Below are 144,179 nucleotides of genomic sequence, written 5' to 3' on the forward strand. Positions count from 1 at the left end.
TGAATAAGAAGATTATATGACAAAGTGCTCTAAAGACAAAGTGCTCTAAATGAGAATAGAACAAAAGTCTGCTGAAGACAGAGCTTAAAAATAGACTGGAATCAAATAGTCGATCACCTTTTTTGTTTTACACAAATCCTTGAAAAGTGAGAACCGTAAAAGTCCACTGATAATTTGAACACTTGAAAAATACTCACGATAGCGTACTACTTGTCAAACTATTTGAAGCTCTGGAACAACAAACAATAATGTTACGATTATAAAGGATGTTGACGAAATTTATAATAACGCCTATATATAAATAAGAATTGGAAAATCACTCTCCAGTGGTTTAAATGCAAACAAGGAATCAAAATATGAATGTTGTTTATCTCACACGTTTAATAATATCTTACGAAAACCTCTTATATTGGAAACGTGAATGAGAAATGGAAGTCAAGAAAAATATACCAGTCAAACCGTAGAATGTCATGGAAAATGCTAATATACATTTGGGTATGAAGATTACAAGTGACGGAATCTTGGACTAAACTATTGAGCACAGAAATATCTACAAAAGAATAGCAATATCAATACTACACAGCGTTTTATGGCACTGCCACAATAGGCATCGGATTTGTAGTAGTATAGAAAGCATTGAAGTGAAATAGAGAAGTTAAAAGAGAAACATATACTAACTACTTAATTGATGAGCCGTAGGCAGATTATGATTAGAAAGGACAACTGATAACCGCATTCGAGAAATTATGGGTGTGATGCATATAATAGTGGATGATATAAGAATAAAGCAACTAAAATGATATGGTAATAAATGGTTACGTCTACCGAATAAGGAACAAGAAACTGTAAAAATAAATTATTCATTGGAATCTAGCGAAAAGACTACGCAAAAGTTGGCTAGAAGCATAAATAAGAAGATAAGAGCTGATAATAGAAGAGGATTTCGGGCTGAACAGAAATTCGTGGCGACTGGGTTTTGAAAGACGACTGTTATATACGAGGATTAAAATTTTCCTCATTACATTTAGCTCCTGCATTTTATTATTATATGTAGACTTTATACGGGTACGAGCGAAGGATAGGGAAGTAAAAATCGTAAAAAAATAATGAAGTGGATTCCGCAGGAGAACAGAAAGAGAGGAAAACCAAGATTATCATGGATCCATAGAATAAGGAAATTGATGATTGTAATAAATCTGAACGATAAGAACTGAAGCTAGGGAAGAGAGTGGCAATTAGGCATCAGACAATTTTATATATTTATTTTATATATTTGTAAAGTTAAAAGAGAAAATGAAACATATAATTCAATCAGTTTATTTTGTTTTACGTCCTATAATTGTTTTTCAAGCTTGATTGAATATGCGATGGGTCTTAGAAGTAAGGTTTCTATGAAATACTTTTCTAGTAAATTTAATTAATATCTTCTATCACTGCCCTAATTATATAGATGTTAGTTATTTTATAACTGGTGAGATTTTATCAACACAACTCTAGCTTCAAAATGTAGGTAACTACCTCCACAATAACATGACACACCAGTCTATAAATGCAATATAAATACTATACTTTCACCATCTAGTGTACGATGTTTTCACTAAAAACTGGTTGGATTTTACGTAGAAATTATTGTTGATGTGTTCGACAATGCGATACGATGAGTCAAATATGCAAGGTTACCTCGAAATCAAATTATGTTAATTGTTTATACGTGTTACACTACACTGTTTTCCTTTTACGATTACATAATCAATTGCCATCTTAAAGAGGAATCATTTATTATGTCTCAATAGTTATGAAAGTGTTGTAATATATAGTTTTTGATATAATACCCTAACTAACGAGTTCATAGGAAATATTCAAAATAAAAATTTATTTCTATAAATATCCTTAGCCAACCCTCTTCGTAATGATTAAAACCAAGTGTAAATTTTTTCAATGTCTTTGGTTACTGGTATCATGATATTCTTCTCAGCTATTCGACATGGACTAATTCATTCATAAACTTTTTTAGAGCGAAAAAAAATTACCTTCACTTGGTTTCAAGTTCATAGATATTAACGGGACTCCTGCATTTCCCCGAGGCTCAGCTCTTGGGCTGTTATTTGTAATATTAATAAATAACAATGTTTTGATTCTAATTGTTGTTTATACAGATTATTTCAAATTACATCATTCTATAGTAAATATCAATGATTGCCACTTCAATCTGATATAGATACGATGTTACAACAAAAGAGTCCTTCCGCTTAACTCTATCTTTCACTAGAAAATTCAACGCCATTCAATTTAATTATCGCATCAAAGTGCTTGAAAAGTCTGTAGCATTCAATGATCTTGGTGTTATCTTCACTTTTCAATGCATTAATTTTTCTAAAACGAGAGTCTCTTATATGGGATCCGCGCAAGCAAAATAAATAATTTATATAGATGTATATTAAATATCTCTGGTACAAATCTAACAACATTTTCCACATTGAGGATCTCAAAAAACACTGTTATTTATTTCAACTTCCACCAGCGACTTTTTGACACTCCTTCTATAAGAATACTTACTCCCGAAAGCTGACATAAACGAAGAAAATTTTATCAGAGAAAAGACTAATAAATATGTTATTTTAATATTAACGTATACATTTATAACCACTCTGTATATTTTTTATGACTGGTATCATTTTTTAAATTTTTAATTGTAAAAGCAAATGGTGGTAAAACCTTACGTATGAGTGCAGTGACCGGCATCAAACGTATGCACGTGTCATTATTTTAAATACAAACATTAAGGAACTTTATTAAGATATATTGATAACGAAAGGAGAAAGATGACTGATTACTACAAATTGATTGTTTTTTTGTTACGAATAGTTTCCAATTTATTATACATATATTATTGCTACTAAATACCACCCATTTTTGATTATCATATTTTATTGTGTTTAATACACTTATATTTATTAGGTTTTATCACTGAGTTATTAGAACTAACTTCAAAATTATGTAACTATAAATACGAGTGATATCCCTGAGAAACTATGGAGACTCATAATGCAAACAAAACCATGTTCTGTTCCCTATTTTAATCATATCGGATCACCATTCGTATAATATTATTTACTTTGTTCGAAATATGTCCACAGAAATCTAGATTATATCCAAATAATCATGTTAATTTCTCAAATGGATTAGGTTTTGAGTGGGTGTGAGCAATTGCAAAATGACTAAATTTCATTTAGTATTCAAAGTATATTATACATTGTGACTTTGATGGAATCCGGTTTTTGAACGTTTCTGTTAGATTTTTAATAAACGATATACGGCACCATCTAGACTGCTGGTAAACCAGATTTTTGCGAAAGGTTTCTTTTCAACGATATTTGAAATTTCTCGAAATTTATTTATATCAAAAGATAATAGAAATACAAATTTACCACTAACTTGTTTATTTGTTTGTAAGTGAATCCGCAATTCCTCGACAAAATTTCGATTTCAATATTAAGGTAATGAACACCCCAAATACTTTTTAAATGTAAATAAACATAATACGAGGATGGTCCTAGAAATACACGACCTGACTCAGAGATTGTGGTAGTTGCTTGAAAAATACCACTTTTCAAACGTATACAATCTATACAGCATATGTTTCAAGTTTGAAGACGCCACGTTATTTAATATTTGTTTGGCAGTCATCAATATTGAATGCTTTCAGAGAATTTGTACACATGGAAAAAATTCCACAAGGCGGTACATCGCATATTAACTGAAAATTCGGACATGAGAAAGCTGTGCACAAGATGGGTATCGCTTTTACTCACAATGAAACAAAAACAGCGCCGTGAAGATGTTTCCCACGAGTGTTTGGATATGTTTAACAGAAATAAAGCGGAATTTTTGCGCCGTTTAACATCAATGGATAAACGTGTGTCCAGCACTGCACACCCAAAACAAAAGAAAAATCAAAATAATTGACTGAAAAGCGAGAACTGGCTCCAAAGAAGGCCGCTCCATATGCAGGCAAGGTAATGACATTGGTTTCTTGGGATGTGCGTGGAGTAATATTTCTTGACTATCTTGAAAAGAGAAAAAATATCAAGGGCAAGTATTATGCCAACTTAAGGCAACGTTCAAGCGATTAAATCACGCAAAAATGACCGCATTTGGCTAAGAAGAAAATGTTGTTTCATCATTGCACCAGCTGACATGTCCGTTATTGAAATGCCCAAAATAAGAAAGTTTGAATTGCTACCTCATGCACCATATTCGCCAGATTTAGCTCCCTCGATTTTATTCTGTTGCTAGACTTGTAAAAATGGCTCGGTGTTAAAAAATTTCCCAGCCATGGAGAGGTGATGTCGGCAGTTAATGGCTATTTTGACAAGCTTGACGATTCTTATTATAAAAAGGGTATCGAACTTCTTGAACTGGGTGGAGCGAAAAGGAGATGTTGAAAACTAAATATATTTTTTTTTTCCAAAATTTTTGTTGAATTAAATTGTCCTTACAACGGAAACCTATTTAACAATAAACAATAATAGAAATCATGTAAGCTATCAAACTGTTAAAAATGCTGCAAGTTTTTTTCAATCCAAATATTCTTGTGTTGTTATCATCTAATTTGATTGCAGTTTCTAGTAAAATACAATCCAAATTAAAGGTGTCGATCCGTTCCAGGTACTTTAGCTAGAAATTTCGACAGGCGTCAATAAGAAACTGATAATTTTTATATACGATATGAAATTAAGTGGGAATCGTTTATTTTTACCTAATATTTTAGTTAGGATAGAACATCAATTGCTTGAGAAATTTTCTTACAATGTAAAACGCAAGGTTGATTTATTAAATTGATGTATTGAAAAAAGGTTCAAAAACTCATTTTTACACGGTGTTCTCTTGGTGTTAAATTTTTTCTGTTCAACCCCGCATCTTATATGTAATACTTTTACGTTGTTTTAAAGTATGTACAAAAAGTCCCCCCTATACTCGTATAGTTAGCAAGTCTTCGTATCCGTTGCTATGGAAATGGTTCGTTCAAACAAAAGCAATTTCCTGTTTGTTGCTGACTTTTACGTGTAATCTTTGAAGTGAGATCGTAGAAAATGTCAGATTTTGCGAAAAAGTATTTTATAAAGATTGTTGGTAAGATTTTTTTCAAATATAATGCTACTTAGCTACTGTGTATTATGCTTCAATTGATAACTATAAACTTAGAAGTAATTTATTGTAGACTTAACAAAACAGTAGACACTGAATTATGTTTGGACTAGCAGCATTCTAATAAACGAGTTTCTAAAAAATTTTCTAATTTAAAGAAATAGTTCCAATAGTCTTTTGTCTTAATAAATTATTTCAACTGAATAATTGTGTTTCAAATACATTCTACGTTGGATAATTTTTAGTAGAAACTTAAAATTTTCCTTCTCAAATCTACAATTCAATTTTATGTACTACCAAACTCATGGAGGTCAAAATATAAGAAAAATAATTGATTAGTTTATATGAAATTTATTTATACATGATATATTTGGTAAATTATGGAATGCTTTCAAAATAAAATATATTTTGAGGTCTACAGCTGGGAACCACGTTTTTAGAGGATAGTTGGGACAAAGATATAATCGGTATGCAAGAGCTTCAGAATTTTTTAGAGATGGAAAATGTTCTTACTTTATACGCAATTATTGAGGAAGTAGACTTGAATAAAAGAATTAAGTTCTTTAGAACAGTGAGTACCTGATTTCTTTCCATTTTTTCCTTGAATATGAAATTTTATATATCAATTATTGAGAAGAACATTGAAGTTGACAAATTATATATTTATAATTATTACAACAAAAATTTAATACTTTTAATAATTCAATTAATTGGAATTTTTTGTATATTTAAAATGAAGAATGTCGTATTTTTTAGATTTTGAATAAAAATTATGAAATGGTTATGATTTTTAACAAATACAAACCACATATACCCGCAGATGAACATTTGTTGCAACACGTTCAAACTACAACTTTATCTGGTACTCCAGCTCTAGCTTTATATCAGAGCTTGAATATCTATTCTCCATTGCTTCAACAGGTAATAAAAAGAAATATCCATTTGTAGTGAAACTCACTCTAAGATTAAGCGAATTCATATAAATATTTCTTTAATTTTTTAATCATAGATAAAAATTTGACGTTTCGATCTGTTGCGGTCTTCATCAAAATATAAAACATAATATAACTATAAAATCAAAGTAGGAATCTGCTTTAACATAAAAAGTCTTTCCTTAGTTTTAACATCTCAAAAATATGTTGTAGCTATCAGTCAAATTATTCGTGTATATACAAAATAAAGCTTCTAAATTATCTAGGTGTTTTTCATTATTGATAGCTTTCTGGTTCTTATTATTGTGAACTATTTCTAAAAATTCTCTTTTTCTTGTGTTTGATTCCGTTCCAAAAAGTTTCAGATTTTCATAATTGAATTTATGCTTTTTTGATATTTCGGCGTTCGTTAATGTAGTTTTATTTTTTTATTGTTTTGATGACCTTTTAGTCTATTTTCTAAATACTGGATTGTCTGCCCTATGTAGATAGCGTCAAAATCTTGACAAGGCACTTGATATATAATATTACTTCTTTTGTTTTCAGGTGTTAGGTCAATTATTTGGATAATGTATTATATCCTTTAATACTTATACTAATATTTATTGAAATGATTTGATAGTTTTTGTACTCAATTGATCATAGTTTATCCTTTTCTAGAATATGTTATTCATCATTTTTTCCAGATAATTATTTTCTTTCAATGTAGTTTTTGCTCTTTAAATAGCTAAGCATCTAAATTCCGGATCTATCAGCCAAAATTATTATCACTGATATTTTACGAGACATAGGATGACCTGAAGTGAAGTTCAAATATCTTCATGATCAAGTTGGTTTCGTTTCCTCAAGATCTACCATTACTAATTTTGCTATCTATAACACTTGATATGGAAGCTCCCATAGTCCATCCGTTGTTTATATATTTAATTTTCATATTTGAAGTATGTTGTTGTAAGTTCTATAGCTTTTACAAATTCGTTTTGAGATATTTCTCTATATTCTCTCATATACAAATAGGAATATTTGTAAGTATATAAAGAAACTACTTCTAACGAAAGAAATACATATTCGTTAGGAACTTTTATATTTTTTCTTGGAAATCTCATGTGTTTTTGATATAGTATTTGTTTTGGTATAAAACTTTTTTCAAATAATTAGATAGTGGAGTAAAAGAAGTTTGAATACTACAATATTTTACAATATAGAAATACCTAACCGTTTTATTTTCATTTATTGACACCAAATCAAATTGATAAAACAAAATCATGGATTGATTATTTGTTAATCATCAAAAAAAAATTAATGAATAATGAATTAAATCAACCAGGCCTCAGAAACGTTTTTATTCATTCATTAACTGAAAGAATTGACGCAAAATATTTTCATATCACACATCAACATAAGCAAATTGTTTCACATTTTCTTTTATAAAGTTTACCAATTTTCATAGAGTCACTTCTATAAATAAACCTCATCTCCCAGTTTCGTTCTCGGAATAGAATTATATAAAATAATCTTCCAAGCATCACTGAGATTTCCCATGATATCTTCATGATAAATTGTTTATTACCAATTTGGAATACGACCATATATTTATTTGGAAAAGTATGCATACAATCAGAGTGAGCAGATAATCCCTAAGATCTACATTCCATGTTTTGCAGAAAGATCAATCATCGTTACAAAAGCAAATCACAATTCTTCAAAATGATCTTCGATCTGCTATTTTCACGGATCGTCCAACTAAACTGATCGACCAGCAGATATCTGACTATTCTTCGTTGACAGGTATGCTGATATTTCTCATTACAGTTTTGTTATAACGTAGTTGGTCTATCGGGAAGGCAATAGTGGAACATAAATGCTGGTAAGACTAATTTAGTTTTGACGAAGTATTAATAACTGAAAGGTAGACCATTACTTGAACCACACACTCTTAGAACAAAAATAAATTGATTAAATCTTAAATTAGTATAAATGTGCTTACTTGGAATACCTTCGAAGTCACGAGGTACACCGTTTCACAATGGAAAACATCTGATGGAATTAATTATCGTATTTAGTGGCCGTTGGGTCACGATTTACACAGCATAGACTTCTTTTTATGTAAGATTGCAACCATAAAATTTAATAGTAAGATCTGCACCTCTGGGTGATCAAGTAACACGATGCTTCTCTTCGAATATGGCATGTAAAAAAATGAGGTATTCCTTCGTAGGAGGAGCTATAATATGAATAGCATATACCAGAGGAGGGGAACCTGCGGTCTACGTGAGTTTTTTGGTTATAATATACTATAATAGTTGCACAAAGTCACTTTCGTAGGCAAATCAGCTTATGAGGCTTCTCTTATTACTGCCAAATTAAAATGTGGCCTCTAATGGTAAAGAGGATCCCCAACTATGGCATATATTATAGTGGATTCTGAGATTACTTTTAATTACGAATATTTCGAATGTGTCGAAAGAAAACTTGCTCCGTAAGGCTTTCATTAACATACTAACTTTTAAAAGATATTATATGATGAATGGAAATAATATTGAAAGTCCACTTTCCATTCCACTACTATTTTTAGAGCAGTTCTAATTTACTGAACAATAAATCAAATCACTGGAGGTTCATATACTGCAACAGTATCCACCAGGTTCTCTTCATAAATAAATTATAGCTCCACTGATCACATTTAATAAGACATTATTTATTTCATTGATAACACTTGTAATCATAACCTGGTATACTGTTTCTCATTCTTTTTTTATAGTAGTTACTTCTCTGGAACATGAAATTACGTATTGGAGTACTATGAAACCATCTAAAAGGGATAGATTGACCCAAAGTGCTTGTACCTTCTTTAAGGACTCAATGAGTACAATAGCCGGAGAGTTTAGGTGCGTTTTAATATTTATTTTTCATCTAACTTCACGAGTGATCCATCAGTACTAATTGATGTAAATTAATGTTATATACTACTTAAGAGGAAGTCTTGCAGCGATGATGATTTTTCTCTTTCCTGTAAGAACTTATTATATTTTTCAACATAATCTACCTTAATTATGCAGAAGATTCTCAATTTTTCCAAATCATCCAAAAAATAATCTTTTAGAAGCTCCGGAAAATACAAGTTTGTGTACATTTTTCTCGGAGGGACAAGTATAGTGAATGAAGCAATAAATCGTTATGCAATTATTCCTTTTTTTGAATAATTAATGAAGATTGACATTAAGGCCATGAGCTTATTGTTCGAAAAAAATTGTGTTTCCTTCATTGGGAGCACGTTCCTCGGATGGAGTCCATGCTTTAACTGTATGTTTGTTTCTGTAGTATAATGGTGTTTCATCTACTGTGACATATCGATCTAAAAATTCATTATTATTATGATAGGAGACATCGAGCATTCGTTTCAATTTCAAATGTGAGCGAGATTTTGATGCAGATAGCTGTTTCATAAGTGACCTATCATGCAAAACAGTTTTATCCAACAATCACTGTACATTGTACAAGCGCACGTATGAAGATCACGGAAATTTCGCATCGTCCATATTCATTTGACCATTCTCTTACTCATTTTTAATTTAGTCTACTGTTTCGTTAATCCTTTTAGAATCTCGATAATGAGGAAAATGTGTAAATCGTGAGAGGTTACTCACTTATTCTCTTAAGAGATATTTAAATAAAAATAATTCTTAATTTGTCTTTATACAATTCTTTTATTTCTAGTATTATCGATGCTCTTTCAACAGCAGACGTAGAAAGTCTGTTAGAGAAGTCACATAGCGTATTAGATGATTTATGGAGAAATGATCCGCCGTACCCAAAAGATAGAATGAAACATATCATGGATATTATAGGTATGGTTTCTACAAACTTAATTGAAGATGATAATGGCACGATTATTTGTGTGTAGCAAGGGTAACATTGCCATTAAATAACTTTTGTTGCGCAGGACCAAAAATTCAACTTCCATCCCTTGTAGTGTAATATATATAATAGATCAAGATGTTAGGTCAGAAGACAGTAGAAGTGAAAGAACAAATTTCATATTACAGCTTTACAAGAAAGAATGATTGAGGCAGTCAAAGCTCAATATGATAGTTAAACTCGTTCTTATTTGTACAATGAAATATTCTTAAAAGAGGAGTTAATCATAAAATATTATGATTATGATATTCATTCTTGTATTGCTGATTCTTTTTTGGGTATAATTATACAAGGGGGCTTACGTTGGTGTTCAATTTTTAAGCGTCTTGAAGTTCACAAGTGAGCTTTCTTTCAATTTATTTATGACAATCACTACTTTCACAGTTATTTATTTTATAAAGTCTAATTCTGTAGCTGTTCAACTGCTACTCAAGAGATAATCTAAATACAAGAATTTTCTGAAATTAGGAGCGTACAACGACCATTTAATACAATTTCTGCAGTACTATACCAAGTACATATTCCAGAAAATTATAGCGATATTTTTCCAATGGAGAAATTTGAATGGATTTCTCTATGGAAAATTCAAATGCTTGAATTGATATTTGATATTAATGTTTCATTATATTACAGCATCTGAGTTACAAAAATACCATTGTCACAAGTTGAAACAGTACAATTTATGGGATTCGGAGTATTCAGAAATATCCGAAGCTTTGTTTCAAGAAATAGCACTAGGAGACAAGTGGCTAACAAGTTGTAAGCAATTAACCGAAATTTTCTGGCCAAATTATGGTTTGAACCCTTGGAAAGACAAAGTTTATCAACCGTTTGAATTAACGAATACAGTTGCTGTTTTACGGAAGGTATGCCGTGAGAAAACAAAATTAATTGTTGTAATTACCCATACTTTCAAATATTTGCTCTATCTTTTTGAACTTTCCAATCTCATGCCATTTCATAAATTTTTTCTGCACCTATTGTAAATAATTTTGTACGTTTAGTTATGCTGTTCCATACTTTTCAGTTCACAATATACAGTATGTCAGTTTTTAACCGTTTTGTTTCTACTGTTATTAATGTTTTCCGTTAATCAATATGCTAAATTTTGATGAATCGAAACAGTGTTTATAAATCAAACTCTTTATTAATTTAAACGTAATCATCCATCACAGGTTCTTCTTCAAAAATTTTTATTTTCGTGTACCTATTTCCACTACTTCGCTTAAAAATGATATAGAATTTCTACCATACTCATTCACAATATTAGCATTGATATTTCATTGAAAAATTTATTTTCAGAGTACACGATACACTCAAATATATTGATTATGATTGTTTCTAGATCCTTGAAATTCGAACACTCCACAAGCAACTAATTAAACTCCTAACATCTCAAGAGAAGCTGGAGCTTAAGACTCAAGATATGCTTCAATGTTTCAAAGGTAGGTAATAATATAATTTCGAATGAATTTCTGATGTTTAATGTGAATTTGAAGATATTGATGTCTCGGTTCTGAGTGGAGATACTAATTGTTCATTGGCTAAAGCAGAGAAACAATTCGAATATATGATACAACCTGCCGAAAAGCGAATTGCTATCAAACTGAAGAAACAACTGGCCACTCTGAACCACAATACAAGACAAGTTAGTATACTTTCAGATAGTAGTTGTGAACAGCTGTTTTTTTGCTAGTGTCGTATTTCCTTTCTTTTTGTTTAATCTGGGTATATTTTTGAAATAATTTTGTATTTGTCGTATAATATCTTTTATCTCGGAAATCTTCAGAAACAGTTGAAATTTTGATAATCTTTATTTACTTTCATAATATTAACAGAGAAAAAATGTTTTTCTATCATATCACTAAGAATGGAGAAAAAAGGGATGATTTGTTTTTATGTTACTATTGAAAAGTTGTGATGTCATGAATTATGCAAACAATTGTTATACATTGAAATAAATTGAATTCATGGAGAACTACATCAAATGTTGTAAAATTTGAAAATAAATTATGTCCAAAAATAGATTTTTAATTTTTAGTTGAACCATACATTTTAGAGTTCACATTTTCAACCAAAGAAGTTGTCCTATTGTGATAAGAATATTACCCGACTACCTTTTTCAACACGTTGATGTGGATTATACAGGACGTTTTCTTACAAAAACAACTGTACTTTCTGTGGATAGATAATAAAAATATCCTATCGTAGAAATAGGTTGTTTCATATCCTTATTGCATTTCTTATTAATATTAGGAAACATATGACCCCCGTTTCTGAGTTGTAGGCATTTAAAATTAAGAAATCAGAAGTATATTTTCTAAATTATACATTCGCACATTATGAATTTTCAATGGATGATTACGTATGTCCGTGTTGGGTGTTTGACGGAATAAATAATTCTACACTTCTATTTGGAGGTCAGGGACGGCTCATGCCCAATGGTTAACAATCCGTAACTTTTACAGGGACAACCTAAAGATAGCAGAAATGAATTCAACTATCGATTTTTCAACAAAAAGATACTCTTCGTTTAACCTGATAAAATTTATGTTTTGAGAGATATGTAAATTTTTATATAGTTACATACCAAGGAAACCGCTGGCCATAAAAAGACATTCTGAAGAAAATTATCATAAATTGTAATTATTTATTGAAAATGCTTACGGAAGGTTTTAAAACACAATCAAAAATTTCTAATTATACTACAATTTACGAAATAAAAACAAAAAAAAATATAAGGAATGTTTAAAGTGGGCACCTTTCACTTCTACACACTTTCACAGACTTCTATGGAAGATATTTCTTTGAACTTGCAACAGCATTCCAAGATTCTGCCTTATAGCGTTACAATGGAAGTTTATTCTATCGATCATGTGGTTCCTTGCGTTTTCTGGTCTTGCATATACCATCCTTCTGTAAGTTTTTCCAATAAAAAAATACTATTGATGATAATTTTAATAATGTACCTTTCCTTGACATGTACAACGATCTATAAATCTACATATTTCTTAAGCAATAAATTTCATCGAGTACCTTTTTGTTAAAAAATCGATTGAAAAATTCATTTTTACCATCTTTAGGTTGTATTCATAATGTTCGAATAATAGAATTAGAAAATAGAATTTAGAAAATATACGTAAAGGCCTATGATTCAGAAATGAGGGGTCGTATGAAAAAGTCACAGCATTTTTTTCAAGTCATCTTTTCACTTCGGAATTTTTTTCCTCAAGTTTCGGAACATCCTGTTGTTTGACAATCTCCCCCATTTAACAGCAAAGAATTATCAAGTTATTTGAGCAATTTTTAATAAAGAGCATGTTAAAGTCATATTTCTCCTGCTACAAACTGCAAAAGGACTCATGGGTGTTTACATTTTGAAACAGATAATTTTTGATAACAGCGTCAACAAATTCCGTATAAATTACCAAAGTAATCCACATCTACTGAATCTCCAGTTCAATTCTGTTTTAGTAGACAGTTTTTGGTAATACTATCTGAGTATACCAAAATTAACTAGAAAAAGTTGGTCAGAAAACAAAAGCACACAGAAAATTATGCTGTTACTAAATACATATCACATACCTTAGTTTTGCAGAAGGCGAAATAATTACTAAAATTCTCCATGCTTAAAAAAGTTCACGAGATACATAAGAATACGAGATAATGAAGATTATTGATGATTCAACTCTAATAAACTCTGGTTCTAGAAAGTGAATTCCCTTTTTGAGTCTCTCAAAGAAGATATTGATGACTTTAATTCAGTAATTCCAATTGAAAATTCAATGATCTCAGCATCTTCCAGACTCCATATTAGAAATTTCACAAACTTATCAATTAACCTGAAGAATGTTTTACGTAAATTGTTTCCACATTAATTTATGATCCACAATTATTTTCAATAATAATATGAAAACAAATCATAAATAGTTTTTCTCCTCCGATATTATGATCAAAATAAAATAAAATATTTCATATATATATCATCATACATAAAATGAGAAAATTACGTTTACAAAAATTATAAGCCTCTTGATTGCGTTAAGTTCTGAAGGTTTTCTGTGTTATGTTTTCATAGACTGCCATTCACCAATGAGTTTTATTAGATTCTATATTTCAGCTGATTTATGAATATTCAAGATATGCAGAATTAATGAATCGACCAGTACTACGACAAGAATTAATTCTAGAAAGACAGTTTCTTCTAGTGGCCCTTTATGACTATCTAAAACAAATTCAGTCTCAAACAACGTCAGAAAATTATACGATCGCTACACGTTATGATACTCCAGAAGTCGTTAAAGATATTATAATGATAAGACAACTTGAAGCAAAAGCTAATGAGGCTCAAAAAGTCGCTCAGAAACTTTTACAGGTATTTTCATAACTAATGTGATGGAATAGAATACTGAAAATAAATAACTTTTAGGACCTTCAAGGATACGATGATCTTAACGAAGTAATATCCGGATTAATTAAAGATCTGAAACAACAACATAACGAACTTTTCGAGTCATGGAGCTCTGAAATAACGGGTTATATCAAAAGTAATGCGTTGAGCTTGAAAGAAACAGATCCTGTCGTCGAATTTTCGAAAGAAAAATTAATGCATGTCAACTACTCTCCTAGATTAGTTATTCTAATTTCTGAAGTGCGACAGCTGAAAGCCATGGGATATCACGTTCCTAGTGTTATAGTGGAAACAAGTGAACACGCTAAGAGATTTATGAGATTCGCTAGGGTTTTAGAACAGGTGAATATTGGATTGAATTACAATTATACAGTGATATTATACTTTAGTGAAATATGAATTTTCTCATCTTATCTCACTAATCAATTAAGCGAAACCCTAATAAAAATTATATTATAGCAAATTACTGATGGTTTTAATCGAGCTAGTATTGGGTTTTTAGTATTTCAATTTCATAGCTAAATGAAATTTCGAAATTTTGGTTGTAATCAGTTTTATACTTTGACAGGAATAACTGTCTTAAAAAAAGTTTTGTTCCCTTCAGGTCAGTTCTCGGTTTATAACAAAATACTCAATCACACACATACATACAAAAAAACTAGATCTAAAAATCAGATCCTTGTCATCGGTCAACCCACTGAGAGAAGAGATAGGATCACTTGGATTAGAGCCATCTCTTGCCGAAGAAGGCTAAAAAGGTTCCAATCGAATATGCGAAACACACATAAACTTTATGGTGATCAAACAACCGTAGCGAAAAGCGACTAAAGCTAAACCTTAACGAAGCGAGGAGGATTCCAGAGTAATAGAGGATGATAAAGGAATGGAAACTCAACGCATTTTAATTTCTTGATAAATTTTATAGGAAAAAATTGACTTGCGACATCGACTAGAAGGTTTCTAGTGAATTATACTATTCCATAATGAGGTTTTTTGGAAAAATACGGTTAATTATTTTATTAAAATCGAGTTGGAAAGATAACCTTTTTATTAATCTTCTCCAAAGTACTAGTCTTGGCTAGCAATCAATATTGAAACCATTAGGCTTAATTTGAAATGGTCATTGATTGGTAATGTAGGATATTTTTTAATATTAAACGCATATGTCTGAATCTGTTGAGAATGGTAGATTTGGGCAAATGAAAAGAATTTTGACAACCGATAGGTCACGAAACAAAAGCTACGACTACTCACACAAACAAGAGACCCTTTTACCTATATTTCAGTTCACTCTTTTCGCACATGTTTTTGCTGAGTCTGCAAACACCTAATAGCCTGTTCGAATACCCCTTTCCTGCATACTTCTTTGTCTTTTAGATTGACTAACCTCCAATCGTTCCTCATCCGTAACCTATTCATTTCCACTTTACCACTGTTCAGAATTACTATTATGACGATGGACAAATTTTGAAGAGTGACAAGCTTTTTTCTTACTGCAGTTTCAGAACCATATTTCACGAATAGATACATTGAGCAAAGTGAGTTTACCTGTAGTCTTTGAAGACGATAACTTGGTTATCGAAACGTGCGTCAGGCAGTGTAATTATGAGTGTTAGTGTAGTGGTAATGTGAACAGTGTGATTAGTATGAATAACACCAACGGTTCCTAAAATTCTAACTTAATGCATGTCTCAATACATACAGATTATGATACATATTAGATAGATGCAGTGTGAGTAATTGTTGCTCTGAAAATTATGTATGAAACTTCGTAAATAAATTTAAAATTGCATTTCATCACCGAATAAATTCAAAAACGATTATATCGATCCACAGCAATTGAAGTTGATCTCAATTTCTGTAACGCTACTTATCCAGCTATTGGTAAAATGAAATGATTTAACATCTACGGTGTCTTGACTTTTTTGTTTTGAAACTAGGCGTACAAGTTATGTAACTCTTTCAGGCATTTATAAGATACTGTGTGGAATATTATTTTTCTGGCATTTTTAGATAAAATCCTCATTGTTTCAATTTCATATTCATTGCTACAAAACAAAATATTTCTCTTCATTTGTGATCGTTTTATGTTTTATCATATACTCTACTCTCTTTGTTGGAATTCGATGTTATAATTATGAGAAGGTTCCTCTTGATCTATTTCAAATCTATTCAATTTATTCATTTTCAAAATCGTACTCAAAATCTTAATATATGCGATACTTGGTTACTGGTGTCCGTTTCCAAAATAAAACTATTTGGTTTCTATAAGAAGTCTTATTTTGAGCAATAAACGGTTTATGGATTATTTTTACAGCTCATTATATAACATTCAACCACATTCAACAAAAGTGGAACTATTATTTAACTCGTATTCAATAAGTTAAAAAAATAAATTCATCTGTTACTTTGATACCTCCTTTTTTGTAATGTGATGAAGAGATAGTACGAGTATCATTATTTTCAAATTTTATGAGTTAACAGATTGGAGCTCCATGTCCATTTACTCAAATGAATTGATAATAATTGATTCTTCAGAAGGGATATAGTAATTTGAAATTATACTTTATATAAAAAATCCCTTCAAAATTGAAAATATAGGAACTTGTTTTACGCTCAAATACTCCAAAGCTACGCCTATAACCTTCATATTCTGACATATTCCAAAAATTATATTTTAGTTAGCTTTATTGATATTTTCTATAGATTGCTAATTTCCATAATACAATTGGAGATCGCATGATACCGTCTCAAAAACCGATGATGCTTGCTAGTGCACTTGAGCTATCTAAACTTGTACAAGAACAGGAAGTAGTATCCTGGGGACAAGAGAAGGCTGTAGAAAAGTATGTCGAGTTACTAAAAACTGCCGTTGAAAAACTTTCCAAAGAAAATAATTTTCTGACCACGTATCATTATCAAATATCAGAAAAAGTGAGTAGATGAAAATAACTTCTTGTATTATTTAATTTCTGACCTTAGCTATCATCTTCCAGTAGATATAATTATTATCGCTAAATTGATGTCTGTATTTTTTTACATATGAATCGAAGCATAAGATACAGAGTGATCCGGAACTTGATGCAGAAAAATTCGGTAGTGAGAAAATAGTGAGAAAAAATAGTAAGAAAATAATGCTGTGACAAAAAATTCTCATATGACCTCTCGTTTCTGAATTATAGGTAACTAAAGCTGCGAAATCGGAATTTATATTTAAGTATATTTTCTAGATTATATATTTATTTCTAAATTATACATTATGAAAATCATATGAAATTAATTTTATTAATCATTCATAATTTTCAATAAATCTTTATAAATTTAAATTTTTCCTAATGTAACACGTTCGACAGTGTGCATTCCAATTAGAAATTATTGATTGTGTTTTGACATCTCTTGTAAATATTTTCAATAAATTACAATTTATGATAATTTTTTTCAGAATGTTTCTTTATGGCGAACGGTTTCCTTAACATGTAGAAAGATCTAGAAATGTCTCCTAAACCATGAAATTAATCAAGCTAAATAAAAGTTACCTTTTCCTTGAAAAAATAGATGTAAAAATTTATTTTTGTTATCTTTAGATTGGATTGTACCCTAGTCAACCATTGGGAATTAGCCGCCTTGGCCTTCTGATAAAAGTATAGAATTATTTATTTCTTAAAAATCACTACATAGACATACGTAATTATCCATTAAGAATTTTGATAAATTTTGATTTCGCAATTTAAAATGCCTATAACTCAGAAACGATAGGTAAAGAATCTAGTTCAACAATAAAAAAATTAAAAATAGAGTAGTTATGGTCATCGAGAATGGCAGAAAACGTGGAGAATGTGTTTACTGGTACCCAAACCTCCTAATATGGAAGCAAACAAGTGTTTTGCATGGATTATGCTTACAATGCATTTTCCATTAAGAATTAAGACAACACCTGCAATTAATTCAGTTGTATTGTAATAGTAGATTAATAAGCGAAATACGCAAAAATGTCACTATTATGATGCAGTGTAATTAACGAAAAGCCTCTTCATTTACCAGTGACTAGGATGAAGAGGAAGTGAGATTGCAATAAATTCATTATGTGGAACAATTTTGTATGGAATGTGAAATGTGGAACTTTTCTAGTTATAACCAAGTAATAAGGATGCATCAGAACGGGGCAACCTCAATACATCTTTAGCAAACTGCCAAATTGATCTGCAGAAGAGATGACATTATTACTTTACGTTCTTTAGATAGATATAGAGTTCATATAGTAAATTGGTATCTAAGTAATTTTTTAATTTAAAACCAAATATCATGTAGTAAAATGATTGTTGTATTCATTCATTGAATCATTTCGCAGATTAACGGACTGTTAGAAATCGATCTCATAAGAGACTATAACAAATGGAAAGAAACAACGAAATACATCAGAAACGTGATGGCACAAGTTGAAGATAAAGGTTTCCGTAATATGCACAGCTGGAAAAAAGATTTAGATAAACAGTTAAGTCAAGTTCTGGAGAAACAGTATTTAGAAAGTTTGGATACGCTACATATATATCTCCCTGAGATTAATGCTGATTTGGTATATAGAAATTCGGTTCTAGAATATCTTCCTACTGAAGATAATTTGAGGAGAATATATGATCAACAGTTGAAACGATTCTTAGATATTCCTAAAAATTTTCGTACCATATCTGAAGATTCGAACAACGCTCTTTTTGAAGAGATAATACTAAGGTTGATTCATCTTGTTATTATCAGGAAGAAATGTTGATTAAATTCCGTTTCAGAAATGAATCTGCTCTTGATAATGTTTCGAAACGAACTGATGAATTATTTCAACAATTGAAAGCTGTATTGACACATTGGCAATCTTGGTTACAACTGGAGACCCTAGACTTAAGTAAATTGGTAACGTGGCAACATTGGGATCTACATTTTAGAGCGTCGAAGACTTTTGGACAAGAAATTGCTAAGTTGCCTAGGTAATATACTCTATTCGATAAATTGTACAAGATACTGGGTATTATTATTTTTGAAAATACACATCAGTTTATAAAATTGTGCCTTGAAGTTGAGTAAGTTCAAATAAGTTCAAGTCTCATTTATCATATTTTTCTGTTTTAGTACCGAAGAGCGCGTTGGATGTTTTGTTATAGGTTTGTCAAGACTAAGATCTGATTTAGAATCACACAATAGAAGCTATTGGGATCAATTAGTTCATTCTCTAAAAGATTCTATAGCACAAGATGTTGTTAAACTACAGAATTACGTTGATCACTCCACAACAAATCTCACTAAACAGCCTGTAACTATTGACGAAGTTGGGGAATCTGGAGTTATTCATTCCAATATTATGAAGGAGAAACCAGAGGTAACTGGAACTTGTCCAAATTATGATTTTTTGTTTATAAAAAACACAAATAAAGAAAACAAAATATTAAACCGAACAATGGAATGTAACAACATGCCAATTATTGAAAAATGAGTCTTGTTCCTAACTAAATAAACAGTATATATCATAAAATAACTGCTAGCTTTAATTGTTATTATTTTTTTAAACACTCTACGTTTTCCAGGCTCGTAAATTCCATTAATTCTTTGGAATACACCTCTCAATAGTATAGACAACTATAAGAATCGCTTTTGAATCACAGTTATTCGATACTATAGATTAGAGCGTAAAACAATCAACTACTTTTTATATTTATTGGAATTATTTAGACACATTAACGTCATATAATTCCATTTCCTTCAATAATATCCTACAATTGTCTAGCGGTATTAAAACGTCGAATGTGATGGAGAAGCTTTCAATGAAAAAAAGTGACGGGGGAAAATTACTTAAATTATCTTCTAATATATGATTTTTGGTTCTAGAAGTTTTTCTATATATCTTATAGCATAAAACCTCAAAAGATTGTTCTGATATTAGATACAATATATAATTGAAATGAAAATTAGCAGTGGGTTCATCAAATTTTCATTCATAGGAGTATTTTAGTGCATAGTATGATTTTAGATGGAAGAATTATTCAACGAAATGTCGAAGAAATCTCAGATTTTATCAAGCTGGTCTCGAGAGCAGGTGGGAGCTGTTAATAGACTCAAAGGTGCATGGGATCGTTTACAAAATTTATTGACCAATTATCAGCATATTATGGAAAAACAGGTGATTCTTTTCATTCCTCATTCAAAAACAATGGAAATAGAATGTGTAATTAAAAATAAATTCAAATATAATTTATTTTCAAATGTTAGGACGCTTCGATTACTATTTCTAATCGCGATTTTTATCACACCTTATTTCACTTGCTCTGTTAGTTTGTCTATTTAGATCTACATATTGGCTTGAAATTTCGGCATATTTTCTTGCTCTGATCCAATAAAAAAATTGGGGAAATATAAAATAATATCGCGTGATTTGATTAACGTAATTAAACAGTTACGAACAAGTCCACGTCATGGGCCGTGAAGCCGGTCCTGTCCTATAATACGAATTCTTGAAATCCATACATAAATTCAGGTTTTTTGGGCGTTGGTTATGTTCTTCTTTCATTGAACGTTGATATACATCATCATTTAACCACATAATATCACTAACGATCGATATTTTTAAACGTATTGGAAATCACAAAAAAGCAATTTTTGACCAATATTTCCCAAATACTTTTTAAAAATCTGATGGAGTTCTCAACTAATCATAATTCGAAATATTTCTGATTATAATGTTATAAATTTTTCTGCATTTATTGTTGTGTGATGATAATTTGTTAATTATGATAATGTTTGTTTTCGTGTTTTGCATTATTCTAAAGAAAGCTTGCGTGCTTCCAGATGGAGACTATAAAAACCACATTAAAGATCGAGACCGAGAATTTAAATAAAGAAATAGAACGATTTACTGCGAAGTGGGAAGAAATAAGTCCACGACCACATTCTGGGCATTTAGTAAATAGTTCATTCAAAGATCTGAATAAACATTTCAATACTATCAAAGATAAACGCAAAGAGTGGTTGGAAATTCGAAAAAGGAGTGAAAAATTAGTGTAAGTTCCATTAGAAATTTGTACTATTCATCTAGATTATCATTTGACGCCTTATCTGAGCCTTGTCTGACAAGTTTCTCTTAGATAAGTGTTTTAAAAATTTTTTAATTGTACTTTTATTTGATTTTCTAATAATTTCCTAGAAATGTACTTGGTTCTCTTAATTCAGGCTCAGACTCAGTTTACTATGAAATGTTGTTAAAGCAACTATACAAGTTGATTTAGCCTCTTAAATACCACCACTAGGTGTCAACAACAAATCAATAATGTCTAAAGCATTTTGTTTTAATCAAGTTATCATCTTCAGAGACCTTAGGTAAAGTTTTTGCAGTAAATAGTGTGTTTAGTATTAATATCACCAACGGTTCTAGAAATTCAAACTTAATTTATTGTTTGGTAACAATTTCTTGCTCCATTATTTTCGGTTTTTTGATTATTTCGTGATCTTCCAGTGTTTTTAGTAGTTACTAGAATTCCTTTTCTCCTCCTTGATCCTTTCCAGTTCATTCGTATTCTATTCTATTAGAAGTATTGTTATTATAGAGAGGATTATCAAAAATTCAATTTACCCCCTCAAGAGGTTTCTAGCTTAAAAGATATTGGAGAAACACTCGGTACAGAAGAAAAAACTTGGGCTGTATTCGAAGAATTTAATTCAGGTAATCTTCTTGGATTGTCTTATAATATAAATGCTAAGGCATAAGTATTTTGTTTGTAGAGTTTGAAGGGATAATTAATGAGCCGTGGATAGTATTTAGGAAGAAAATTTACAAACTGGAAGATTTTCTGAAAAATTGGAGAGAAAAATTGACTCAACGAGAAGCAAGTGTTGTTACAACGAGGATTTTGCAGGAAATTCATAAATACGAGGTAGATCAAGCGATTATTTGATCTATAAATATTTCCTTTAAAATCATCTTCCAAATATGTTCGCATACGTAACTAATATGAATTTTATCAACTTCCGTATGTAATTTTGGAAAAAATTGTTGGATATTTCCATATTATTGAAATACCAATTTTTTCATTAACGCACTAACTTGCTATGTATATATACGTTATTACACATACACATAACACGTATTTTTGAAATTGAGTCAAGAGACGTATATGAATATTTGGCTATGATGAAGCTCATCAATTACCCGTAGAACCTGTTTCTTGTATCATATATAGGGATCAACGAAAAAATAAATAAATAAAATGTATGTATCTTGGCAAAACCACTGAGAAAACTCTACAAGAATTTATACTAAATACCTATTTTCAGATTGACCTCACTTTATCCGTATCAAAAATCTATTTTCTCAACTATACAACTTTAAAATTTTATTCAACGAACATATTTAGAATGAATAGTACTCATAGACAACAATCCACTCATTTTGCCAAGCTGAGTATCGTTAAATCATTATACAGTAGCTATAAAGCTGACCTTAATCATGTTTTTTCGATTTTAGAAATAATACTCAGAAAAGAGACAGATTGCTATTATTATTTGTCAATGAAAACTACTTCTTATCTTCAAATCTTACTCACCTCTTAAGCACATATATCCGTCATACTTTAGATCTACTATTGAATGATATTAAAGATCTAAACATTAATATGTAGATTCATTCACATTCTTGTGACTAATAAACTCGCTTTCCAACAATCTTCTTACATATTATTATACACCTACACAAGCTCCAATTCTTTATAATGTTACTTTCCGGGCTGAATTTTTCTATGTGACATATGGTCTAGTATCATTTTTCTCCAGGGTTTTGGTAGGAAAATAAACTTCAACAACTCCTATCATGATATCGTTTATTGTTTATTCTTTAATGTCAAATCATTAACAAATTTTTCTAAAAATATACATTTCAATGTAATTTGAAGAAAATAATCATATGATTATGATTACTGAATAATGAACTAACTTTCTCACTTCTCGATTATACCCTCGAAAGGGTTAAAGTGTTAGACATTTATAAATAAATTTAGATATTGAACTTATTTTTTGTGAGCATGCCATAATAATAAAATAATAATTGAATAGTGAAATTTTAGCATATGTAGTAAATCCAACAACAAAACCGTTTGAATTACCATAGTAATTGTTTAATTTAAAGACAAGTCACCAAGCAATCTCCATTTTAATTTTATCGAGAACCCAAAAGATAACCACGTCATTGATCTATTTTCATCAAATGTCTGAAATTAATACAAATCGTTTTCATAATGGGCAATTATTTCCAGTTTTTTCAAATTTACTTGATCAAATTTGATTCAGTCATTAACAATTGAGTGATTTGATGATATAAATATTATTTAGCAATCGAACGTAAGGAAGTCCGAAATGTAGCGAGGCGTATTTCATGTGAATTATCATTCTGTTGTTCATTCTATTACAGATTGCAGCACCTTTCTTGAAGTATATAAAAGGAGAAGATTTTACAGAAAAACATTGGCTAGATGTTTTCAATTTGCTAGGAATGGAGCATAAGTTTTTAGAACAATTACTTCTCAAGGATTTCTTAGACGTTTGGGGGAAAATCCAAGAGCATTTGAGTGAAATACAGGTTAGTTATTAGCTACAACTCAGTGCCTCACAACAAAATGATTAATATCCAGGTGGTAATCTCAGAATTGTCTGGGTATTAAACATTTCAATGCTTATTGTTATCATATCTACTTCTTCTTGAAATCAATATTTTTTATTATTTCTGGTTGAATTCTCATATCAAGAAATTTTTAGACCATTTCGAAGAAAGCAGCAAGCGAAGTAATTATCAGACAAGCACTTGCTGAATTGGATCAATGGGATGTATATAGTAGGTTCGTCTTAATGGTACACAAAGATTCTCGAAATAGGGATGTACCTTTGATAAAGGATTTCAAAGATATTCTAAATAAGGTATTTTCATGAATTCAAATTATAATGCTAGTACAACGAACTTAATTATTCACTGTATTATGAATTGCGTATTTCATGATAGTATACGAAATTGCATGCTTTATTATAACAAAATGGTTATGCTACAAATTTGAACTACTGAATAGAAGTTTTATTAGCAGTATTGAAATATCTAGAAATGTCCAATGCGTATTCATAATAATGTACGTACTGAGATAAATAACTATTGTCAGTTTATCCAAAATCGTAAGAAAACTTATGATGCTAATTATATAAGTAAATAAAGTTCATATCTGAATAATAAAAAATTGTTTATGGGGTAAAGTGGAGCGCAATCCAACTTAGTAGACTGTTCTCTCGTAATTGGTTCTACTTTTCAAAGTATTCGATACATCCAGTATTTTTCCATCTCTAACGATTAACAGTGATAAATTAAATTACAAATATGATCCAGGAATAGCAAAGGTTGAACTAAATTTTTCATATTTTTGTTATATTGATTAGGGTATAACACTGATTCCTCAATATGCTCGGATGACAATCTTATCTAGGAATAGAACCTATTTGATAGACAATTATCCTTATACCTCATTCTCTCGACCAATTAAACCGATGATTATTACTTCTTTCTTAGTTAATAAAGCTTCGATCTCCCAGTACCTTACCCTATTCCTTGTGTATACTTGTTTCATATATTTTCAAATATAAACACTTAACTGTTGTATTTTTAAAAATTGATAAACAAATCATATTTTTAGTATATAGAATAGTGAATTCGTATTGAAGTATAACAATTTTCAAGTGAGCCAGTTTTCCAAAAAACAAAAACCAACTGTCGGACTTATCTTTGAATTGCATTTTTCATAAATTTCCACATTTATAAGCATTTAGCATCACGAAACATAACAAAAACATTTGTTATCGACTTTGCAATGTTTTGTCATCAATCTGAAGCACCGTTTCAACTAAAAACAAGTTCTAAATTGTTTTTGAGGCAACGGTAGTATTAACACCCTGAGAGACTTATTAAATTACAACCAACTTTTGTATGCGTATTGAGGATGTTCAGATCATAACAGAATCGTTCTAATCTGCTCTGGTCAAAAAGTTGTCCTGAATTTATAAACTTTGGTTGGTGTCCTCATTGAAAATAAAGAATTTTCATTTATTGTCATTTTAGTCAGCTGCAAATATAAGTAGCTTATGTAAATTAAATATGACACTAGCAAATGCTCCATTTTTTTTAAATGATTCTTAGGCCATTTGTGATTATTCAGAAAGGCAAGTACATTTGTGATTTGCAGATTGGGGATAATCAAAGCTTATTGCAATCATTGAAAAACTCAGCAGACTACGATTCCTCGGCTGAGAAAGTTACCATGTGGGAAAATAAATTCGGAGATCTGGATCATTATCTAACATCACTAGCTCAAATTCAAAGAAAGTATGTATGTCTAATCTGAAATAATATTATTATGTATAGAGAAAAGTGACTTTTGAATGGAAGAAAAGTGGAAACCAAAACCTAAGCATAAAATTATACGTTAGTATAGTTAGTAAGGTAATTTACAATTTCACATTTTAGATGGTTGTACCTTGAACCTATCTTTAGCAGTGGAACATTAGTACAGGAGAAAATACGATTTGAGAGGATTGATCGAGATTTCCGTCACGTTTTAACGTTTATAGAGAAAGATCTTCGCGTAGCAGCTCTCTGTAGATATCCTAATTTGAGATCACTTTTGGAAACGACTTCAGACCAACTTCTACGATGCCAAAATAGTTTAGACAAATTCCTAAAGGTAATATATCACAAATTTTTTGTCTTCTTATGTTAGTATTCCAATGCAACTCACGATGAAATTCGTAATTACTACTTTTCATATATAACAATTATATTTTTCTCACTATCCATATAATTAGCATACCATTCCTTTTTTTATCACCAAAGATGATTTCAGGAATGAATTTCAGGGACGGCATCAGTGACGTACCTAGACCTGCAGAGGTCTGGATGCAATGGAATCAAATGAAAAATAAGCTCTAAGTAACAAACTTTATAGAAACAATGGGTAATGAGATTTCCAAAACAAATTTAAGTCGTTTTTCCATTTTATTTCTATTCAATTTTAACTGCTAGGTTCCTGTAGAAAAGAAGTATACGAATACCTGTCAATTGTGTTCCTTCCATCTTCGTTATCATAATTTACTTATAATTACCACCCAGAATTTTTTAAGAAGACTATTGATATTTGAGTCAGAAGATTTTAAAATCTTGAAAACTTTATTTCCTTTCTCATGAAACCATTAGTTTTTGTGCCTCAACACCAATGGTGTGAATCTCACACTATTGCTCATTCCAATGTTGCTACATATCTTTGACTATCAACTAAATCCCCTTATTGTATGAACATAATTAGCATTTTTTGTATCACTCATTAATGAATCAAATAAGTATAAAGATGTGGTTCAATTTAAAATTATTGTATACAGCCTCGTAATTTTATCAATAGAAACGGGACTTTAAATCGTTCGTGTAATTTCTTGGAAAGAGGACATGTCCACCTCTCTAGAACTACCCTTGGTTATCATGCTCTTCCCTTTTGTACTGATCTTTGTTAGCTCCTGATAGAAAACAAATATTGATCAAATAAATACTGTTGCCTTCCGAAGCTCTAGGTAAATGTCCCGATGTTTCTATAAACATCATCCTAGAAAGTAAATGATTCCAACATGAAGACATGATTGTGTTTATCACTCCCATAGATATTCAGTTGCAACATCACCTAATATAAATACAAAGGAAGTACATATAATGTAAATATTGAATGCTAGTCCCCTACTCTTTAATACACTTGAGTCATGAGGACATAAGAATTTACCATGAAATATATGTCTATCGACTATTGTCAATTATTTTCATTTTATAATTTATTTCAGGAAAAACGTGATGCATTTCCAAGATTCCTGTTTCTTAATGACGACGACTTATTGGAGGTAGTTGGACAGTCATCTAAGGAACAAGTTCTTCAAACTCATTTGAAAAAAATTTTTGTTGGTATTAATAATGTCAAATTATCCTCAGATGGGCAAGATATAATCGCAATGTGTTCACTTGAAGGTGAAAAAGTTCTTTTGTCTAATCCTGTTAACATTAATAAACCCGTAGAGGTGATCTCTTTCATTCTGCGTAACATTAGGATAGTCTTTCTAGCATCCAACTTTTCAGATATGGTTGAATGAGTTGGTGAAAGAAATGCAGGTAACTCTCAAGGAATCTTTGGTGAACTGTCAAAAAGAAAAAGGTGCACCAGATCCGTTTATGTATCCATCACAAATTTTATGTTTATCCGATAGCATTACTTTTACGGCTAAATGTGAGCAAGCTATTTCCAGTATGACGATTCCTACACTGTTAACAAAATATAAAGTAAGTATCAATATGTTGACGTATAGCTTTTCAATATAGTTAGCTTTTGCAAGAAATTGATAATAAAAACTACATATTTTGGTTGATTATCCCATTGTGGTTCATACTAATCGAGTAACAAGGTGCAAAATCTAATCTTGATAATAGCTTGATATCTTTTCATTAAATGATTCAAAGAAATATTATTGTTCCTTCAGTGAGTAATTATCGAAACCATATATGTATATCCAGTTGACTAAAACGTCCACCATTCTAATTTACAAATTCCAACGTGTTTTTATTTCCCTAGTTGGTGATATCTAAATAAAGTTGTACTGCTGCTAGTGTAGAGAAATTGTTTTTTCGTCGTTGTTGTTATTAACCATGTTATAAAAAGGTTTTAAAGCAAAATATTGAATTGGAATGTTTCACACCCGGTCATGTATTTTATTTCGAATTTTTAGAATCAGTTAGAACACTATAGTTCTCTGGAGCTGCATCATTCACAAGAAAAAGGTACAGAAGGTGACAATGTTTTGGAATTGAAGTTGAAAGCGTTACTACTTGATACAATTCACCACATTACAGTCTTAGGGGAACTGATGGAAAACAATGTTACTAAAGTTTCTGAATGGACATGGCAGAAGCAATTGAGGTACTTGAAAACGTGTCAAAGTATTTCTAAGATCTTACTTTTAATGCTTTTTAAGGTACTACAATAATTCTGTGGGTGAAGTTACTGTCAAAATGGCCAATTCAAGAATGGAGTATTCATATGAGTACCTTGGCAATGCTTCTAAGCTAGTTCAAACACAATTGACAGATAAATGTTTCTTGACTTTAACACAGGTAATGATATCTTCCGGAGCATTTGCTTGATTTAATTTCAAATTCTCTAGGGTATCCATTTGGGCATGGGAGGAAATCCGTATGGTCCCGCTGGAACTGGGAAAACGGAATCTGTAAAAGCACTTGGAGGTTTATTAGGAAGACAAGTCTTAGTTTTCAACTGCGATGAGGTATTAAAACTATCAATTACATAAATTCGCAATCATGAAGGTGATTCTTCCATATTTGCAGATAGATCCTAACTGTCAATAGAAAACTATATAATGATTTAGTAGTAATAAAAATGATATTCTCATCCAACTATTCACCTTTCAGGGTATAGATGTAATAGCAATGGGTAGAATCTTAATCGGTTTGGTCAAAACTGGGGCATGGGGTTGTTTTGATGAATTTAATAGGCTTGATGAAGCTACTCTGTCAGCTATCTCCATGCTGATTCACTCTATACAAGTTTCTATTAGATCCAGTAAGAGCACCGTCCAACTACTAGATCAAGAGGTAAGTAAGGGAATCAACAAATTTAGCATAAAGAAACATTTATAATTTTCTGATCGAATCCTCTTTAGCAATTTCATGATACAGTCATCTCCATCCTTTTTCATGAATTTGTTGTTCATATACCGAATCTTAAATGTGGTTTATATAAGTGCAAGATTATCCATTTACCTATGTGAGAAAATCTTAAACTTAAACACGAAACTTAATTCACATATTATGTTAAATGGTATTGGAAGCTTCTAGTGTTCTTAAGTCAAATGTATTCACATATTTGCTTTAAATTTTTAGCGCTTATGGGTACAGCTTTGTGCTTTGTATTTTTGTATCTCGTTCGTATAGATAGATGTGATTTAAATTATTCACAAAAAACTAGTTCCAAAGAGACTAGTCCCCATAGTTCATCAATTTCCTCTCCCTAGCAGACTTAGATTCCCACAGAACAGAAATAAATGGGTAATTCTATTATTCTAGCCTTTTGTTGTGTCTTGTTTTTTTCTATGAAAGCATAATATTCAAAAGGGATTCTCAGTGTTAAGATACATAATTTAATGGAAAATGCTTATTATGCATTTATATTAGATTTGGTTTAATTTAAATAGTTCAATGATCCTTTAGGTGAAAGTTAATAAGCACTGTGGTATATTCGTAACTTTAAATCCAGCTGGAGGAGGCTATGGTGGTAGAAATAAGTTACCAGATAATTTGAAACAATTATTCAGACCGGTAGTGATGACTCATCCGGATAATGAAGAAATCTCTAGAGCTCTACTTCATTGTGAAGGCTTTAGAAGTGCCAATCAATTGGCAAAAAAGATCGTGGAAGTATTTGACATTTCCAGGTACAACTTTTTCTATAAAATTACTTTTGCGTCATAAAATATCTTTACCACATTTCATTTCAGACATTGGCTCATAAAAAGATTGTCCGATAGGTTCTTCAAGATAATATGTATTTTTTTTAAATATGTATTTGCTTTTATATGTAAGAAAAGCTTATACAATTGTAATTATATTTCAGTAAACTTTTAAGTACTCAGCAACATTATGATTGGGGCCTAAGATCAATAAGAACCATTTTATCCGGATGCGGAAGAGCTCTAAGAGCGACTAAATCAAATAGTAAACAACATATAGATATGAACTCAGAGATGGCACTAACTGTCCAAGTACTTAGAATGGATACATTATCAAAATTATCATTTAGTGATAGCAAGAAATTTGAGTCTATTTTGGAAGACGTATTTAGGGGCATAGATCTAAAATTTTCTAAGGATGATTTGATGAAAACTATTTTAAAAGAATGTTTCGAAGAAATGGGATTAAGTGAAAATGAAAGACAGGTATAGTATGGAAGAATAAATAACGAGATTAGTTAAAAATCAAATTATGAATCGTTTTGTGTAAGAAGTTTGTGAGTTAATGATTTTGATTCAAAATAGTGAAAATATTTAATTTAGTTCTGCTCAGTACTGTTTTATATATTTATTTTGTAGATGATTCACACTTATGACTTAATGTCAAGTAAATATTATTTTTTTTTAAATTTAGGTTTGATGTCATGATTGAGCCTGTATAGAAGCGAATCAGCAAAAATTACGCAAAAATAAATAATTTTATGTTGATAGTGCATTGGTGATTGTGGTTTTTATCTCTATGAAGGTTATATATAAGTCTGATTGTAAATTCTTAATCATCGTCTTGTTTTATTTGTGCCTCATCTAAAGCGCCACCCTTTGGTAATTTGTTTTGCAAATACTTCCACCTTCAGATGTGATTCACAAAGGGAGTCTATTGAAGTGATGCATTTATTATGATATCCCCTCATTGGAATGTTTTAAAACCAATACTGAATCTTTTTTTATGTGAACATTTTTGTAAGCAATATTTTTTGGAAAAATACTTTTTCGCACTTTAAATTTCATTTTTGTTCATGTTTACCTCAACAGAATATTTTTTTTGCATTCGACAATAAGCCTGATAATAAGTAATTCATAGCTATCTCAACCAAAAAGAATATGACTTGAGTTCGATTAGTGTTATGCATTAACGTGAAATAATTAATTTAAATTTAATTAACTTGCTAATATTTTATGATTGATGTCAAATTGGTTGACAACTTTGAATGGCGCTAATTCAGTCAGAGCAAATAATGTAACTATGTATAAACGATGTGGAACAGCCAACTGGAATAAATTCGTTAAATAAAAGAGAGCATCTCAAAAAAGTATACAGGTTGTGTCAGGTGTCAGTATATTATTTAGTATTTGAGAAAATTCTTGGAATAATGCATGTACAATGTCCATGACCTATCTTCAACTGTTTCGAAAATATTGGGTTCATAGCTCATTTTACGAAAAATTTCTAAATTTGCCTCCTATATCTCAAAGAACACTTAGCAAAACAGAGAAGCAATTTCGCCAGCTTCGTCATGTAAGACAGATAGCAAAAGTAGCTGCCAATACAAGAAGTTATGATACGAAACTGGATTTTATTCTTCTCTTTCCAGAAAACACACATAATTCTGTTTAAAAAGCTGTTCAACTGCTAGCCACACATCAATTTTTCCGGTATTAAATAAAATGCATGCAGGAACTCATGTGAGATGAAGAAGAACTCATTTTTTGAACAAATGATGGCAACGTTAGATAACAGTATGATCCAATTAGAAGACGTTTTATTTTCTCATATGTATCCTTATTGAATGAAAGAATAACATACGCAATGATCTGAATATGTCGAAACTAAATCCCTCTACTTAGATGAATTGAAAAGACGAATCACACTTGCGGCTAGATAATTAGATCAGTCACGCCAGAGATATTGAGTGACGTTAGATGATTAGAATGTTGCCAAGTTTGTGGGGAGCACTTTGATCATGAGCTACAATGACAGCAATATTTTTTGTCTATTTTTGCATTAGTAAAAAAATAATCATTATCGCTTTTTAGGGTTTTATTGTAATATAACAAATTTGTGAAATAAAATTATTTTCTCCTTTCAACGAAACAGTTAGTAAGCTTAAAGTTTCCTAAATGTTATTAACTATCTCTTCAATATTTTGTCCCCTTAGGAGACGGCAGTCCCTTACTCTTACCAATATTGTTCTCTCCAGTTAACTCGGATAAAAGAGATCTAGAGCCTTATATATATGGATATAATTAATTGATAATAGTTTTATATCTAAAGATTTTTCGATACATATTTGATTGCAGACCAACAAATGCATGGAATTATATGAACAGTTGCAACAGAGGATGGGTGTAGCTATTGTAGGTCCTCCTAAATCTGGAAAGACGACCATTCGAAAATTAGTTCTGAAGGTATACAATTCAAATGAGTATATTAAGTGAAATATTCTGAGCTAGATACAATTCAACATTGTAGGCCTTAACAAAAATGGGAAAAACAATCAAGTATTATTCTGTGAACCCGAAAAGCTTAACAAGGGCTCAACTTCTAGGTAAAATGGATACTGACACAGGACAATGGAATGATGGTGTTATCACCAGTTTTAGTTTACAAGTGGTTTCTGAAAATGCAAGTAAGAATACGTTTTTCGTTTTGTAACTTCATGAAAATTTCCTTTTCCGCCTAATTCAAACCTTTGCTAAGTGGAAAGTGATTGAATAAGTTACAAGAATAGTTAATAATCACATAATTGCATAGATATAACAAATATTTACGAAGTCAGTTTTTGGAGGGCTACTCAGCAAGTGAGGAAGGTTTTGAAGAAGAAAAAGAGCGAAAGACAAAACAAAACATTTATTATTTACACATTAACACCACAAAGTTCAATTTAAATTCTAATTTTCTTCATACGCATTGGCAAACAAATTGAGGAACTTGGCAGTGGACAAGCTTGGAAGTTCTTTATTTTTCGAATCAAATTAGAATTAGTAGGAGTAAGATCTGGATATTAGGGAGGATGAAAGAAAATATTCTCTTTCAAATGTATTAAGGAGTTTTTAAATGCGGTATGTCATGTGTAGTTAAATAACCAAAAATTTTTAGGCTTTCTTCAATGTATGCACTTAGTTGGTGCAATTTATTGTACCATTTTCAAGTAAATCAATCAGAAGCACACCTATCTCAAAATTTTTTTAGTGTCAAGTTCTAAGAACTATATTTTAGTTTTTTGGAGAGCTTCCATATTCCTGTTTCACGGAGTGTAAGTTAGTAATCTTATTAACGTGGTTCACCCACCTCTCATCACCAGTTACGATTCGTTTTCGTTATATATATTTTGACAGTCTAAAAATGTCGAAACACACAATTATGGTGGTCCTTTAGCAGTTTTGGCACTCATATTGCACAAAATTTGAGGTAGCCCTGTTTTTCTTTGACAACTTCAAACAATAAAGTTCATGAACACGGACATCAACACATAAGCTGCAAATGTAGATACCATGATGTACGTAATTACCTAACAGCATCAGGCGAAAGCTCCTCCATGGTTTGAAGAGCCCTGGTGAATGATGAATCTTAATATGTATGTTACGTTAGGAAATTTTGTTGGTTATTTCTCCGAAAGAATTGCGAAGCTACATATGTAGTTGGTACCAGTCAAGTATGAATAATTGAAACAGTGAGAATATGGTCTACTATCTAGATAAAATTCTAGATCTATTTATAATCCAATTTAATAAATCAAATCTAACCCTACATAAAATTTAAAAGTAATCTGTTTTTGTTTTTGTGCTCGTCAATTACACTGTTAATTCAGTGATAATTGATACTAGTATCCCATCATTCTACTATTGGTAATATTATCTGAACTAGTTCAGAGTTTTTATTGATATCTAGACGTTTTTTTATAAGCGTCGCAGTTGTTCTTCTTCATATTTTTATCTTAAATAGTGGGCTGTGATAATTGGTTATCTGTTCGTGAAATGAGGAACCAATTTTCGTCTTATTTCATACACTTCATTAATCAGATAAATTTCAAAAATATAATACAATGGAGGGCAATACTTCCCATGTTATATATAGAAATATTTTGTATTCTAGATAACTGGTCATGGATAATATGTGACGGAGATGTAGATCCGGAATGGGTAGAATCTTTGAATTCCGTGTTAGATGATAACAGACTTTTATCACTACCCTCAGGATGGAGAATCCAATTTGGACCTAACGTTAATTTTATTTTTGAAACTCACGATTTGAGTAATGCTTCTCCAGCAACGATATCTAGAATGGGAATTGTATTGCTTAGTGAACAAGATCTTGATTTACAAAATATAGTTACTAGTTTTGTACGAAATTTGAACGAAGAACAGAAGCCATTGTTGGAGCCTTTCGTAACCGATTACTTCATCAAAGGTTTGTGAAGTCTGATTAAATTTCAAGTTCAATTCAAGTAGGGTTCATATATTATCTTCAGAGGAGACTGTCTAGAAATATGATAGCTACACTTTTGCATATACCAAGAATGACCTTTGGGCCCACCAGTGATTTGACTCAGAGACCGGGTACTAAATCGAGCACTAACTTCCAGTCTTCACTTATCAATTCATTAAGACTTTTCTGGTAATCTAACACAACTCGAATGCATCCCAGTTCATTTACAATGGGTTTTATTGCAAATATGCTGTGTGAACAATAAATTACTGTGTTCCCATGATATCGAATAGGTATACGCCTGTTCACATTCCATCAGAGAGAATACTTCAGCGTCAGAGACGCTAGCATATTTTCCGAACCAGAAAAACTTATTTTGGTATCTCCTACTCTAAAGCGTGCTCAGGCTACTCAGAACCATTTATACTGGAGCCGTCTGTATACCAAAAGATTTCATTATTCACTACTATCCCTTATTGTTAACAGTCAGAGATGCCATTTGGTCACTGTCTACTAGTAGTAGTATCTGTCAATTAATATGCAATTGATAGAGTGATATCTTGCAGCTGTCAACTGGATTCTTAAAAATGCTGAAGTATCCTTACCTTGCTCGAAAGCAGCTATAGCCGAAACAGGTCTTAGTCACTTGAAAGATGTGACTAGTAAGGCTCATTTCACAGTTGCTTTAATTAATGGTTTAGGTGATCAACTTCAAGATGATTTCAAAGAAGTTTTTATTCAACAGGTTAGTAAAATTGCTCTTTCGACTTCGATTTATGTAGTTTGTAAAAAGATAACTATTTGTTGATATTATTATGTTCATCTGTGAATTCTGCTAACAATGTATAAATTTATTAATTTATACTTTTGTTGAACTATTTTGTGACCACAGTGTAATTATTTGTTTCGTTGACGATGAATACTTTTTTTCACTCTTGAGTTTGCAATGTAGATATTCGACTGGATTGGGGAAACACCTCCTCCTGTAATTTTGAGATGTCGTTATAACAGCGAACGGGATTTGATAGAATCCTACTACACTAATCCTAATATAATAACAGCAACTAATGAGGATAATGTAAGTTTGGTGGTAACTGGACAAATCGAACAATACCTAGACTCTTTACGGCTTTGGTTAATAGAAAATCGTGAAAAAGACTTTCTTCTAGTAGGTCCTCATGGATCTGCAAAAACGTGAGTAAATCTGAGCTTCGCTGTAGATATTTTATGTTAATAATTCGATTTGTTGATAGTAGTATTAATCTGTGGAAGTTTATATTTTCAGTTTAATATTGGAGGCTCTTTGTCATGAACGTTCTAATGCTGAAATTGTAACAATTCATTGCAGTGGAAGTTTAATGCCCAATTTTGTTGTGACGAAGATCTATCAGGTAAGAAATTATCGATCTAAAATACGTATAAATAAAATATTTCGGCATATTGTTAATATATTCTCCCTTATCATATGATTCAGGTCTAGATAATCTTAACTTTTGAATAACCTTATCGTCTATCCATTACATATTTTGTCGAACTACAAATGTTGTACATAGTATGGAAGAACTTAAGCATTAAACATTGTTCAGATTTTCCAATACTAAATGCTAAACCAGCTCCATTTGAGATTGGGAATTTAAGACCGTATCAGGAAAATTCTGTTGAAAAAAAAATATTTGTATTAGTGATATAAAATTTACCAATGTATGCAGTCGACCGAATTAGTCCACAGTACATAATAAGCATTGCGTTGGAATGACAATTGAATCAATGTTATCAGCATTATGTGGAAGCAAGATATATGTCTGTTCGAGATAAATGTAGAGAGCAAATATATAAATTTTGATCCCTACAATCGCTCATATCATATTGTGAAACTAATTGAACACGTCAAACGTTTGTTTCAGTATTGCCTCCAAGTGAACACACATAAAGGTAAACAACTTCGACCAAAAAAGGGTCATTTGATACTCCATTTCAAGAACTTGCATCTTCTAAAATCTGATAAATGGGGTACAAATATTCTTATAGAGTTTCTGAACCAGGTAAGTCGATTAAAATCCATATTGTCCAACTTTTATTATTATCTGCATACATTTCACGAATATTACGATGCAAAAGGTGAGATTTTATTGCAAAAAAACATTAGCAACGAGTATTTTATAATCTAAAGTAAAAGAAAGATGGAAAACAGACGACAATAATTTTTTACAATGCTTTTATTATAAAAACAGCTCCAGAAACTATTATGGATATTCTTTTTTCACATATCTGCCATTTTATTTCTGAGTGGAGCTAATAAAGGTTTTGCATCTTCATGTCTTATTCGCTTCTCTAACTCGTTAATTTTGGCCTGTCTTTGAATGATCTTGGATTTTAATTTTGCCATTTCCTCCATATTTTCTTTTTTTTGTTGATCCATTTGTATATTAGCTTCTTCTATTGTACTTTCGGAGTGTCGCTAAAATAATTGAAAGACAGAGGTCGGTATAAGTCAGGTAACGCTCTCGAAAAATCGGCAAAGTCCGGCAACGCTCATAGGTCGAAAAATATTAAAGCAAAGCATGTTTGTGCTCCAGTACGCGATTTCAGAATAAATAACTGATACAAGTTCACGCTTCCAGCATTCCATTATGTGGTTGGATGAAACAACCTTCATGCTGAACGGTCCAGTTAGTCACGTCTTCATTGAAAAAGAATTGAATCTGCCCGGGGGGTGGGAAGTTGTATGTGTGCGTGAGTGTGTATGTAGTGGATCCGTACTTTTTTGAGGGTCACGTAACAGGTCAAAGTTATCAAGAAATACTCGAAGATTTACGTGGGCAAATGGACAACTATTCAACATTCTCGAACATCCCGTCATTTCATGCGAGATGGAGCTTCGCCGAAACGTTATATGTACGGTAGTACCTCAATGTTCATTTTAGAGAGTAGATAGATACACGAGGATTCGGTGAGTGGCCCGCATGGTCATGTGACCTATGACACTGCGATTTCTTCCTGTGGGACCTTCTCGAGAACTTCGTTTTTGCAAGAGGAGTACTTACCCTTCCCGACCTCCAAGCTGCAATTGAACAAGACTTTAAAACTCTTCGCAGACACATTGTCTTGCCGTAAATGCATTGATCAAGATGAGCATCAATTTGAACCCTTCTTCGAACTCCTTCCGCAATCTATTTTGATAAATTCATTCTGATACTTTTCCCTTAATGCTATATTGTTGCCTGAGTAATGCCGACCTCTGTATATTTTCAATAAATATGCTTAAAGAAATTATTACCGCTTATTATGGTATTGGATAATACTATATTAATGAGAATAAGTTGTGGTTTGGACATTAAACGACTTAATATACGAGGATGTATTGATATCTAGTTAGCCCAGACCAGTTCCATTCATAAACAAAATATTGCGTTACCACAGCAACGAACAATAACTTATTAGAAGTGTCAGTTTAAAATGGTTAAGAGGTAAGCAGATTTATGAAGATATGCTTAATACCCTTGGTGATCAATGTCCTTCGTATGCGACTGTGAAAAATTGGACTGCAAGCTTTAAAAGAGGTGAATTTTCCATTGAAGATGATGACCGATCGGGAAGGCCAGTTTCTGTGTCAGTACCCGAAAATATCGATGCAGTTCATGACATGATTTTATCAGACCATCGAATTGGGCTAAAACGGATATCTGAAGCAATGACTATTTCATACGAACGTGTTCATCATATAATTCACGTCAATTTGGACATGAGAAAAATTGCTGCAAAATGTATCACCAAATGTTTGAATGTTGGCCAAAAGCGGGGAAGGGTAGAAGCATCGTGTTCGATCTGTGGCAGCTTTGGAAACGATGTAGACTTATCAAACCCAATTGTTACTATGGATGATTTTTTGATACATTTCTACAATCCAGAAAAAAAGCAACAATCAATGGAATGGCCACACTCTGGTTCTACAAGATCTAAGAAGTTTCGTGTCCAAAAATGTGCTGGAAAAGTTCTTGCTTCATTTTTTTGGGATTGCCATGGAGTAATAAGGGTAGAACAATAACTGGAGATTACTATTCGATATTACTGACCACTCTACAGGGAAAAATTAAAGAGAATAGACGCGGAAAGCTACCCAAAGGTATTTTGTTTCTGCAGGACAACGCCGATGCACACAAATCTCTTGTTGCCATGCACAAAATACGTCATTTAGGGTTTGAATTACTAGAACACCCCCCTTATTCACCAGATTTGACTCCGTCCGACTATCATATCTTTTCTCAACTGAAAAAAAATTAAAAGGTCGTAAATTTTCTTCCAACGAGGAGGTAACAAAAGCTGTGGAGGTATGGTTTGCCGAGCAAGAAGAAACATTTTTTTGAAAGGTCTAGAGACGTTGCAAGTTCGCTGTAATAAATGTATCCAATTAAGAGGCGAATATGTTTAGTAATAAAACATTTTGACATTGACATTTTGTTTGGTTCTATAATAGGCTAAGAATTTTTCAATATATCCTCGAACTTCCTAAACTTCTAAAGCTATTCGCGAGTCGGAATAGTTTCATTTATTTTAGCCGGCAAATTTACTAAGTTTGATAATTTCAAATTTGTTTCTGTGAAGTCAATAATGAAATTTATGTATAATGAATCTAACGAGAAGGAAAACAACTGATGATAACAGAAAACTACAAATGCAGTAGCTAGCACATAATTTTGGGTTAATAGATTATTATTCAAAAAAATTGATAATATGAAGTCCATAATTTCCCTTCTCATTTGAAAATCAGTTTCAAAATAAATATTTCATTCTATATTGTATGGATGTCTCAATTTAATATAGATACAGAATTTTGCTTGATGTCAAATGTCATTTCACATACTGGGAAAATTTCATATAAGAAATGAAAAGATAGATGATTATCTTGGATTTCTGGCGTGTGTGAATAAAAAGTATAAGGAGATTGTTAAGTGAAACACATAATAATACCTAAAATTTCCGCAAAATCCAAAGATTTCAATAGTTTGGAACCTTTTTAGATCTCATTTTCAACTACACACTTAATGATAACAATTCAAAAAATTATTTATTGTTACCTTAAGATTATCATATTTATTTTCTAAGATTGTTATGATCTCCTTATATTCGTTAAGTTCTTCCAAAAGAAGATCTTGATTTTCTTTCATTTCAAGAATTATATCTTTGGCTCTTTGAAACTTTTCCAGAAGTTCACTATAAGATATCTCCAAATTTTCCAAATAGTTGTCCATGATTTCACCTTTTTTTATTAACTCCTCTCGTTCATTCCAGACACTCTTGAAAAAATCATCATATTCAAACATCACTCTCTGAAAACTATTATCATCTTGGGCGCTTGCTTTGAGTCTTGTTTCCAGTCTTTGGTTTGCCAATTTCAGCTCAGCTACCTAAAAGTAGAATCACAAAGTCAACAAATATGTTGTGAGGAAAGCAATATAGACCATAACCTCTTCCTCCAGCTCTTTTATTCTGGCTTTATTGTTTCTGATGAGAACTTCTTTTTCTTGTACAACTTCTTTGTATTCACCACTATTTTCTTGTTTTTTAGCCAATAATGTCTTCGAGACTGGTTCTTGCATACGAAAAATCTGAAACCAAATATGTAATTGTGCTAGCATAAAAAAATTTTAATCAAAAGCAGACCAATATAAATGTTCTGCCAGTTGTCAGTTGCTAATATTCGTATACAGTTGTTAAAATCGTCACCATGGTTTACCTAAATCTCTAATTGTGGGGTTTGATATCTCAAATACTATTATTAACATTCTGATATCGAGCGGAGGGTTTGATGCAAAGTGAAAAATGATGTGGAAAGTAGAAAAAATTTCTTATCACAAACCGGAAATTTCAAAACAAAAAGATAACGCTAGAATAATAAATAAACAGGCGTAAATACCAAGTACAAAGAGTGAAATTACTATATATATTTTGCAAATTACCAAGTCACCAAGTCTCTTAGCCATGTTCTAGTATGTATTGTAATGTTTTTCTTAATTTCTAATTCATTTAAACTATTTTTCAGCAGTTTCAGTACTTTTACTTACTTGATCTAATTAAACACAGAAAGTAAATAAACAAATAGCCTTTCTAGAAACTGGTTAGAAAAACAATATGAACAAATCGTCGCTAAGATAAAAACAAGTGTATCGCCAGTATAACTGAAACATAACAGAACTAAACCGGCTTTGAGGTCCAAGTCTTGGACGATTTTGTAACAAAACCATCCTTAATTATCAACAAATATTGATAGTGATTATTTGAATACTGAAAAGGATATCTCAGCATGGAATATTTTCAGTTAATATTTCCATTTTAACGTTCCATATTTCATCAAAAAATGTCGTGTAACGTCATATTCGGGCAGTCACTCTCAAATACTTTATTTCGTTTGTCTCACAGAATTGTGAATTATTGTGACTAGATGACCAACTAATCTTATGATGGAGAAAGAATATGTATAGAAGTAAATGAATTATGAAATTTTTAATAAAATATTCTTACATTGCATTGCTTAGGAACCCGCCACAATATATCACTAACACTTTTTAATGACGCACATACGTCTGATTTGGGCATTTTGATAAGATGTAGCTCTAATCAATACGCTGTCAAAATAGGAAATTGAAATTAATATCCGTACAACTTTTTTATTTATCAGTGTTACCACTACAACATATATTTCACTCGAAACTAGAACGTCTATATACTGGAATATTTAATTTTCAGGAAATCGATGACAGCAGAATATGTAAGATATTTGGAGCATGATTTGATAAATTATGTATAATCTATGGGATCAATGTAATTCTTGAATGATGACAAAAAGGAATATCGTAGCTTGTTTGAAAGTAAATTTTTGCAGTATTAAGTACACTAAAATACAATTGATTATATTGTATGTATAGTGTGGAATAGTTAACTATAACGGTTAATATTTGATTGTCAGGGTATTGACCTTAAAAAATCCCACTTTAAGAGAAAACTGAGAAACTAAGCAGCCCAGCAAGGTCGTATGCTTGAAACTGATTGTGCTTAAATGCGAAAAATTAATTCGCCCTCGGGAAACCACCGTTGTTACATTAACCTTTCAGTTATTTCGCACTATAGTTTGAAATTGTAGGCGTTTTTCAGGCACTAACTATATGAAATTTGATAGTTTTGCTCGAAAAAAATTCAAAAATCACAAATGAAATTGAAAAATCGCAATATAAATAGTACTAAAAATTCTGGAATTATTTAGAAGAATTAGTGTGAATAAAAAGTATAAGGAGATTCCGTCTCAGGGTTTGAGATTCAAATTCATATGAACTTCCTGTGAATGATCCATCAGATCATTTGTATTTTTGAACGCATTACCACAATATTATTGCAGATAACGACTACTCTAAATGGTTTCCTATAAATAACTAATTGGATCGAGTACATCTCTAAGAGCTTCTCTCGAATGTCGATTCTACCGTGTAGGGCACACAAAAATCTGACACATGTAATCAACTGTATGAAAATTTATTAGTACTCAGAACTAAGATTACCTATGATATAAGAAATTATCGCGCTATATAACTAGTGGGAGCATTGGGCAGTATTGGTTTGGCGCGGATGAATTAGCTACATATGTAAATTAATTAATGCTTTAAAGTCTATTTGGATTTTAAAATCAGGGTCTGAGTGATCATCATACTTGTGAGTGATCATCATACAGTGAGTGATTATAGTACTAATAGGATCGAGAAAACTTATTAGGGGTTTCACACAATTATTGCCACTACAACCAAAATAGAAAAAAGTGAGCGAAACAACCACCTGTACCGGGTTAAGTCGAATTTGCAAAAAATATATCTCTGAACTAGCAGGTGCCGCACCTCTTCAAGCCGTTTGTATATTGATGACAAAAACTTATAAAACTCATAAAATAGAAAGGCGTGAAATTGGTCTTGATCCATATGATCAAGAATTTCAAGTATAACTGCTATCAATAGAGTTTAGTTAGGGTGATAATTCAAGATCATCCTATTCGATATTAGGTGTTAGCCAATCTTTTACAAATTATCACATGAATTCATGATATTGCATATGTTCATATCCCTACAATGAAAACAAATACTAATTGTTCAAACCAAAAATCATGATTTGATTGTTTATAAGGTGTCCTTCTAGCTAACTCATGTATTTATTTTCCGAAAAATGTGTTTATAATAATAATTTTCTAATAGACTCCATTTTTATTTTTGTTTTTAGAAACTAAAAAATGTAGCTTTTGTCTTACACTATCTATAAATTAAACTATTCTAATTATTCCTCGAACAGACATTATGCATAAACAAATATTGATTGAGCTTTTTTATACAATAGTGCTCAAATTTGATTCTTCCCTAACAATACTGTTATTTCAACATACCATACAGCTTAAGGGTTGAACTGATTTGAATTGAAAGGAGTAGCGATATTTTAGGGGTCTTCTCCCAAAATTCATTGCGTTGTAGCTTTGAAAAAGTTGATTATGAAGGGATTAATTATTGGTAGAATTTTCTAAGGTAAACTATATGTTACAAACGGATATGCTCTGTGATGTAAAAATCCTTGTAATGTCATGTACAATAACTGGAGAAGAGTCCTTGTAAATATATCATGTAAAGAGACGAGGGTCAAAGTTTTTCAATTTGCACGAGAAATGACTGACTTGAAACAGACAAATAATATTTAATCCGTGATAAAATATGTATTAGATCAAACTCACCCGTAAAATATCCATTTGTGAAAAAATATTTTACATCCGTTGAAATTTTGACACAATTTTGACATAAGTTTATTTACCTTTCAGTTAATCGACTACAAAGGGTTCTTCGACTCAAATGTAGAATTTATCGGAATTGAGAATATAACGATTGTTGGATCTTTGGAAGCTACTTGTAATTTATCGCAGAGATTTACTTCTAATTTACGAATTTTTACTATCAGGTAAACGTGAAAAATTTCGTTCCCATTTCATAATAGGAATCTATTTATAAAGTTTATTATTCAAAAAAGCACTAACATTTGAAACGATTACCAATTCTGTTCTGCAACTGTTGCCACAAGAAGAGTAGGATCTGAAAAAGGTTTATTTTGATACAGCTGGAATATCGTCAAAATTTTCTACACTGAAGTTAACACAACATATGATTCAGGAAGGGTGATTCACAAGAACCAATTAAAGCAAATAACGTCATAAAAGTTTCAAATATGAATGGAATAAAGGAAAATATATTGAACACTTAATGTGAGAAAAAAATTGATTAGTTCTAAAGGGTAATATGTTAGATTGTGTTCAATGTTGTTATAATTTAATTTGAAAGGCCTATTAAGAAAATAGAAGTCCTGGATAGGAGTTAAAGAAAGTAGCAGAAAAAATAATCATACTGCATTGTCAAAAAGTGACAGAAATTGATCAGTGGCACAAAACCATCAACTTTTGCCAATAAAACTCTCAATATTATCTCTACTTGATCTAAGGTTAGGAGGTTATAACAGTTTCGAATCAATTAGAATAGGGTTTCTGCATAGCTCACATGTCAAACTCATACATACATGCCTCATTAGAGCTCATTCCGATACGTTTGATCATATAGACAAGGTCGTAGCCAGAAATAAAATTTCAGGGGAGAACTTGCTTCGGTGGAACAGGAGAAAACAAAATTGTGTTAGTAAAAGAAATGATATATATTCTAAGAAATATTACAAAGATACCTTATAACACCTTATTGTGAAATCAAATTTAATCTTCTAGCTTTCAGAACAGAAACCGATATCAATTCGCGGGAAGTTTATTTCTTCTTTTACAGTATAGAACAAATTTTGTACATTCTTGGAACATTCAACAAATTTTGAATCAATATATTGGTAAACATTTCAGTAGTCATCAAGTTGAATCGACATGTTGAAGGGCTGCTACCGAATCTCATAGGGGAGATTGAAGTATTTTGCATATTATTGTCAGTGTGAAAAAAACCAACATTCCTAAGCAACATAACAGTCTATTAATGTAATGTTACTGAAGGAATTTGTATACTTCTCTAATGTCCGAAAGGGGGATCAATTCATTTATTCTACCCTGGATACAGGAGATATATTCTAGCTTGTCAACAATGTCATGTCGAGCATTTTTCCAATTTAACATTTCACAGGATATTATTGTACTACATTAAGTTTCGAGTTAATCGGTGTTTCGTGTTTTAAAGAGTTCTCATAATTTCTGTCTATCTTAATTACAGAATATATTTTTCTTTAAGCTTGCCAGAACCAGAAGACTTTTCGATTATAATAGTTTCATATCTGACAGCAGTTTTAAAAAACTTCTCCAATTCATTTCCAAAAGCTAAAATTGTGAAATTATCAACTACTTTGATTTCTGTTTACGATAAAGTAAGTATTTATTTTTTTTAAAAGCACCCACTTAGGCTATTTTCATCTATTTTATCAAACATGCATCATATTAATGTGAAATTTATTTCATTGTAATTTTTTGTGCTCATCAATTTATCGCCTAAAAAATCTATAAGTAGTCTATAATCTATCTATTATACAAGGTGTACCAGCAGATTTTGACTAATAGAAAACTATTTGAACCACGATATTAGGCTGTAATAAACCGTGGGTAGTGCTACAAACTTTGAGCATACAGCGGTTTTTATATAATGTTGCTTTCGTTTCACAGGGTAACATTTTTTGAAGAGTTAATGAGACATCCTTTATACTATTTTATCAATATTGACTTATTCTACTAATTAAGCTATATATGATGAGAAACAGAAATTACCACTCTCATTACCACTCAGAAAAAGATATCGCCGAATGTGTATAAAATAGACGCTAATATTGGAGAAATATTATACAAGGTACATTGATACCACGTGACACAAAATGTAACGTCTGCCAAAAAACTTGTTACACTACCAATAGTTTCTAAATGCCGAATTTCAATATTGTATTTCAAATAGAAAACAACAGAAATATAAATAGTTTCTATCAAAAGAATTCTCTCCTTTTTCATATACTTCCAATTATTATGACTTTTTCTACCGATTCAAGATTCGATTTGTGTCATCGCATCTTTTAAAGTTGCCTTCTTTCTTGCTTTTTTATTTTATATTTATTTTGATTTAGATTCAATGTTAAAATAATATTTCAGATTAGAAATTCCTTCAACACGTTTAAAAATAAACACTACATTTTCACCCCTCATGATGTTACAAAATGGTGTCAAGGAATTGTGCGGTATAAAAATACTAGCAATATTAACGTCGAGGAATTTATTCTACAGGTAATTACTACTTTACAGACACATAAATTTATATTTGGAAATTTCATTCATTAATAATGAAATTGTACAGTTTCTTATTAATTTTTTTATATCAGAATTGATGTGTCTCTACAATTAAGATCATAGACACATGGTACAGTTAAGATGCAATTATTAAGTTCAACTACGACACCTTAACATTAACAAACTGTTTGGATATGGATATCAAGAATTCATATTCCATTATATAGATTATTGTCTTTTACATAATGGATTAGGCGTTGGAGCGAATTTCCTAATTGGTGGTTACGGCGTTTATTGAAATATTGAGAACAACTGATTATATGTGGTTAATTGTCAGTGGTATTTTGCATTGTTACCATTTGGGCGGATCAAAAGCGGTCATTAAATACCCGAGATTCAGTTAAGTATGCCCGTAGTCTGCGTACAACAACTGAGTCTGTACGACTTTTGAGAAGTAGATTGATGGACCGTTAAATTTCATGTAACTTTGTATTGCAACTTTTCCATCGTCCATCGTCGTATGTTAGTTATGAAATTATTGTAAATTTTTATTGAGTCACTGTGAAGATTAGTCGTCGAAGCTTCTTTTACAGCTTGATCTGCAAGCTGCTCTGCTCCCAGTGAGAGACGGTATCCACAGCTTTCAAGATGGTTAATAAAGTCTGGGTATATTTGTCTAATGGAGTTTATTGATGGGAGAGAGTCTGTGCATATAACTGATTGTTTGTCGTCAAGGGATAGAAAATTCAAAGCATGGAGGATTGCATATAATTCTCCTGTGTAAACTCTAGCGAAAGATGGTACACGATGTCGTTTGATTATTTGATGTGATTTGGCTACGCCACAACCTACGCCGACCTCAGATTTAGATGCATCACTATACAGAATTTTATTATAATGAATGGAATTGAAAATATTTAGATATTGTTGTTTCAGTATATCGCTGTGTGTTTCATTCTTAGGGAATATATTTATTAATTAAAACACAGTTTTGTCAATAATAACAAAACAACTAGAAGAAGATTCGGTAATAAATTTAGTGAATGAAAAAACTTCAAACTTCAAAAGTTTACGAAATTTATTCCAAAAGTATCGATACCAACTTCATATTTGAGCGTAAAAACTCATGATCGCCACTAGGAAATCTTCAAGAACTCGTTACACTTAGTTGGCATGATATGGGTTTGTTTGTTTCTTTCATCGAATTTGTATCAAATTTTTCTTCAATTTGAAAAAAATTAACCTTATTGTCACTAGTTAAGAATCATGGGTTTAACAAAGAAACAGTTTTCATAGAGGAATAGCCAGGACGAAAAATACGTTGTTTGTTGTATTATGGATATATTGTGCAGTAGAAATATGTTCCGACCACTCAAAATTATCACGTTTAAGTCTAGATATAAATTGCGATACGTAGATAGAAGAAAATATCCACGGTTTTGAATAAGCGCAGATTGACGCTTCAAAAATACAATACATTTATTTAGCTCATTGCCTCATTTGCATCTATCTCATATTAAAAATGCCGTTCAAAGGACAATGAAACTAATGTAATGAATGTAATGCCGGAAACATACTTCCAAGACTGCTCCAAGAAGCTGAAGCACTGTTAAGTATGTGTTATAAAATCAAATAGTTACTATTTTGAAGGATATTAGTTGTCCAAAAATAATACCAATGAGGTGATATGAAAGTATATTTCTGGATATAAATCGTTATTTTTTACCAGTTCTAATAATAGTCATACTGATAGATGTTTCCAATCTTGAATATGTATATTTATCTATTTTTTAGATTTTTAAATATGAAGCTAGAGATATATTCTACAACAAACTTGTTAATGTAGATGACAGGAAAATATTTAGTCAAATTTTGAAGGAGACATTTGCGTCTCACTGGGGTTCTATATCTATGGCAACAGAAGTGATTACTGACTTTTATGTACCGTTGGAAAAACATTCGAATACTTGTAAGTATTCGGACTTGATGAAATTGAATAAAGGTGATTGGAGTCAAATGTTAGAATCAGGAATAATACATTATGGTACGTGAAAATATTTTATAATTTCCCTATTTCTTTTTTCTCTGAATGGAGTTGAAATAATAATTGTAGATAGCTCACTGAAGCAGCCAATTGAATTTTGGAACAATTTTTTTGATTTGTTTATTTAGCCTCAAACAATCTCGTACAACTTCAGAGCTAAATTACTTTGAACTTATGATGATAATTTATGAGAGTATTTTAGTTTTTTGTTGATCAATTGAAGCTAATACCATTCCATCGTCAATGAAGTATCATCCGAAAACTTCATGTTGATACTTTATTTACATTTAATTGTAGTCATTTTTGGAATTGTGATATTATATTAAATATCAATTCAGTCACAATACTATCCAGCTATATAAGATAAATCACAAATCAAAAATCTTCCAGGTGACGTTGACATGGGGTGTGGTATGAATGTAGCAAATGGAAATAAACTAAAGTATGTTGAGATGATAATTTTAACTGAAGCAGTTTATTATTGAAAATTCTTGTTTTGTACGAAATTGTGTAGTAAATATAATTTAACAAATTTCGACTGACAATTTTTCATATACACAGATTATTCTGCTCACCTCTACTTTCAATAGGATTATGCCGATATATGAGAGAAATAATTATCGATTATGCCAATTATAAATAAACCTATAATAAATTTCATATTGATTATCAAGAATTGATGTAAATAATTAGTGAAATATTGGTAGCCGTTTTTATGAAAACATACCAAATATTTACTCGCAGTGTTTTCAAAAAATTTTCTCTGAAATGGCATCCAAACGCATTTTTATATTATCACCGAGTTCATAACCACGAAAGATTCAATTGTTTGTAAGGTTGAAGCTATTCTTAAACAATTTATTGCGACTTTTTCAGAAATTGTCGCAATATACTTTGTAGGACCCACCGCTAAACTTAAGTAAAGTTAATTGAGTTGAGAAATTACGTGACACCCTTCACAAATTAATCACTATTCTAACGAATCTGTGTACGTGTAAAATTCTGTATATCTAAAATATTCACATTTTCGTTTACAGAAAGGGAAGGACAGATTATGGATTTGGTTATTAATGATGAATTACTGCATTTGACGTCTAGTATATTGAAAACCCTGAGTTACCCAAATGGTAATATTCTTTTGATAGGAAAATCCGGAGTTGGACGAAAAAGTGCTGTTAAAATATCCGCTGCTTTGCAGACAGCTAAATTGATAGTTCCAGCGTCAGAACACCAACCGTTTTTGAACAACGACCTAAAACTTGTAAGCAATATTACGATATAAATCTTTGCCAGCTAGATTATGAGCGTTTTCTCATTGGAAATGTGGCAAAATTGAAAACCAAAGTGTACTAACTTTAATATATTCAGAGATTTTGAATACCTATCTATTCATTATCTGGGCAATAATTAGTTAAGAATCGGTGGTTTCTAATTATGTTATTTCTTATAAGAACATTAAATTCATGGATCTCAAAATTCAATATTCAAAATGTCGCTTTATAGAGATATTGATTATGTTTGTTATAAAAATCGTTGTTAATTTTTATTGGTTAGAAAATGAATAACATTAGATTTTATAGATAAGATCGTTATGAGTGAAATTGAATTTCATAGGTTAGGTAAGGTTAATTGATTGCCGATGGCATTGAATTTTAGAGAATTTGTTTTTTCAAAATCTAAGAGATATACATGGATTACACTTTTGGGCAATATATATTGTTCTTAAAAAAAGACGTATTTTGTAGTTTCATATACTTTGTTAGGCAATTTATTGATTGTTGTTTTATCTTTTATTTTAGTGAAAATAGATCGAATATTGTATGTTTGACTGTATTCTATCTTAATACTGTGTTGTTCCAACACCCCAGAAAGCTAAGTATCACCTATATACACTTTCAACCTATATAAAATCAGTTACTCCTAAAATGAGTCTCTTTAATTTTGATTCAAAATTCAAACCTTTTCATAATTTTAATAGTCGATGCAATTTGATTTTGATTAAGCGTCTGTATATTCTATATGAACAAACACTGGAATGGGTCTGAAAGATACTACCTTATCATTGTCAACAATCCATCATATAAATACCGAAACCGTATACAAAAATTCCCGTTTTTCGTTACATTTTCATTATTCTTTTTCGTTAATGTACTCATTTACTATTATGTAAATACTTATGAAAATAAAGATTGAGAAAAAAAGAAAATATTTTTGACCAGATCAAAATATCTCGCAATATCTGATATTTATATTGTCACCATGACTCATATACCATACAAGCTAGAGATATTCTGATTCCGTACAAAACTAAATATACCGTTCAATATTTTTAATTAGAACAGTTATCAATACAGAGCAATTTCAGGCTATGCAATATGCTGGAATTGATGGGGAAGAAATTTATTTTCTATTAGAAGATTACATATTCAATGAAGAAAGTAATATGAACGTACTCAATTTTTTAATTTCATCTGGAGAGGTTAGCAATGTCCTCCAATAACTTCCATATTTATTGAAAATTCAAAATATTTTTGCAGATTCCAGGATTGTACTCCACTGCTGAGCTTGACTCACTTGTTAAAGGATTGAAGGAGCAAGCTGACAGAGATAACTTTGATGGAAACTTAACTCAATATTACTCCGAAAGTAAGCTTAAACAAATGATGGAATATAATTTTTTTATTATATATTAGACACTCGACGATGAGTCTTTTGATTTGCATCAAGTTACATGAATTAGTTCAAGAAAGGTCAAATTAATTCGCATTAAAATAATAAGAATGGTCCAAATTTATGACAATGTTAATAATCAATACAGTTTTTATGAGAAATGATGATAATTAGATTCGGTTTCCTGTGAAAAAGTGGAAACAGATTAGTAATTAGTCAAGTTACGTTAATATTGTAGCCATATTTAATGAGAACTCCCTGAGATAAATCTACAGGTGTTTTCTAAATTCATGCGACAAGATTCAGGATGTGATTGCTCATAAAAAATTAAGATGGGTCATTTCTATGACAAAATTTCTTTAGCCGAGCCTTTTCCGACAAAAGATAGTGACTAAAATAAGGTTTTTATTTTTTTTCTAAGACTTCAGTAATGCTAGAAACTCTTTAAATGTCGCGCAATTGAAAATGACTATTCATAAGTATTTTTTCAATATTTATATTGAGTTATATTATACGGGGACGAAATTAACAACTTACTTTCATATCAGAACTTCTTTTCAAGATGAAGTGTTATGTAATCAAACAATATGAGATTATAAAATGAAAATATGGAACAAAAATGTTCATTTTCTTCTAAATCTTGAAAAAGTTTTCACATGAAATAAAGTTGGCTGATAATTCTATCCTTTTATAAGGTAACAAGAATATTTAGAAAATATGCTTGTTTAGTCCTTTGCGGGTGCATGCACGATAATTATATAATTTCAAGCTTCTAGCTTCACTGAAATTTTAGAAAAAAAACTAGAACTCAATTTTAGTCTCCACGTTGTAAGGGTGATATCTAGGAAAAGGACAGGTTGAGGAGATTTTTTTATAGGGAAGACTGACTCATCTCCTGAATTTTGTCGCATGAATTTAGAAACACTCTGTATGTTTTCACTGAATAACTACAAAATACTTTCAAAGGATGATTTTTGACCACAACATAGAAAACTGGATGGTTGAGTAATGGATTATAAAACTGTCCCCGATATAAAGGTACTTAAATAGTATACAAAAATCTCCACGAGGAGAATAATGCTAGGCACAACAAATCCATATATTGAAAACTTATCAATCTGCAATTTCTATTGAATCGAATCATTATTGTATAATATTAAAATATAAAAATATTTATGACTAGATATATAGTGAATTCCACACTACATCGATGACAACCCAGAGATATCGTTCTATTTTCGAATAGGCTCTCTCATTTTACAGGAATAAAGAAGAATCTGCATACAATCATATGTCTGGATGCAAGTAATGAAAATTTGTGGGATATCATCCAAAACTGCCCTTCACTCACTCAAAACTGTAACATAATTTGGGAATCAGGTTGGAGTCCCAACACAATTAAGAGCATTCCACAAACATTATTGCAGAGGTACATTAAATTAATACACTAAATTGGACATTCATTTTTTAATAATTCTTGATTGATAGGAGAAAAATAATTGAAGAAGATAGTGTACAGCATGCATCAAGCGATAATTTCTTAGCAGTGTATAATGCTGCACACTCTGCTGTGTGCACTCCATCCAGATATATTTCCCTGATCAATCTTTATGCGAAGATATATGCTGAAAAAAATGAAGGTATAAAATCAAAACAACAAAAATTGAAGGTAAGATTGTACTACCTATACTGAAGCTTGACAAAAATTTTTGTGTTTATATCGATTACTAATTAGGGTTAAGATAAGATTTTTTATATCTACACTGGGTACCGTTAATTTGTTATCTAAAAAGAATGTATTTTCAATTAATGAGAACGTTTTATTAGAGGGTTATATAATGATCTCTTGGGGCTAGAAACAACCGCTGCATCGCAGAATAAATAACTTCAGAATAACAATAGATACAAATAAAATAATACCTAGTTGGAAGTCGGTTGATACATAATAATCACAAGTCTAAATAATGGAGGTTGGAGGATAGAAATGGATATTAGGCCGAATTTGAATGTGAGTCTAAAGACAAGAAGCAAATAACATTGACCGAAAAAATAGACAAGGAACAGCTGATATATAGTTTCATAATCAAAATGATTATGTGATTCCATTAATAGACGTATTCGTCAAAAACTTTAATATTGGGAAATGTACTCATTCAATAATTTACACTCTGGTATGTTCATTTTCAATGATAAATCATATAATGTAATTGGGACAGAAGATTGAATTCTGCTGAATAAAAAGACCTTGTCGTGGACAAAAAATTGCTGTACCTAAGGGACAGTAATTTTAGCGACAAAGAATCATATGGTGCCCCAAATGAACAGAATGGAACACGTGAATTTTTAAAATCCATTTTTTGCCAGTTATACTATGACGAAATTCCAAATGTGAAACAAAGGTTCATTGTAAAGTTATAAAGGTCGGCAGAATCATTTGTCTTATATAACAAAATTTAGTGCGTTATTAATACGCATTTAATGCTAGTTAAGGGCTGACAACAGATATTTGGTGCTGTGGTAGCTGGACCAAAAATACTAACTTTCAATTAAGCTAGCTACCGCTCGTGACCCCGCTATGATATAATTGAGGCGGTGTTTCAGTATAGTTACTGCTGAAAGACGACTTTGGAATCGGTATTTGTGAATTTGAAAAAGGACACTAATTATTTCTCAATTAATGCTGCCGGAAAAACCAGAAAACTGACGGTTTGTTAGATATTATATTATTTTTCATTTTTAAATTAGGTATGAGTGCCGATCGTATTTATGAAATATTGATTGATCCTCGCATAACTGTATTCTGCAATTGATATTGAAAGAATTATAATTGATTTGAAAAAATTGAATACAAATTTTATAACGAAAATCTTTAACTACACTGACAGCACTCATTAAGCACTACATAATTACGTCCTGCAATTCCACTACACGTGGAGACGGAAGTAAGAAACCAAGCTACAAGAGCCTCAAGAGCAGCAACATACCTAAATGACACAATCTGGTGAAATAAATTCATTCGAACTGAAGCAAAAGCCCGCATTTACAAGACCGCAATCAGACCTATATTATTCTATGCAGCAGAGACCCGACCTGAGACCTCTAAAACGAAACGGATATTGGAGAATGAAAATAGTTCGAAGAATAGCGGGAAGAACACTACTGGATAGAGAAAGGAGTGAAAACATAAGACGAACATGCGGGATAGATAATATCAATGACTGGGTACTGGATAGAAAGATAAAATGGAATGAGCACATTGACCGCATGACGGAAGAACGAATTGTGAAAATATCAAGGGACAAATCACTAGCAGGACAAAGAAGCATTGGAAGACCTAGGAAAAGATGGAGAGACAACCTCCCAGGTCACTGAGCAGAGGTAATGACGTGAAGGAAAACAGGCAATGATGCCTATACACAGCAGGAAGAAGAAGAAGAAGAAGAAGAAGAATTCCACTAGTATCCATTTCCGATTCCCATTCCAACACTTAAGACTGCTGACCGTTAAACTAGCAGTAGTTGATTTGGAAAAATTAAGAAAAAAATTATTTCAAATATCCTTCACTACATCGATCGGCAATACTAATTGAGCACTAAGTAGTGCTCCAATAATATTTCTCGAGCTTCTATGTCAGCATTAATTGAGCATTAATTAGTGACTTTTTTGTCAATTTCACTAATACCGATTTTGGGGTTACCAATAAACTATACTTAAAAACCGTTGCAAATGTATCATAGCGCGGTTAGGGGCGGTACACTGCTATCCTAATTACAAGTTAACATTTTTGGTCCACCTATCACAGCACCAAATATCTGTTTTCAGCTCTAAATAAGACCTGAATGAGCACTAAATTTTGATCTATAAAACGAATGATTCTGCCGACTTAACCTTTCTAGCATTACAGACGTAAACAAAGGCTTCATCGAATGAGTGAAGCAGTAATTGGAACCGATAAACATTAAGGAAACTACTTTCCTGACATGGATAACTTTCTATTGTATTCTCATGATCAATTTCATCTAAATGTAGGAAGCAGCTATTTGTATTTGTATTTAGAATCAATGTCTGCATGGATGTCAATTAGTCTTTAGGGAATGTCATAAATTTCTGTAATATATTAAAAAAATTGTTCAAGATATTATATCCAACATGCTAATTAATTAATAAGGTTCACAAATAATTTTCTGGAATTAATGTTAACAATGAATTGTAGGCCGGTGTATCAAGATTAACGCAAGCAGAGCTTTTAGTGAAAGAGCTGAAAGAAGATGCAATCGAGAAACAAGAAAAACTAGGAGAAAAACAGTCTAAAGCTAACGCAGCTTTGGATATGATAAGTAATACAATGAAAAATGCGAATACTCACAAAGAGGAAATGGAAAGTTTGAAACTAAAAACAGAGGAAGAAAATGTACAACTAGAACGGAGGTAACTGAACTACACACATTTCCATAAAGTAATAAACAAGATTTTGCGATCAAATTTTCTGTCAGTGACTAAGACTAGAATAAATATTTCATAAGTACTGTGGTGTAGTGTAATTGAAATAGCTTTCGGGAGAAGTCTATAATTTATCCTTTCCAAATGAATTTCTCGAAAATTCATCTCTTCAATACAAACGAATTTCCAATTGTTTATTGTAGAAAAAAGGATATTGAGATGGAACTGGCAGAGGTAGAGCCACTAATAGAAGAAGCCAGATCCGCTGTTGGTAACATCAAATCGGAATCATTATCGGAAATCCGATCATTAAGGGCACCTCCAGAAATAATTAGAGACATTCTTGAAGGTGTCCTCAGATTAATGGGGACTCAAGACACTTCATGGAATAGTATGAAGTCATTTTTATCAAAACGTGGTATAAAGGAAGAAATCAGGTTAGTGATTATTATCAAGAGATTGGAAATATTGCTTGTTTCTACCATAATATTTGCTCTTCAACATGGAGCGGTAACAAAAAAATCATCTTAAAAAATTGCTGTTCAATTGCTTCAAAATAATTCGATAGCTATCAATCTATAGCTCATAACAGATTTTGCTTTGCATTTGTTAAAGTGAACTGTATGAAAATATATTTCTAGAGCTTTTGACGCGAAAAGAATTACAAAAGAAAATAGACAAGCTGTTGAGAAACTTTTGGCTACCAAAGGTGAATCGTTTGATCCAAAATCCGCAAAGAGGGCTTCACAAGCAGCAGCTCCTTTAGCCGCTTGGGTAGCGGCAAATGTTAAATATTCCTACGTTCTCGATAAAATAAAGCCATTAGAAAAGGAACAATTCAAGTTAAAGGAGTAAGTATTTTGGAGTTTGCTGGAAATTAAAGGGTAAAACACAATGATGACACGGTTTTATCAATTTCTGGAACTCGCTTGGTTTCAAATATATTTTTATATTATGTTATTAATCGGAATTATCATTTTTTTTCGAGGAACTTATTGAATGCTCAGAATCAATTGGGTGAGCTGAGCGCTGGGTTATCAGATGTTGATGCTACAGTAGCAAAATTGAAAGAGCAGCTTTCTGTATATACGAAGGAAGCTGCTGAGATTGAAATAGACTTGAATAGAGCGCAAAGTACCTTAGCCGCTGCGGAAGGTTTAGTTGGGAAGCTGGGAAATGAGTATTATAGATGGAAAAAACAGGTGAATATCTCAATAAAAAAAACTTGATAGCTGAATTATTTAATAGTGAATTTTTTTAATTCAGCTTCAAGAACTCTCTCAAGAAATTGAAATTTTACCAAAACATTGTTTATTAATGGCTGCTTTTATGACATATATGTCTAGCGAATCTGAACAAAAGAGGAGGTATGATATGATAAAATGTTATTACAGTACTTTCAATTTAATGCTCGCTTCTAGTGAATTTTTGACATACTGCGCTAAGGAAATTTGTACCGATATGATAGATCTGGAATCATTTTTTTCCACTGAAACCGAACGGATGCAATGGCATAGTGAAGGTTTATCATCTGATAAATTGTCTGTAGAAAACGCTGTAATGATTTTGAAGGTAGGTTTTACATTGCTGCTCCAGCAATACAATGTAATTCTGAATGTATGATGTTTTTATCTTAAAACCAATCTTAAGTCACTAGTAAGAGAGTTAAGTAGATGATTATAAAAATGAAATCATGGAAAATATGCATTATCGGCACTATAAATATTCCCTGCTTCAAAAAAAAATAGGAAAATTTGAATAGCTTCTAATCAACATATATCAAATTAGCTTTCTAATTTGTGAATTTATCTGGTTACATTATATATACTCAATTTATATAGAAATATCAATATTATGAATAAGAAATTACTACTGATATAAGATATGACAATTATAGGGTGGCATGGTACCTATTTTGATCGATCCCACATCATCAGCAATTTCTTGGGTCAAACAGCATCTGAAACATAGAAATATAGAAAGTACTACTCAAAATTCACCAAAATTCAAAGCAGCCTTGGAACTAGCTGTAAGGTAAAGTATATCAATTTAATTGCGTCAACACTTTCACATGATTTACGATGTCTTTCACAGATTCGGGAAAGTTTTCATTATAGAAGAAATAGATACTGTCTCTCCTATTCTGTTGCAAATACTACGCAAGGATTTTATAGTTCAAGGTAACAAATTACAATTTCAGAGTTTGTTTGAAAATTATTAAACTATCTGCAGGTAGTGCATCTTCACTTTTCACTTTCACAGTTATATATAAATCAGTTTGGAATTGTCTTTGTTTATTCTTCTAAATATTCAAAACTTACACTTAGATAAAAAGAAAGGAGAGGTCTGTTTGTATGCCAATTCCTCATTCACGCTTTTAAAATTCTGTTGAAATAGAAAATCATTGTTATAGTCAAAAATAATAATCATTTTATCCGCATTCTTGCGACCGAATCTTGTCTGATTTGTGATATACTGAAACACCTAAAATCGTTCTCACACTTGTAACACTTAAAATAGATGTATTTATTTCTAATATTTTGATTGAAAAAGCTTAGTTAAGCCACAATGTTTAATTGAAGTTAGAAATAGAATTTCCACGTGAAAATGAATATTGTTTGCACAAATTCATATTTTGGAGACTTGATATTGAGTCTTTACATATATACAGTTGATATAACTTATTTTAACGTTTTTTATATTTATTTACAATATTTCTAATCGTGGGATGAATTAATTATCACTCTCTCTTACGCACTTTATTCATTTACACGCTATAAAATATACATCACTCATAATAATTCACTTACAAATATTACTTAAATAATTTTTGCGATCACTTTTATTAATTCGTTCTTTTCACTACAACTATTTATTTAAAACTGACACACACAATTTTTATATACCTAAATAAAATTCTACAAAAATCTAGATCCAAAAGAAGCACAACAAATAAATAGACTTTCGTAGAAATTATATAAAAGGAATAGTGTAAATAAACCACCTGCTACAATAAAAAGTTCTAAAAGGGAACATCAAAGCGCGTCCGCCCCGCGAATTCGCCGAATTTTAAAATTCTATTATAGTTGCTTTAAGGACCGCATTTCGCGAGCTTGTTCGTAACATTATATATTTAGGATTTATTTTATATTGAGGCGAATTTAATATATTCAACTGACGTACTGAAAAAATTTTCCTTCTTATTATGGTTTCCATGAAAATAATTATAAAAAAGTCCTTTATTCTCTATTTTATTTTCCGCATAAACTTATACAATCATTGTGGCAGCTATATATCAATTTTCAGGTGAAAGACGACTCATAAAAATTAATGGCAAAGTGATTGATTACAATAATGAGTTCCAATTAATTTTATGTAGTAGAAATGAGCACTTGAAACTTCCAGCAGAAATATCACCTTTAGTGAATTTAATGAATTTCACAGTAACGCGTTCAGGTCTTACTGGTAAGTATGATTTTTTCCTTTCTTTTTGAATCTCGAGTATAAATATAAATCATTATATATAGTTGACAACATTATACTTTGTATTATATATTTCGAATTGAAACTCAATATGAATACGAATTTAACTTCTAGTCTAATCTAATCGTTGAGAAACTAGTTGTATTCCAGATAATTGTACATCAGATTTGACCCAGAATCCAATGACAAAAATATTAATTAGCTATATAGAAATACTATCCATCTATGGATTAAGTTCTGTTCTGTTTCTTTATAATAAATTTTTTTAATAAAATAACTTATCCTTTAGAGCAACTTTTGTCTCATGCTATTTGCCAGGAAAATCCCGAATTGGAGAAAAGAAAGAAAAAACTACTCAAAGAGAAGGAAGAAATGGAAGAAAAACTTAGTCATTTGCAAAACCAGTTATTAGAAGATTTGGCTAATTCATCAGGAGATATTCTTCAAGATCAAGTGAGTTTTCTTTGTACGACTGTTCATTAAAAAATTTTCCACAAAGATAATATCGAGTATTTACAATATTTTTTATAGATTTCTAGAAATAGGTCTTGGAGGCTCACCATGTAGGAACTGAAAAATGTCTTTCTAGTATTCTGAAAAAGTCCAGAGAATAGCCTTGACAATTATGATGGTTGTTTGAATTAGTTTTTCTCAATAGAAATTCTCTGTGCTAAAAATATAATCTGAATTAAATTTTCCATGTACAACTATGAAAATGCGTAATTATTTTTTGAACTATATATAAAACAAAATTAAAATTCTAGAATTTCCTCAATTTATTTATAAATATCCAATCCTCCTGCTAAATTTGAAAAAACAAATGCTCCTTGGTGAAATTCCAAACCAATAACGAACACCTCTCTCACTTCTATAATAACAAAATGTATATCGCAACTTGTTCTAAAAAACCTTTTTGTTAACCTGCTTAACAGTTACAGCTTTGAAATTATCCAAATATATTAATTCTTTCCTCAATTTCATTAAACAAGTTTATTTAATATGGTTATCATATTATTATTACAATGAAAAGAACTATTTCAATCATAAGAATTCTAACAACCACTAAGATTGGAAACGAGATAATAAAAAAGCAGGCAATAGGCAATAGTAGGCAATAGAAGCAACAGAAAGTTATTTTAGTACGATTTTAGTAGAGATCTAAAGCAACCTATGAAAGAAAAATTGATAAGAGCGTGGCAAAATCGGTAGTATTCTTCGACATCAAAATTACCTGTAGACACAATGTGGAAACCTGGGATATAATACCAAACACGTGTTTAGTGTCCCATATGTCGGCATAAATGTATTAGTAATATTTTTTAGTGAAATTGATTGTATTGACAACTTTCTAAAACTATTGATTTCGCTGATAACCAATATGTTACTACGAGAGTATTATTAAATTCATATATCAATTCTTCCTGTATTTTATAGAAGCTACTAGAGTCGTTGAATAATACAAAGGCTAGTTCCGAAGCTATATCAGAGGCTTTAAAGGAATCAAATGATGTGCAACAAAAGTTGCAAGCAGAGTATAATGTTTATAAAGATTTGTCAGAGTTTGGAAGTTCTTTCTACTTCGCTTGTAACGAATTTGCGAAATACAATATTCTCTACCTCCTCTCAGTTCCTGCATTCACGAAATTATTTCTGAAATCACTACAAAGTTTTCAGGTACGTATATTGGTGTCTATTTTTGGGTTTCTACTTATCAGGGAGCTACTCATATTTTTTCCATAAATATCTAATAGTATCATATCTTATCTATTCGATGTGTAAAAGAGTGGAGACAGAATTTAGTTCGAAACTTTTAATTACAAGTCGTAAAAAAATGCAGCGTGAAAATGAATTTATTAAAAAAAATTGGAATTAGAAAAATGGTGACTATAAGTGTTCAAATTAATGCCCATTTTGATCAATGCATTTACGGTAACCTTTCTCAACAGAGAGGCAGTACCGGTGAAGCATTACAAGCTCACCGCAAAGAGTTTTGAATTCTCATTCAATTGCAGTTCGGAGATCGGGAAGGGTGCGTAGTCCTTTTGCAAAAATGCCGCCCTTAAGGAGGCCCTACAGGGAAAAATCACAGGGTGTCTGCCAGGTCACACGTGCGGATCACTCAACAAATCCTCGTCTGTCTATGCATTCTCTAAAACCAACCTTAAGGTACTCCCGCGCACATAACGCGTCGTGTGGCGATGCTCTATCCTCCATGAAATGACGGATGTCCACGAATGCTGGATCATTGTCCATTTGCTCATGTAAATCTTCGAGCTTTTCTACATATCCTGCCTACTCACACACCTCATACAGACGTGAGGATTTTGATTGTTCCAGTATACGTAGTTATGTCGATTGATCTTTAAAGTTGCTTTATCCGACCACAAAATGGAATTCTGTAACCGCGGATAATCTTGACTGCATTTAAGGTACCATTCTCAAAATTCCATCGATCGAAATTATCCTCGTGAAGTGTGTGAAGGAGACGCGGTCAGTAAACTCGATAGTGCATGCGTCTCAGCTTTCGTCGTAAAGAACGATCATATATTTGAAGTTCTTTCAATAGATGTACTGCAGATTTGTTCCGCTGCTGAACTAACGCAAGCGTTACTGTTTCCATATTTTAGTTAGTTGTTACAGATATAATAACTAATTGTTGTGAAAATCCGATAAAAATAGTTTCATAATCCGCGTTCGTACTCAGATATGAAGTAACAAAAAAATCTTTACTGAATGTGTATCGTTTATTTATTCTGAAAAAACGTCTACCCAACGAGCGCTTAATATGATGATACAGATACAACTGTCTGAAGCACGAACATGCTTAGTCTCAATCTTTTTCTACATCGTTGCCAGACTGATGAGCGTTGCGGGACTTATACCGATTTTTCGAGAGTGTTCCCGGACTTATACCGACCCGACCTCTGTATGAATCGACAACTTTTACTGGCTTTAACTGTAGTCAACATTACTTAATTCGAGTAAACTCAGACGAAATATCATTGTTTGAGCCTTGTTGGTTTTCAATCAGTTATGAGGGAATTTTCTAATCAAATTTTCACCAAGTTTCCATCAACATCGTGTAAATTAATTGACGTAATTTTTATATGAAATAGAATGTTCTATTTTGCCCTAATGTATACATCATACCTCTAATTATAATAACTTGATTTAACAATTTTCTCAAAGATTTTTCAGAAAATAAACCATGGGGGTTTCAATGTAGAATACTTTGATAGCTGAATGATTCATGAGCTCGGCTCAGAAACCTATAATTAGTGGAGTGATTTTCATTAGACAATTTTCAATTTTACTTGAAAAATCACTAAACTTTTGCTGTTAAATTAATTTAAATAGGTATTCTTTAAAAAAAATTTTAAGCCACATCTAATATACACAAGAAATTAAAAAGTATTTTGCGACCAAATAAGTACAGAAATGAAAAGAAAAATTGTTCATTGAGTGATTGAGTTTAATATTTATACAGCTTACGAATTTATGACAAAAACTGAACAAAATTTGTTGACTGCATCTCACTATATAGGTTCCACCAGCATTTCGCTTATTCTATAACTCAAAGTTCTATTTTGATTGCTTTATATCCTTCAGGAGGGTTATACGTTTTGAACTGACAGGCATAATATATGTGACGCGTTTATGAGAAATGAACATCACACGTGTAGTCTAAGCTTATTAATTTGATGGCGGAAATACTAGATAGGTACTTTGTTTTCAATTGATTTACTCTCATAGTAAATTTGTTGAGGAAATCCAAAATATGAGTATAAAATACATATTCTTGATGGGACTATTAATAAATAGTCATAATAGAAATCAATCATTGCTTCCAAATATACCAGTTAATTATTTTAAAGGGTTTGGATAACAGCTTCTCATCACAGAAGAAACATTTGTTAAATACAGTTTACACATATATGAGCCGAGGAATATTTCAGGACGACAGATTGAAATTTCTTCTTTATTTGATATTCAAATTGTATCCGAAAGAAATATCAGAAGACGAATGGCGCGTATTTCTGGGAAATTCGGTTATTGGTAAAAGCGTATCAGAAGATCATCCACCTTGGATTCCCAAACACTGCCTGACCCATATTCAAAACTTACAGGTGAGTTTACATATATCTATTACTAGCAAATCATTGATAAACGACATTTCATTAAGACCAAAGATAAAATCGAAATTGTACTTTAACCAAAATTGTTTGACTATCAGCTACCAAAGGGAGTTATGATTAAAGTATTTCAATCCTCATACAAACAATGCTATAAAAAGATAAAATATCAAAACTATTCACTGTAAACCATATATAATAAAAACAAGACGGATAAAAGCTGCAGACGGCAAGAGGTGGGAAATATATGGACAGGATACTATATATAAAGAGAGACTAAATAGAAAGAAAAAATAAAAGAAAACAATGTTAATAGAGGAAGAAGAGGACGAGATAAAATGCCTCACAGAAAATGAGTTGCAAGACGAAATAAGAAAATGGAATGGTAAAGACCCAGGAGAAGAATCTTCTCAGAAGATGAAATAGACTTCTTGACTATGGTGGATAAAAACTGAACGAATATTTATCAACTAATAGAGCAGATATGGAAATAAAACAAAATCCCAGACGAGTGGAGCAAGTCATAATTAAGAAAGGCAATAAATAATTATGTGAGAATTATAGAACCATAACCCTACTAAATATCGCCTACAAAATACTGTAGTTTTATTGACTTAAGAAGTGCTTTCGATTCAATAAAAAGAGGGAAAATAATAGAAGAACTACAAAAACGAGGAATTCCAAGAAAATTAATAGAAATAATACTAAATAAGAGTGACACTAAAGTGAGATTCCAAGGAACAACATCAGAAAAGACACACACAAATAAAGCCGTCAAACAGTCACCAACGCTATTCAATATAATATTGAAAAGCGTTGTGAGAAATGCAGGATTAAAGAATAAGAACATTATAATAGACGTAACACAGATAGTAGCATATGCAGATGATGTGACTATCATAGTAAATGGACAAAGGGAATTAATAAAGGCGATAAACAAATAAGAAGAAGCAATTACGGAAATGAATGCAAAAAAAAACAAAATATATGAAAATAGGAGGAAAACCAGAAGAGGGAGCAATACATTTGTGAAACAGTATCGACCTTTAACTATCTAGGAATAACGTTGGGACAAACAACCAGAGACAGGATAAAGGAAGGGATGTAAAAAAGCTATCAAGCCTATGGAAGAAACAAGAAACAGAATAAAACAAAAATGTACAGAACCCCAATAAGACCAGTAATCAAGTATGCAATGGAAACAAAAGTAATCAACAAAAGGGAAGAAGAACTTAAAAGATCCGAGAAATAGATAATGAGAACAATAACAGGAGGGAGAGAGGAGAGCTAAGAAAAACGGAGAAATAGAGCAAGAGCTGGATAAGGAAAATATAGTGAGATACATAGAAGCACAAATACTCAATTGGGCTGGGCATATAATGAGAAGAAAAGCAATTGAAAGGATCACAAGAATAACGCAATGGACACCATTGTGGCCAAAGAGAAGAGTCACGCCCAGAGAAAACTTGGAGAAATGGAATAGAGGAGGATATAAAAGCACTTAATATAGAGAACTGGTGGGCAAAATGCCGGTATCAAAAGGAATGGAAAATAATAACAAAAGCAGCCAAGACAAACGATAAACTATAGAGAATACAAAAATAGAAAACGAGGAGTAATCCACTTCAAAAAAGAATTTTAAAGCGCTATAGGCGATAGCTATAATCCAAAGGATTGGAAGGCTTTATGATGATGGTGGTTGTTTCCTCTGAAGAAATAATATTCTGCTACCAAAAGGATTTATGATTAAAGTATTTCAATCCCTATACAAACTTAAATGAGGGCTATTTTGTTAACCAGACCTCAATAGCTTTATTGTGGGAAAATCTGATTATATCTCGGAACGGCTCTTTAATTGCTTAGAAAAATGTTATATTAATCGACTATATTTCACCATTGTCGATTCATGCGATATCATTTGGATTACATGAGGTTCAGTTTCAGCTTTCTCAGATGTACTACAATATTTCGAATTTAAAAATAGTTCTCATGATACTGCAGATTTTAAAAGATATATCATAACTTCAGTTTCATTGTTTTCCTTTCTCAATCCTATATCATTGTAAATTAAGTGTTGTTTTTGTTAAAGGTGATGTTCGGAATGTTTTGTTTCCCTTTTTTTAACTTGAAGTTTTATCCGATCTTAATTTTAATGTTTACTATAAATGTTTCACCAAGTTATTTATTTGTAGGTGGCATTACCAGAATTCTACAAAAGTTTGAAGTTGGAGGAATACAATCTTTGGAAAAATTTTATGACAGTTAGTGACTGTGAAAAGGAATTTCCAAATCACTGTACAATAACTGAATTTCAAAAGGTATTAATTGTCCAATCACTAAGACCTGATAGATCATTTACTGTTATGTCACAATGTTCTCTCAACATAACAGGTTGGTAAATATAAATATTTTTCACTTCCTACTCAATCCTTAGGAATTGATTACACTAGTTTACTTTAAACTATTGGATATTCTCCTATAATATCCGGGAATTAATTTATATAGATGTATTGAAAGCACATGAAAAGAGCTAAGGAAATTTTTGAAAATTCCATTATCCATTATCCAGATAATGCATCTTAGTCAGAGGCTAGGAATACTGCAATAATATACAGAAAGCAGGACTGGCTGCGAATTGCTGAGCAATCGCACTTTTGGACAGAATAATAGTAAAATGTCTAGATCGAAAAATAGGATCTGGAGAAACCCTGCTAGGAGGAACCAGTGCGGATTTCGAACTGAAAGATCCATAAAAGATAATATATTCACTCTTAAGGAGACTTAGATAATAGGGTACGGATGCGACTTGCCGATATTTGTAATTTTCATCAACCAAAAGGCAAGACAACATCTTTATAAATTAATGAAATACCTGAAAGCTACAATAAAACTGATGAGGCTGACGAAATAGAAGTCATCAGACAACTTCAAGACAAACATAGGACTAAAACAGGAACATCTTCTATTTACTACGTTGTTCAACATAATACCGGGATGGATATTATGAGGAAGCGGAATCAACACCACAGAATACTACAAACAAAAAAATACATAGTTGTTAGCTGATACAGATGATGTGGTAATTTCATAAACAAGTGAAAATAAATAGCGTACTAAAGAGTGAACGAGAAGAAATCTAGGTTCATGAAACTGGCGCATGTCAAGATAGAGAGAATAAAGATAAAGTACACACGCAAAAAATAATTGAATTCAAGCAAGACAACAGTTACATATATCTTGGTACAGCTATCAAAGACAATGGCGATGAGGAAGAGAACATAGAAGCAAGGTTAACTCGAGAAAGCAAACTGGTAAAAACAATAAACAAGATACTAATTTCCAGGAACATTTTTCAAAAAACGAAACTACATCTATATCAGACAGTCATCAGATGTACAGTATTTTATGCAAGGGAAACGTGGATACAGAATGAAGCAGAGAAGAACAAGTTATAGGCAGATATAGATGTATATATATATGGGAAAGGAAATCAGTTGGGAGGAGAAAAGGAGGCAGATATATGGACGAAGGACGCACAAGGAAATAAAAAACCTGTATGAGGAACAAGAGATTAGATGATTCATAAGATCCAGAAGACTAGGATGGTTGGGATACTTAAACAGAATGTCGGAATTAAGAGCGCCAAAGAAAATGATCGATATAAATATGGTAGGAGCACGGGAGACCCAATAAGAGATGGTATGCGGAGGCAAAACGAGATCTAACGGAGAGAGGAGTATAGGTCAGGAAGATGAGGGCAAAAAACAGAAAAGAATGGAAGAAAATTTAAATATATATATATATATATATATATATATATATATACATCTAAATGTTCTTGATTTTAGGTCTCTTCGGTTTTAAAATTAGTTTTTTTAATAATTTCTGGAAGGAAGATGACTTTTCTAGAAATTAGATATTAGAGAAATTTATATATATATATATATATATATATATATATATATATAATTGATTACCAATTATAATAGGAAAATATCTAATAGTTTAGGTGAAAGACTTAAAATCGTGTTCATATTTTTATTCTAAACATAGGAGCAAGCTTTTTTATTTGTATTATCATATGTATCCGTTTTTATTCCAGGTCTCAAATCATTGAATCCTTCGACTTTCGATCTAATTACAATATACAAAGAATCCAACAGCACTACTCCTATATTGATTTTGGCTGTATCAGGTACAGATCCATTGTCAGAGATTAGAGAAATCGCTAATGGCTTATCTCAAGAGTATATGGAGGTAATTCCAGGAAACATTTCTAATTTACGATATATACAAAATACTAATTCTTGACTTTAGCTAGAATGTTAGTCTAGTTGAATTCTCGAAAGAACCATCGACCCATATTACGAAGATTTTCTTTGATTATATCTTCTGTGATCAATTATCAACATACGGTATTGCACATTTTCTGTTAAATCCTGAACCTAGAAACTGATTCCTCGTCCTAATTTTGTCGCTCTTAACCTTTGTTTCTCTTTTTTTTTCATATAATAGTGTATATATGAGATCGTAGCTTCAACAATTTAGTCAATATATCAGTTTGGTCATCTTATTCACTCTACCGTACTTTTTATCTTCACTTAAACAATTTTCTGGAGAGAGGTGTTATTTCTTTTCATATCTTTGTTTGCGAATTTATAAATTATAAATAAATGAAACCGATTTATTTTTTAGGTCGCTATGGGTGAAGGTCAGGAGTACAAAGCATTGGAAGCATTAAAAATATATTCAGAGTCAGGTTCTTGGTTGATTTTGAAAAATTTACATCTAGTCACTCACTGGTTACCGGTGTTAACTCAAACTCATAAAAATATCAAGCCTCATGAACAATTCAGGTGAGAAAATATCAGAATCTAGAATTCTGAATACTATGAACTTTCTCTTTGTCTGTTTATTACTAATTACAACATTATTGGATCGATTGATGTTGGAAAATTGCTTAAACATTTTATTCATTAGAAATTCATAGATGTGGATATTGTCTTCTGATGTATGATATTCCGAATTTTCATATGATTCAATTGATGTTTCTTATCAGTCATGAGAATTTCCTTTGCAGTTGATACATATATTCTCAAACACAGTTTTAAGTTTTAATGCAACTATAAATAATTTGATTGTTGGCTGCTGCATATTTTTGAGAGAAAACCATTTTTTCTTAGTAAAACAGACTTCTATTTTCATTTTATTGATTAATATAATGATGATAATAATATAATTAAGCATATTATCAGTGCCAAGTTCTATTTCGATAAAGACTTGAGTAGGTCAATACCTGAAAATTTTATGCTTTTAAGCAAAATTTTAATTGGAGAAGAAGACCTAAAATTAAGATAATGTACCAACAAATCTATATAAAATAGGTCTAAGAGGTGAAAAGTTGGAGAAAATTTGAGGAATTCACAGTTCTGCGAAAATATGAATGAATTTATTAATTTTATAATATTGAAGAAATATATTTGATTATAGAAATTTTTGATTCATTTGTTAAATAAAAGAGAATAATGAGAAAGAGAATTTATGAAATTAGTTCATATACATGGAAACGAGAATCTATCAATGATAAAAATGACTCAATCAATTCAGTAGCGCATGTTATAAGAAACGTTCCTTCATTTAGATGAAACTAAGGAAAGTGTCTTTAAATATTTTATAAAATTTCCTGTCAAATTATGCCATGAAGCAAAGGAAATTCTATGAAAATAATCATCAATCCAACTTGTGTAACTTTCATGTATTTTTTTTTGCTCAAGACTGTGGTTAATATCCGAACCGACACAAAATTTCAACTTTGTCTTGTCTCAAAACAGCCTCAAAGTTGTATACGAAACATCTCATGGCATAAAAAACAATTTACTTAGGACATTCTCGATGTTCGGAAAAAAATACGTCGAAAAACAAACACCAAATTCGGCCAAAATATTTTTTGTCATTGCTTGCGTACATGCTTTACTCCAGGAAAGGCGAAAGTATATTCCTCAAGGTGAGTACTTCGAGTCAATAAGTATATTCATATAATAGGCTTTTTGGTCTAAAGTCTCGGTAGGTAGTTTCGATAAAAAAAGCTGGTACTTTCAAAAAGAAGTCATAGAAGCTAAATAATAATTTACTCAGCCTTTTTATCTATTTAATTTGCTTGTAGATGAAAAGAACGTTAATCTTGTTCTCACGAATTGATGAAAATTTTAAATCATACTGTAGGGAGGAAATACGTATAGAGGCTTGAAAAATTCAATTTTATTTTCATGAATCGCTTGTAAAACTATTAGAAACTATAGATTTGAAATTTCAAGTCAAAATTATTATTCATTCATAAGTTATAAGTGATTTAACAGTTGCCCTTCGATACAGCGTCCAAGAACATGACTTACAGAACAGAGTCATTTATATACTATTATGTATGTATTTTTAAAAGGGTGAAGGAACGTGGATAGATTTTTTTTTATTTTATTCTTATAGGAATTACTAGAAGCATTAGTGTCCTTGTAACAAACTATCATATAGTATTAGTTCACAACCAACCTTCGTAGCGTGCGATGGCAGTATCAGATTAAAGTTTATGTTTTATATCCGAAAATAAGGGCGTAGTGATTCTGCTTGTCATAATAGACCACGCAAAAGATCTTTTCACCGAAATCAGTATACAAATAGTGAGTCAAATAACTGTGGTGAAAACAACGAAATTATGAGTGCTAGTTGCAAAAGTTGGAAGCTGAGAATTAAGCTGAAAAATGTTCGCAATATGGTGTAGGAATAGTTGATTAATTATTAAATTGTTTTAATTAGTTTAATGCTACTTTACATTTACTTTCTTTGTCACTGTTTTTAAATGAGTTTTTCTTGAAACAAATTTTTTCGAAATGGTATACACTCAATTAATGCTTTTGCACGTATTTCTTCCCTTAATAACAATAAAAAAATTATAAATATATTGAGTACCCAACTTTTCATTCCTTTTTTATAATTACTTTGCAGGCTGGTCGAAATATTACGATTTTAGTGACACAGATCTATCGACCACTGTTAAGTTAGTGGAAGACTTGTGGAACAGTCAAGGTCCTCAAATTCAATGGAAATTTATATCTGGTCTTACAGCCGATGCAGTTTATGGTGGTCGTATAGAAAATATTGACGATATGAAAATAGTTTATTCTTATACAAAGCAGTATTTCGTAGATAATGTTATAAGTCATAGATGGAAACCATTCGGATTGGATGTCACGGTACCCAATGTCCCCCAATTTGAGGTAAGTGAGAAATTTTGTTAATAATTATGAGAAAAAAAAAACAAAAAAAATCATACAATGAAATTTTCACTCATTATATTATGTATGTTCAAATCTGTATCAACGTAGATTTTTTAATGCATCAATATTAGATGTAAAAGTACATTTTACTATTATATGAACTACAGGTAATTTTATATATTATATTGTTGCTCTTTTTCAACAATTCTCATTAATTACTCCGGTTTACATTTTTGCGCACAGGTTATACCTTATTTATTTCTATTGCTTTTATACCTAGAAATAAGAATTAGAACAAAAAATACTTCTGAATTTGTTTTTATGAGCATAAAATCAATCAAAGTAGATAGAAAATCCACGAATAGATGATTTATTAAAACATATCAAAAATCAACAGTTTTAAAATGGAGTTAAAAAATTTAAAAATAATTTTTTTTCTGGCATGTTCGGTAGAAGTTTCTCTTATCAACCTCCAAATATAATCCCCCATCATGCTTTCAGATACAGGCCTTTGTAACGTCTCTCAAATTCCACTTTGTCTTGATGGAAGCGTTCCTCTTTTTCTTGCGAATAAGCTCCCATATTATCTTCAAATTTATCTAAATGAAAATCTAGTATATGCATTTATAGAGACATTATACATCCCATGACAGAAATTTGTGATCATGTCAGTAATCAGCTCTTCGTACTTTTCAGCTCTATGGTTTACAAAAAAACCTTAAAACTGATCCAGGCTTTTTTCTCTTTATTGCTGAGTAACTCTACAAAAATATTAATTCATATTTTTTTCATTTGAGGACCAACAGAGATATCATCTTTAATTTTCGCGCCTCAGAGCTTTGGAAAAAACTTTTCAAATATTTGAAAGCTTTAGACTTAAGATTAAGAGCCTTTACAAATTGTGTAATAAGACCCAATTGCTCAATACGTGCAGGCCAATGTTTTTGTCAATAGGGAGCGGTATCATTTCTACTATCCAACAGACATAGATAAAAGGAGTGTTTAGTATAACAACCTTGCATTCCTGTCAAAAAACATACTATTTTGAAATCACCAATAACTTCCCACTTGTATTCCATATAATCAATTGCAGTTAATAGCATTTCAATACTGTCGTGATTTTCTTTGAGATGTACGGGATGTGCTAATGAAATCTATGGAAATTGTTCCCATTGTGTAGTAGAACAGCTTTGAAGCTTTTCGTTCAACTGTCAATAAAAAGACGCCATTCAGATGTATGACACGAAATATCGATTTCTTCAAATAGACCTTTCACGTCATGGTTAAAACAGAGGCCATCTTCCTTCCTCCTTCATGCTGTTTTCTTTGACGGTATATTCGAACATCATATTTCATTAAATTCGCTTTACTTTTTGGAAGATTTAAGTCTCTTATTAGGTCATTGAGATCTTTAGAGTTGATAAGGTGTGGTATTTTTAGTTCAGATTTAAAAACGAATTCAGAATGTACGGATACAGATGAACTTCGTGATTGCGGGCTACCTTGAGAGAGTAGTTGCTTTTCTAACAATGGCGCAGGTACAGGATTTTCTTCAGTATACGGTATTGGAGCAGATGTGGATTGTAGGTCACAATAAGTTGTATTCTTTGAATTTTTAGCTCTGAGTTGATTCACAATACAAAAATAACAATCAGTGTAACGATCACTGGTTTCCCTCCAAATTTTCGCACTGCAATCTTCATTGCTCTTTTCTCACCAGCAAGAGTAACATTATACATGTGGAGCTCATTTTTTGTCTTGATTTTTGACTGATAGATTGAAGTAAGCTTGACATGCTTCGCAAATCTTAAATCATACATTTTTTTCCCTTGAATAAATTGGCCGCAAATATAAAAAAACGAGACGGCATCTCGTTCACAATTTCTTGTACCTATTTTGCACAAATTGATACAGTGAAAGATGATATTAGAAGATATTATTTCTCTGTAATATTCAAATATCATCTGTCGTACATAACTAGCGGTGCAAGAAACACTGCTCACGCGCTCTGTTATTTCTCTTCCTACACCAATAACGTGCGAAAACCGACATTGATTGGGCGCAAAAATCAACCATTGTCAAATTACTGTTCTTAGTTCTTAAAAAGCAAATATTCTCAAATTCTAATCACATTTCTTTTTATCTATATTCTCATATAATCACAATATATTTATTAAAAACAATTTGTTGGCCCAAAATATTAAACTGTTCAATATTTTATGTTCCTTAAATTGAATAGTACTTCAATTCTCCTCAACATCATTCACTCATTTTCTACATGCCCTAATTTTTATTCAACTTTAGACTCAAAATAGTCTTTTACTAAATATACAACGAAAATAAATATTTTTCTACAATTTCCCGATTGGAAAAATAAGTACGGGAGAAATTCGAAATAAAATTAAGGTGGACATATTTAGATGTTCTGTGTTGCTCTTCTATAGTTTCCTAGTTAGAAATAAATCCAAATATGGATGTTACTTGATATTGTCCATTACATTTCTGCTGGTTAAAAAGCCTTCTATTGAATCAGAAGTAATAAAGATTCAGATTTCTGATAAATTTTTTAGGAATACATCAAACTCATCAAACAAATACCAGCAACTGATAAACCATCAATTTTTGGACTGGCTGAGAATATTAACAGAGCATGGGAGAAGCAGACTTCTTGGAAAATAACATCTGAGTTAAAACGTACGTCCCATCAATACTTATGTTATCATTGACATTATAATCTAAATCTCCTACAAAATTGTTGTCAGTTTATTTTCTTCAATCATTATAAACTTTGGTCAAGAATATGTGAATTGATTTGTGTTTTCCTTCACCTGTTACACTCAATGCATTTTTTTCAGATTTCTATCTACAGAGGAGTATTCCAAAAAAATTTGATCAAGAATATTTCCAAAAAGGCTTAGCGCCTTTCTTCTCACAATGGAAAAAAATCAATAAAGGACACGAGTTCATAAGAATCGATAGCGAGATTCAATCAGAGAAAGAAAATGTGATCGAAACATTTATCCAGAAAGAATTTGTATACGCTGTTGAATTACTCCAAACAATTCACAAACACTTTATGTTATTAAATAAGATGTGTAAAGGGGTGATTCTGCCAGACGAAAAATCATTATTAACGTGTCACTCCTTGTTAAAATATGAGGTGAGTAATGAAAATTTATTGCGCATGAATTATAGTTTTGCATAGGCAAAACAGTAATATACCAAGGTCTTATAACGACTGTTTTTTGTAAGAAGTGTTGATTGACTGATTCTAATCTATCCAAAAGTACTTATCGTAATTCAATTATCATGTTATAAAATGATACAATAGAATACGAAATATATTAATAATTTACTAACTAACATTAACGGCATATGAAAATAGTGTAACTTAATATGGATGTAGATAAGTTATTCAAATTCAAATAAACTATAAAGTACAGAATTCAATCTAACTGTTGAAAATCAAAATTTTTTGATATCGTAAAGCAGTTTGGAGACTAAACTGAACATCATCATATATACAAGCTCAAACTTTAATCAATCTTTTAGGAATGAAAGTCACAATGCATTTTGGATTAAATATTATTTTAGTGAAAATTTTAGAATGTAGTAAAATCTTACTACATTCTTTCAGAAAGAGATTTTGTGCAACTAAAATTCAACTTTTCCAAATCTAGCTAATTGATTTATTTCACTACAAGGGAGCCTTTGTCGAAATGTAATGAAATGTAAAAGTCATGTTCATTGCGTCCTCAAAATTTATCGTAGAACATGAAAATGCTCCTTATTTATCAAAATTATTCTGTGTGGATGTAAATTGAGGTTTATATAGAAGATTCCATCGTGCACACCAACTTCTAATTCAGATGACAACCTACGATTTGTATCAGCTGATATCCCCGCTACTTTCCAAGTTATATTTTCATAAAATCTTAAAAAATCAAAATTATTCTGTGGAGATTCTTAACAAATAGAAGAAAAGTGAATAGTTTGTGTTGTTGTTAAGCTTCGAGATGCTTAAAAGAATAGTGTGTTAATAATGAGGCTCAATTGTTGGTATGAAACGTCAATTTCATTGAATTGTTACAGACTCCAAAAGCATGGTTGGATATTTGGAGAGGACCTAAAGAGCCAAATGAATATTTAAAAAAATGTATGAGCAAAACTATTTTCTTGACTCAATGGAAAGATGGGAATATCAACAATGTTCTACAAAATCCGACAAGTTTAACATCATTATTTCACCCTGAAGCATTCATCGCTTCCTATAAGCAACATTTCGCGAAGTAAGTTTTTGTTTATATCAGTTATCACAAAAATTAAGTATTATTTGATTAACAAAAGATCAAAAAATTGTGGTTCAATAACAAAAATTCCCGAGAGCTGGGATTTTCGTTAAAATGAGTTTGAAAAGTTACTCAAGCTCAAAGCTCAATTTTCAATTATTTAGATTTTTGTGGTGAATAATAAGTTGTAACAAAAAAATCAAAGAAATTGTAGATCATAAAATTAATTATAAAAATTATCTATATCCTTTTTTCGATAAGTGTTACCATTTCTGAAACATCAAGATTCGAAAACTTAAAAAAGTCACATTATACATAATAATATGGACGTTTATGCCACATTAAATATAAATGAAACCATGCCTCTCTTCACTCATTTCCTAATGAGTTAAGGTTTTTCAAAACTTACTTTTTCACTAAGTCCACCCGCTTGATTTTGAGTAATATCTGTCCACCTTGTGTTTGAATGGCTACACTAGTATTTATAAAATATATCTGGACTCGGTTTCATTTGTAATAAACTTCTGACTGGAGGTGTGGTTACTGTGAGTCATGGAATTGATATTTTGATCGACTTAAGTATTACAATGAATGACATTTCATGTGCAGTAAAAAATCAATTGCTTTAGTGTAAAAACAGCATATGAATCGAGCAGTTATTACATTAAACATCAATCCAACTTGTACTACAGCTGAAATATGAATGAATATGATGCTTGTTTCAAAGTATGTAACTTAATATACGGAGATGGAAGAAATGAGAAGATTGAAAAGAAAACAGCGCTGGGAACTCGAAGAAAAATTTAAAATTTATATAATATTTTTGAGAGCAGCTCGAGCGATTCATATTAGGTAAATTGCAGAATATTTGCAAAAATTGGATTTATATCTTTTTATATCAATAATAAAAATGGAGTAGAGATAATACACGTTAGTAGCGTGGTGATATATGGCGAATAATGAGTAACTTCCTAGAATCACGATATCTCAGAAATTAGAAATTTTATTATGAAAACCGAAGGAACTGTAACCTTTAAGTAAATTCTGGGATGTACTTTTTCTGGTGGTACACCCAAGGACTCCATAAAATTCAGCTCTGTGACAATTTTTGTTATTAGAAATGTCTAAATACAGCACAATAATTTTTGACGCACCTGTCTATTTAGATACAATATATTAATTTTGTTAAAATGGCGTAAAAAATGATTTAAGGTCGAATCAAATTCCAATGGATGAGCTAAAATTGCATACCAGTTGGAAACCACAGACAAATTCCTTAATTTTAACTGATCTGTTAATTGAAGGGGGTATATTTGAGAATGGTATTATTAAACCATGTTTACCAAACACTGAAAACCTATGTATCGTACCTCACCATTGTTATATTACGTGGATAAAGAAGGTGAGTATATGCATCATAATATTCTTTATGTCCTTCAATGATATAATGTACCTTCTGATACTCTTGTAGTGGTAACTATTGCTTTTTGATCAATTAAGTATATGCTAATTATACTAAACCCACTGTTTACGCTACTAATGTATCAACCCCCAAATTATACTGACACGCGTTTCGATGATCTAGTTATCGTCTTCAGAGGCTGAAGGTAAACAGTTTACCTTCAGTCAAGTAACTTGTTTATCAAAGCGCGCGTAGAGTTATTGTGAGTTATGGTGTAGTAGTAGTGTGAACAGTGTGTTCAGTATGGGTATCACCAACGGTTCCAGAAATTCCAACGTATTATATGCTAGTTAACTACTCATACGTTTTTGCACAATATCTATCAAAACTTCTATTATTTATTGACTCCATTTTAGGATCATGTACTTGAAGATGACAATAATATCAACGTCCCCCTGTATTCTACATCTACAAGAGAAAATAAAATAATTTCAATACAAATTCCTTGCGACAAAAATGAAAGAGAAAAATGGTTACTGTCTGGAATTGCTTTCTATTTGACATATTAACATGTTTTTGCCAATGAGATGGGCTATAGCTAAAGTCATAGAAAACATGATATTCTACAATAGTTTTGTTGAAAATACCACATAATATAATATTGATAATATTTTATCACATTACAATAAAATAAAATAATGTTTATCACTTAACAATGAAGTTTTATTTATGGAAAGTAATGGATTATTCACCCAATAAATTTCTGCTTAAAAGGTTATTACATTTAAAGAAGGAAGCGACTCACAAAGATCTATTTAAATTATACATACAGTTCTTAATTAAGTTTTCGAAGCCCTAGTACTTCATAGAAGGTACTCACAGTTTCCTGTGGTTTTCATTAACTTGCGAATTACACAACTACTACTACTAGTTTCCGAAAAGTCACTTAGACTTATAATTGTGAAGACGGAGATCATCAGTGATAGTACAGTGTTTCATGTGAAATCGCAAACAGTTATTATAAGTTGGTGATTAGTATATCTGAAAATATAAGTGATGTTTAGTGAAAAAATAATAGGTAATTAGGGACAAAATAGTAACATAACACTAGTTTCTATGATTTGCTAATTTTTATTTTTGACATTAGAAATGTTACATTCATGAATTGATTAGTCTCTAAGTTTTTGCAACATCTAGGCCATATTCCTAACAATATTTTAACTTGTATTTTGAACTAAGATATTTCCCAAGAGAAGTTTTGCGTTGCCAGCCTGTCACCAGATTTGAACCCCTGCCCCATCAAACCTGTGTGGAATTTAATAGGGCAGAGACTGCACCTACTTCACAAACTGTTATGCAGTTAGTTCTACAGAATTAAAATTCCACAAAATTAGATGTTATGAGTAGACATTCAATACTTACTTTGTACAAGAGTTTGTTCAGTTATGAGGCTATGATCTTATTCTAGAAGTGAGGATGTCACATTGTGATATCATTTCTTAAAAAGTTTTAGTCGATAGAATAAAAGAAGCGTATTGGTGGAAATATGAGTTCAAATAAAACTAAATTATTTATCAATGTTGCTTTATTGGGGAAGGTATACATCTTTGGTATAAATATCGTTGCAATATATAAGGTTCCATAATACGTTGTATCGGATTGTTACATTTACAGCTACATTAATATTGATCCCTTCTAAATATAAACATTTACTATTTTCTTGGTTGGCTTTTTTAACAACCGGATTCTTTTTTATGATTCCCTATAGATAACTCCTATTCAAAATATTTCATAACAGAAAAATTTGTCAAAAACTGTCAGCACAATGAAGATTCATAAAATTATAGTTTGATGTTTTCACACATTTTAGTCAAATATATATTTATTTAAAGTGTTTCTTACTAAATAAATTCTGTGGACTTAGTAAGGACACACATCCACTCACAAATGTCAAGCTTCTAGTAACATACGCAGGAAATCTCTTGAATTTGACCAATTGAATCACCTCGAAGGATTTTCTATGGGCTAGGGCGAGGGTAATTAAGAAGATTTTCCAGCTATTTAGGTCTGACAAAGCTTTGTCATTCTCAGTATTAGTACTGAAAAGCTCTTAATAAACAGTTACAAGAAATATTGGTTTATAATTAATAATTAAACATTTTCGATCAAAAATATTGTTTGTCAGTTATGGAATATACTTATTCTGATATACCAAGTGTCTTATCTACTGATTCAATTCTTGATCCTCGCTCGTTTGTTGTTGATAAAAAACATCACATTCACAAGATTAGCACAAAATGTGTGGACGACCCCTCACTTCTAATGGTGCTCCCATCTACCACAGATAGAAGAAACCGACAGTTTACGACACATCCGAATCCTTTGTTGTGAAGGTATTCGAAACTATGTTTTATGGAGTGTAGAGAAGGAGTAACGTCTCTAGGTTAAAAAATGTGAGCTGATTTTTGATGGGTAAATAGGTGGCGCTGATTATAGAGGGTATTCGCTTGAATTTTACGCGCTGATTTGAAAATAACTGTATAGTAATGCTTTAAATAATGCACCGTGATAATGAAATTAGTAGTATTAAAATAATGAAACGATTAACAAAACAGAATCTCGTCAAATTAACTTTATTATTTAGCTATTTATTTGGTTTAGATAATACATATATTCTAATATGTAAAAAAAAGTAGAATCATGTAACAATAATGAAATAGTATAAAAAAAACATTTTGGTTGATTAAAATAAAATAATGAATTTTATCCGTAACTAATATAATAATTATAGCGATATAATTAGATCAATAAAAATAATAGAATAATAAAAAAATATTTCGGTTCATAAAAATAAAATATTGAACTTCATTAGCAACTAATATAATAGTTATAGTCATATAAAAATATTAATAAGAATAATAAAATAATTGAAAATAAAACATTTTGGTTCATAGAAATAAAATATTGAACTCTATCCGCAACAAATATAATAATTATAGTTTTGTTAAAATATCATTGGTAATTAGCTTATGCAAGCAGGTACAGAATATATCAAGTTCTTAATAAAAAATAAAAATCTAATAAGATATTAAGGATTGCACAGCTTTTCACATGAATATAATCAAACGTCAGTCACAACTTTGATAATTTCTTATACAGTAAGTGTTTAACTTCAGATCTCAATCCCATAGTACAATCAGCGCCACGTATTATCCCTACAGAATTCAGACCATTTTTTAAACGTACCGTCCATAAGAGATGTTACTCCTTCACTACACTCCATACTGTGTTTAAATTAACAGGTGATCCTCACAACTATTGTTGTGAGATAATTTTGTTTGAAATTTTTATTTTTGAAGCAGAAATCAGATACCGAATTAGTTTGTACCTCTGAGGTGAGCTAGCAAAAAATAGATTGTTTCCGAATAAATTGCCCAATGCGCTTGAATTCACATTTCTCAGTTTCAAAAACAAAGCAATTGGATCTTTTTTTATAGTCCCGGATTTTTCAACGCTGAATTAAAACTTTATCACCATAACAATTATTAGAATAGAATAATTTAAAAATGTTTAGGCTCAAGTTTATCATTATAGTCAATGTTTAAGCTATTGACAGTCTAAAAATCCATGACCCGACAAATCTGCTAGTTTTTCCTTGTTTCCTGTGAATGATTTCAGCAGAAGTATAGATACTTGCAATAAAGCTGCTGAAAGCCATAATATACCATCATAAACATTTTCGATTCACAAATAAGTTGAAAAATATCATGCTTTGAAGACGTTTGAAAAACAGTTGTTATGCCCTTCCCAATGAGAACTAATTTCTTGACAGGATGATTATTAACATAGCATTAAGTAATTTATCGCAGTAAGGAAGGAAGTAAATGCTCATATAACAAATCTGAAAGCATTGTAATAGTGTTTTGATAATATTTCACAGTATTTGACAAAATGTTTCTAAAATAGGTTAGTAAAATAGAAGTTAACGAGCGGGAATTCATTCTACTCATTTATATTTATGCATAATTTTGAAGCTCATAGAACATAAGTTTCACGGTATTTCACTAAAAAAAGGTCTACATTAACCTCATCTTATTAAATATACATTTTAAGGGAACCTATAATTCTAAACTAAAATAATATTGAGCAAATTTTTAATTCATCTAATATCTTCAAATCAAGGATAACATCACAATGCATGGGCTAATAAAAGGACAAATACATTATTTTATTATAATATTCAATGGACAATATGGACATTTATACAACAGTGATATGACTTGGCAAGATCATAATCTCTAAAAGCAATATTCAGGTTATTTTAATGAAATGTTTATATTTACATAAGTACTATAGTTTTGAAACACTTCATATATTTATATTCTCTATGGATGTTAGGATTGAATATAGACAAGAAATAAACAATGTCATGTCACTATTGTATAAAAAAATTAACATACGTAAGCTGTTATGTATCATTTTTAGGCCGTAGCCGCTATTTCCTCTTAATAGTAAGTAAGTGATATTTTTTACGAAGTAATGACAAAATGTTTTATCACTTTATTTCAAAATATGGTTGCCCTACATATTATAAAAAAATGTGTTACGTTCTAGATATAAATCATTCTGTCAATTATTATCACTCTCATTATTTCAATTATTGGTATTTACAAGATATTTCGATTTTTAATGTTCGGGGAACGTATATAATGATAATGCAACAAGAGACAATTCTCAATATTTGAAACAGATGGAGTTATAGATTTGTGCAATGAAACATTATGTCTTTACATTCATATTTTCATGTCATACCAGGACATTATTGTGTTTTTATACCTTAAATACAAATATACATAAAGTACAAATTATAGCAAAAAATAGTTTTTGATTGACCAGTCTATATTTAGATGTATGTAAATAAAATTGGCAATTCTGGAAGTTTCGACTGATAGCTAAATTTTATGCATCAACGGCTGATTAATGATTCATTGTCTGTTCCTCTAGTTTCCGTAAAGAAATACTTGCCAATATCTTTGGAATCTAATTTTCCAATATTATGCTATTTTTTGTGAACAGCGGTAGTTTCTGAACAATAAAGACTACCTCCTACATATGTGATCTTACCTACAAATTCTTGCCGCCATGGCAATAAATTTTTTGGTTGAATCCTTTTTAAATTTGTTTAGCATACTTAAACAATTTGTGATAATTACACATCTCAAAGTTCTTTAGACCCAATTGAGGTTTTGTGTTTAATTTTCAGCATTTCAATTCACAATTCAAAATACTAACAACAAAAACTATGACAATTATAATGTCAAGGTCTTGTTGCGGGTGAAAATAAAAAATTGATAAACTTATTTACAAAAAATTATTATTCAAAATGAACTGGCATGACATATGTACCATGGGTACTAATAGATATATAATCAACTAGTTAGTATTCTTGGTACATGAAAGACTCTAATAATTCTACTGAGTCAACATTAAACTAGCTACGAAATCAATTCATCACACATCCCAAATATACATTTCTTATACCAAAAGTACAGGATATATTGGACGACTAGAAGCTGGAAAAGTAATTTTAACATAAGTTTCTTTGAAAAAATTACAGACGTTAGTAAATGATTATCTGATGAAAAGCTGACAAAATAGCATATATACATAGAATTCTCATGAGTAACGTATTCATATAGTGACAGTTATAAAAGGTCTAGTGATTAAATATGTCAGTCAATATTATCAGTAATAAAAGAATAGTTAAAGATGATTAATTCGTTATCAGGAATATTTAACCTCCAGCGATTTTTTGAGAACTTAATTTCAACGTCTGAATTTACGACTATCAACAATACGAGCAAAACTTTAATTCAATCGGTATAGGTACAGGGTTAAATGTAAGTTAGACAATGTACTGAAATCTTTGATAAGGTTGCTTCATACTGTTAAATAATATGAGCAATATTTTACAATTGACAAATTTTGAAACTGAAGAATCATTTTTCAATTAGATGCAAATTTACATAAAACTCTCAAACAATTGATATCTGACTATTCTCTATCTGGAGAGGTCTATGTGAAATTGTTATATAGAGACAGAAGAAAATAATATTTCTGTATTTCTCATAGCTGCTTGTAATTGCTATAACCAACATTCTGGGAAATAGCGATGTATATTATCCAATGATTTAAGTAGAACATTTCAAGAACTCAAGATGCAGAGGTAGTCAATCATTAAGGATTGATAAGACTTAATATTTGCACGTCAAGCATTGATGATTTCCTAATGATCTGATGTTTAGTGGACTATCAGGAATATAATTAAATTTAGATAATTATTTGCATAGAAATGCTAAATATATACCTTGCTTAGAGGTCAAATATTGCAAGAAATTTATTTATAAGTAAACATTTCAAATCATTCAGTTCAGATACAAATGAGGTTCATGGATGATGTCAAATTCTAAAGATTATAAGCGCTTTTTGTAATATGCAGTTTAATTATCGAACATTTTATCAGTCTTTATGCATATTTACAATATTTTATGATTTGTGGAACCACATAAAATTTGATTATACGCACACAAATCAATTATTATCAATGTTTATGTGAATCACTTCTCATTTTATTATATTTTTTATAAGTGCTATGAACAAAATTTCGCAAATATCGGTATAAATGATTGAGGCACAGACTAGGAAAGGCAGGCTTGATATGATAAATAATGTGATATTATTATAATGAGGCATTTTTGTTCAATTTGCTCATTCTAAAATGGATGCGTAATATAGTGTCAACAGGTTGTTATCAAATGGAGAAAGTAATTGTTTTCATTCGTATTAATATGATTTTCCAATACTTGACTAACAAGTATGAGCATATCAACAATGCGATGTTGTTAAACATTCGAATACATGTTGATGAGAAATTGAATTAATTATGTGTAATTTGAGCTTGGTTAATATGGTTTTGTTTATTTGATTTCAAATTGTCTTGTTTCAATCCATGCAGATTTATATTGACTATATTTTAACCGTTTTTGTAAAGCGTACTTGAATTATCATTCCACACATAATGATGAATCGCATGATGAATCGAAGTGAGCAATCATAATATAAATTCTCTCACTTGTGAGACTTTCGTGGACAAATGGAAAATTCCTCTACTCTTTTTTAAGTCGAGCAAAAATGCAGCGAAACTTCATTTTTTTCGTCTAAAAATAAATTTCATATGTCAATTGAATATTGTTGAGTTTAATTAAAAAATAAAATTGTTCAAAAAGAGCATCGGGTTTTGTTACTTCAATTCAACAGAAACTTCAAATTACTTATTTACTAATATTATTTAATTATAATTTTTTTTATACGCACGCAAGTGTATCAAGTGGCCCTTTTCAGCCGCCCCTTGATGATACTATGGTAGTGCTGTCTACGAGTAGGCATACCGTCATTAGTATCGTTTTGTTTAGTGATGATTAGGGGCTCTGGACCTTCTTCTTCTTTTTCCTACTTTATTTTAGGCACATTGCCTGTTTATTCTTCGCAGCATGCCCATTGCCTCAATTTATGGTAAGATTATCACTCCATCTTTTTTGTGGCCTTCCCATACTTCTCATCAGTGATGAGTTGTCTCGTGCTGTCCTTACAATTCTTTCTTCGCTTATTCTATTTATGTGTTCGTCCCATCCGCGCTTTCTGCTCAGTACCCATTCGTTAATATTTTCCACTCTGCATTTTTACCTTATGTCCTAGCTACGTTCCCTATCTAGGAGCGTTTTTCCAGCAATTTTTCGTAGAACTTCCATTTCGCTTGTTTCCAGGGGCCTTTTTGTTTTCTACTGTGTACGTCATTATGGGTCTGATTACAGTTTTGTAGATTCTTGAATTGGCCTCAATACTTATGTATTTGTTTTTCAATATAGTGTCGTTCAGACATCCGGCTGCTCATGCTGCTTTTATTGTGTATTGCCTTACCTCTGTCTCAATATCACCATATCCAGATAGTTCTATACCCAGATATTCGAATTTCATTTCTTGCTGGATTATTTTGTCGTCTACGACCAGCTTGCATCTAAGAGGTATTTTTGATTTTGTCAGGCTTCTTGTTTTGGAGATTTTACTGTACAATTAAAGTGATATAGCAGCTGTTGGAGGTGGTCTTCGTTTTCTGCAACCGGCACAGCATCGTCAGCATAGCACAGAATTGTAATATTGGCTCTGAACCTGTAAGTGATATTCTCTAATTCGTCTTTCTCGGTGTCTGCAGTGTACCTATCCTCGGCTGTTACCAATTAAACGTGCGTTGTCTCGTTTTTCCATCTTTCTTGTCACGTTCTTAAAGTTTGTTCTCTGGTTCTTCTTTTTTTATGTTTTGTTACTTTTCAGTGCTCCCATGCATGTAGCTTCTATTGGTAATCATCAGGTCTATTGGTGTGATTCCCGTTATTACTTGCAGTACAACGCCTAAGGTTGTTCTGATTGCTGACGCTACCCGTGAAAGTATGTTTTTTTGTAAGCGACTTAGTATTGTATTGGTTCTTCTATTGACGACAGCATATTGTTGAGAGCACTGCAAATAACCGTTATTTTGCAACTGCTTGTTCACCCACGTTCGGGAGAATCCTTATTAGCTCTGACATTTTTTCTTCTCCCTTTTGTGCTGAAGATTCGATATGTTTTTGGAAGCTCAACCTTGTTGTCAACTATATTTCCTAGAGAGAGAGAGACTTTTGTAATTCTTTTCAGCGTGAAGATAATATTGGCTCTGTTTTGGCATCGTCATATCAGTGTTGTTGAGAGCTAATTTGAGTCCATTCTATTTCTTCCATATATGGATTCGCTTCATGGTAACTGAAACATTACAAAATGACAAAGTCTACGTACTCTTTCCCATTCCTAATCAAGACCTAAAAAAAATACCCAATGATTTTTTCAATACATGTTATTGATGTAAACAAAGTTATAATTATTCTCGACAATAAAAAATTAAAAAATGTTTAGAGAGATAGTTGATTTAAATTTGAATAAAAACAAATTCTTCCGTTTCGTAGGAAACATAAAAAAATATATTCTCCATAAAAAATTTCAATGTTGTCGTGACTTCAGAGACTAAATATTTTGGAGATGTTCATTGATTTCAACCAGTTTTAGATTAAGTAAATTGTACAAATCAAGTTTAAGATGATAGAATAGGAAAGTTCATACTCAATTTCGATAATTTGTGATAAAAACACTTTACGTGCTGGATTTATAAAAGTTTATTAAATAAACATGTTTCATTCTTGTCTTAGAGCTTGCTATTTTATATTTCGAAGGAAAATCTAATGGACTATAAATGAAAGAAATCCTTGAGAATGACTTGTAGTTCTGCATCATTTTTATTGATTTCTGTACAAGTGCACAGGGCGCCGTCTGAAAATGTAATACTTCATCCAACGTCTGCAAAAATTGTAAATACAGGAGCGATTTTGAAATTAAATATAATGTGTTCGATATCACTTTCAATTTCAAAGGTTTCACGTATAAAGAAATAAGGATAAAATTCTCGTACCAGCCTCCTTAATTATTTCGTATGTATTTAAAACTAAAATACATGTCCTGTCACCTGGAAGATACTGTTGAGTTGTCTGTTTTGTTGTTAGTTGTTCATAAATGCTACATTTCGTTTGCATAAAATTCTTACTACGCTAGCTGAAAAAACCCTTTTTTCATCATTCCCATATCCATATGATATGATATCAAATATTTGCATGAAATACGATAAGTTGATAGAATACATAATTTTGGATTCTTGCTGAGACTGAATTATGATAAAGTTAATCGGTGTTAGGAATAAATTTTAAGAAATAGGCTCTGAATAATTGAAAATTCATCAAAAATGAAAAAAAGATATTTATTCCATGCAGCCCTGGTAATATGAACTTTTGCTATCCTATCATTTCATAAAATTCTTAACAAACTATGAAATGGATTTTGAATTTTAATTAAAAAGCTTTTCACATTCTCAAATCTGTACAATGCATTGATGAAGAAAAGCACTCTATGAGGAGAAAATAACAAAACTAGTGAAAAAATACTTAGTCATTTACATTAGGCGTTAGTATAATTTAAAGAGATATCCGTATGACAGATAACACTTAAAATCAACAATACTTTCTCATTTCAATGGGAATACAAGTATTCAAAATATAGTCAGGGAAAAAAAAATTTGTTCGAATTCAACATATCTTCCTCAAAAATTTAGAAATTTTTGAGATTATTTCTATTTCAAATCAATGCTTTTCTGAGTTAAGCAACTACCTAGAATACTTAGAATTTGTCCCAGTTAAGTGACTCAAGAGAGACCGGATTATTGGTCTATCGAAAAGAGTTTCCACTAGCATCAACAGATCTTTACACATCATACAAGCAATTGCAAATCACTTGTTTGAAGAGCATGAAAGGGTGATTAGTATAATACAAGCTTTGGTGTTTTTCCATCGTCCACACACATCCCATATTGTCCGCTCTGATGTAACGAAATAATTTAGTGGCATTTTGACATAAAATGTCATTTGCACCACATTATACCGGAAATTAATGGTTCGGTAAGCAATAGGAATAAACCACTATTAGTTCACATCAGTCTGATCATGGCGTTCCATACATGTTCTTCCACATATTAAGACAATGCACAACCCTATTGTTAGGTAAGATTTAGCACGGCTATGCTAATTGTATTTAGAGAACAATAGTATACAATTCCCACCATCCGATCTATCTTCATTTGAACATATCTGGTAGGCTATTGAACTTTCAGTAACCCCGATGGATCTAAGCAGTAATTTTTTATGAAATTGATGTAACATGAATTGAAAGTATCTAAGGAAATAAAGACCACAAATCCAACGTACATCAGTGAGTGCGGTCTCAGAACAAGTTTTTGATCTAGCTTTCTCTATGAAGTATGAAATATTTATGTTGGATTCTAGTAGATTCGTACCACTTTATAATTAACGTTAATTGCTTCTGCAATATGTATCTAAACCAGACAGTTTTCTTGTTCCTAAAGTTTTATTTGTATCTGTAAATTAGAGTTGACCAATAATTTACAATAATGTAATTGAGTATTATATTCACTAATTCTGTATTGACAAAAAAATCTATAACTACTTATACAGTTGGTATTCACATTTTCAAGAAATAGTCTAAGGTGTAATTGACATATGCAGTACATTTTCATAGTCTACTTTAATAGATTACTCTAACCTAATTAAGAATAGTGTTTTGTCCCTCAGAATCACCAATCTGGAAGGCTAAAAAGTTACAAATAATATACAGATAAGCATGTTCAGTCACTAAATTATAGATTATAATCCAGAAGATATGTTAATTCAGCTAAATTTATCTCATAGATACAAAGCTAGTTTCCGAATCACATTTTTATATTGTTTTCCTTGAAGTGCCCATCTTCGAACAATATATTTCATTTTTTTCAATAGTTTGTTTATTAGAATTTTTTCACCCAATTATTATCCGAACAAGTATTTGTGTTGATTGAAGAAAATGGAATTGAGTGAAATAGTAGATCATGAAGTGCTGTCTAGAGCTTCTTGGACAAAATGGAAAAAAGTGGCGTCAATGTGTGTAATCTCCAATAGACTCAAATCAAAACGCCCGTCATCTCAGTTGACTGGACCCGGCGAAAATCTTTTTAAGCATGCAAAAACGTCTACCAATGTTTTATATTCTACATTTTGATATACACACGAACAATTAAGTACTCGAAATAATCAACAGTGCCTATTACTGTAAATTATTCATGGCTCCATAAGCATAAGAAGAAATTCTCTTCAATAATAATCAAATTTAATTGAAGTTTGTATAGCTTCCGCATCCCCCATAGCATCCAGATCCGGCACCTAGCGATTACTAACTTGAAAAAATATTTCAGGGAAAAAATTGAAATTAGGGAGTTATACTTGAAAAAGAAGTCTAACTTTAGGCTAGATATATATCGTTCTATGATAATGGTATGGAAAGACTAGAATATCATTAGATATTGATATTTATATAAACTAATAATAAAACAAAATTTGACTGAAAAAGTTTTTTGTTCACTTGAGGACTTATTAATCAAAGTTCAAGTCACGAACTGTCACAGTTAATTCAACTTGAAATATGGTAACTTGGTAGCAAATCACGAATTTGAATTTCGATTAAGATTAACTCTTGATGAGAGTTCAATTTTCAATTAATTTTCATGTGGCGTTAACTTTTCTAATTGATATGTCCACAAATTAAACTGTCTCTAATTGCCGATAAAAAAAATCATTTGAGAATCGAAGCATAGCATAACAACTCTTCCAACAATGAGACATGATATGAGTGTGTTTTTTTATTAAAATGTTTGTGGACTAGCTGAAACGCGAATATATTCACAACTTTACTGGATTGACTGAACTCAAAGTCTTGATAACCTCCTTCTTAATTACACTGCTCCATAAACTAACTGGCAAAATGTACATCTTATATCTGTTTCGAATTTATAACCTCAAGGTAAACAAAAATGTCAAACTTAACTATCCTACTATTTTTCCTATTTAGCAGAAATGAATTTCACAACATCGGCAGCTTTTTACATTTTAGTCATGTGATGTAGAATGTTATTGACTTCGTCAATAGTCAAACGAACAATTTTGTTTTGAGTCGATTATTGCTTGTTTTTATTTTATTAGAAAGTTGATTGGAAAGCGTTAGATTTTTTGAAAAGTAACCTTTGTACAAGATTAAATTTCAAATACCAAAACAAGTTGCGCCATCATTTACGTTAAATTATAATTTTAATTCGTGATCTTCATTTTAGAAACATGAGTTTTAAATTCAAATTCAGGAACTTATGATACATATATTGAGCTGAATTATCATATTAATAAATTTTTGAGACGAAGTTTTCTCAATATACAGTTTTATTAGAAAATGTCAAAACAAACCTTTCACTCCATTAGAAGCTTATTCTGTGTTAGATTTTTGAAAAAACCAGTTCAATTGAACAAATTTATTTGAATATATCCATTTCAACTGAAGTTCTTATAGAAAAAGTCCATATTGTGATAGTGTTGTAACTCTTACTAATGCAGATTCTAATAAAACAAACTGTAGAGAAGTTCATTGTGAAAAAAATCTTATTTTCTCATTTATTTATGTATCAACTCTAGTTATTGTTCAATTTGTGCATAGAAAAGAAAGAGGTACCATAGGAACCTGATAGAATGTTTTCAAGAAATACATATACACATACTAAGTATATTCACCAGACAAATGTTCACGATTATATTCACATTATCTCTGAACTCACATTTTTTATGTTTATTGACGTGATATAATGGCACATGGTTCTAAAAAAGGTTCCCCTCAGCTTATAATAGTCTCTTCAAAGAATGCGGTGTCGTGAACGGCACATTTATCGTCGATAATTATTTGGCAAACATGACCGTTTTCCAAAATATTATTCTTGTAATGTACTTCACATTCTTCTTTTTCTGAAGTGATGTGTAGTCCGCCATTCTTATCACACATGGCGTGATGTCAGAGCTCCAACGTATCACGATCTGATACCTGTGGAAAGCATAAGGTATTTGAAAACAAATTGTTGTTTGGTATTCAGATAGAAAACGAATACATCAATGTTTATATTGTATGAAGTGAAAATATTATCTACTTCAAATGTTTGAATTGAGTAATCTTTTGATTTCAACCATTTACTCTATACAAAAGAAACTGGGTTGAAAACATAACACAAAAAACAAAAATACTATCTGAGATCGAAATAATTTTGGAATGTGATTGATAAATAGATAAAATTAAAAGGAAAAACAAGAGAACAGATATTATAAGATCCATAAATTATGGGAAATTAGAGGCGTAATGATCTCATCCAGTCAAGAGCAAATGGAAATAAGAGCGAATAATTTGAGCTCAGAAAAAAATAGAAGTTGAGCGGATAACGAAACATGGAGTAGTAAAAGTGTAGGTAGTCTGTATATTCGTAGAAAAAAAAATAGATATTTGAAACAGATATTTACTTGAATGATGGAAATGATACCAGAAAATTTGTGGAAGAAGTTTATAGATAAAATATAGAGGGAATATCACAAATAACTTGATATATCTACAAAATTGATGAGAGCTAGATAGTAAACCTGAGTATCAGACCTTATTAGTGAGAGGAAAGATAAAAAGATGAAATATGAATAATGATTGAAAATAAAACATAGATAGGAAAATAGATAGGAATAAGAGCCAATTGAGAAAAACGTAACACTAAATACTCACCTCCACCAAGGGCCAATTACTTTCGGGGCTCAATTGCCTTGGTGTTGTCGGAGACTGTGGCGACTCTGGCGAAGGCGATGTTGAAGAGGATGATTCGTTTCTTGGAAGAACGGCTAGCGGCTTCAATGCCGGCTTTAGCTTGGGTCAAGCGACCGTTATTACTTGACCTTCAGGCTCGGGCGACCAGCAATTGTCTGATAACCAGCAGCCAATCACTACTGTAGCTAACCCAATCAGAAGAGCCAACATAATGTATACTTCTGCATTTCCTATAATACTTATGAATTTAATTGAACAGACAAGCACATTGTTTGAAAATGGATCATTAAAAAAATAATATATAGGTCTAGGATGCATATAAAATATTTGAAATTCTTCCTCTTTATTAGTGACATGCTCTGGTATAATGTTCTTAAATTTCCAGAAAAAGTGATCAAACGCTTCAGGATATAACAATTGTTATACAAGATTTCCAGAAATTATTATTGTTGTAAAGTCACTGAAATAGTGCTTCAGGTCCTCTTATGCATCCTTCAATTTTTGCAAGATGGTATTACATAACATTCGTAATTTTATCAATGCCTATATCATCCTTCAAGTATCTGTTTCACTCCATCTATCTGTTACTCACATCTTGACATTACCTACCTTCTAATTTTTCTAATTCTTCTAATTGCCTCGCTTCGCAGTCTGACCGTAGATGTCTTCGTGGTAATTATTCATCTGTATAGTCTCTAGAAGCTCTCTTATTTGACGTGTCTGATCTTGTTTCAGTTAGGAACATCATAATCGGCTTTATTATTGCTTCATTAATTTTTGCTTTATCTGCTGTTGTTAGTTTCTTGAATCTCAACTCCTACGTTATCATGTATCAACACTGACTGGATAATAGGATTGGAATTCAATAGTCATTTGCATCCAGCTTGAAATTTGTCCGTATCACATTAAGTGATTCGACTGCCTGATTGATAGCTTACAAACGCTCTATCTGATCATTATCTCATGATGATATTGAAACGAAATGTAAATTTTTGTTTCTTATCCTTAATCCCACTAGTACGGATTTGGTAGGATTATATTTTAACGAAATATCTTGCATAAAATATATACATGGAAACGAATCGTTTAGCTCAAGTTTCCTCTTATATATCATATGATTAATTCAATTCCTCGATTCCTGCCGTACCGCCACATTTACTTCTACAGTCATCCTCCATATTTTACCCAATGAACATTCTTCGTACGTCTACTCAAACCTGTAGATTTTTTTCAAATCTTATTGTTAATTACAAGTGGCATTAGCTCAAACGCCTGTTTATCTTTCTCCATCACCTGAATGATATGTTAATTCAGATATATCTTCACGATAAATATTATAAAGAATGGTATATCACTTTTTTCAAGATTAAAGTAATAAATTTTCCTCAACCGAAACAATTAATTCAATTTTCTTCCTCGATTCAAAGTGTAACGTGCTAATCAATACTAATATTCAACAGATTTATCTTTTTCATTCAACAGAAATGAAAAAAGGCTTACCCTATCAAGGTTCGACGTAAAAGATTAGTGTTGATGTATAGCAGTGATTACTCTTAATTTTCTGTTGTCTCAGCTGCTCGTTATCGTTCCGGAACAAAAGCGCAATTACGAAAATGAGTATTATGACGGTTTTGAAGAGCTTTTACTTGAGTAAATGTTTACTAGGAAACAAGATGATGGAGTATCATTTTTTTTATCGATAATATGCTTTTAATCATCTACTTAGAAGTTAATACATTTGGCAATTGGCAGAATTTCAGTTATTTTGAATATTTTGATTGTATTGTATGCAATTTTAAAACTTCTAGGTTGTTTCTTTGCAATTTTAAAACTTTCTTGTAACATTTATACGTACATAATTAAAATTATAATCGATAAAAGTGGAAAACTTTTGATAAAATTGAGGAAATATCTGACATTTTTTCATAACAAAATACATTATAATAATTGAACGATTTCAAAGTTTCAAGTATTATTCGAGAAATATTTTTTTACAGGCAATTACACTGTAACAGCGCCTTTTCCATTTTGAGAATAATATTTTCACTATAATAGAGAGAACTCATTCATTTTCAGAAATATTCACTCATCTACTAATGGCTTTCGAAATTTGTCTTGGAAGAATTACAAGTGCAGAGAGTCTGGAGTTTCTATTCTTGACAACTTACAATAAAGCGATGAAAAAAATTCACTAATGATATCTGCCTTTCTAAATCTCCAAATTTGTTTGGAGCCATTGTGATAGAAATAAGGGTAGAAATGGATAAAAGACTGGTCGTTAGCGGATAATAGGTTTTGGTTTGAATTTTAGTATAAATCTCAAAGGTGATAACCAGAGGATAAAAGATTCCAAGCTCAATAAGGCTTTCCATTCATAATACAACGTATAATCAAAAAATACGATCAATTTATTTTTATATTAGCAACTAATTACGCTATTTTAATAATCGTCTTCTTACAGATCCGATTTTATTGCCAAAATTGTTACTGGAAATGAATGTTTAATTCATGGCACTAGAAGTGGTACAAAATTCTTAATTGAAAAACAAGTAATTCATAGCCCCCTAAATAAGTCGGTCAATCAAAATTGGACATTGTTTTCTACGTTTCTGAAGCATAGTGCGGTTCGAGTTCATTTCAAAGGAAACAATTGGAAACTTGGACAGACCAGGGTAGAAGCCTTTTGAAATAATGAACAGTGAAAAAAATAATAGTAGGATGGAACCCGTTGAAAAAGGAAAAGAATATAATGAATATTAAGGGAAAGAAAATTTACGTGTTATCTTGAGTCAAGAAGTGAAAGGAATAAGCTTTCAAGAGTAAAAACCGGTTTATAACGATTTCCAGAAAAACTAAAAGATTTAGAAAAAAGTTAAATAGCAAAGTTGAACGTAATAAGAATATCTACAGCTTTGGTATTCACACATTATTCACATAATCTCAAAATTTATGTAAAGACTTGAACTTTACCATATATTTTCATATGCAAAGAGTGATTAAGCAAGCAAAATTAGTCACTACAAACATTCAAAATTACTATTCCAGTATGAATGATTCCAGTTTTTCCTACAAAAAAATGTTCTGTCGTTCAAAACATTAAGTGAAACTAATAGTGTTAAATAGATTAATTAATACTATGATAAGTTTCCGAAACATCTTGTTTGGCTACAAAGTAATTTCGATTTTAGCATAAAATAAAACAATTTTTTTTTCAACAAAGAATAGTTTTCGATAAATTATATATTTTCCATTTTGCTCAATGACTCTCTAGCATCTTCCTCTCAGCTTTATGATTCCGCGCTCATAAAATTTCTGGTCTTTAACAGCAAAAAACTGAACCAGGTCATCGTCATTTGACCATTAAAAGAATTCTGTTAGCTTCGAAATAAATGGTAACCAGATGGTGCCAGATCAAAGCTGTATGGGGGGTGTGGCATCACTTCCCAGCCAAGCTCCAATAGTTTTCCACGAGTAGCCAAAAATGTGTGAGGCTTTGCATTATCATTGTCGAACACTAAACCTTTGCGATTTCACAATTCTGACCGTTTATCTTTGATTGCTTTATCCAGTTTCATTCACAGTAAACATCAGAATTGATCGTCTGGTGCCTTAGAAGAAGCTCAAAAAACAGAACACCTTTGCATTTCCACCAAACTGACCCCATGACCTTTTTTGTTGTTATTCAGCTTTCGACGTGGATTGTGCTGGTTCATCGTGTTTGCTCCATGATTGTTTTCGAACTTTGTTTCTGTACAGAACCCATTTTTCATCACTAGTGATGATTATTTTTAAGGAAGATTTTATTTCGTTCTTTAAATTCGTGAGGTACCCAAATATCAAGCTTTTTTACTAGCAGACGACATTTTAAGTGTTTTTCAATTATTGTGTGGGATACATGTAGTGTCTCCGCAATCTCTCGAATAGTTATATGACGATCCTCTTTAATTGTTACTTCGATTTGGTCATCATCAACAGTAGGCCGATCAAAACGTTGCTTATCTTTGAAGAAAAAATCTCCAGAACGGAATTTTTTATACCAATTTTGACATGTGCGTTCTGTTAAGCAATCAGCACCATAAACTTCACATATTTCTTAGTGAGCCGCAGCAGCTTTCTTTTCTTTACGGAATTTAAAACTAACCCACAACTAATAGCTTTAATAAAAATCACGCACCTCTTGCTTCTTAAGTTACTTCAATGTGACCAGTATCACGTGACAAACGGCAAAGTACAGCACTAACCTAAGTTATTAGAAAAATAAAGGAAGGCTCTCTATCGGTAAAATGAAAAAAATAACTTGAAATGTATGACACTTAATTCATATTGCTATTGATTCATAATTTCTAAATATTTATAAAATATCATTCAGCTCATCACCTGCATTTTAATATGTTAAACGATAAAGCTATGGTGCCAGATATGAGTAACAAATTTATCATTATAGATCTTTGAAACGGAAAATATACAACTGTGTTCACAACTGATATATGAATTTGTAAGTGGCACGAAATTGTCAATAGCATCATTCATCTACATTATTCTTGCTTCTATGAATTTGGGTCTAATATGTTACCTTGCTTGAATAAGTCATTAACACAACGCCGATACGATTCTGTTTATATTCTCCTTTTGTTCCAACAAATAATTATTACAACTACTATAGATCCATTGTATTAGTATGATGACTTTGAATATGTGCGCTTTCGATATTCACTATCTTGAGAAACTCATTTGTTAACTTTAAAATATAGAAGATAAGGTCTGCTATGAAATTTACACATCACATACTAAGGGATGAATATGTGGAAACTACTTCAGATTATAACCATGTAGTATCTAAATAATTATTAGGAATCTTTTCAAAAGTAATGATATATGTCAAAGGTTCAAATTAGATTCAGAAATAGATTTGCATTATTCAACTATAATTTATTTCTTCTCATTTCATCAGTTTAAGTTTTGAGCAGCTTATTACGTTTTTTGTTTAGTATGTATTTTGGTAAATTTTTTTGATGAATGACCTACTACAGTCATATCACAGCTTTATGTCTTTCTCCAGACCATTTCCATAGTGCTTAGTTCAGTTTATATCAGATTGATTGAATAATTTATAGGGATGTAATTTATTAATAATTCGATCAAGTTTACAGAAGAATGAAGTATACAAGGTGGACTATAGTATGCAAGGTTGATGTTTATGTAGTCTTCAGCATTATTCATAAAAATAAGTTTCATCCTAATGAAGTAACCAGAGTTATCTAAAGATAGTCCTGATAACAGAATGGACGTTGTGAAACCATAAACCATAAAGAATTTTCCGATTGAGCCACGTTTATATGGAATGGTACAGTTGATTGACTCGATTGTAGATATTGTGTGCGTAAGTGGTACTAATCCTAGAGGCATGTAGGAATATATAGGACAAAAGCATTAAAATAGAGTGCTCAAGCAAGTTTTATCATCATTATTGTTTTTAAATCACATTTGGTTGAAAGAAACTTATACGGAAGTATTTAGAATCGTTGAGCGTAGTTAAAGCAATAAAAAATGTAGCTGGTAACAACTTTAATAACATTTTTTTTCTGAAAAATGTTTCACAATGTTTAAAGAAGAACTATAGCAAATTGAAGATTATCATCGAGTCCAATAACCAAGCAGCCATTAAAGCTCTAATATCATAAAATGCCAACTCATTGCGGGAGCAGCCAAGCTCTTCATGAAACCTGCAACCTGTGGTGTCAGCTACATAATAAACTAAAAAGCATTGGAAAAGAAAGTAGGTAGGAACAAAACCAATTGTTGGAACAGACTACTGTTGTTGAAACAGGCAAATACTTTCCGAAAAACTACAACCAGAGAAGATCTGCTGAATACAACGGCCAAAATGGGAGCAACTTATAAAAACAAACAAGAGTCATATCGGTACATCTGAAGATGCTAGAATTAGCAGATAATGCGGCGAGCAGATTTTGTTGCACAAAGGTCGAAACTTCACATTCTCACGAAGTGTGAAATACTACGGAACTCCAGAGCATACACCTGGGGATAAAGAAGACGAAGATGTCTGGTAGCTACAGCCATCCCACGTTCTGGATTTACCTAAAAAAGTGGGATTTACCGATCAGCTGAAGCTACAGCGTTCCCCAATATCGCAGCAAGAAAGGGAAACACAATAAATTCTCTGGGTCACAGTGTATATGATACCCTAATATCTACATACGTACATACATTGATGATGTGTACGTTGTATACCGTCATTCAAGACCGTAACATTCAGGACCGCTGAATTCAAACATAGCCGTTTTAGTTGTTCTGATGAAGAGCTTTGGAGCGGAAAATTCACGAATTGTACATCTAATTGGTCGACCTCTCATCGTATTAATCAAATCTGACTCCCAGAAATTTTTTTATATTCACTAACATCGCAGTTTCACATGCAGAGAGAGTTTTTTCAGATGAGGACCTTATTGTAAACTTCAACGCCTATTTTGAGTTGAAATACGGCAAATATTAATTGGAAAAGTTAATTTGATTTGATTTGAACACGAGTTGAATAATATGGAGCAAATTTTTATTATATTTTTGTTTGCAAGTAAATCGAAATATTAGCTATTAACGTTAATTTTGAATACCCTATATAGTTCATATCAAATAATATAAATAATATGCTTTGTTGCATACCTAAATTAATCTTATATAGAATCTTAATTTTCTTTTAAGATACCACAGATATTTGCAATTCAAATTACTTGTCTCTATTATAGATTATCACAGGTGGGTTAATCCCGAGGGTGGTTCGATCTCATTTTATCTGCATGATGTCCCATAGATCCTCTTCGCCAATTTTCATTCATAAGCCAACACCCTTTAAATATTCACTCACCCGCGAAACCTCGAGCCACACTTGTCGGTTGTGATTAGTATTTCCTTAAGTGAACAATATTAATTAATATTTATAACCAACGAACTAACGGGAAAAGCTCTGATTTATTTATTAACAAATGATTTCATTCTTATCTAGTCATAAATTTTCCCTCATTTCCATTGTCTTGTCTAAGAATAATGTTCCACGGTCTCCATTTCTCTTGATTCTTCTTAATCAGAATCTTCTGTTTCGGATTCACATTTTTACAATTTCAACGTTATTTATTTTGAAATTTATTATTGATGACATTTTCTTTCACATTAGATGGAAATGAAACAGTGGAGATGATTCCATCGGGATATTTATGGAGCTCTTGTTTCAAGTTGCAAGACTTGCTGTTTTAACTTGTCACTACGTTTATTTACATATAACACTAAAGATTATCATTATTCATTTTCGTCGAAGCAGATATGGAATTGTAGTGAATAATTAACTTTGCTATATATCAAAGGGAGTAAACAACAATTTATTAATTGACCTGCATACTTTTATTTCAATTAAAGGGAGTTTATGCTTAAACGACATATTGATTGCTCATTATGGAATTCTGATGATTTGAATTGAGATTACGAAAACAAATTGTAGAAATAAATCGAGTTGAAGTATTGCTTTCCATATTCAGCTTTTACATCATTCGGTGAAAGAGGAAAGTACAATTTGCAGAAGAGCTTTTTTGATAGGATTAGGTATGTACCAACTGATGGCTGATGGAAAACGAAATGTACCTGATAAACACAAAGTAGGATAAAAAATGTTAGATAGGATGGAGAAATGTTTGGGAGAAACTAAAAACGAGAAAATGTGGCTTTATCCCTAATGCTTTCGCAGTTATTTCAGGAAGCAAGAAATCTTGAAAGTGTTAGGTATAATATATTAGAAGAGAAGGACGATAACGGATGATATTTTTTGTGATAAATTAGGTTATATTATTATTAGTAGCTAGATTCGAACTCTGACCTTTCTTGAGCTATTTAGCTTGAGCTTCCAATAATACAGTGTTTGTTATCGGTTTTATAGAATACATAGGGTGCTTCATGAATAATGTCAGTCTCCAAAAATCAATTCGTTTATTAAATAATTATAAAAAAAGCCTTGTCGCACTACACGTGATTGAAATTTTATCACACACAAGAATTTCGATATGAATATGAATAAAAAGTAATCTGACAGTACAACATCCGGACTAAATGCTGGATGTGATAGGAGTTCAATAACACCAAGTTCTTCGACTTATTTCGCTTCGCATGTAGTTTAGCAATATCGTATTCTACGAGAAATCGATTTTGGTTAATAAATCAGGATGTTTTTCTGATAAAATCTTATACACTCCCATGCTGGAAACCTCGACATTTACAGTTTGACCCCTTCATAGTTCCACTAGGCACACAAAAAACTTTGCAACGGGTTCTAGTAGTTGTCCTTTGTCTGTTTGGATAAATCCATTCCTCAGCGCCCGTAGCAATACGAGAAAAATCATCTTTCGTCATGGCAAAGAGCTGTTGACACACCGTGAAGCCTGTCCTCTAGATTTTTTCAATAGATTCTAAAATTTAATGGACACGCTGGGTACAAATGTCAAAGAAATAAAGCTTTTGATAAGTAACTATAACTTATTTATAGTCACTTATAGAAGTTTTTTTAAAATAAATTTCTTTGTTTATACAACATAGGTGTTAATAAATTAATATGTTAAGAATTAGATAGTTCAGTAATTACTCTTAGTGTATAGTTTAGTGAATAGTGATGAGTTAATTGTGAGCAGATAAATAAATTAAGTTAGTAAGTCAGATACACCATGTGTATAAATTCCCTCCATTCTAGTATATTATTTTTAAGAGAAACGCAAAGGAAAAACATATAATAATAATAATAATGTATTGGAAAAAAAACATTAATATTCAAGACTTCAAAATTAACTGGTATCTAACAAATCTTTGGAACACCTATTGGCTCTTCAATACCTTCTGTACAATGAATTATATTTTGGATTTTGTTATATTTGTTCCACCCCACAAGTTCATTCTCCATTAGAAAGTATGTAGATAATATAATTTTATTCCCCCATGTGATGAAATTATATAAATACTTTACTGTAGAAATGCACTTTATTATGCAACATGAGACGAAGCTTCCAGTTTTGTGATAATACATATAATACAGCAGAGTAGGCCTTATAGGCCCAGTGCTTGCAATGTCTCTGCTCCTTTTGTTCACGGCTGTATCTAGCATCTATCCATTTTCTATTTGGACGTCCTCTTCTTCTTTTTGCACCTTCTCCACTTGACCTGTTTTCTTCTAGCTATAACCCCCAACCAACGCAGTCATTTGGCCTTTTGGCCTGACCATATAACCTCTTAATATCTATATTCGTTCTTCTTCTCAATTTATCTTGTTAATCTCGTATCCCTCCTAAATTTTTCTTAAAACTCCCCATCAACTGTCCCATGCATTTAACCTGTTTTCCTCTAGGTTGTATGGCTACCCTGTGAATTCTTATCTTCGCTACCCTTGAAATATTTTTTAACTTTGATAGGTTACCGCCACTCCAAGGTATTCAAACTCTCTTACTTCATCGAATCGGAACTCTTTTCTTTGCTCTGTTGTGATTTTTGATGGGTTGTCACTTAAAAAGTCGTTACTCATTTCAATATACTTGTCTTTATGTTCATGGACACGTAAGCCTTATCTTTTTACGGTCTTTTCAAATGGTGAAAACATTTTCTGTAGTTCCTGTTGTGTTTTGGTTATGAACACTACGTCATCTGCATGTCCCTGTTTTGTTTTGAGCCTCCTTTTGTTTCAAATTTTTCGGATAAGCTTCCTTCTATGGTTACTTTGTTTTCAGTTTTGTTTAGTATCGTTTTCGGCAATCGTATTAATTTCTGTATTCGTATTCCGAGTTTTACTAGAGCTTGATACAAATGTTTTCTTAATATTGAATCATATGCCCGTTTGAAATCAATAAATAATAGCTTCAAATTCAGTTCCTGCTCATAGTTATCATTCTGTATTGTTTTTAACACAAAAATTTTGATCGCTAGTTGATCTTTCTTTTTAAAATCTGTTTCGTATGATTCTTGCTAGCACTTTATACACAGCATTCAGTAAAGTAATGCCCCTATAATAACCGCAGTCAGCCTTATGTCTTTCCTTCTTGTGATAATATATCTTAAAATAGATGCTTCCTTTTTTATACTTTTTCACCATATATAAAATAATTTATTACTAAACTTTCCCAAATATTTAATTATCATAATAACATTTTACAAGACCTATTGTGTCTTGTATGTCATTATTGATAAAAAATCCGAAAGAATTGTTGTTTGTTCTTAATACGAATTTAATTACATATTCGATCTCTATCCCGTCACAATATTTCAGAAATCTGAATTTTTTTTTTATTCTCAATTTTCCTCACTATATTCTACAAAAATACGGAAACAAACAAACAAATGATAATATATTATTTACCTAGCTGCTTTCTGATACCATTGCCCATTTTGCTTCTCCAAAGACTGTTGATTAATGTAGGATCTGCTCTCCTCCATTCCCTCCATCCGGATAATGTTCTTCGCACTCCACCAACTCCGCCTGTTGGAAACGGACTTGGTGTACTTTGCGGAATACCGGCCTGAGGGGCACCGTGCTGAGCACTTTGGGGAGCTGGATATTCGGTTGCTGGAAAAATATTTATTTTTAAGCATATTCGAATATATATCGGGCGAGTAAAGTTATGGTCAACACAATAATCACTAAAGCAAACTGAGCAGAAATTATTCTAGAATCGATCTTATTGAATACTGCCAAAACAACACTAATAGTAAAATGAAAGTAATTTAAGTAATCTGTGAACTTCCAGGATCTCTATTTGGGAATGTTCTACCGCTTGAAAGTACTGTATACACCATGTTCTTAGAAATAAATGTAATTGTGGTGTTTAATAATTTTTGTGAACCATAAATGAAAAAAAAAGTTGAGTTTATTTAATGTCTGGAATATTTAGAAACACCTAATTCATTTTGTCTACAGTGCATACAGTAACGGTCAAAGAATTGGTCAATGCACTATAGTTTGGACGTCAAAAAAGAATGCGAAAAAACAAATGGTACTTACCGTTTTCCAATAACATTATTTTTATATTTCGTACTAAAAGAGTATACCCGAGTCGACGAGGGAAGATTCAATTGAAAATTATTTTCAGAAAATCAATGAGTTCGAGCGAAAAGCTTGTGCTGTTTATAAAATCTACATCGAAAACAAATGTTGGGTTGGCGATTTAGCGTGATATAACAAATCAAGCTTTATTTTGTATAACCTGTCGATATCTGCATTTCTGGCTTTGTCAAATTTCTTTAATTTGTGTAGTATTAATTCCTCCCTTGGGCCGACCCTGTCCAATGTCTTTCACATTTTTTTATAAATGGCATAACCCGTTTGATGTTTAGTTGCATATAATTTTTTAATGGCAGGCGATATATTCACAGTATTTCTAGGAAAGCCTATTTATCAAGTTTTTTTGTTTCTAGTTATCAAAAATGAATTCCAGGATCAATCCACCTATAAGGAATATAGGTTTTATATATTGGATAATTAACCTTTTAATGGAGGATTTTTTTTGTTGTTACACACATTAATTAAATGCTATTCTAATTAGAGTTGTGAGCAAACTTGAATTGAAAACAGTCCAAATGGTTTTCAATTCGTCGCTTCATTGAAACAATTTGGAGTAGATTCAAATGTTTTCATATTTCACAAGCTCACCGTATAACAGATTTAATTTGTCGATAATACATGAATAACCATAACTTGTGCTTCATACAAAGCATAGTATTATCACATTCTGATTTGCAGATCTAACAACTGCCAGTACAATTTAAATTAGTATCCGTACGGATTAAAATAATGCATTATGTTGGTTATCGTGGTCTGATAAGATTTAATCCTTTATTATTGATAGTTGCATCATATAATCAATTCCACAGGCCTCATAGGCCAAAGGCTTGGAATTGCTTTACTGCTTTCCTTTATCTATTTTTGTTCATGGCTGCTTCACGACAGTTCTTTTTTCCTTTTCTTACTAAATCTTCTCTACATGATTCTTTCCATTTTCTCCGTAGACGCCCTCTTTTTCTTTTCGTTCCTTCTCCCCTTAACCAAGATCCTTTCAACCAACTGTCTTCGTCCATTCTGGCTAAATGTCCCATCCCATCCGACATATCCCATCTCACTTTGACCATACAGTACTTTGATCTCTGCGTTCGTTCTTCTTCTCCACTTCTTTTACTCTCGCACTCCTCCGAAAATCCTCTTTATTACCTTTTCTCCCATATGTTTATTTTGATTTCTTCTTTTTTATTCATGATCCAACACTCACTGCCATACTGCACCGTTGATAATATAACTGTCTGCGGCTGTTGAAATATCTTTTGATTTTAATAGTCTCTTTCTCACCTACTTCGTTTGTTACTGTATTCGTCTTCTTTTTCTCTGTTTTCTTTCTGTTTTAAATCACCCCCTGCGTTCGGATGCCACTACTTCTCAGGATCATTTCTAATACAAGTTGCATTATATGAATAGAAACTTATAATTTCATATACAAGCAATTTTTTTATTGACTATGGTTAACCACTGTTTCAAACCTCCAATATTTGTACGTCAAGTTTTCCAAGAATATATAGTTTGGTTTATGAAAATTAAAGGCGTTTTCAGTTCAAAACTTAGAGTTAATCCACGCTATGAGTTTATAAAGTAGTATGTTTTGCTATTTTTTATATTGAATATGCTATACATTAGTTTGACTTTTTCGTTCGAGTACATTATCGTTATCATACATTCAATATCTTGTTGTGAGTCTCAATTTTCTCGAGATATTTTTGGAGTGTAAGCCTTAAAGTACGAAACCCACAACTACGTTCAAGATAAAGTCCGCACACACTGGGCTACAAATTTCAAAATTAAATCAATCCAAGATTTAGTGAACCAAAAAATTCGTATATTGAATGAAATGAAATGAAAAAATATGTATTAAAGCTGGATTAAAATTGTATTCTAAGATGCATTCGAATGGTGTTTAAATGTAAACAGCCACCAAAAAAGTTACAATTTGTGGTTAATACAGCTCTTAAGGGCTAGTTATAGTTTCAATTTATGAATTGTTACTGCAATTTTTACTTATGAATGTCAAATGCCGACATTTTACATTTCACCTAATCTACTGAATATGAACTGTCCTAATTATTACCAATGGTACACCTAAGAAATTGATGCTTTCATCATCACTTTCTACACAAGTTCAAAAGTTTCGGTACGTTTAAAACTTTTGTTATGTAGAACTTCCAATATTTCATTGTTTTGTGGTTATCAAGTCGTTTTTCGCAACCCTTAGCAATATTTTCTATGTCTTCGACTGTTTTTATATGGACTTCCCAATCTAAATCTTTATTACTGACGTGTTGTCTCAGGGAATTAATAATTACTGTCTATTTTGTTGTTGTTTGCTGTCTAGATGTTGCTAGCAAAAAGTAGACACGTGTTACGATCATTACTAACAATGTTTTTATATATGCTGTGCTTGGAATTGCCCAATAAGGTATTTATAATTTCATTTCACTTATTTAGTATGGAGCAATAGTTTTTATGGGTTAGTTAGTTGTTATTTCCAAAATAGGACTTATATGTCCAATAATGTTGATTATTATGATATTATGTCCCATCAGTATTGAATAACGTATATTTCAAAAATTTTAGTTTTAGGATGGATAAATCTTTGTTTAGAATAGTAATTTAAAACTTGCGTTCGGCTGAACTAAAAAAATTGAGAATTTTGTATGGAAATATAATATTCCACAAGAAAATAAAACAATTGTAATATAATAGGGAAATCTTTATAAATAGATGCTGTGTTCAAATTAATTTCTAAAAGTTTATTTGTAAGGATTACCTAATGCAAGAAATTGTAGGAAGTACATCCAAAAGAAATTTTCCAAAAACATCGTGTGCTGGTTTCAAAAAAGAAGAGAGAACAAAGATCCATTGCCAAATGTACACAGTAGCGCCCTGCAATGATTATTTTACTAAGAATCTTTCTTATCAAATTATTTGTTGTTTCTGTCAAAATAAATAAGCAACTAATATTTTGTGCTATAAATATTACAAGAATTATTGAAAAAATTGTATTGAAAGGGTTAAAAAGAAAACGGGATGACATTGGGAAGTTTCAAGTTAGTAGGAAAGAGACAAAGTCTCGCTGATCGATAAATTTATAAAATTTCTAAAACCAATGAAAACGAATAAAATAGTGTACAATAGGAAATATGACAATTTCTGCTTCCTTATTATAAATGGTTAACCAACATACGTTTCATGTTATATTCGCGATCAATAGATATCGTTGTATATTACGTACTGAACGTAAACTGTCCAAAACACATGTTAAAACTTATAATACATTATTTATGTATCAGTAACTAAACCTTATCTTAAATGGCTCACAAACGATTATTAACTGTTCCCTATACGTACTTCCAATGTTCAAAACATTGGGGATTAATATCTCACCTCCGTTAAAATGTCATGTTTATATAATTGGAGCAGTCACTGAAATGACAAGATACTTACTCATGAGGATACAAAGGGTCAGTAAAAGTCCGGCAGTGCAGACCCAGCCCATTGCCACCTCTCATCAACTCTGGAGGGTGCATGTAACCATTGTAATGACGCAATAAACCTCTCCTTATACGCCCTAACGTACACTGCAAAAAACAATAATTAAAATTTTATATAAATTCAAATCAAATATGAAGCATTTATGAATATAATACAATTTCATTCTGTCAAATTATCACAAAATTTTCATCAGATTACTTTGACTTTGTTATATTCTCGAGTTCTAGAAATTTTCAGAATAATCCTATTAAATTAATCGGCTCTAACAAAAATATTAATGAGTTTGGTTTTTTTATTTACACAGTAAGTTCAATATTTTTTGGTCAGAACTAACTAAAAACAAATCATTGTAACACCTGATGATGACAATTGGAAGTGCTTTGCTTTAAATTTATTATTATTATTCTGTAGCCAAGGACAAAGGAAATAGAAATATGTGCAATATCTTCCCTTCTCTATCTTTCGTAACATTTGCTGTTGTTTCAGGAGGCTCTTCGTACACGCAATTATGTATTTATGGAACAATCAATTTTTGATAATCCTAATGATACTGCAGTCGGTTCTCTTCAGCCTATCAACCTTCCAAGAAAATTTTTCAAATGATCGTAATAATGTGTGTCAGTCATAGTGGCAAATGATTCTCAATCAAATCGAGATATGTAGCGCCATTGACGCGATCATCAAAGAAATGTAATGTGATTCTCGGTGATATCACTAATTCAAAGACTACCTCTATTTTGGCCATGACAAATTTCTTATTGAATAATCACATAAATTGGGCTTGTCCACTGTTTTATTTTGGTGAAAAGTGGCTCATATTTTTGCCGCGAAAGATACTTTTAGAGATCGTATAATCCAGAAGTTTGCTAGTTTCTATTTGAATAAATTTCGTATATTGTTTATTGGTTGGATTATTTTAAATCAATAAAATTATTTGTAGTACATAAAATGTCACGCTTTCTTCTTATATCATTTTGTTACAGAGTTAGAGAAATGGAGAAAGCTTAGATGTACATTTCCACTTCAAACAAACGTTTATCAAAATTATACAGGGTATCTCGCATGAGAACAGATGCAGAGCAGATGCGTATAGTAGAACCAAAAAGATGACGATTCTATTTCTTTCACTTGAAAATATAAATAATTTATACTTTATGAAACTGTTAAGGATACAAAGTCGTAATAAGTAAGAGGCGATCGAACCATTCTAGGGGTGAATTACGGGTGACCTAACCTCAAAATTTCACAATTGAATTGTAAAAATTTATTTCCATGTAATGAATAATTGAATCCTAAAACTTTAACTACTTCTGTAAATCTCATTGCTGGTAACTAATGATAATTTTTTATCACATTATATTTGTCCGTAATTTGAGATTTCACAATTTTTTGCGGGAATCAAATGGAGAAGAATAACCAGACTCCTTCAAAACCCCCCAGGGAAAGTAATCACATTCATTGAGTCCTGGTGTGCGGGAAGGTCAATCTTGAATACAATTGTTTCCACGTCCAATCTTCTTTTTTGGATATTGGCGGTTTGAAGTCTCTTACATGGACATTGAATTGATGTGATGCTTCATCATGCATGAATCAATGTTTCAATTTCAATCGTAATGACAATCGTCAAATAAATTGAGTATTTTCAGGCATCTTCAAAAATATTCGCCAGTTCGTAGGTTGGAAGAAATAACTGGTTCAAAAAAATACTGAAAGATGAGGGCGACCCAAACTTAAAAATTAATCTCACGTTGGAAATATCCAGAAATTATTCTATGATGGCTTTTATCCGATTACTCAGGATAGTTATATATATTTTTAATACCCTTACTCTACCCACTGAAAAGAATTTTTATGAAATTAAATATCCCGACTCACTCTTTGAATCGAGTTTTGAGGTAATAGCTCTTCCGCTTTTTGGGCATGATATGGATGAAGCAAATTCTGTGTAGTTTAAGTAATAGTTCTAGTGCTAATACACCTTTGATCGTCAATGGTATCTAAAATAAGTTCTCATCTCTCACACTTATTTGAACAGGACTTTCTCGATTATCATTATAAAATTTTCCTGTTTCCTTAGAACATGTTCTTTATGAGGAAACCTCTTCCGATGTTTTTCCACACTTTTTCCACAGTTTCCTTCACAAAAACCTAGCACCAATATCATATCCATTTGTTTGCTAAATGAAATTACAACATCTAAATTACTAGAAGAAGTATATTGCGGATTGTCAAATTTGATGTATAAATTCATGGACAACTCTTGACTTTTTTGTAACTTCTCACTGTTGGAAATGTCTACTTAATGTCCTACTTAATTGTTTCACATGACGTTAGGATAGATTGTCATATCTATCAATATTTACGCTGTAGCAGCACTATGATGATACTAGTGTTAACTACTCCAAGGGAATCATCTTTTTTCTTCAATAGTAGTTATAAGATAGGACATTCTCACGTGCGGGGAAGTATATAGTTCAAGACACATACTATTGAGATGTTGCAGCATTGAAAGTGACATTTGAAACAGAAACTTTTTAAAAGTGGAATACAAGGAATCAAGGAATACAAACTGCTGGACTTGATAGCTGGAGTTAAGCCAAATTACAGGAGTTTTAACTTGTCTGGATAGAGAGCCTACGGATTTAGCTCATCATCACAAAAACAGATTTAAATACCTCGTTTTACTGTTTCAGATATATATTTTATGTAATGGTATAGAATAGCAAGAGATTCTTCTCTGGAATTTTTGGGTTTTTCTTTCACAATATTAGACATTGGCAGAATGATAAAAGGTATCACCATCGAATTTATTATATCGTCCAAAACATGCACCGTGAAAACGGTCCTGTTTGATTATTTTAATAGAATATAAAATTTGGTTAGGTTACGCTCAAATGGATTCATATGAAGAAATAAAGATCAGAATTGAAATGGCTCGAAAAGCATTAGTCAAGTGTTCCTCAATGTTTGTAATTAGAAATTTAAACCTCCACGTCAGAATAGTATTCATAGAATGTTATGTGTGGTGAATACTGCTGTACGGAGTGGAAACATGACCTTGAAAGCTCAAATGATCAAAAAACTTGAGGCATTTGAGATGTGGCTCTATAGACGCATCCTAAAGATGCCCTGGACTTACATAGCACACATTATATGCAACGACAAATACCTACTGCTACAGAACATAATGCAGAGCAGAGTAGAGGAGAATTGTTTCATGATGCGAGAGAAGAAGAAGAAAATTTGGTGGATGCGCCAAGTGCAGATTTCATGGAAGTGAGGTGGAGGTCTTTGATATGGTTTTTTTATATACAGCAGCGATTTGTTTGTATTGCTTTTGAGAATCAAGTTCTACAAAGGCGTTCCTATTTATTTGTTTGTTCGTTTACTTTCTAGAATTATTCGAGAATTTCTTTTTGGTATAAATATTGGCTAGTTTATGGGCGAAGAAGTCAGTAAATAATCTGATATTATCCCGAACACATAGGGATAGACAAGAGGTGTATTTGAGGAAACTAATACTTAGTGTTAGTTCATACATAAGTTAACTAATTAAGTAAGAAACATTGTGTTTGAATTCACTCTACCGTTGATGAGCCGTTTAAATGAATTAAAAATAAGAAATACTAAATATTGATTTAAATTTAAATTTTTCATAGCACTTCCATGGAAACAATATTGTTCATAATAATTATGTAGAATGTAACATTGAACATTTGAGTTGTTTTTTTATAATTAATTTTTGAATTGGTATATTAGAATTGTTGATGAAAACACGTTGATCTGAGTGAACATATGAACAGAGCTTTTTGATTGATAAATATTTATTATATTTCAAAATGTTCTAAATTTGACCATAATAAAGTTGATTTCGAAAAAATTTTGACATGATGACAAATCAAAAATAAATTGTAATGTGTTTCTATATATATTATTTCTATCAATGGGGTGAGTTTATGTACACTGTCTCTCACTCACTTAATATAATAATAATAATCAGCTTATCACTAATACTTAACCAACTTATGTGTAATTAACTTAAATTCTTTGGTTTCTTTTCTATTTCGTTCCGTTCTCCATGACTTTTAATTATAAACTAACTCGTTCATATGAATTTCTCAGAAATTCTAGAAAATAAACAAAGATAACAAATTAAAAAAAGGTTTTCCTGGAAATTAGTTCTAAAAAATATGAGCGTCAAAGGAAATATCAAAGACGTCGACAAACATCAAGAGATTCGGGGTATTCTCCAAATTTTGGATTTATAATCGGACAGGATCGGTTTCAAGGCCTACTTTGTGAAAGTTTGTAACCATATCATAAGACGAAATATGCTACTGGTAAAACAATTTATCGTAAAATCTCAATGTTCTTGGTAGTGAAAATAAATGAAATATATAACATTCCAAATTCATTATATCGCAATCTATTGACAAAATATGATGAATTTCTTTTCATGAAAATATTCTTAGGATGAATATCCTGAAATTAATGTCAGTTGATAAAGATAAAAAAACAGTATTAATTCTGAAAATGAAAAAATTATTTATATTATTTCACAAATTGATCGGAATATTAAGGGAAGTTGTACCGAATTAGCGACTATGAAACTCCTCGAGAACTTTGGAGTACTCACATAATTTCTTCTCTTAGTGTAGTAACGATGAATATGAAAGTCTTGTTCTCTCCACTTTACGCTCGGCGACGTCAAAGCTGCAGTAGGTTTATATATCTTATCCCAAATTATCGTAGGTCAAATGCGATTAGTCTGGATTCTGTTAGTGACTCCCTGCAAATTATTGCCCTAATTTTTCGTTGATGCAATGGTCCCCAATAAATCTGTAATTATAAATAAATATATAATTTAAAGTGAACATAGTGATAAGTCTAATAATATCACTACACATGGTTACATAACATATAAAACGTGTCCAAAATTAATACAATGTAGGCATTAACAATTAGATCAGTCGTCACGCTAAATGAGCAGGTTTTTGAAATATATCGCTCGCAAATTTTGATAGATTTATTGTCCGAATTACTATTATTAATAGGGACAGTCGAAAATTCAACATTTCACTCAATCTGTTGTATTGCAATTATTCTCTGTTGTTGTTGATGTTATATAAACTGATCTTGGTATGAATATTGGCTTTAATAAAAGCTGCTAACAATTAGTACAGCACGTATAAAACCTTTTAAAAACTCTCATATAAATGAATAAAAAGGAAATTCCAATCATCGGAGCTTCTATTTGTTTTCGTTCTATAAGTTCCTTTTCTAAAAACAATTGTTCGAGTAATTTCCTGTAGAAAAATTTCTCATAGGAAAATAGAGAAAATCACAAAGTGGAAGAAATTAATATTGAGACAAAAGATAACAAAAACGACCAGTTGAATAAAAAATAATGGAAAGATGAATTAGGAGATGCATTTTGAGAACATAACCAAATATTCAAGAAAAGTGCATGAAGGATTTTTTAAATATGATATTTTCGGTTTCAAACCAATATATGAGAGTTCCACAAGTCACGGAAGAACTGGAGGGCAATACGATTCCAAACTTCACCATTACTAAATTTTGGGTAGAGGAAATTACCATGTTATACTTTATATTCAAATGTAAAGCAACTTTAGAGGATTTTCATTAATTTGTCAAATATAAAGCCGGGTTGTCACTGCGCGAAACTGTTTCGTGAAAATGTCTTCGGTCGACTGGACGGACTGGACGAATAGTTTCGGGTTCCAGGCGAAAATAGCGTGAGCCGTCAGTTTGTGCGAGACAATGACACCGTGTGCAGCCTAATCCATTTTTCGCGCGAAACATATAATGCACGTATACACTGTGAACAATACGGGAGGTATTGGCGACAACCCGGTTTAATGGATACAAGCCATTAACGTGCCTATATCACGTTTCCGTTATACTAGACCGCGTTTACAAGATGAGCCTAATAGAAATTTACTACTAAAACAATTAAATTTGAAATTCTGGAACCCTTGGCAACATTCATACTGAGCATACTGTACTACTCTACTACATCAACACTAAAAATTACTGATGGGCGTTTTGATAACCAAATTAGGGTAGGTATGTTTTACCTTCGGTCTCTGGAGACGACTTGGTTATCAAAATGTACGTCAGATATCAGTGTTGGTGTAGTGGTAGCAGTAAACAGTATGTTCAGTAACAAAATAATTATATTCAGCCACCAGGATACTACTTTCGGTTTTTAAGGGAATGAGACTTCCCCTATTGAAAAATGATACTTTCAAGTTATTAGAATTTTCACAAAGCCTCAATAATTTTTTTTTGAATAAATTCAACATTGGCAATATCTCTTATTATATTCGTATTTCTGGAACAAATTAAAGTATCAGAATTCATTAAACGACGAAGTTTGAAAGTTATAATGATTATATAAGAGGATAATCTATATGAAAAACGAGACAGGGGCGTTTGTTGGATATTTAATTAGTGGAACGCGAAGGTATATTAGTCTTTTGGTTTTATACAGGATCAAAGAATCTGCCACGCTTTTAATCTAGAATAAAAACCTACAGATTTTCATTAAATGTTTTTATAGGTGTCGGTAGTTAAAAACTTAGTTTATATTACGTTTTAATGACGACAATTGCGGAAATAAAAATTATTTTCTCTGACATTTAAAAACAAGCAACTAAACACATTTCATAGTTTGACATGAATGGATTGTATAAAAGAAATTTTGAAATTTGAATCTTTCGCAAGAATCACTAATTAAACATCAAAATTCAACGTATCCATTCAATAAAGCAACCTGTTCGGAGGTGATCGCAATTGTATGAACAAATGTTTTTTCCGGTTCGGACAATTTTTCTATGCAAATATGGCCCATTTTAAGAAGATAAGTTCTGCTGTCATTTTTCCATATAATGCATATTTGAAAATTTAAAATTTTTGAAAGTCAAAAATAAACAGATTTCACTAAATTTCGATGTTAATAACTTTTAGCCAACAGAACATTTTTTAAAATTGAAAAATCGATCTGGTTCTTCGAACCTTACGCTATAAATTGGTATACTTGAATATTGGTACAGATCTGGCGTTTGGCACTTATCAAGATTGATAATTAAGCGCTCACTCAACGTTGTAGCGCGTGGCGACAAGCCTCGATCACCGTGCGATAAACGCGGGTGACTCTGTTCTTTGACAAAATATATGATAATGTATTCTGTCAAATTCCATGAAATAATTACAGATGTGTATGAAAATTGTTGGTCACCTCTGTGGAACAGTATATCAATTAGTATCATAGCAGGTGTTGTACGTAACATAATCTCACTACGTAAACATTTCTGGACAAAAACGACAAAAATTTTCAAGAAACTAAAATTTGATTTGACTGATTTAGTATTGGCCGACTCAGATTACACTTCTAGAGGCACCTATTGTGCCTCTAACAAAGAGAGAGAGAGAGAAATGTTTTATTGTCAAAAAATGTTCACAAGCTACAATTGTAACAACTAAAAAACAAACATAAAAATAATTAATAAATATTGAGTCGCACCACACGTACCCCAAAAGGGAAGGTCATATCGAAGATGCGATTCAATGAGGGCATAATAGACTGTTAAGGAGGTGGATAGGTTCAGTTCTTTGGAAACTGATCTCAGCGCAAAGCAGGAGAAACTTAATTACGTAATTATGTAATTCCTATTCCAAGGAATTGTCCACAACATACCCAGAGAATTTTACAGATTCAACGACGTCAATGGTGGTGTTATTTAATAAAATAGGCTGCAATGTATTTTTATATGATAAAACGTTGAGATAGAGAAGATTAGGATCGCACCATGATTTAAATGTGATTAGGTCACTAGTTATGGTGCCATGCCGTGAGATCAGGGTTGTTCCAGGAGAAACTAGTGTCGTCTGCAAATACAGATATTTTACTACTGAGGTCTAGATAAGCGATGTCATTTATGAACAGAAGAAAGAAAATAGGGCCTAGTACTAAGCCTTGGGGCACTCTACATTCTATTGGCTTGCAAGAAGACATCGTCGTATTAACCCTTACAAGCTGACTTCTGCTTGTAAGAAATGGCTTGAACCATGCGAGAGTTGTTCCTTTGAAACCGTAGTGCAGCAATTTGTTGATTAACATATTATGATCCACACAATCGAAAGCCTTAGGAAAATATCAAAAAATTGTTGCAGTGAAATGATGTATGTTTAGACTAGAGTCCACATTATAGAGGAGGGAGAATATAATCCCGGCAGTAACCCTTCTGTTTAGTCCGAGTAAATATCTAACAGCTCTCTCTTTTGTAGTTTGAAGATTCTCTCAAATTGAGTCGCATCACACTGCCATGAATGTGAACAGACTCGATATTCGATGTAAATATACATTTCTAAAACAAAAAATGAGAAATTATGTTCAAAAGCTGTGAGAATATATTTATATCATTTTATATCGTTTTTCATCTTCTGCACCATATTCTAATCTTGTGACTAGTGAATTTTTGACTTTTCTGCTGTACTACTCTTTGTTCTCCATGTTAGTTAAGGATTGGATTTAATTGTTTTCCACTCCTCACTAAACGTTACGCTTGACATTAAACTATCATTGAAATATGCATATTCTGTTCATCTTATTGTTTTCTTCTCTTTCTCTTCGTAATTCTGTTATTCTTTTCTATTAATCGTCGTTCTTCTGATTTGGAGTCAAATTTAATAAACGAACATTTTCCTTCATAAAATATCTAGTAGACCAAATTGATCACATTTATTAGACTCTAATGATGTTACTCCTATCTATTAAATATCAGTGTTTTACTCATATTTTGAATATATTTTCGCTCAACCATTGTTTGTTTGTTGTAAGGTCACAATATACTTTGTCATCATCAAAATCTATTATTTAACATCATTCATATATACCAATTGTACCAATAATCACGTTAAAATTTTAGTGTTTCATTGCATTTCGCATAAAGTGTGGTTTTTCAAGAGATGTTATTTTTTCATATAATTAGTCAGTCACTAACATCATGTAATTAAAAAAAAATTTCTAGAGCAATCAACAAATGGTCGATTCATTTTATTGTGAACCAAAGCTCTCTAATCTAACGGAATTGAATTTCTACATTCCACAAAGTAACTCAGAAAACATTCTCAATTTAATCTAAGACGTGAAAATTACAGAGCAAATAAAACTATGGTATTCGATGTTTTTCAATGCATTAGATAACTTCCAATTTACTTACGGTTAAATACTGCGGTCCAATCATTAGAAACCAGTATTGGATTTTAATTTCCCCTAGTGCATAATTCATTGATTCCTTAGGGAGTTCAAATGTGCCCTCAGTAACGCCAGTTTCATTCATTCATACGCTAGGATTAAAAACGCTGTTTCGCAGAACCGCTTCAGGCGATTCCGTATTTTTTAATAATAAGATGATTTTGAAAATTTAATGAGTAACTATAGTTATCATAAAAGGGGACCTCTCTTATTTATCCATCAAAAGTTTGAAAACGTATTTCTCCACACTCTACTCCACCCAAATATGTCACTAGTACATCCTTAATAATATTATAAATATGTATGTAAGTTTGTTATGGAAAAAAAATTATTTTCATATAAGATGAACAAATTAATTGTGAAAAAATCTCAAAATCTAGCTTCTACGACGCTATCTAGCAGTCCAGTAATGAAACTCCAACCCTAAGTACTGTAATACCGATCCACTGTCAATATCCAATCCAAACGACTATAATTTCAGCTGATTGGAATTTTTTCATATTTATTATTATTTTTTCTTGACATTATATATGCAGTATGAAACTAATTGAATTTTTGAGGTTAGGTGTAATTTTTTTGATTAGAAGCTATTATTTGTTTTAGATATTACTCTTCGATTTTAATTCTTACTTTGTTTTTCTTTAAAAATGCGGAAATTTGATCTATACAAAAATACGTCTTCTGTTTACTCAGAGCTGAGAAGACAACAGCAAGCAGAGCGATAAAGTGTTTTGAGAGCAGCTGAAACTTCTCTTCAGGCACTAGTTCATTCAGAAAGACAAGCTATACAGTGAGCCATAGAAACACTGGAACAATCGTAGGCGAGAAGAATTGCATACAATGTGTTGTCGAAATTTCATACGTAAGGATTCCTCGGTATTCAATGGTACTGGGTTTCAATATGATCCTTCGATTTAATATCATGATCTTCTGATTGTTATTGGTTCGATGAATAAAAAATATTAATATTGCGATGCTGTCAAATGGAAAAATGAAGTTGTTGGGATGTGCTATTCCAGTGGTGAAGCTGCACTTCCATTACTTGGTGAACCAGAAGAGCCTTTAAAAACTTGTGTTAAGTGTTAAAGATGAGTCAAAGCAATTTTTAAGCAAAATAAGAAAGTATAACTCTTGCTTTCAAATACCATCATTTGGAGTTGATAAAGAGATAATAATATCCGGATTTTCACCAAGGACAGATATATCATGGTCTACAGAAGTCAGGTCTGGCATCCTAGCATCATGAGATAACAATTAATCCGAATGATGTAGTTAAATATTGGAAATGTATTTGTTCATGTAAGTAGGGGAGGAAGAGATTTTTGCAGGAACACTTGAGTTTTATTGGCCATTAGGATCCAACATTAGTAACAGTACAATTTTTACTACGTTTTTATCTTGTGTGAGTGTTTTTCTATCAGAAAGGCTCTTTAAACAGTTTCATTGTTTAGACTAAAATTTCAAATAAAACTTTCTATTGTTCATAGAACAAAAAAAATTGTTGAAATTCTGGCTGTGCTGTTCATCTTTATCGAAGTTTGAGAAAAAATTAACAGATCTCTGTCGTCAACTTCGTAATTTTCGCGAATAACTCTATTTGAATTTTTGAGGTTAGGTGTCATTTTTTGGTTAGATGCTATTCATTTTGATTCCAATTATTCCTACTGAACTTCGATTCCAATTCAAAACATAACAAAGTACAAAGGCAGATATTAGAGGTATCGGGAGTGCATTTAGGAAAGCCCCGATTCTCTCATGGTCAACTATATGTAGCCTATTCGCGTGTGTCTAATGTCCAGAATTTCCACATATTCGCACTCGACGGAAAAACTTATAATATAGTCTACAAAAATGTCTTATATTAATACTCTGCATTTATATCTTTTGAAATTGTTGAAATTCAATATTATTCATTTTTGTTACAGAGATATATGTTTTAACGAAAGTTGTTATATTTTGATAAAGTTTTAAGTTTTTGGAACTTCATGGTAAGTTCTAATTTCTGATAATCCTAGGACAAGCAATAAAATAAAGTTATCATATTGATTGATTTATCTCTATTGTAATGATCTCTCATACTATAATGGCTTCAATGCGAGCGAAGCCGCGGGTAAAAGCTAATATACAAAAATCTTTTAGCTATCAAGTTTCGAGCTAAAAACAACTAACTGAAGATTTGAAAAATTTGAGATTGAGAAATTTTCTTTATATTTTTCAATTAAAAAAAAACCAAATATAAAATTTTGTTTTAACTGGGATATATTTGATTTTTTCTACTGTTCTACTTGTTTACTGGTTTCAATCAAGTAGTTATAATAATGGGTAATATTCAATTACTTCATCATACATATGGCACAAAATAAGACAAGAAGCAATCAAAATTAGGTTGGAGTAAGCACGTTCAGATGAACAATAAAACCGACCAACAAAATGTGTTTATTTGGACGAGTCCTTCTCTGTTATTTAGAGCCTTATATCCAGCGTTGGATCATTTATTATGTATTTTGATTCTCTACGTTCCTTTTGCATAGGTATACGGTTATGGTTCTGGTATCTCCAGACTCGCTCATTATTATTTTTTCAAAAGCTGAAAACTTCACCGACATTCAAGGTACTAAAACGATGAGAATAGTGAACGTGGGTTACAGAATACTTCAGAAACCGTCTAAAATTTAACAAAATAAACGTATGACGTATAAATGTGAAAGTATCTAGTTCAGCATGCCGTTCGGTTTGATAAACAGGAAAGTCTTCTGTAATTTATTTCTAATTGAACTTTGAGATTTTTATCACGTATGTATATTTTTCGTTATATTTCAAACTAAATCACACTTCTAGAAGCTGTAGGTATTTTGATAAAAGTAAATTATTCAATGAGCAAATAATGATAGCTATTACGGAAAACACAATATATTCCCTGGTTTTGTCTTCGCGATAAAAATAATTGGTATCAATATTAATAATACTACACATTAAAAATTATAGGTGGATTTTCTTCACCCGCCATATAGTGAGTACTATTTCTTGTGGTAGTTATATTTGTGATATTGTTAACACTTTGTATGGTACATTTCCACTTGTTAATTAACTGCGTAATTTTATTTTCCCACTCCAACTTGTTATTCATATACGATAACCGTCGTGTAAAGTTCAGAATCGTTCAGTTTTAAAAACTAATTTGTTTCCATTAGTAGCCAACTCATTGATGTTAACCTTTTGTATTGTGTATTTACCATATTAGTATTTTGAGGATTAACAGTTTAATGTGGTGTAAAGTGATCGCAGTAGAAGTTATGTTCCTCAATTTCCGTGAAATTCTCTTGATACGATAAACGATAAAGGGTTGCATGCCTTCCTTTGTGTATAGTTTGTGCAGCATGATCCCATCAAACACACGATTAATGCAACTGTCCAAACAATCAAAAATTATTTCAAAATTCACTTTTTGAAGATTCACTTTGATTAGATGATCTGTTGAGGAAATTCATTCCTCGGTATAAAAATGTAGATTTTCTTTGGTCTATGGCAATTGAATTGGCGTTTAAGGAACGTTTGCAGTGTCATATAATTTTCCAGAGAGATGTATTGGTGCGTATACAGGCTACTTATAAGCATTGAATTAGAAACTCTTAGTCCAAATAACTACTTCTTGTTTAATTCAGCAAAACATACAATTAATGAATTTTTAAAAACAAATGTGGTTTTCTTCGTAGACCAATCCAAAAATCCTTGTTTGTAGCATGATACCTTCTTATCGATTTTGTAAGTAGCAGATTTCATGTTTTGTTTAAGACTAATTTCAATATGTTAGTAGAAGTAATGCTACGCATTACGACCTAATCCAAAACACTAGTACTAGTCGTACTAGTACTTTTTACATATATATGAGATACTACTTTCCCTTATACAATTCCTAAACGTAGATGAACATGCAAATGAGGAAGTGTAAGACTTGGCTCTCCTATAAACACAAATCATCCAAAACTGTTACATTTTCTGTCTAATCTATTCATTAAGCTTCAGATATTAAATTCAGTATCAATTAATATGAGTGAAACTTCTTGTGGTGTTTTCATTATGTTCTTTATTAATTAGAATTTACAGCTTTAAATTCTATTTAATCTTTTTTCGCCAAAATGAGAATATTTGCATCAAGTTTTAAGAGCCATATTTGTTTTGTTGTGCCAAAGCAGTAAAACTTCTTTCGTGCGTACATAAGTGCATAGACAGACTTTTCTAAAAACTTTATAATTAAATCACTCTATGATGCGTCTTCATACAATATCCGCTGAACTCTTAGAGCAAACAAGGCCGGGAGAAGGTGATCAACATCCCTAGGAGTTTAACTTAATATCCGGTATAAACTTTCTTAATTTTAAGAGAAGAGAGGAACAACCAGGTGTGTAGATTAATTGTTCAAACGGTTGGGCTGAAACAGCTGACTGTAATTTAACTGAGTTAAATGTGGGATTAGTTATCAAGAACCACAAAGTAACTATATCTAAAAGTAATGAAGTGTTAAAACGATTAATACACTCGCTTTCATATTGAACATAATAACTTTCTATTCATCAATATATTCAAGAAGTATTTGACCGTTTCTAAATTCTTCAAGTTAACATAGGTGCTACATAATTTAAGTATGAAGTGATAAAGAGTGAAAAAAATAGATGTATAATATATTGAGAACATACAAATATAATATTATCTTCATTACGTAGAAATACCGTTTAAGAGAAGGAACCTGTAGATGAAAACAATTGAGAATAAAAATCTTCAATCATAACAGCTATTTCTTTCCAGAAAACTAGAATAAAACTACAAACGCGAAAACTATATTAACAATAGTATTCCTACAAATTCCTTTTAAAAGTATTGACTACTTCTAAACTTTTCGGTATTCCGATAAAACCTTTAATCCTAAGTTATCAAGATGATAAAATCGTAGCTTCCCACTATTGAAAGTTTGGAACATCTTCTTACCGGAAAATATTACTATTGCTACGGAATATTGCCCCTGAATGGAAAATTTATTGACAAACTTATCTTTCCTAGGATAATTTACAGTTACTGTGAAACATTAGAATAAATGTTTATATTCGTACTCTCGTAGGAGTTCTAAAAAATAAATATTGACCGTTTTATTTATTTCTATTGAAGACCGTTCACATTGCCTTCATAACATCTCAGCATTTTTACAGGTTAATCTACCAATGAACGAGGAATAATATTACAGTAGAAATTTCACCTCTACTCTTGAGCTTTTTGTTGATAGTATACCGATTTTTTAATTAATTTAACAATTGTTTCCGAAATATGTCGATTGTCTATATACAACGAAACCATTAATTAAAATTAACGAAAAAAATTAATTTGAATCTGGAAGGTACATCCTGATAGGTATTTTTTTTTATTCGGTTTCGACAAACAAAAGGAAAAAGATGCTTCTAAATAACATAACGACGTTTTTAAGCCTCATTTCTTTCTATTGTTAAGAATAGTTTTCTAGGGATACAATTAGTTCATTTACTACCTTATTTGATTAATATTTTTTCGCTTTGAGATTTTTTCCTTAGTCTAGAAACTTTCAGTAGTGACCGAGGGCTGTATCTTGAAAAATTGAAGGTGCAGAAGCAATTTATCAAGTATGAAATTCATTTTTCTCCAACCATCAAAAAATGTTGACATTTTTGTACTATTTTCAGGTGCAAAAGGCATTAATTCCCTTACCGAACAAAAGTTTGCTCGTTTGCAAGACTTTCAATTCTAGGATTAAAAACGCTACTTTTAATCCTAGGACTAAAAGTAATTGCATTTGAGCTCTCTAATTGAAATTTGATGAAGAAAACATTGTCTCTTACAAACTAATTGGGCAACTATAGGTATTTATTTGTTATTTATAGTGATATTGAATGTACAATTATTGCCAAAATTCAAAGCACCACTGAAATTATCACTAACAATTTTCGAACAATACAATATTTTAATTAAAGTTAGAACAATTCAAAATATTCTCCGTAACTGTTGATTAAACATTTGAGGGAATATCTGAACAGGTACTTGTACATTCTTTGTCAGGTTGCAATATTTTTCTGGCAGTATTCTCTTTGTTGATACGTGATTCTTCAATATATCCTTCTGCTACCGTACTCGATTTCCAACCTCCATGTCTTTTAAGACAAGTCAGGTCACCGCCACCATCAATAAGAAGTGGAGCAGATGTTCTTCTTAGCGAATGTCCAGTATACTCCTTCCAATTTTCTAACTTCAAAAATTTTGCAATTTCTTGCGGCACGGCACTAATTTTGTGAATACCAACAACCATTCTTTGACACTTCCCATTAACACACATCAAAAATAAACGACGTTCCTGTATATTTGATGGCCGTAGTGCAACATATTTTCGAAATAAACGTAAATAATTATCGCCTATAATGGTAAACAAACGAGGTCTCTTGTTTGTTGTCTGCAAAATTTTTACGACCAGGATCGCGTCCATATCTTCAAAGTCATCAATTTTCAAATGAACTAGTTTTTGGAATCTTTATAATGATTTTATATAATATCATTTCACTTCGTAATAACAGCTATGATCCCCTAGTGAATCTCTTGAAGCTTAAGTCCTTGTTGCTTTCTTCTCTTGTTAAATATATTCATGTACAACATGGACAGTGAGGCTGGTCCTGTTCTGTTATAGGGGAAGTGTAAAATTTGGTGAATGCGCCGTTTCAGCGATGTTTGTTTTCATATGTTTTTTATCATAGCGGTGATTTAATTGTATTTTTTTCTTATACGATTTTTAGGAAGGCCTTTTTATTTGTTCGTTTACTTTCTAGAATTCTAGAAGGTATAGATAGCAGCTTATTTTGTGGTCTACGTGAACAAGAGGTACGGTACCAATCCCAATATGCTTCTTCAATTTGTTGCTATGAATAAGTCAAGATTCTGTCATGCAAGTAGAACTGAGATATTTCATAAAATTTATATGGTAATACTTTTTCAAATCATTAGCAGATCTGGTTACTCAATTGACAGCTCTATGACTTTCTCCACTATACTATACTTTTTGCGAAAACCAAGAAATAATGTTTCAATGATTAGTATAAGTTCTATTTGTTTTTTGGATAGAGTTGACATAAATAACATGAGAATGTCTGATTCTAATAACTGCATTGAATATGGTACAATTTTTTGTATTTCTCTTCTTGTTAGCTTCTGAAGAATTCTGCCTTTGATTCGACCTTATTTTAGTGCTTTTTTAGAGCATCTTGATTAACGGTTTTCATTCAATATTTTTATTGCTTTTTTATTAAATGAGATTTTTCATATATCGTAAAGATATTTTTCAATAAAATTATTTTTGTAATTGGTGAGAAATTATGTTTGCAAGTGCACCTAAACAACAAAATCAACAATAAAATCATGTTTTCAAATTCTGATTCTATTCGAACCATTAAATTCAATTCAAATTACATTGTACATCTGAAATGATTAGGTTACACGTGTATCAAAATACGTCGTGTTTTGTATTTATATAAGAGTTTCATGATATTGCCATAACTCGTTGAGTATATGATATTCAGTTTTTCACTTACACGTGTGACAATATGCAATACCTAACGCTGCAAATGCAAATGAGAACAAGATAAACAGAATAATGGCATATTTAAAAATATAACGATTCTGAAGTATCTATTATGTCGATATTTAAACGAAACCACATTCACAGAATTGGTGGAAAAATGTGAAAATTTGTAATCACCAGTGCAATAACTTACACTGAAATTTACATATGGAAATAGCTCATAAGATTCTTTGAAGACTGTAACAATTCATTCATAATATCACGAATTTAATATGGAAACTATTGAGATAATCAAATTCTTTTCTATTTAATAATTTATTATCTATTTTTCAGTACACACTGAAAATTTGATTTACTGGTTAACGAAATCGTGCTTTTTATCCCAAATCGCCAACAGCTGCTTTTTTCCCATTACAGCAATAAACTAGTTAATGGTTGTACATTCATGTGGACATAGTTAAGAGCATTACTGTGGCATTTCGCTAAGCCGTTTTATGCCTGTCTTGAGATAGAAATTCTATCAAAGCTTTGAAATTGTATTATATTCCCATTTATTCGTAGCCACAAACATTTTCAACCGAATCAAATTATCGTCAATGAATATATTCAAACATGCATTTTATGTGGTTAAAATATACAGTACCAATATCACTTAACATTAGCTTTGAGCTTTGTGATAATATTAGATATTCGAAATTTTTTTGGTTTTTGAATTTTCGATTTCGGATTTTCGAATTTTTTGGATCGGAATACAGCATGAAAGCTACTAAGTCTGATCTTAGGATTAATAAATTGTTCACTTTCGCTATGATAAACAGAAAAATCACTGTCTTATCAGAAACAATGAAAACAACAGTAAGAACCGTTTTGGAATCAATATGAGAGGAGTTTGAGAATTATTGTAACCTATCTGGTAGCAGATTTGGTGTGGACGAGTTAATGTTTATATCGTGGAAAACAATTTCGTAAAGCGAGCGTGAGAATTTTCCTCCAATGGATGCGTACTACGTTAGATATAGTACATGTTTCTGAATACGTCAAATCCATGGAGTATTATCGCATCACATGGTTTTCTGGCTGATACCTTCAATATTATTGATTATCATCATAAACTCAAATGTAAAAAGGTTTTAACTACATGTGTGGACATGTAATTGAATGTCGTAACACACTAATTAAATTTGGTAGTAAACTCATAAATTTGAGATGATAATCTTGTCATGATCTTGTCAATAAGATCAAAGCTACGAAGCGGAACATCAGAAGAGATCTCTGGGTGCTCCAATTCTATCCATCCTCATTATTACAATTACAGTCCTGCAAACTTTGCTTCATGTTGTCTAGCATTGTAGGATTATAGCACTGACGGAGAGATGCGAATGTTTATCCCGAACGTACCAGTAAATCTCTGTATTACTGTGAAATCACTGTGCAGTCATAACGAACAAATTGGCAAACGATAACATAGCTTTGCACAAAAATTACCTCACAATTCAATCTAAATGTAGATTCATTTGAAATTAATATATTTGTTTATGCTGGATCAATAATTTGTTCAAAATACTAGTGTTCAAACATGTTTTAACGAATGTAATTTTTATCTTTTAAGAATTCGCGCTACGAATTTGGCTAATAGTTTATTCATTTTGACATATTCTTATTTTCCTCACATAGTTAATAATTTGTGAAATTTCAATCTTGAGTATTTCTGTTGAATTAACCTTATCAACTGATTATTTTAAGAACTGACGCTAATAATCAATATACTATTATTTCGATATGTTAGCAGTAATAGACACGTACCATAAAGAGATAATATTCTCAGAACCTTACTTTGAAATCTCTTGAAGCTTAATTCCCTGCTGATTTCTTTTCTTGTTAATTATATTCGTGTACGACATGGACAGTGAGGCAGGTCCTATTCCACTCTAGTGGAAGTCTAAAATTTGGTGAATATGCCATGCCGGTTCGCTCGATGTTTGTTTTTATACGTTTGTTTGTTTGTATTGATTTTTAAGAAGTTTACTTTGTGGTTGGTAAGTCTAAGGTAAACAATTCAATTTGTTGTTATAAAAAAGTCAAGCTGCTGTTATGCTAGTAGAACAGAGATATTTCATTGAAGTGATGTGGTAATTCTTTTTCAGTTTATACAGCAGATCTGGGTGCTATACTTTATCAGAGGCTTGAATGACTTTTCAAGTCATTGCTTATACATTTTATTATACGTTTTGAGAAGACCGAGAAATAATGATGACTAGTATAAGTTCCATTTGTTTTTTAGATAGAGTTGATATAATACTTATGGGCATGTATGAACTTAATTACATTGTATTATTCATGACATTTTTATCTCAGCAGCCTCTCATTGTTTTTGAAAATGTCTGATCGAATAACTGCATTGAAAATAACTCAATTTCTTATTAGCCTCTGAAGAATTCTACCCGTGATTCCATTTTAGTGGTTTTTTAGGGTAAATCTTTCAATGAACCGTTTTCGTTTGATATTTTTATTGCTATTTTTCAATAACTCCATAAAATTCACAAATTGACCGGGATAAAATTCTGATAAAACTTCAACTAAGGTGATGTCGCCTCTTTTCGGACTGATGTTTTACACAAATGCATTCGTGGTACCTTCAGAAGAAAAATATTTGATAAAAGCTGTAAAGAATGACTTACAAGTAAGATAGTGATTCATTTATTTATGTCTATTCTGTCTATTATTCTGGTTTAACAATGTTCAGAGGAATTACCATTTCACGAAATTTCTAAGATGACACTTTATTGGAATAACAATTAGATTTTCAAATATATTTTTCTGATTTATTTTGTTTTACAGCCTTCTATATACAAAAGTATCGATCTAGATAACCCTACCATTAGTTTATATCCACCAATATTGCTAGTAATGGATAGTATTGAGTATAACAATATTTTAAAACTTTTCTGAGAACGTCAACTATTCCTGTTTTCCATGAAATGCAATCCAATTGTTTCCATCTCACCTAGGGGATGGATCACACAAACATAAATTTTCAGGCTGGATGCTTTTGGGTCTCTAGGGAACTTCAAAACGTGGAAAGCTTTGAATCGTGCGTGTCAAGAATTAGAAACTTTTCTGTTGTTTAAATTCTACTTCCTAAAATTCGTCAGAGGTGTTGTTTGTGGAACTTATTTACCGCTATTTATTGTTTTTAGCAATAGTAATTATTTTGTTATTTATAACACCTACAATCCAAATCAAATAACTTTTTAGAATTTTTAAATTCATTTATTGTAAGCCACATCAAAATATATATACGTATATAAACGAAGAATTTCTTTTCATTCATTAGACCTTTTATATATGATTATGTAGTCGTTTTGATTTTTGGTGAGCTCTGCTATAAATTACTTTTTTTCAGTTTTTGAGAGACAGATAAAAATATGACTAAATTTAGTTGAAGCATCGAAACAGAAGAGACCTAAAATCGAGATATCTCAGAAACATGAAGGAAGAATTATACTCCAAGTTATCACATTCTAATTATATTCCATTGTAATTTCATATACGAGGTCTGGCAATTAAATAACGAGACTGGTTACTAAAAAAGATTTTATTATAAAAAATTATTCTACACTCGAATGCTCCCCTTCAATATATTCTCACCTTGATACCACACACCTTTCCATACCTATATTTTTATTGATTGAAGCAGTGCTGAAAGTCTTCTTTGATGAGTGCCTTTAGGAGGTCTGCCGTTTTTTGATTTATGCTTGCATCGACTCCAATCGGGTCCCTTCCAAAGCAGATATTTTTCTAACCTTTAAGGAATTTTTCTAACCGTTTCTTTATCGCCGTTTACAGCCTCAGCAATCCAGATCTCATTCGACGATCTGCACGCACAATTTGGTTGATTTTGGTCAATGTTCCTGGAGTTGAAACAGTCATAGGGTGACCTGGGCGCTGACTAAAGCGCTTACACCACTCAAAAACACACGCACGAGATAAAGAATTGTCCCCATAGACTTCTTGCAACAATTTATAGCACTCAGTCGGAGTTTTTTTGATTTAACGAGAAATTTGATATTGATACGTTGCTCCTGTTTTTCGTCACACATGGTTTACGGCACAAAAAAACACGCTCATTCAAACCGCTTCTGCACAAATACCCTAATAGTGACGGAAACGTGTTTTGGGACAAACAGAGACAAGATATCTAGATACCCAACACACTACTCGTTTCTTAGCCCACCCGTCTAGGGCATCCTCTGGGCGTGCAGTCTCGTTATTTAATAGCCAGACCTCATATACTTTTTTTGGTGGATGTAGTATTAACTTGCCAAAAACTACCGAGGAGCATCCACCGTTATTTTAAAATTAATTTTCTTCATACAAATTGTTCTAGCCAAACCACAATAAAATGACAGAATACAAAATATTGATGTATACAGGCAACGCGGAAAGGAATATGGTTGTGAAAATCTCTTTTATTAGGAAAACGTTCCGAAGGAAATGCTTTCAAAATGTCTGTGTATTCTCAATTCTCATTTCTTCTGATGGTAGGGTCATGGAAATTGAATTTTCATTATAATAAAATAAATATTCTCAATTGTAGACATCTGAAGTAGAGATAAATTGAATAGTTATTGTTCGATAATGAAAGCAATATGTTATGTACCATAGAGCTGGTGCATTGAGTTGTAATTGGTGGAAAATGAAGTATTTAGAATAGGATACTTGTTGTATTTACGGATATTATTCTCAGAATTTACAAAACAAGCAGAACAAACAGTTTACTGTAAACTCCTTATAATACGAAGACGTTCAGCTCAGTTTGTTACGCAACAGAGGCTTTCTGAGAACACAATTTCGACATTCAGGATTAAAAGCAAATTCTGTATTTATTGCAATGCTTCCAATATTATCTTCGGAATAACTTATTTATTAATATATTAGGTGAATAGATTAGCTAGTTTTTTGCTAGATTTTTATTCAATTTTTGATTTTCGATTCGATTGATTCGAGTGATTTATCACAGTGAATACCTTCAGTGAAAAAAAGGGGCTATAATTAATTGAATGATATCCTAAAAATAGATATATACCAGCTTACCTTGTCAATTATGAAAACCTTCACTTTTTTGAGTTCATTCTACTCATTTATACAACAAGATTTACGGAGGCAAATAAAGAGAAAATGAATCTATTCGTATCACAGTGGCGAGACAGAATTGTACTGTCAAATTGTTGTAACACAAAAATGAAGTGTATCCCTGAAGATAAAAACCGTAACAGACACTTGGCAGGACCCGTGGGAGGGTTGACTGCTCTCGGATAAACGGTTACGGAGATCAACGTGATTTGAATTTATAACCATGTGTACAGTGAAAACCTTCTAAATAATAAAAACCAGTAAAATGAAATCTCCACTTTAATAGTATAACAGACAAGTTAATGTGAATGAAATTAAGCCGTTGATGGAGTATATGGAAAAATACTTTTATTGCTAAAGTCCATATAAATGAAATTTAGGCCCAAAAGCTTTCATAATTTGTGGAAAAAATTATCCATATTATTTGGAAATCTCAAAAGAGTCGTCTTTTGTTTTGTTAGTTTTTTCTCGGCAGAATGAAGTTCTTTAAATTATAACTGTGGAAATCCATGTAAAAGATGCCAGTTCAAATGTATGAACTTAATTAGTTTTTATTATGTGGAGTGGAGATTTTGAAACATGGAATCTCGTGTACCGATCACTATAAAAAGAAGTGAACTACCTACAATACCCATGATAATATGATAATCACATGAACCTCTGAATTAACACTTCCAATACATCGATTAAATATATTAATTCAACTTTTACGTTGATAGAAACTTTATTGGAGATTCTGGATTACTAATACCTCTACTTGTTGATTAATTAACTAAATTCCCTTTATGAATTTAAATGTTATCAATTCAGCTTTTAGAAGAAAATCTACAATATCTCTATTTTGGTTTACAAGAAAGCAAATTTTTATTCAATAACTACCTAATTAGATATTAAAAAGTTCAATTATCTTAATACTATTACTGATTATTGTGATATACTTTTTTATAGAACGAACATCTATTAAATATATTGGGAATCGAAGTAGAATTAATTCTAAGCTCATAATAATTGAGTGTCAAATACAAAAAGGCTATATTGATCCAAAAAATACTCATTCCCACGAGTAAATTTTGGTGCTCATTTCAATTAATTATTGTGACTAAATCGAACTTTTTTTATCAAAATAGAATATGAGGAACTAAGACTATATGCGTGGTTTAAGTTTTAAGAGGATGTGAAGTGTCAAAGTACTTCAAATCAAAATTGTGTCGTCAGATTGCGGATTTACTTAAAAATGAACAATGAAGAAAAAGGGGGAAAATGATAATACGGTTGATAAGTCTGTTGACTAGATGATAAATAGAAAAATATATACGCTCTAACAAGAGCACAAAACCGGAGCAAAGTACTATTTTACCATTTTTTAAACCCAGTTTGCTCTAACTCAAAATCATTCTGAGATTGTTTTGTATCAAAATCTCAATATTTCTTCACATACAATATTCAACATGCATTACTTTTCCATTAATTTCAATATCCCTACTTAGTATCGGAAGTTGAGAAGTAGAAAACATCCTGTATCACGTCTAGTCTGTGGAATGTTCCTTTTTATTTCCTCTGCGCATTAATATCATCATGTAGATATTGGATCCCTTGCTCGTTTGTTCGTAGATATTACATCAGAATAATGTCCCATTAAAAACCGGAATGATCAAATTAACTAGCAGGAATTTGAGTACTAAGCATTCCTCACAAATATATTTGCTCTACTACTTTTAGTCTACAGCTTTATTTATAATAGTATTTCCTCCAACAAAATAATTGAAGCAAATGAGAATTAACTATAAAAAAACTGGAATAATACGATTGTTTCAAGCAGTTGTTAATCACGTTTAGTAATAGAAACTGTCGGATGGATGTTCTTATCCTCAGAGTTTTATATCTTACCTTCCAGTTGTTTATAAAATTTTTTCTCTATTTCTTGGTCTCCATTTCTCCTGTTTGAGTTTCAGGTGTCCATATTTTTATAATATGTCATCTTTTCATATCGTACCAATTTAATTATATCCTATTTGAATTTTCTATTATTTGTTTCAGATTTATCACTTTCCTGATTCCTGTGAACTAATTCTGTCTTCCCTGCCATTTTCCGACCCCCTATTTCTTCTTCTCTTAGTAATGATATATAATATTTTCTTTATTTTCTTTATATTTTCTTTTTTCTTTGAATTTTGAAGCTTTATTCATCAATTTGTCATTTCATATGTATGCGTTTTTCCCAATCTCTAAATGTATGGTATTAGTGCTGAGGCTGAGTTACTGAGGTTTTTTTAGAATACTCTTCTTCCATCCAGATATCACTCCTCTTTCGTTGTCGATCGTACCTCAATTAATATTTATTTCCATTGAAAGATTTTGTTCTTCTTAGATCTGTACTTAGCTCAATATCTATTTCAGAAAATCACAATATGCTCTAGATATTAGCTTCAATTTATTATGTGTTTTTATCCTCTTCATTCTCAATTCCCAATTAATATAACATTAATTTTGAGCTCTCTTTGTAGTATCCACATTCTTTCTTCTCTTGTTTTGATCTGCTGTCATCGTTAATTTTCTCGTTTCTGCTCCTCATTTGAATATGCTTGTTTTAATTATATTTCCAGTTGTTACCATTCTCTCCTCAAGAATCGTCATTTAGAATAGCAGAGAAATTTTACTGGTCCACGGACATTTCTCCTATCAACGAACTCATCGAAATTGAATACAATCATTGGGTAGTACTTACAATCTTTAAATATTGGAATCGAAAAATATTTCCCATCTGAAAAAACCACGTGTGAAAGAAATGTGTGGATAACAAACCCTTTCATAATATATGACAGTAGTAAGTTAAATTTAAGTGACAGAGAATATAAGTCCCTTCTCGAGATTAGTGCAAATACTATGTTAAAAGCTAGTTTTTCAACAATGTCCATAGATAAATTTTGGATCAAATTGAAAAACGAATTTCCATCTCTATACGAGGAAGCAATGAAAATGTTAGTCCCCTTTCCAACTACATATTTATGTGAATCGGGATTTTCATCTATGACGGTAATAAAAAATAAATTTAGAAATCGGCTTTTGGTTATTTCACCGCTCCGACTTAGCTTGTCTAATTTTCAACCAAAAATTGACAAGTTGATTGAAGAAGAGCAGCAGCAATCTTCTCATCAACAATATGTTCATATGCAATGAGTTTTTGATTAATTATTTTTATAATTTCTGATTTTTTGTTCTAATTTTTCTTAAGAGTTTGTTCCCATTGATTTAATTTTATGGTAATTGTAAGAATGATATTTTTGTTGTGTTCATACATTCATGAGTTTGTGATTTTTTCATAATTTTTTGTCAGTTTTGTTAAAGGTTTATGTACTTACTTATCATTATATGTATGGATAATTATATATATTTACATTTAAACATTACTGTAGGCAAATGATAATAAAATGTTACAACTAACTTACGTGGTAGTTCTTTATAAATACTCAGTAGAAAATTGTTGTTAAGAAAATATCACTGGTCCGCAATTTTTTTTTAACAAATCCACTGGTCTGCGGGTCAAAAAAGGTTGAGAAATGCTGGTTTAAAACATCTCCAATATTTTCTAAATTTTTTCCACCTCTCTCTCCATCGCTTAACTACACGAGTTTATTTCCCTATGTTTTATCCTCAAATTCTCCTTTATTCGTCGTCTGTGTTGTCTGAGAGTTTCAAGTTTGATAACCACAAATTTATCGCCACTTTTTCTCCATATTCACCTCTTTGTTGTTTTCCTATTATTTTGTAGCTCATTAATAATATAATCGAAACATGTAACATGATCATTTGCTACTTATGCTAAAATATTTGTGGAGTGTGATGCTTATGAATCCCAAATAACTTTGCTAAACAGCGTTTGCTCCACCTCTGTATTATTTGTTTATCTAGTACCAACCAGACTGAATTATCAGAGACTCAAATTATTGTAATTTATCGACTTTTCACGACGTATTTCATAATTTCATTCCGATTGGGTGATTTCAGCACATTCATTCTTAACACGTTCTTCTGAAAATTTATTGTAGTATAAAATTCAGTGTTCTACCGATTTTATTTCTCCACACATACAAAAAACAGTAAAACAGTGACACGGTGCGATCTACGTATGATATTAAGTTTCTCAAAATATGTCTCATTATTTTTATAATGAATCTTGTTCATTATAGAACGGAACTTCGATTTATGATAGGAAAAAGGAGTATGCCAGTGTATCAAGAGAAAATAGTAGACTATAAAAGAGGAGCGATCATTGTAAAGATTAGAGAAAATTGTATCAATATGTGATTATTCAAGCAAATGAGATTTATTACATTATTTTATTCAGGTCTAATTGGAATTTGATGTAGCAAAATTAGAACCCTTTGACATCGGATCAAACACCAATTCTAGTTGATAATAAAGAAAATGACATCTGTTAAAAAATATATCAAAAAATAACATGATAATTTATTTCTTCCACCTATTGTACTCACCATATCTTCATGTCATTGAAAACAAATGTATCATTGATCGATGATAGGTGAACCAACCGACTCGTTACTTTTCCATTACCAGAAAACATCGTTTTTTTTTGCATTCCGGGACATCGCACATTCTCCTCGTCGAAGGGATTGATAAACTTTCTAAATTATAAAATTGATTCGTTGTCAATTTATAACGATTATTATATTTTTTATTCCATTACGACAAAATTATTGAGCTTAGGGTAATATTGATTATTGTTTAAAGGCCTCTATCTTATTCCTCGATATAGCAAATAAATTTTCCGTAATTTCCCGGGAAGTTCCTCATAGTAGGTACATGATACAATTAATTATAACCGGATGTAATCACAAGCTCTACGTCGGCGATCGTTAATAGCTAAAATGTCTAGTTACATCCTGTCGTAAATATTGGAGTGGGAAACTTTCTGATCAACATTTTGTAAGGTCAGATTGTTGAATATTCTATAATCCTGATAAGATTTATACACATATTAACTAAATTTTCAGTGTGAACTTTTTCTTATCCGACAATTAAGAACTAGTGTAATATTTCAAATAATTGTTACAAAAAATTCACAGTAAATATGTTATTAATAACTAAGTCACCCACTTACTGATTCGCAACCTCTACAGAATTGAAGCTTCTCCTCTATTGTCCATAGATACTCTACCTTGTCAACACTCTTTTGTTGCAGCTGTATTTGCACAGTTATTTCTTTTGTTATGTTCGATAATTTCATCATTTCTCTCTTTTTATTTTCTAACTGCATAACTCTCTTTTTTGTCTTTTGCTATGTAGCTCTTCTTTTGTGTTACTGAATAGGTCATCCGCATACATTAGATCCTTTATGTAGATTGGTCTCATTATGTTGTATGTTGCATATTTTCCTCCCCTATTTATTTATTTCTTTAGCTATTCCGGACATGATAAGAAGGAACAATAACAGGATTAAGACGCCTCCTTATCTCACAACTTTGTCGTTTACAAAACTATTTGTTATCTTTGTGCTGAGACGTACCATTATCTCTGTTCTCTCAAATATATTCTAAGCTATTTTTATGAATTATTCAATAACTTTCCTATTGCTCATTATATTTCATATTTTTTATCTCTTTATACTATCGGAAACTGCTGAGACATAATAAATCCCATTGTCTGTGCCTGTCATTTACTTAAAAGTGATTATCTAGCCCTACGTTCATATATTGGATCAAAACGTTGCCTGTGTAGCATTAATTTCTTCTTTTTGTCATAGTCCAGTATCCGCTCAAAGAGCATGTATGTAGTACAAAGTAAGAAGATCCCTCTATAAGTTTTATTATCTCCATAACTCCTTTTTGAGGATAGGTACTACTTTTGCTACTTTCCACTCCTCTGGAATTGTTTGTGTATTCCATGCTGCAAGTATTGTTCTGTGTGATAATTTCGTACCATTATTTCTTGAGTACTTTAGCATTTTATATCACCTTTATTACCTCACTATCTTTTTTATAGTCATGGATCTTCTAGTACAGTGTTTTTTCCTGCTATATATCAATTTACTCAACTTACTCTTTCTGCTTCTATATATCTCGCTATAGTAACTCTTCGAAGTTTCCATTTGTCTAATATTCCATTTTCTTCAGGTATAATATCACCATTTGGGGTTTTTAAGTTTCTTATTGGGTTTTTTTCGTCTCTTTTCCCATTGATCTCAGTATGATGCAGCATTTTTTCATTGACATCTGCATTTTCTTCATATTCTCCCCGATTTCTTCTAACGACTCAGCCTTAGCTAACTTTCCATAATAAAGAAAATTCCAAAAGCTATCAGAATCCCCTGTATCAATCAAAAGCCATTAAAATTATGTTTAAATTTTTAGTGTGCTGTATAAAAAACTACTAGTGTAGGAAAAAAATTGAGGTACATCTATATTTAATAAAAATGGCATATAAAATAATACCCAGGGCACGGTGTCTCGTCTTATGAATAAAGAATTCGTTATTTCTAAAAATAATTCACTCTACCCACTTTTCCATATATAAAAGCTAATTTTTCCATTTCGAAATCCCAATAGAATCACTAATGTTTCCCAAACTGCGATTATCTGGTATTTCTAGGCAAATTTACGATTTTACAAGCTAGCTAGTACACTAGCAAACTGTAACTGTTTTTAGTTTATTATCCACTAAACCTGCTTTCATAAAATGAGACACAATAATTTTTTCACTGGTACAGTGTGTATGAATTTAGACTGTCAAACAGTCAAATTGTTTCCATGCAAACTCAATTTCCCAATCAGTTCAAGACGATTCGGTTCTTTTATCGAATATTGATGTTACTAGAATGTTCTTTTTCTGTTTCGGTATTAGAACAACGTTATTCTCGCTCACATTTTCATGTAAGAATAGACTCCATGTTCAAACGATTTTTTGTACTCTTCCGTAGTGAGTTGGTGCCCCTCAATAACGGTTTCATTTTGACAGCTGCCTGGACTATGCATAATTCGATCATGTATGAGAGTGGTATAGTGTTATTTCAATTTCAAGATATCGTCTACAATCAATTATAATGGGGTTTTTAAAAAAGTGAATATAGTCATGAAATATGTACAAAACGCCCAAATCCACAGTGAAGAAATTTCTGATCGTGTAAATTAAATTTTTCACCTGAAATTCTACTTACAGGATTAGTTTTTGCTACTCAAGCAAACTTTCAAATTCAAATAATATTTCCAATGTCATGTGTCAAACATGAATCAGTGCCACCAACCTACCACGATGTAATTTCCCTAATGTATATTTGTAAGAATTTTTCCTTTGGAACTGTTGCTGGAATGAAAAGCCGTATGTTACTTGTATTTCAATACGTTACTCTCCACTAGTAGTTTATCCCAAAAATAATTAAAAAATTATTTCCATGTACGATACATGGTGTGTTTGTAACCATTAATTTCGGAAATCTAGCTTTGTTATTAAAAATATTATAATAATAATATAATAATAGCTAGAAATAATATCAGTTTTCCAAGAAAATATTTCTTGGCGTCACCACCTAAATTTTCATAATTTGTATCAAAATAATATATGTGATGCTGTTTATATAGGTCAGATATCCCAATATTTGGAAAATATTTCAAGAAGGCATCAATTCGATATGAAAATAAATAAAATAAACACATAATGGGATTCAGTCATAAGAATTCAGAAAGTATGGAACAAAAGTCATATACAGAAAAGATATTTTCACAAACATAATGAAAAAGACCTGAATAATTAAAGTAACATTTATAACTATATTTTATAAATTTCATTTTTACTATAAATAATTTAAATAGGTTATCAAAAACTGAAAAAAGTGTTTGTATAGATAAATTAGATATATATAATGCTGTCTATATAGTACAGACATCTCAATATTCACACAATAGACTGAAAAGTCATCAGAACGATGATAAAACAACATTTAAAAACCTCGCAATTAGGGATAAATATACATTTGATTTCAAAAATAAAGAAATCACGCCACAGCGTCGAAAGCCCAGAATATATTTAAGTGAAAATTATGATTAATAATAATGCAATGTTTTTCTTCCTATTGTTCTTATTTATTCAAACTATTTTTAGCAGGAGGGTGGATTCATATACACATCTCTCACTTATTTATTTATACACTTACACTGAGTACACTATTCACTAAACTATTCACTCAGTATTATAACATAACAGAACTCTATCCAATTTTTAGCATAAAAACAATATAAATAAATCGCAGCTGCGAATAAGTAATCAAAAAACAATATCTGAGGTGCCGCACCCACCAAATTTTTGAATATTCACGGTCCATGTTATGGACGAGTTCGTAACAATGCCAAGTTATATTCTTCATTACTTTTCATAAATATCATTGTGCCTATAGATAATTTAATTTTATTATTTGAAAATAAATTATCTTTTACCATATATATCGCTTACAACAATATGAGTTTTTCTAAGTAATTGTCTTGACTTTTTTATCTAAATGGTTTCTATAGAATTGATATTATATACAATGTTTATATAGGTCATACATCTCAATATATACATAATAGATTGGAGGGTCAACAGAACTATCAAATATTAAACAAATTTAACAAACAACGAAATAAGTCATTAATGTACATTCGGTTATAGAAATCCAGGAATTATGGTATTAAAAATAGATTTATATAAAAATGATGTACGAAATCTGAATAATTTGAGAAGTTCCTAATTCCATTCAATAAATTTTATTGTGAAAAAATTCTTTGTATGGATAAAGTGGATTGTATTATGATACTCATGTGATGAATGATCTTTCCCTTTATACGTCGTTAATAAAAATATGAGTTTTTCGAATGAGTTTTTTTGGCGTTTCTACCTGAATTTTGATAGATAATTTCTATATGTTTTCCTATATATTTTTTCACTTCCATCATTAATTAGGTAATTTAGGCCTTGGTACAATGTTACAATCAAGATATTAACATCCACATATCTATTTATAGACTTCTAACAAACTTTCGACAGCCTGAGAGAAATACTACTAAAAGACATTGCACGTCCCAAAAACATTAATAGATCAAGAAATTGATATAAATCCAGGAGTCAGACAGGACTTTCAACGGACTATCAACAACTCTATTTAACATTTCACTAGACGGAGTAATAACAGACATGCTTAGAGGTACAATTATTATTAAAAACGACCAAATATTGACGTACCCTGATGATCAGGTGATAATGACAAAGTGTGAAGGTCCTATGGGAAACATTCTTGAAGATCGAACAGGAAACTAGTAAAAGGGGGCTAGAACTAAATGAAGTGATGACTAAGAATATGGAGTTGAAAATAAGGAAAAAAATTACGCCAAACATAAATTTATATTCGAAGGGGTTAACAATTTTAAGTAACAGTTAACAACCATAATGAACGAGGAGAGGAAATTGCTCAAGCAGGCTACTAAGCATATTATAGATTTCAGCTTCTAATGCTATGCAAATGAATCAGTAGACGTACTAAAATAAAACTATACAGAACAGCAATATGACCAACAGTAACGTATGGAAGGAGAAACGATGAATCTAACAAAAGCCGATGAAGAAAAACTTCGATAAAAAAATATATGGGCCAAAAAAGTTAAGTGACGACAATATAGAAAGAATTCTTATGAAAGCTGAAATTAGAGAAATCTTAAATGAAGAGACTTTCACAAGATTTATAAAAACGCAGCGAATACGATGGCTAGGACACGTAAAACGGATGAAGTTAAAAAAATAACAGAATGGAAACCCTTAGGAAATCGGCCCAAAGGAAGACCAAAAAGCCAAACACGCAATGAACTTTAGCTTAAAAAACAAAATGGCTAGAGCTTGGATTGACTCCCTACAATAAATGATTTATCGAGCTTTTGATTGAGGTACTACTATTCTTGTTGGAATATACAACCGAATACTAAAAAAAGATTTATATACAAACGATGAACAACATGTAAATTATTCAAGTAAAATTTCTAATATTGTTTCATCATGTTTATTGTGACTATGGTTAATTTGAGTTGACTATTCTAAAATATTGAAGGATGAGTAGTTTGTATTATGATCAACATGTGATGAATTATCTTTTACTTTATATATCTGAGGTGTTTATTTATCAATTTTTTTATGATATTTTCACAAACTGTAATATCAGAACGAATCGCCAAAAGCAATTTTTCCACAAACGGACAAAAATATTTGTCGAATAACTCTGTAGCACCATTGAGAACCCAAAGATTTTATAACAAGTGAACTATTTTCTAATATACCGTAGATTTATTTATCTCCATTATCAAAAATAGCAAACGAAGTTATTTCATAAGATTATAAAAAAATTGTTAAATATACTCAAACTATTTGATTATACTAATATGAGTTTTATATACAGAAAATATTTGGAAAATTAAGTTTTGTTAAATCAACCTAAAAATTAAAAAAAAAATTCCTATCCTCAACTTGATTTGGTAGTAATAAAACTCATAACAGTTCCTTGATGTGTCAAAATCTTGAACAATTCCTCAATTTGAGTTGATGGGAGCCATAAAATTTCAATATCATGTTATTCGCTTAATTTTATAAAGCACCGTAAAAAATTTGATTTTTTGTTGGAATAAATTTATCTTATCTATTGGAAAACGATCCAACTATAATATTCTTCATTTTCACTGCTAAAATTTCAAGTGATGATTTTTATGTAAATGTTCTTTCCATGAAGTGATACTGCGAATTTATTTTTCTACCTATACTCGCTTTTACTCTGTGTGAATTGGATGGATTAGGTTTCACTCCATGTAGTACATAAACACTTAATATAGACTTTGAAGTTTGCGGTTTTAATTTTCTTTAACTAGTTGCGCTCGTCTACAGATGTCTCAAACCGAATATAACAGTGAATTTTCCGCGTTCTGACTTGCCAAGTTTCATTAATTAAACTGATAAAAAGTTCAGGACGAGAAAGTTTTGTTTGTCGACTTCAATTAAAAATACGGAACATTTCGCTATTATAATTATTCTGCACTAGAATTAGTTATTTATTGTGAGGGAAAAAGTATTAAATTTTAGCAAAAGTTTTTGACGTCTCCCGACGCGAATTGTGTATAATATTTTGTATATGACGAGAAGAAAGAGGACTAGATATGAAGAATTAAGTTTATCACGATATAATAGAGTCAGGAAATTATAGATGTAGAGTTTGAATTTATTTATATTTAAATCGAATTGTCGAATTCAGGGTCCTAAATACGGGTCTGGAAACATATATGGGGACAGTGGCAAAAGTGTATTTTAATGAATTAGATGTCAAGTGTGTACTAAATATTAGCGAATAGTCTTACGTAAATCTGGAAACCTAACCCAATTTCTATATAGCGGCTTAGTTCTCTTTTCCGGATTCTAAGTGTTTGAAATAGCCATAGCGAGGCGCTACTATCTAGAGATGTTAAAGATAGACGTGGTCAGGGCATGGTTACATGTTAGACCAACGGGTAGGGCAGAGATGAAAATGCTTACTACTAATAATGGGTTTTCCAATAGGGACTTGACAATTTTGAATTTAGTTTGTGAACGCATCTTCTCACTTAACATCGAACTGTCACTGTCACTACCACTTTCATGTGGTCACATTGTATCTATCAAACAACTGTTCGTGAAATGAACCCCCTTCTTTAGCCTCGTTTCCAGACTTGTAGATAATTTTGTTGTTGTCAACTTTGAATAATGGAAATATCCGATTCAAAGTATTAGTAGAAGCAGCAAAAGTAGCGTTACAAAAATTATTTCCAGCAAAATAGCGGATATTGTACCAAAATCAACATTGATCTGATGGACAAGGAAAAAAACATATCTCTAATAATAATAACAAGAATTTAAAATATTTTTATCTGATTTTATTTAACTCACACTGTTTATCTGTTTGTATGCTACAAATTTTGTATACAATATTTAACTAACTTTCCCTCAACCAATTAACTTGAAATGCTCACTTATTTCGGATGACAATATAAGAATCAATCAAAAAATTTAAGAATTATATAATAAATTATTCGTATTTCATATTCTAATAATACTTTTGAATACTCTTTTAAACCTTTATGAAGTGTGGTTATTGAAGAAAATTTATTCAATATAGTATTACTCTAATGGGTAAGACTCTTGTTGAATTTTGGGAATCAACCAGTTCCTACACATTAGATAATATTTATGTTTCAGTAAAATTATCAATTGTCAAACCTTTATATACATAAAAAATGATATAAACTGGAGACTTGTAGTTGTTGAGTGTTATACTAAATGTTACCATATAAAGCCTAGTTACACAGTAGCAACAATTGCGTCTTATTTTATGCACAGATCAGATTGTGTGTAAACATTTTTTTCTATAAAGTATCTCAAATAGTAGATAATTTTCTACAACTTGAACATGTTGAATCGTAGAAGGGTCATTCATTTCAAAGATCGTCCATAGTTATACTTAAATCTATAGGAGATTAAAGATAAGAAACCTACTAAAATTAACTGAAGTGTTTCGAATGTGAAGGTTTTGGAATTGCGAATTGCGACCAGGTATATAAACGTCGTATCACAAACAGAAACACAAGAAAATTCAACTTTTTTTCAAATACTTCAGGAAATATACCATTTATATAATGCCCGTATAATGATTGTACTTTTACTTTGAGGAAATGTCCTAAATGTGTCCTAAAATTAATATAGCTACCTTCGGCGGAAATTTAATCCCATGAACAATGATATTTGGTTACTAGTCAAACATTTTCTCCGTTACGCTAAGAATATTATATTAATATTAGATCCATATTACTTACACAAACAGCTTAATTTCGCATATTGGTATCATGATCAAGACTGAATAATGAATTAACAAATGGATAGAAAAAATTTCAGGCAAATCATTTGAATCTCAATCAGTAGTTGTGAATTTCAATCAAATTTCTTGCAAAAGTAAAATTTCGGTTAGATCAGAAAAAACAGCAAGAAAGCCAATCGTTAGACATTTACAGTGAATTAAGTGCAACAAAAGTTTCGAAATTCATTAATCTCAAGACTCAGACTTCATCTCACCTGCAACATTTCGAATGAATTGTAACAATTTTATTGATTAAATTCTTTGAGCTTTTACAGATTATCTCTTTTCACAACGCTTTGAGTGAATATAGTCAAATTATTTTCCTCTATAACGCACACTCAATTTTATTATAATCATGGTTACAACGAAAATATAGTTTAATGAAAAAGTCGTATGGAAATGATGCACTTCATTCGCAATTCTAAATTTATATTTTTCATTAGAAAAACGTAGTAGAAATTACGTAAACATAAAAAGCGAAATTCAAAATCAAATTCGTATATCATGGATTTATATAAATTGTGAAGCTTAAATCTTCAGTCTAATACTGGAAATAAAACATATCGATCAATATGTCATTTCAGGAAACCTATAATCTTTTGTTTTGATAATGAATTCATTCCAAGCCTCATTTCTCAATTTATTAGTAATATGGAAAAATATTTTTATTCAATAAATCGAAACTAAATCTGCGGATTATATCGACTAAGTTTGTATTTCGAACCCCATTAATGCGGAACTGAGAACGATACATCATTTTACAAAGTTACAATCCTTATTGAATTTGTTATAAATCTTTTATTAGTGAAAGCTTCGGTTCTAGTTCCAATTTATGTGGTATTTTTGTATCCGAAATCTAACTATATAAGTGAGTTGGTAACACAAAAAAGCTGTTAGAGATTTTAGAGTACATATCATTGTTGCTGGTTAACAAATTGAATTACACTGAATTTCGAACAAAAGGAAGCTTTCAATCGATTGGACTACATAAAATATCGTTTTATTTGAAAAAAAAGTGAAGTTAGGGTCATATGTATACATCCATGAAAGGGAAATATGTTATGAGTTCTATTAGTAAGAAGAGAGCAGATTTCCATTATGACACATAATTTGAGTATACTAATGGTTATTTGTTTATTATATTGCAAAATCTGCAACTTGTATGTCTGAGAAGGCTGTTTTATTTTTCAACAAATATGAATATTCGTTATATCTTCTGTTGTTTCTACCATAACTGATCATATTTCAATTAAAAATGATGATTGGTATGAGAGGTCAACTATTTTATAGTCTATAATTCATATATTTTCTGTAAGATACATGCTTTTACCTATGACTCCACTCTTTTAACTTCCTCATAAGATTTGAAAAAAATCAAAAATAAATTTTCGAAAGATGGAGATTACTATATACGTGAATGTTACAATCAAGTCTCAAGCAGCAGACTTTCTATTTAAAGGTGGTTTCTAATAAATCATTCGATATAGGTCAGCGCGGTAATTATATTGAACTGAATTTTTACTAGAAACAATAGAAATTCATTCATATTGGTAACAATTCGTTATTATCAAAGTGATTTATTATAAAATTTGGCCATGACACGTATTTTATAGGATAATTTATAATATTGAAATTTCCAAGTAGAATCTGAAACATTGACAAATCTAAGCCTTTGAAAAATGGACTAGTGAAAAAACATTTTTTGTTCTACTTCAGTTATATGTACATTTGAGGCGTCATAAGCGAAAAAGGTGAATCATTTTATTAGAATCGAAGTAATGCAGGAGTGATGAAAATTTGTTGTCTTCAAAATATTACTCTTGGTTGGCAACTTCCTTATCTCAAAAACTGGATCGATCCCTGATTTTCAAATTATTAACTTAGAATACACTTTTTAAAAACTTTATTTCACACGATCTAATTATAAAATGATTACAATTCATAACCACAGATGACTGACTAAAAATGTGTGAGGAAATACTTTTATATAATTGTAAAATGCTGATGAGGTCCTCGCACTGCGATTTCGTGGAAACAGCAACCGATATTTCTGTAGGAATGGTCGAGATAATTAGAGATGCTTTCTCTGATCTTCAAGCACATCTTTCATATTCTAATGGGGCCAGAAGTCGTAACTCTCAAATCAAAAGCAAGAAGTAGAAAGAATGATCAAGACTAATAAGAACGTAGTTGGTTCATTTCCAGATAGTTCTTTTTCTATCGCACATCTTTCTGTCCGAATATCTCCTTATCAGAGTTTACTTCGTTTTCATTGGAATAAACTAAAATATGTTTTAGAGGTTAAAAGACGTCTTAACCGTTCCTCGTTGGCAACTAACTCATTCCCAATTTTAACTACTTGTTAAATTTGAAACAACAATCAATCTCAATACGTTGTTCCAGTTCCACATTCCACATCAGATAATGCAAAGACGATCTGGTTGAAGCGGCTCTTGTTATAGAGAGAAGCTTGTTACCACCATTACCATCAATATATGAGTGTATGAGACATTCTAGTACGTAAGTAGCAGCTGATATATAGAAAACAATATTTGTCTTTTATCGACTATAAACATGTTTTTATTCAATTTTAAGAGCAAGCAAAATTTCTGTTTGAGAGACGCATGAACCGTTCATGATTCGTCGTTAATATTTTATTGTTATCTCAATAGCATGCAATAAGAGACGCTAAGATCAGGCGTACCTGTTTTATACCGTAGATAGTGAAACGTGTTCTACTACTATGTAATCAACATGGAGTATTCAATATTAAGAAGACGTTGTTTCTACCTAGGCTGATCAATTTGCATCGCCCACGATCCATTTATAAATCGAAACCATTATCATTATTAAAAGGGACAACTCCACAACAAATTCATTTCGTGGGATGAAATGTGGTAGTCAGTGGTATAAAGACCCACATGCAGATAGAGCACCTACAATCGTTGAAGATTATCTTGTACTATTTAGTACATAATTTACTTATTGCTGGAGTGAAAATAGAGACCAAAATGCAGAACGAGGAGAAGAGCATTGAGGTTCACCACCATCAAAAATATATAAGATGCGATCTTCAGTAGAGAAAAACTCACGTTAACCGTTTTTGGAAATTTTAGTATTTTAGTTGTAAGAGGAAGCAAAAACTATACATGTTTATGCCAATTTATCTTCAAAATGAGGTGAAACGACAAAATAGAAACGCTGTTGATGAGAGGCAATGAGAATGCTAAAACATCGATGACAAATTGTATAAACCTTAATGTGGACTATTTTAAAAAAACATAAATTGGATGAAAGCAATGACTAGCAAATTTGTGACATTTCACTTTTCAAACTCTTTACTTATGATTATGAATATTTGGAAACTTGCGAGGCTTTTTGAAATATTTTCATAATGTGTCGAATATTGATTGCAGATGAATATAATGATACATCATGAAACGTTGAATTAGTCTTCTGTTCATGTACATTTCCAGTATTTTTAGAATTCTAGTGAATTATGCATCGACCATATTGCGAACAAGAGAAAAACTGGAAAGGTGGGAAATGGAAATAGCAATGAGACATCAGCTTGAAAAATGACTCAATTATTTCCTTCAGATCTTACTAACAAGTGAAATAAATCTACCTACAGTATGAAAAACTTTTTTTCTTTGAAACTGCTTAATAAATTCGACAATCTCGAACAAATATTCAATAAAAATTGGATATAATTAATTTATAAAATATCGATTATATTTCCAGCCCTGACAGAGAAAGGCTTTTACGAGTAAGTAATAAAGAAACATCTTCAGAAACTTTTTGAAACCAGCTTGATTCTAGGCTATATACCCAAAATATAACGAAAGGAAAAGTATTATTATACAGAAAATAGGCAGAAGACCAGAAGATCAACGAGTTTTTTCACCCGATTTTCCTCACCTCTTTTTTTCTAAAAACTATGAAGAAAGCCATAGAGCAATACCTCAGAAGTACGGCTCTCACAAGAAAGGCGCTTCACACGAAACAATTCGCTTATCAAAAAAGAAAGTCCACTACAAGTACAGTGCTTAGATGGAGACATAGAAAAGGCTCTTAACTCTTACTTTAACAACCTTCATCGATATAGAATGAGCTTTTGGTGACACCTCACATCAGTCCATCAAGAGGGCGTTCGAATAACGGGAAGTGGAAATTCCCATACTAAAATGGACTGAAGCGCTGCTACAACATCGTATGGTTGCAGCAGAAATAACCAGAAACACTTCCACTGCTACTGGAGTAAAGTGCTCTCCACACGTCGGACTCCTATCACCCCTAATGTGGTCATTGGTAGTGAAAAAAACCTCACTAGACTAAGCAGCGCTTGATTTATAGTTCTAGGCTACGCGGATAACCTAGTAGTAGTGGTAGTAAGGGTTAAGCATGAAGGGTTGATCTCTGCCCAGATGCAAACGGTTCTAAGCACAATCAAAAATTGAGGTGATGAAGATCAACTCCCGATCAACTCCAGTAAAACATCACTAGTCCCATTTAGAGGGAGAACAAAAACAAATATAAGCGCACCTATCCTTAATGGAACTCAATTAATACTTTACAATGAAGCAAAATATCTAGGAATTACCTTGAATAAAATTTTTGTTTGAATGTATAAGTAGATTGAACGAATCATCACAAATACTCGTATCTTCATATTATGAATAAAATGTAGATATGACTCTGGAGGTAGAAACAATTAATGATATGCTGTGGGATGAAATTAACAAAGTTCTCAAAATTAAACCCCTGAAAATATTGTTGCCTATGTGTTTCTATCTAATACCAAACAAAATTCACGATTATAACTTTTTATGG

The 144,179-nt window shown here is 31.2% G+C and overlaps 2 protein-coding genes across 2 annotated transcripts; one reads left to right on the forward strand and one right to left on the reverse strand.

The window, feature by feature from the left end:
- The first annotated feature begins 5,093 nt into the window (after window positions 1-5,093).
- Window positions 5,094-76,206, forward strand: LOC130443532 (cytoplasmic dynein 2 heavy chain 1). Its single transcript, XM_056778283.1, has 69 exons — window positions 5,094-5,133; window positions 5,562-5,723; window positions 5,969-6,069; window positions 7,745-7,868; window positions 8,842-8,968; window positions 9,798-9,928; window positions 10,632-10,864; window positions 11,344-11,443; window positions 11,498-11,646; window positions 14,119-14,373; window positions 14,428-14,751; window positions 17,116-17,343; window positions 18,758-19,137; window positions 19,191-19,385; window positions 19,528-19,774; window positions 20,423-20,572; window positions 21,238-21,449; window positions 21,993-22,108; window positions 22,168-22,319; window positions 23,849-24,016; window positions 24,193-24,351; window positions 25,656-25,795; window positions 25,937-26,153; window positions 27,292-27,522; window positions 27,581-27,781; window positions 28,225-28,415; window positions 28,471-28,609; window positions 28,660-28,779; window positions 28,925-29,107; window positions 29,723-29,946; window positions 30,126-30,447; window positions 32,320-32,427; window positions 32,492-32,648; window positions 34,115-34,429; window positions 35,014-35,192; window positions 35,400-35,641; window positions 35,733-35,838; window positions 36,352-36,489; window positions 43,287-43,423; window positions 44,734-44,866; window positions 45,633-45,764; window positions 47,562-47,815; window positions 48,853-49,072; window positions 50,177-50,290; window positions 50,349-50,457; window positions 51,745-51,910; window positions 51,970-52,150; window positions 54,695-54,909; window positions 55,125-55,358; window positions 55,563-55,772; window positions 55,910-56,123; window positions 56,188-56,288; window positions 56,343-56,493; window positions 56,819-56,955; window positions 57,016-57,101; window positions 58,228-58,386; window positions 58,694-58,857; window positions 59,839-60,078; window positions 62,280-62,531; window positions 64,730-64,928; window positions 66,640-66,794; window positions 67,233-67,393; window positions 68,312-68,541; window positions 69,534-69,805; window positions 72,376-72,499; window positions 72,661-72,965; window positions 73,898-74,094; window positions 75,307-75,496; window positions 75,913-76,206. Exons 1-69 carry the CDS (start codon window positions 5,094-5,096, stop codon window positions 76,063-76,065), a joined length of 12,561 nt encoding a protein of 4,186 aa, XP_056634261.1. The 3' UTR covers window positions 76,066-76,206.
- Window positions 76,207-89,956: 13,750 nt separating this feature from the next.
- Window positions 89,957-100,905, reverse strand: LOC130443605 (uncharacterized). The gene is made up of 3 exons (XM_056778408.1): window positions 100,890-100,905; window positions 100,248-100,454; window positions 89,957-90,081 (listed from the first exon to the last, which is right to left on the reverse strand). Exons 1-3 carry the CDS (start codon window positions 100,903-100,905, stop codon window positions 89,957-89,959), a joined length of 348 nt encoding a protein of 115 aa, XP_056634386.1.
- Between the last annotated feature and the right edge of the window lie 43,274 nt (window positions 100,906-144,179).

This window comes from Diorhabda sublineata, chromosome 1 (genome assembly GCF_026230105.1).
Source record: "Diorhabda sublineata isolate icDioSubl1.1 chromosome 1, icDioSubl1.1, whole genome shotgun sequence".
NCBI classification, from domain to species: Eukaryota; Metazoa; Arthropoda; class Insecta; order Coleoptera; family Chrysomelidae; genus Diorhabda; species Diorhabda sublineata.

What these genes read in the sequence shown, in the direction of transcription:
- LOC130443532 (XM_056778283.1), top strand. Translation starts at nt 5,094, where the DNA reads ATGTCAGATTTTGCGAAAAAGTATTTTATAAAGATTGTTG. An exon ending in ATTATCAAATATCAGAAAAA is followed by an intron (nt 17,344 to 18,757) that starts GTGAGTAGATGA and finishes ATCATTTCGCAG; the next exon opens with ATTAACGGACTGTTAGAAAT. An exon ending in TCAAAGATATTCTAAATAAG is followed by an intron (nt 24,352 to 25,655) that starts GTATTTTCATGA and finishes TGTGATTTGCAG; the next exon opens with ATTGGGGATAATCAAAGCTT.
- LOC130443605 (XM_056778408.1), bottom strand. An exon ending in TGGTATCAGAAAGCAGCTAG is followed by an intron (nt 90,082 to 100,247) that starts GTAAATAATATA and finishes TAAGTATTATAG; the next exon opens with GAAATGCAGAAGTATACATT.